At 36.6% G+C, this 104,100-nt stretch overlaps 1 protein-coding gene and 1 pseudogene across 2 annotated transcripts; one reads left to right on the forward strand and one right to left on the reverse strand.

Moving 5' to 3' along the window:
• The first annotated feature begins 13,845 nt into the window (after positions 1-13,845).
• LOC134739426 (transmembrane protease serine 11E) lies at positions 13,846-66,945 on the forward strand. Of its 2 annotated transcripts, XM_063663713.1 has the most exons (10): positions 13,846-13,910; positions 28,206-28,330; positions 33,056-33,177; positions 35,304-35,371; positions 37,899-38,062; positions 41,156-41,194; positions 42,691-42,868; positions 43,801-44,060; positions 45,262-45,404; positions 63,139-66,945. In XM_063663713.1, exons 1-10 carry the CDS (start codon positions 13,900-13,902, stop codon positions 63,298-63,300), a joined length of 1,272 nt encoding a protein of 423 aa, XP_063519783.1. In that variant the 5' UTR covers positions 13,846-13,899; the 3' UTR covers positions 63,301-66,945. The 2 variants fall into 2 exon arrangements, with proteins under 2 accessions (XP_063519783.1, XP_063519784.1); XM_063663714.1 differs by lacking the exon at positions 13,846-13,910 and having other exon boundaries at positions 28,258-28,330; positions 33,034-33,177.
• Positions 66,946-74,728: 7,783 nt separating this feature from the next.
• Positions 74,729-77,481, reverse strand: LOC134739513 (UDP-glucuronosyltransferase 2B15-like; annotated as a pseudogene).
• Between the last annotated feature and the right edge of the window lie 26,619 nt (positions 77,482-104,100).

The raw sequence follows: 104,100 nt of genomic DNA on the forward strand, positions 1-104,100 counted from the left end.
CATATTACGCTTAAAAATCCCTAAATGAGTCGTTTTAAAAACCTATCTTTCCCTCTAATAGCCAGAGTTTCTTTGTGCATCATTACTTTCTGATTCATCCGAGTGATACTTGAGAATGCCAGGAAAACAATAAAAACATTTCTTGCCACTGAGCCCTACCTTTGTCTGGAACTCAGTGAGCATCCTCCATGAGGTGGCAAAATTGTTTTGGTATTAGTTTGTAGTAAACTTTTCCTGAATTAGGAGTGGAAAGGAAGACAATATTATGTAAAACTTTCTGTGGGTTCACAAAAATGAAGTGTTATCTTGTGTTCAGATCCCAGACTTAGATAAAATGACTGTGTTTTCTTTTTCTTTTTCTTTTTTTTTTTGAGACGGAGTTTCGTTCTTGTTGCCCAGGCTGGAGTGCAATGGCGCACTCTCGGCTCACCGCAACTTCCGCCTCCCAGATTTAAGCGATTCTCCTGCCTCAGCCCCCTGAGTAGCTGGGATTACAGGTGTGAGCCACCATGCCCGGTTAATTTTGTATTTTTAGTAGAGACGGGGTTTCTCTATGTTGGTCAGGCTGGTCTCGAACTCCCAACCTCGGGTGATCTGCCCGCCTCGGCCTCCCAAAGTGCTGGGATTACAGGCATGAGCCACCATGCCCTGCCAATAAAATGATTTTGAACATATAGTTCTATATTATTTATAGTGATCATTTAATGGAGGAGAAGTTCTGCCTTCAGGAAGACTATGAATATTGAGACTGTGTCCTTAGTGGACTTGGCACTAAAAAAATTCACTCATTTGACAGCACAAGATTGCACAATAAATGTTGGAGATGTTGGAAAGGTACAGGTACACAATAGAATACTACACATTCAAAATGAAGCTGTAGAATTGAATTTATTGACAAAGAAAGATGTTTATAACATATCATCATTAAGTGCACAAAAAGAGTAAACTATATGCTGAAGGATAGTTTGGGCAGGAAGCAAAAGAACATCTAATTCAAAATGAATTAAATAAATATATTTTTATAATTATCATAATTACATTTATTAATCTAATTGTTCTAGTGCAGAGGTAAAATAGGCTTCAGGGTAGACTGATTCAGTGACCCAACAATATTATTAAAAAACAATGTTCTTTCTGTCTCTCTGCTCTGTAATCCAAAATATCTGCTTTATCTCACAGCTAGTTCCCCAAATAATTGTAAGATAGATTCCAGGTGCAATTGGATATTACTACTTGCTTTCTCATTCATATGCTGAAGAAAGAGAGAATGGCTTGCTATTGCTTTCTGCAAAGACCAAAGAGGAAATTTTTAGAAGTCTGTAGCCACCATCTCTTCATTTATCATTGGCTAGAACTGCTGATTTCTCAACTGATAGCTGGCAGAAAGAATGTGATTATCTTTAGACCAGTCAGGCTCACACACTGAGTTAAAGGCAATTTCTAAAATCAGAGTACTGCCATTTCACGGATAATAGAGCGGAATGCATTTGGGGATTTGGACACAATTAAAAAATCTCTACCTAATCTCTCTCTATAGATATTCCAGAAAATTAATATTGTCATATGATAGTATCTGGACAATGACTTACATTTCTTTTTAATTTTCTTCCTTTCACTCACATGTATATAATATTCTTCTGTAAATAAGCATACATTGTTTTTTGTCTCTTTAACCTTTTAGTATGGAAAATTTCAAATAAATCCAAAAATAAAGATAGTAATAAAATGAAACCTCAAGTATCCATCACCCAGATTCAACAATTATCAACTTCTGGAAAACCTTGTTTTATGCACCGTTTGTAATAAGAAAAAAACAAAAGTTGATTTTAGTTAAAAAAGAAGTTAAGATCTGCTTAACATTTTCTCTTGTCCATAGAATATACCTTAAAGCAAATCAGTAAAGTTTAGCTAAGGATAGCCCAATATTTTTCCTGTCAATTGCCCAAGATCTCTCTTAAATTATACCCCAAGTATTTTTTTGAAAATTTGATTTTTCTCAGTTTCTTATCCTACATATGCATCTCAAAAATTTGGGCCGCAGTACCCCAACATCAGGAGAAAAGCACAAAACTCTAGGAGCTTTTGTGTATGAAACAAAGTGGCTCACTAAAAGCATAGTTATTTTGAAATCTCATTTTTATTTTTAAAGTCTGTATTTTTTTGTTTTACTTTATCTACCAATGTTTAATAGAAATAAAATATTTCAAATTACTCACCATTGAATAAACTTGACACTGTTGGAAGATGGTCCATGTTGGTCTTTTGGCTTCTTGTCCTCTGAGGCACCCTGACAAATACCCCTGTGAACACAAGGTCCCCAATTTAAGAGTCATAGATGATAGTTTTCTTCCCTTTTAAGACTCCCCTTTTGACCTTTGACCATATTTCCTTGACTTTTAAACTTTGTTCTCTTTGAGGACTTTGCTTTGAATTCAGTCCTCTTGTTTTTTCCATTTTAGACCTCCTCAGCCTGTATACCCTATCTTAGGACTAATACTCACTTTCCAGTCCTGTAGACTCATGTCCTGGCTAGGCCTGGCCCAGTACCCTGCAAGAGAATCTTAGATCCATAAGTCACAAATATCAAGGTACTCATTCATTTACTAAATCTTTATTGAGTACCAACCATGTTTCTGGCACTTAGCTAGTCCTTGGGGATACTGTGGTTAAAAAGGATAAAATCTCAGTGTTTAAGAAGAGTAAATACATCAGGAACACAAAAACTATTTAGGCAATTATAAAATGGACAAATAAGTGCTACGTTGGATGAAGTACTGCATCCTATAAAGCACAAAGCAGTCTCCTAAATAGATGAGGGAAGTCTTCCAGGAAAGAGATGTAGTATAACAATAGGAAGGAAAAGTAAATGGTGGTAATTTTCTATATTTGAATGAAAACTTAATCTTGCTCAACAACGAAGGATGTTTTCTTAGAAATAAAGAGATTGTCAAAAACGGCATTCAGTACGGGAGCTTACAGTGATGTGTCTAGAGGGGACAAGCATGAAGAATTTGATTACTCGGGAGTGCAGTTTAGAAAATAACTGTTTCCTTCACAGAAAGGAAGTGTTCTGCCAGGCAGAGTCATTGCTTCCTTTTCTCTCTTCCCTTAGTCCTTTGTTTTCCTTTTTCTTTTGTTTTCTTTTCTATTTTTTTCTTTTTGTTTTTGTTTTTCTTTTTGAGATGGAGTCTCACTCTGTAGCCCAGGCTGGAGTGCAATGGCATGATCTCTGCTCACTGCAACCTCTGCCTCCTAGGCTCAAGCTATTCTCCTGCCTCAGCCTCCTAAGTAGCTGAGATTACAGGCACATGCCACCACACCAAGCTAATTTTTGTGCTATTAATAGAGATGGGGGTTTTACCATGTTGGCCAGGCTGGTCTCGAACGCCTGACCTCAGGTGATTCACCTGCCTGGGCCTCCCAAAGTGCTGGGATTACAGGTGTGAGCCACCACGCCTGGCCCAGCCCTTTGTTTTCATATCACCTGCCTCTCCTATGCCTTCCTACTTGAAGAAATAAATTAATCATTTTCCCTTCTAATCTACGAACTGTGTATTATACTGAAACACAATGATACTTTAAAAAATTTAAGAATTAATTTGATTCAAATTTTATTTTTAGATTCAACTGATTATTTTGATTACTTAATCATTAAAAATGATACTGTTCAGTATTCAGAAAGTTTGGGTTCATTTTTTTCTTTCTTGTTTCTCAATAAAAGAAATGGGTAGTGGTAGTGATGTTGGCATTTGTTCTGAAAGATAAATGTGACATGATACTCATTTCCTGCCTGGAGCGGTGGCTCACACCTGTAATTGTAGCACTTTGGGAGGCTAAGGCAGGTGGGTCGCTTGAACCCAGGAATTCGAGATCAGCCTGGGCAACATAGCAAGACCGCATCTCTAAAAAAAAGTACAAAACAAAATTAGCCAGTCTCATAACCTGGCCTCAAAATAAATAAATAAATACATAAATAAATAAAGAGACTCATTTCCCATTGAGTAATTCAGAAAGAGACACATCCTGAGTGGTATTGCCTAGGTTTTCTTCTAGGATTTTTATGGTTTTAGGTCTAACATTTAAGTCTTTAATCCATCTTGAATTAATTTTTGTATAAGGTGTAAGGAAGGGATCCAGTTTCAGCTTTCTACATATGGCTAGCCAGTTTTCCCAGCACCATTTATTAAATAGGAAATCCTTTCTCCATTTCTTGTTTTCATCAGGTTTGTCAAAGATCAGATGATTGTAGATGTGGTATTATTTCTGAGGGCTCTGTTCTGTTCCATTGGTCATAGGAATGGGCAAGGACTTCATGAATAAAACACCAAAAGCAATGGCAACAAAAGCCAAAATTGACAAATGGGATCTAATTAAACTAAAGGGCTTCTGCACAGCAAAAGAAACTATCATCAGAGTGAACAGGCAACCTACAGAATGGGAGAAAATTTTTGCCATCTACCCATCTGACAAAGGGCTAATATCCAGAATCTACAAAGAACTTAAACAAATTTACAAGACAAAATCAAACAAGCCCATCAAAAAGTGGGCAAAGGACATGAATAGACACTTCTCAAAAGAAGACATTTATGCAGCCAACAGACACATGAAAAAATGCTCATCATCACTGGCCATCAGAGAAATACAAATCAAAACCACAATGAGATACCATCTCACACCAGTTAGAACGGCAATCATTAAAAAGTCAGGAAACAACAGGTGCTGGAGAGGATGTAGAGAAATAGGAACGCTTTTACACTGTTGGTGGGAGTGTAAACTAGTCCAACCATTGTGGGAGACAGTGTGGCTATTCCTCAAGGATCTAGAACCAGAAATACCATTTGACCCAGCGATCCCATTACTGGGTATATACTCAAAGGAGTATAAGTCATGCTGCTATAAAGACACATGCACATGTATGTTTATTGTGGCACTATTCACAATAGCAAAGACTTGGAACCAACCCAAATGTTCATCAATAATAGACTGGATTAAGAAAACGTGGCACATATACATCATGGAATACTATGCAGCCATAAAAGAGGATGAGTTCATGTCCTTTGTAGGGACATGGATGAAGCTGGAAACCATCATTCTGGGCAAACTATCACAAGGACAGAAAACCGAACACCGCATGTTCTCATTCATAGGTGGGAATTGAACAATGAGAACACTTGGACACAGGATGGGGAACATCACACACTGGGGCCTGTCGTGGGGTAGGGGGAGGGAGGAGGGATAGCATTAGGAGATATATCTAATGTAAATGACGAGTTAATGGGTGCAGCACACCAACATGGCACATGTATACATATGTAACAAACCTGCACGTTGTGTGCATGTACTCTAGTACTTAAAGTATAATTAAAAAATTAAGAGAATAAAAAAAAAAGAGACACACCCAACCATTATTGAAGTCCTCTAAGGTGGGGATAGAGGACACACAGTTCATCAGGGTTGAGGAATGGAGAACGGGAAAACAGATGAAGAAAGGCCTGTGGTGACCTTTTCCATGCCCTCCCATGGATGTGTTTTTCCTGCACGTCAAGTTATTTAAGCAAAGGATTGTTTTTGTCTGGATTTTTTTTCTTTTCCAACTTCAGCCATTTCTTTTGTTCTTTTTAGGCATGAAACATTAAATAAAGTGATTCTTAATATGGGATATTCTCCCTTAAGTCTTTTTAGATGATAAGGAAACAGCATGTCCATTCCAACAGCCTGTCCAAGAGTTCTACTTTTAATAATTTGTGTCTCATACTTCCAGATATTCCACACATAGGGCAGGTCTTATTATTTCTTGTGTATTTCATTATAACCTTATTAGGCCCAAACAAAATAAGAGTCACGAATAGGCAGGAAAACATGTGACTGTAGTAAGCTAGGTGTTGAACAGGAAATTGTGGCTTCCAGAGATTAAAATAGTTTTGTTTGTGATCTTAGAGGAAACCCAAAAGGTGTTCATTTAGGTCTGGTTTTAAACAGGCAGAACAACATATTTTAAAGTAATATTTCTGGTAATTCTGCAGCTACTTTGTAGTGCCTCTGCTGTTCTAGGCATTGTGCTAGATGGTATAAAGAATTAAAGATGAATAAGAACAAAGTTTCCTTCTTAGGAGGGAATACAATCTAAGTTAGCTTTTCTCTTTATTTATTTATTTATTTATTTTTTTGAGATGGAGTCTCGCTCTTTCGCCCAGGCCGGACTGCAGTGGCACTATCTGGGCTCACAGCAAGCTCCGCCTCCTGGGTTCATGCCATTCTCCTGCCTCAGCCTCCCGAGTAGCTGGGACTACAGGGGCCTGCCACTGCGCCTGGCTAATTTTTTTTGTGTTGTTAGTAGAGACGGGGTTTCACCGTGTTAGCCAGGATGGTCTCGATCTCCTGACCTCGTGATCAGCCCACCTTGGCCTCCCAAAGTGCTGGGATTACAGGTGTGAGCCACCGCGCCCAGCCTGCTTTTCTCTTTATTGTAACCAAAATCACTTGATGACTTCCAAACAGGGCAACATATGTGTCAAATACGGTCATATTTAAATAACTATGCCAAGGTTCTGCAGTTCAAGTTCAATTAACTTCATTTAATTTGGACACTTCTAGTATTAGAAAAATATCTTTTTTTGCTATCATCCATTAAATCATTAATATTTTTAAAGATTCACTTCCATCTCTCTTTTTAAGAATGAGGTATTACATAAAACTATAGGTAAATAAATTTGAAAAAGAAAGCAAGTAAGGCTGAGTGCAGTGGCTTATGCCTGTAATCTTAGCTCTTTGGGAGGCCGAGGCAGGTGGATCACTTGAGGTCAGGAGTTCGAGACCAGCCTTGCCAACATGGTGAAAATCCAAGTCTACTAAAAATACAAAAAATTGGGTGTGTTGGCATGCACCAATAATCCCAATTACTTGGGAGGCTGAGGCAGGAGAATTGCTTGAACTCAGGAGGTGGAGGTTGCAGGAAGCTGAGATCGTGCCACTGTACTGTGCCACTGCACTCCGGTGTGGGAGACAGAGCAAGACTCTACACCCCCCCCCCCAAAAAAAAAGCAAATAAGCAAGTGCAAGTAAGACTTTGTATCTCTGATTAGATGTTGAACAGTGAATGTCTCTTCCCAGACAATTTAGATCATTTACATACATTCTTTTTCTGGTTAGCCTTACAGATTAAAAAATGGTGGCTTTTTAAGTTTTAAGTTGAGTGACTTATCAAAAATACTTTAAGACTTGAAGACCACCAGTCTAGAAGTTAGAGATGAAATATTAGACTATGGCAGTAAACAGTCCAGCCTATGAACTAGAACTAGATTGACTGGGTTCAAATCTCAGCTTAGCCACCTACTACTATGAGACTTAAGTTAAAGAAGCCCTTGTATCTCAGTTCTCTTATTTTTAAAATGCTGATAACAATAATGTTTGTAAGATGTTGTGGGCATTAAATCAATAAATATATGTGAAGTGCTTGAAAAAAGGTATGGCATACACAAACACTCCATAGAGTGTCACCTATCATCATTTTTATGTGAGTGTGGGACCTGCTATCCAACGACATCAGTAGTCACCCACTGTGACATAAAATGATTGCATACAAAGAAATGGTTAATAAATAATTCATTCGTTCAAACAAGTATTTTTGAGAGCCTAAATTCTAGATTCTGGGGATAGAGCCAAGCAGGACAAGCTGAAGTTCTCAGTTTTAAGGGACTTTCATCTGAATGAAGTAAACTGACAATAAACAAGAGGAACAAACATACATAAACATATTAAGCATTAATACCTACTTTGAAGAAAAAGAAAGCAGGCTAAAGGGTTAGAGACTAATAAGGAATAATAATGGGCAAGCTGTTATAGATGGGGGGATTTACACTCTTTTGAGGAGATGATGTTTGAGCAGAGATATGCATGAAATGAGGGTGAATGCTGGGAAAATCAACAGGAAAAGAATTCTAGAAAGTGGGAACAGCAGAATAAAGGCCAGGAGGCAGAATTGAATTCAGGGGTTCAAGAGTAAACAGAAGGCCCATCGTGGCGTGAAGTAAGATCTAGTATTCGAAGATGAGGTAGAAGTAGTCAAATAATTTTGGATTAATAATAGATACATTTAATGACTCAATCAAAATGATGAGACATCATACTGAAAGGAAGCTTAAGATACATTTGTAAACAAGATTATAAGATGTTGAGTGGGACTTTTTTTGTTGCCCATAATTGAAAATAAGAAGAGCTAAGTAACCCCCTTTCTATGAGAAGCTCCTAACAGATGCCAAATATTGAGGCCAGACACTGTCTCCACCTACTAAAGGGTATGCTACGAGGCGAAAAAAATGCTCTCCTACCAGCAACTAGCACCTAGCTCTGGATACGCATAAAGAGAAAACTAGAGAGAGAATCAGTGCAAGTCAGCAGACAGTGCTCACAGGGAAAGGTTACTCCTCTTCCCAAGGGGAACAGAAGGATTATTATTTTTTTCTTGCTGAAGCCAATTAATGGGAGTCCATCAGAGAATGTTTAGAGATTGTGTGCGAGTTTGTGGGAAGGAAGATTGACAATTCATTTCTCAGCTGGCTGGATGGTAATTTACTAAACACACCTGGCCATCTGGAGCTACTATGGCGGAGCAGGGGCGAATGTCTCCGCGGAGTTGTGTATTTGCTACCTGAAGTTTAGGAATCACCCCTGAATCCAAAACAGCTGCTAGTCTTAACATTTCTGAAGGAGAGGAAATTGCTGGAGTAGCTTATGGTAACAGAGTTAGAAGGAACTGTGGTTTAGAGTTTGTTCTTGAGAGGGGTTAAATTCCCTCCTTTATCCCCATCCGGGTCTTTTGTGCCTCTTGGAGCATTTAGAAGATGGTCTCAGAGGTTATTGTGGCTCAATGCAAAGCAGCCTGGTGGTAAGGAAGGGAGCAGAATAGCTGGTAGTGAGGAGACACTCCAGCTGGGGAAGCAGTTAGGGGCATGGTCTGGTGTCAGGGTCCAGGCTTTTCTCTGAGGGATTCCTCAGTGAGTGCGGGGGCAAAGCAAAGACGAACAGTGTCTATAGAAAACCAAGCACACCATCAGCACAGATTTCTCAACACCACCATCTGTTAGCAATAGACAAAACTGGATTGAACCAGAGAAAAACCTAGGACACTTTCTCACGCAGACATATAACTGATGATGTAAGATCTCTACCACCTTTGTCTTCTCTCTCTGACCCCAAAACTAGAGGAGCTCAGCAGCGGAGAGTGAGGATGGTTGTCTCAGAGTCAGACCTCCTTCCAACTTCTCTACTCCAAGCAGTCAGCCTGACAGTTTGTGTTGAGGGGAAAGAAAGGTAATCATATTAATGTTAGTTTCACAATCCAAGTTTTAAATTGGACAAAAATAAACTTCAAATAACTGAAACTGGTAGAAAGTTAGAAGATTTGCACTTTGGGAGGCCGAGGCGGGCGGATCACGACGTCAGGAGATCGAGACCATACTGGCTAACACGGTGAAACCTCGTCTCTACTAAAAATACAAAAAATTAGCCGGGTGTGGTGGCAGGTGCCTGTAGTTCCAGCTACTCGGGAGGCTGAGGCAGGAGAATGGCGTGAACCCGGGAGGCGGAGCTTGCAGTGAGCAGAGATCAAGCCACTGCACTCCAGCCTGGGGGACAGAGCGAGACTCCATCTCAAAAAAAAAAAAAAAAAAAAAAAAAAAAAGAAAAGATTTGCTAGGATTTCATTAAAGGACACGAGAATAAGATTTGACAATCATGATTGGAAGCTTTGATTAGAATAAAAAATAAAACTGTTTTGTATTTATGCTCTTGTTGAGACACATTGCGTGAGTAACCAAACAATGAAACATAACACTGTAAGCCACAGCACATTTATGGAGAAATCAAAATGCACTAATCGAAAATTATAATTTCATGGGACATTTTATTTAAATGTAAAATTTCATCTGGCTTCTCAGTTTTGATAAAGTAGAGATTCTGTCAATTGCTTCTTTCTTATAATAAAGTGAGTCAATCTTCCTTCCATTAGCAGCATATAAATACAAATTCTTCAGGCCCTTGTCAGGAATATAAACTCATATTTTCTCCTATTCCATTTCTAAAAAGTTCTTCTGAGAGAAATAATATTTAAGAAAGTTCATCTAAGGAACATTGTACGCTTTGTCTAAGCACTTTGAATTCTGCCCTTGAATCAAGCTAGACCACTGGAAGTATATGCACCTGACCACAAAAATATATCTCCTTTAAAAATCTGTCACCAACTTTAACTTCAAAATTTTATTCTCAGGCTTCTTTGAATTATCATAAGAAAGTTTGTAAAATTGTCTTCTATTTGTTGGTAGAAATATTGCTGATATTATTCAACGCGTTGCTCAGTGTCATCTCCATATGAGAAATTTCTCCATCAACTTGGTGGCAGGAAAAATTCTCTCTTGATTTGTTTCTTTCTTTTAAATAATGAGAATTGTGAAACTCCCTAAGTTTCCCTTGTTATTCTTGCTGTCAGCAAGTTCAAAGCCAAATTTGCAGCTCTGTCAGAGCGAGTCTCTTAAACAATATGTACAATGTATTGCATTTCTGTTTTTTCTTGAATTTGATCCTTATTTTATCAGCATATTTTATATTTTAGGGACAGTGTCTATTTGTAAAGAAATGGAGTAAAGGTAAATAAATTTGGTTCGTGTGCTAGGAAAAGTTGGTTCAGATGACTGAAAGTTGATCTCCTAACATGAAATTGATTAATCTTTGAGGTGTTTTTCAAAGACTACTTGCAAAAAAAAAAAAAAAAAAAAGAGAGAGAGAGAGAGAGACTTAAAATGGCTCCCAAAATGTTATCTTCATTCATTAGTTTAATAACATTAACCAGGCTATACTGTACATTCCAATAAATTGAACAATAATAGGATTATTTTAACATTATTACTGTCAATTAATTCTAAAAACCTTATCTCTGGTTTTTGTTATATGTACCATTATGTATTGAAAAGCTTAGCAGATCCTCACATCAATGCCCAGAAAAATTATCTCCAGCATTATGAAGACACTTATATCAGTTGTAGAACATCTTATAGAAGAATAGGGAAGAGAGGTAATATTTTGGGTAAGAATGTAGCACAAGGAAAAGGAGAGTCAGTGACAGAGTAGTGACAGCTTGTCTCTAAATGCTAATTAATTATATTGATCCTCTTTGTTTTCTCAGCTTAAACAAAATAAAGTGCATGGGTACCTTCAAAACAACACATGATAGAAGGGAATGGATTCACAAATGACAATAGCTGTGTTTACCTGGACACCTAGTTAATTCACTAGTTTAACAATATTGGCCAGTCTGTAATGTACATCCCAATAAACTGACCAATAAAAGGATTGCCTTAGCATTATGGAAATATAACTAAAGTATAAGTTTAAGGGCTTCCATGAATTAATCAGATTATTATTATACATAGGCATTTATGTATTATCAGGTATAAAAGAAATTTGTTCAAGCTAGGAGATATTCAAATAATGATAAAAATCATCTATGACTAGCCACCTGGGAACTATACTTTTGTAGTTTAAGGCCATAAGATGCCTCATTGCTTTGACATCGCTAAGTATAAAAAGGACTGTGGAATAATTTGTTGGTGATAAAAATGTCTGTGGTCACATTGCTATTTTACTTATTATGCAATGTAAGATATCTACTGTGGATTTCTAAGAGACTCAAGTCCACAAATATATCTCTCCTGACTGTGCTTGACATTGCACAGAATGGCACAGGGAACACAGACCAACACACAAAAAGAAGAGTAACTCTTTGAAAACATTTTCTTCACACTGTAGTTTAGGAAAAAAGTATTGCAGAATAAAATTTATGGTTTTAGAAAAAACTGCCAACGAAAATTTGAATGAAAGACAAACTTTTGCTTTTTCGAACTTTTGGAAGACAAAATTATGACTCTAATGTTTCATTCCTTCTTCTTTCCTTGCCATTCAAATTTCTACTAAAGTGTAAGATATATCATAAAATTTGATAATATACACTGCAGTGCCCATTGAGCAGACTGAACAAAGGCCATTAATGTAGCAAGGAAGACATATTTTTAATATCTTTAGTCTGACATTCACTTATCCTTTATTTACATATGCTTAATCTCTTAATTTTCTACAAATTGTAGCTTATACTCACAGAGTTTTAAAAAAATTCATGACAGCCCTCTCATTTTCTGCATCTACAATTCTAGGTTATATACTGCCCTAAGTATACAGGTCCATAGGGCTATATAAAGAATTTATTTGAATTTGAAATCTTGATTTTGTGAAAGAAACAAATGTCTTGAGATTTTGTTAAAACAAGTCTGGCAAGTCTTGGCCCAAAGTTACACTGAGAGGGAATCTGTTTTCCTTTGAAAACAAAAGTACTATCAATATTTTCATAAAATGTGAGTATAAAATAGAACATAGTATTATTAAACCATATTAACATTTCATTGGCAGAGATTTCACTTTGTTAAAGGCTGTATAAGAACAGCTTAATCTCATAACCCAGAAGTTTTTACTGTTATTGTTGCTTCTTTATTTTTGGCTAAAGTGTAATTTTTAAATGAGTATACAGAAACCCAATACTATATATTGAATGACTTTAAGTAAATAAATATCCATGCTATTCATCAGGGTAAGTGATCTAGTGACCAGAATAGAAAGGATATATTTTGCTAGCCCCTAGCACAGTATGCCTCAGCACAGAGGTTTCTTGGGTTACTGCTAGTGAGTGATTCCAATTCTTGGCAGTCTGATCCCACACATTATATAAATTCCAACTCCTGCATCTGTTTAGGTGAGTGTTGGCTAAATGCATATGTAATGAAATTAAACAATATTTTTTAAGGTGATTTTTAGGATGGGTTATACCCCCTCTTTTTCTCCTCCTTTCCTTGCAACCCGCCCTCTACTCATTCTTTTTATGCATATTTTTGAGAGCCTGAATATGCTAGGAAGAGGGTTTCAGTCTGTTAAGAATTCATGACCTTGTGGAGTTGAGATACAATTAATAAAATTTCTAGTATAATGAGGTAAGTATTATGATACCATGAAAGCACAGAGGAGAAACACCTACTCTGTTTTGTAAGGATTAGGGAAAGCAATTTAGAGATTATACCTAACACAAACACACAGATGTTTGCATAGTATGTGAGCACACATTTAAAAAAAATGTAATTTACATCCCAGAAATAAGACAGTAGTGACTCAGTGTGAGTTGATATGCCTGTCTCCACTACAATGAAAGAAATATAATGTCTTAAGTATGGGTTGACATTTGCAAACTAATTGATTTTTCTAGAAGAATGATGCCACATAATTTAAAAATATTAATGCTTTTCTAATCTCTAGTGTATTTTCAATGGCTAACATAGTTAAAACCAAAGCGAAACTTTTATTATGTACATAATCGAATGCAAATTGTGTCAGGCTAGTTTAAAAAATATGAATGTCAGTCCTGGCTTGGCAATTTAATAACTGTTTGGTTTTTGACCAAGTCATTTAACTTAATTAAACCTCAGTTTCTTCTCTGGAAACAAGAGAAGGTCAAGCAAGATAGTTTTAAAATTTCTTTCCAAATTTATACATCTGACTTTTCTAAAAAATCTAGTTTACACTAATACTTAAAAGAAATTATCTTAAAACAATAGTTTTTAAGTTCCCACTCCTAGGAAGTGCTTATAAATTATTTTTTGCTCTTGCTCCCTGTAAAATTTGTCCTTGACCTGCTAGTCACATATAGTCCCCACTACACCAGCCAAGACTCGTCAGACTGGTTCTGTTGAGATCATCAGTGACTTATTTCCTCACTTTAATTCAGCCCACAAAGTCATTGATAGAGCTGGTTTCCCACACTTGGATGTAGATCTCAACCTTCACAGGACTCTTCATTGCTGGTTGGCAATGATGTATCGGTGAGTTCCCTTTTTCTTTCTAGAAGTCTTAAGGTAACTTTTAGTTTAAAACAGCATGAGCCACACCAAAGAATGTGTAGATCTACAGTTTATTATTTTTTTAAATATAGAAACATATTTTTGAGATTTTAAGTAAAATTATGTCAAGAAAAAGATTTCTATTCTTTCTGTATTAGTGTTTCCTGTCCTCTTGTGTTGTATCCCCCAGTGTTTTTCTGCTTACTTTTAGAAGATTTCTACACAATGTAAAGGTACATGGTGTTTGACAGCTGTCTTTTAGTTAGTTTGGCCATATGTTTCAAGAAAGATATAACATATTTTTAGCGTGGGCTTTGTCTTATTGAGAAACACTTATTTTAGAAGGTGTACATGAAAAAAAGTCTGAAATAATGCGGAAAAAAACATGTTTATTTCTGTAAGTAGTTAAAAATTTAAAAATTCTAGATGTTTTGAAAGAATCAGAAACAACTGAAGAAAATAATATGACTAAATTATTATAGCCTGATAAAAAATAAATCCACTGATATGCCTGGCCATAGTCAACTTCTCCAAAGATAAGTCATGATCATTTTGAGGTTTTCTTTCAAAGTTAGAAACTAATCAGTAACAAAGTTTTGTGGTACTAGTTTTGTCTTTGAAAATAATTTTATCTTCTGATTAAAATTTATTTTCTCTGATTCTCATATTGGCATATCATTTTTTATTAGTTTTTACTTTGAGACAGTTTGAAAATGTTAAACTTTGAATGAAATCTGTGGTCTTCATTTAACATGGAAAAACAGGTTCTGTCATCAATTGAAAGTTCTACATACTTGTTATTAGAAGTTTAATACTCTTCTGTACATATCCACGAAGCAACTAAAAGCTACGGATACTAAAAATTTTGTCAGGCTTATCAAGGCTCCCTGCCTTTTGCAAGTATTTCTTTACAACCAATGATGGTTTTGTATCCTATTCTCTTTTTCTCATTGACTTTACTATAGAAAACAGTGCTTCAAGAAAGCTTCCAATAAACTTAACATACTAAATAGATTCCAAGCCTTATCTATGGTATATGTCAGAAATTTGGAATTTGGTTATAAATGTGTAGAGGAGGATAATGTGGGAATACTGGAGTGAATTTTTCTGAGCGTGGTCTCTAATTTGAAGCAAAAGATGTGCCTATTTTTAAAAATCCTGCTGCAGAATAGATGCAAGTAATCTCTCAAGGAAAAAACCAAAAACCAAAACCAACCATCCAACAAACAAAAACATCTTTCTGATCTGAAGATTGTATAAAACATGAAGCACATCTATGTTTGAGTGGGTTTAGATGAGATAAAATGTTAAGAGCATGTACTAGAGCAAAAAAGGATTAAGTTTATTATTCACATTTGCTGTCGTAAATGTGCCAACAGGAGTGTTATCGAGGAAGAGGGATAATTGAAATCCTAGGATATAAGTAGACAATTTCTTTTTAAGGTCATTGGTTTTAACTCAGAAAGAATACAAGAAACAGGTGGGGAATTTTATTAAATAGCATGCTCCTTCCTTTTCAGTCAGATTTCGGATAGCCTTCTCCCTGACTCTACCTGAATAAGAATCAGGTTTTTTTTTTTTTTAGAATTTAAGGGTAGGAAAAAATTTAAACTGGGTAAACATTATTCTTCTTGTACTGTCATTTTCTCCAAACTCTTATTTTGGACTATTCTTTGAGCATGAAGAGATCAACACATGAATTTTATAAACACACAACAGAAAGTTAAAGAAAACTTAATCAGGCATAAGTTTATAAAAAACGGATTTGGGAAGAGAAGAATGTATCCATTAAATATACTTATGGGTCATAGGGGTGTATACTAACTATATTTATCAGCAACCACCGAGAAGAAGTAAAAATAAGCAGACTGAATTTATAGGCATCGACATCCACACATATTGAGATGGCTGAAGGTGAAATGAGTAATATTCAAATGAGACAAAATGGACAACTTTAATTTTTACTTAATAAGGTAAGCACTGTCTCTAAAAGTGTAGTCTATAGACCCCTGCATTACAGTGCTTATTAAAAATAGGAAAGTCCAGCTCTCATCCCAGAAATTCTAATGAATCTCTGGTTGAGACATGGAAATCAATTTAAAACATTTACACAATGTAATTCTTATTTACCCTAAATTTTGACAAGCACTAGTAGTGTAAAGACATAGAAAAAGAAAAAGAAACATGTAAGCCTGAAAGAAATTAAACCATAAATGAAATAGACCAGTTGTTAAAAGTAGTTCTTTGTTTTATTTAAATTGATGTAATTACATCTTAATGGGAGGTGCTCTTTCCCAGTCACCTTTCCCTTCAAGGGAGAAGAGTACTCATTTATGCAACATGGTGATGATTAAGAAAGAGAGGATAATTTCAGAAAGGAGGAGAAACTGAGGGGGGAGAACATAGATGTTTTTTGGTTAGTTTGTGTCTGATAAGGAGGATGACTTTATTTGGATCATAAAAATCTGTTTGTTTACAGGAAAAACCTTGGTATAAAATTAATGTAGCAGTGTTACCCTGTGACATTAGTCAGTAGGGATACTGAAGAGACACTCCTTTGAGGCTTAGGCCCAGAGTGGCTATATGGTTGTGTTATAAGTATTTAACATGTGCTCACACTTCTCCTTCAACTAGAATCAGCCCTGATCCATATAACAACTTCTAGTGAGTTCTCATTGCATACTAAGTCCTGTGTGGAAGAAAACTATCTGTTGAGCACCTACTATATATTGTGTATTTTATAAAATGCAATTTCATTAAATTTTGGTAATGTTTTGATAAGTGGTTATTGCTTTCATTCCTTTAAAAGATGAAGTACCTGTGGCTCAGACTGTCTAGGCGGTTAGTAAGTGTTGAATCTAGAATCTAACCCTGATCTTTCTGATTTTAAAATCTATACTTTTTTCCCTATAACATATTGTCTACCATGTGTAGGAAGCTAAAAGTAGCATCTCTGGAAAGTTTACAGAGAAAATAGATGGCAACAGAGAAATAGAAAATAAACCCACACGTAACCACACATGGAGAAAATGTCGGTGCATAGATTTAAAAAACCAGAAGATGTAAAGACTAATATGAAATCATGCACATTTATGCTGAGGAAAGAAGTGTGGAGGTACAATTTTACTTTCATTTATAAGTTTTAAAAACATTTTTAAAAATGCACTGCCTGCCCTTATACAACCGACTTTGTATTTAAACTAAATAAGCAGTGATCTATCTTTTCTGCACTGTTTCAAAGGTGATCAGAGTATAGCACTTTAACTACATCATCTCTGTTTTCTAAAAAGGATTACATTTGCTATATTGTGAAAATCATGTTTATCTTAGAGCAATATTTCATGGAACTAATTCACTGGTCTGCAGTAGCTGTCTGCTAAATGAATCTTTGTTGTTCTGTCATTGTTGTCTGCTTTCCTCCAAAAATATGTCATTGCTTCAACTTAAAGAGAAAATAAATAGAAACAATCCAGAAAAATATGAAAAATAGCAGTATCGTGTGTTTCCATATTAGCACTGAGATTTATAAGCATGCCTGATGGTTTTAGTGCTTGTGAATAAGGTAGATTGAACAGTCGTGAAGCAGGTCTTCTGGAAGGGTAGGAGGTGAAATGGGTTCTCTGGCTTGTTTTGTGGCTCTATCAGGGTTAGAGTTTAGAGAAACTGCACAGAGAAGTTCTTCAAGTGCGCTCCTTTGGATCTGCTCTCATTGAAGATAATAGATAAGAACTGTGAAGAATACTTTCACATTTTCAGGTTTTAATAGGTTTAAAATGACTGCATTAGAGAGAAGGAAGGTTTTAAGAGGTTGAGAAAGAAAAATGGGCTGCAGAAACACTGAGTCATGCCAGAACCTGTAAGCCCAACCTTCTTCTCCCATGTACACACATGGCCTGTGTGGTAGGGCAATTTTTAGAATTGTAATTCTAAAAATTGGTAGAACTAATCTTAGGGGGATAGAACTAATCTTAGGGGGGATCCAAAGTACCATACAGGCATATTTAAATTCTATTTTGCAACCTTTTATCTGAAGATGTCAGATGATATTTCTGTTTTGAAGCTGCAAAAGCAGACACAGAGGGATTTAGCACTTTGTTTAAAGTTGAACTGTGAGTCAGTGCAGGACAAAATAATAATTGCTATCTTTAGTTTCACATGTACTATCTGCCAACTACTGTCTTAAAACATCATATGCATTTAAACTTTATATCAACCTATGGTTATGTTATCACACTCATTTTACAGATGAGAAAAATGAGGCTTAGACAGGTAATTTTTTTTTTGCCCAGGGGTAATAATAAAAGGCAGAACTGATGGTTAACCAGGGTCTATCTGACTTCAAAGCCTATGCTCTTAATCACAATGCTATGTCTCCTTTGTCTGCCTAAGTGGTTCTTTTACTACTTTGATTTAACTGACTTACTGTCTTAAAAGATGAAAAATTTACATTTTCAAGAAACATTGTTATGGATGATCTTTGAAGTAGACCTCTAAGGCCAGTGGATAGGAAGCATTGCTGTATGCATTCTCTAAAGGAAGGGAAGAAAATGCTCAAAGATGAGATAATTTGCATGTGGCCACAGGAATGGGTGAGTCAGTCAAGACAGAGATATAGTCTGTCCTCCCACTTCGCCTGTATACTGATGTCAATACAGTCAAACAGAAGAGTTAAATTAACACCGGTGACTACATGACCCAAGACATATTATTGTTATTTTTATTACTATTACCATTTAAGCTTGTATGAAAATATATGGCCCATTTAAAATTAGTTACTTCACATTAAATTTTGTCAGGTCACAGTTAGTAAAATTTAGGGAGGGTACATATCGTAAAAATAAAAATATTATTTGACGTAAATATGCTACATATGTAATTTCAACATATGTTTTCTCATTTGGTACTTTACAAACCTGAGAATCAGATAATTTTAATCTTACCATGACTTTACAGCTAGGGAAACCAAAAATTAGGAAGACTGACACTTCCAAATCTCTGCTAAGTGACTGGTAGAGCTGGAATCTGAGCACACTTGTTCTCACATCAGCACTGTGCTTTCTAGTCCTGGCTGCTGCCAGGTCATGATTCTGGGATCAGAAGAGCTTCTTTGGTGAAGCACAGATAACTTACCTTGGCTTTCGAAAAATTACTTTATCTTAGTGTTTCAACTTTCCTAATTCAGAAAATACCAAAGATAATAAATGAACACTTTAAAAATATTTCAAACCAATCTTTTAATTATATAGTACATTCAAGTCATTATTAGGTATTTGGGGATACATTATTTGATTCAACAATAAAGCTATATTTGGCCTTTTAAAAACAGGATACTGAATTCTTGTACTAAACTGTAGGACAACTGGCAGCTGCCTGACTCAAATCTCTGAATTGGATGGGTCCGAAGATGAATGCTTTTTAAAGTTTTCTTTACTAGTTGAATCCCTTTTTGCACTGGAAGCTTAATGCAGACCCTTGATGTTTGGAGCAGAATTGCTGTGGGTGGAGTGGGATAGAGGCTAGAAGCTTCCTCTACCTTCCTGTCTTTTATTCCCTTAGGCATATGTGAGGCATCTGAGTGGATTTTTCAACCCACCTTAAAACTAATTTTTCATTATGAAAGAGGAAATAATGACAATGGCCAACTTTTGTGGTGTATTTACTGTGTGCCTGGCATGGTGCCATCTGCCTTGTGTTACTTTATTTAATCTTCAGAAGAATCTTCTGAGTTAGGTCCTATCATTATCTCCATTTGTGAGTGGGGAAATGTAGATTTAGAGAGGGTGAGTAACTTTCCTAGAGGCACCTAACTAGTAACAGGCAGTTAGGACTAATCCCAAGCTGTTTGATGCCTAAGCCCAAGTCTTTATCCACTAAACAAGAAAATGGAAGCCATTTGCTTAAAGTCATAGAGCTTGTTACAAGGAGGCTCTTGACTAGAACCTTGGTCTTCTGATATATTAATATTATAATTATTAATTGTATCTCAAAACTATGCTGCTAGAGAAAATTAAGTTAAAATAGTTTACCATCTTTCACATATACAGAATTTGCAAGAGAATTAGTAAATACGTGTCTTCATGTCCTCTTTTCCCAAAGATCATTATGTGAAACTGTCAATTTCCCTTGATTGCAACAATCTGTTTTGCATATTATAATAGTATCGGATTTAGCTATGAGTGACAGGAAACCCAGTGTAACAGAGGATTACATAAAATGGAATTTTATTCTGTTTAATGTGAAACAATTCTGGAGATAGGCAGGTAAGAACTAATAGGGAGGTTCACAAAATAATTTGGAATCTAGGCTCCTACTATTGTGCTGTCCTACCAGCTTGATTATGTGTCTTCCAAATCCTGGTCTACTGTGGCAATCTGTGCTTCAACTAGCACATATGTATTCTAACTATGAAATGCCCATTAGGATTCCAGCCGACAAAATAGAGACTCCATTGGGAAGAAAGTATTCATATGCTGACTCTTATGGACAAGGGGCACTATTTGATTTTTCTGGTGGCTGTGTGCCTAACCAAAGATCAAGGTTTCTGTTATTAGGAAAAAAAGAATAAATATTTGGGATAGGCGTCTAGGAGATTCTAGTATAGCTGTATTAAGCTTGAATGGTAAGAGGTATAGCCCATTGTGATGAACATAGGCTGGTGGATATATAGTTTTGAAGTGTAGGCAAGTGAGCTGAGCTGCAGTTATAGATTTGGTAGTCATCAGTATATAGATATGAATTAAACGCATGGACATTGGTAACTAAAAGTATTTGTTCTTTTGGGTAAAATAATGCATTTCTTATAATTTTTATGGTATTAATTTGCACAGAAATCCTACTTTATTCTAATATGAACCTGAGCTTATTTCACTATGTTATTATTAAATGCCAATATATTAGAACGTAATTGTCAAGGTGAGTATATAATAAAAAATTTCATAAATTTTGTGTACCATCCAAAAATTAAAACTGAATTCTTACATATATTTCAGGTCAGTAACTGGGGCAGAAAATTCTTTAATCAAGAAAACTCACTTTTCATTTTGGAAGAATTATTTAAACATTGACAGGGTCTATACATTTTTCAATTTCTCTTCATTGCTGAATTAATTCAGATGGAATTTTGTTACATGTAGAAATTTCTAGATTGTCTAAAGAATTCTTGGTGTATGGTTTAGAGTGCTTTCTAAGGAAAGAGCAAGCCAGAGGACGCAGCAGGGTGTCAGCATGTGGCCCAACTGTCACATTCAGGCACATTTTAATCAGGGTCTAGAGATTTTAAAAAATTGGTGTATAGTAGTTATACATATTTTGGGGGTATCTGTGATATTTTGATGCTTGTATGCAATGTGTAATGATCAAATCAAGGTAACTGGGTTGTCTATGACCATCTTGTGTTGGAAATATTACAGTTCTCTTCTAGCTATTTTGAAATGCACAACAAGATATTGCTAACTAAAATTTCCCTACTGTACTGAATAGTAGAACTTATTCCTTCTATCTTTACATTTGTACCCCTTAACCAACTTCTCAATGCAAGTAGTAAAGTATGATTTTCAAAGTCTGGCTTTCTCAGGTATGATACTTAGATCGTTTCAAGTAACTTGTAGTCTCTTAGTTTGACTGCAAATTATTTCAAATTATCTGACATTGTAGTCAGCAGAAAAATGAGGCATTTGAAAAATTACCTGAAGTCTGATTGTTTAATAAATGCTGAATTTTAATTAGGATATTTAACATTTTTGTGTTATGTGAGGCATGGAACATTAGCTTGGATGAAAATTGAAGACCATTTAGATCAATTTAAATTTCCACTGATTTTTTAACATGTGAAGAAAAGGAGAGCTCTCAACATCATACAAGTTGGGGCTCAGGGGATGCTGGAACTCATGTGATGTGGAGTATGCTCTCAGATTTCTCATCTGTTTGAACTAACACTAAGACATAGGTTACTGGTTTTCCAGTTTAGATCTACTTCCATTGTATCATGCAAACTTTCTTGGAGTCATCTAGACAATGTCAAGAGGAAGATTTGGTAGGAAGACAGCTAAAATTTTAAAAAGTTTCTGAAAGTCTCAAGCTATATATTAGCAGCCACAAGCGTGTCTCTAGCTCAGGTTTCTCAATCATTTTTCTTCTGATACACTTGCAGTGATATCAGCACACTGCTTGTTAATTCTTATTTTTCTTTCACACTTTGAAGTGTGTAAAATTCCCTATGATTGGCTGCAGTGGCATCCCTTCTTAACTTTGCTCTGGGATATTGTTGTGTATAAAGTTGCTCAGGTAATGCCAATTTATTATCTTGAACTAAAAAGAGTTTGAGGAAGAGAAAGCAAATATGTTAGTAGGATTCAAACTTCAGTAGCTTAAAGTCTATAAACCCATAACTAATTACTTAATAATATCTTTAATTTTTTTGCAACCCACCTATCTGTATGTAGTTGCAAATTTCTAGAGATCAGGCCAAGTGTCAACTTAAATATCGGTTTGTAGTCACCTGTGCTGTACCATATTTAGTTGGGAACTTAATAAAGACCTTGATGATAATCACAGTGGAGGTCAGAGACATTCCTTACTGTTGAGTTGCCACTAATATTTATGTAGTACACCTATCTAACAAAGTCTGTTGATATCATATGCAATCTTCACAACCTCCTTTTCAAGGTAGAGGAAAGATACTGTCACTTAAGTTTTATGGTTGGTTAAATAGACATAGTTAAACTCTGGGTTTTGTAACTTCTCTATGATAACTAGCCGTAATTATTATGGTAGGGAATGCAAACATTGTAATTCAGCCCAAGGGCCTGGCTGATGCTATTAGATACTTATAGATGTGTTTTATCTTCCAGTGGATAGGACAGAAATATGTTATTTGTAATTTTATATGGAGTAATTTCCTTGTATTTCTTCTTTTTTTTTAAAAAAACTGCAATGAAAATATATAATCCATGCACATATATATAATATTCTGTTTTATTTCTACTGTGGATATTTTTATAGTCTTGCTCTAGAAAGTGTGAGAAGGATTAATGATGTCACCAATGCTTGCTGGTTTGGGCTTTTCACAAAATAAAACACATCTCAAATACTTTTGTTGATAGGATAAGCAGGCACAATCCTATGAGCTAAGCTACTGTCAAATACGTAACATATGCCGAAACAAATATATAGACCAATGGAACAGAACAGAGGCCTCAAAAATAATGCCACACATCTGCAACCATCTGATCTTTGACCAACCTGACAAAAACAAGCAATGAGGAAAGGATTCCCTATTTAATCAACGGTGTTGAGAAAATTGGCTGGTCATATGCAGAAAACTGAAAGTGGACCTCTTCCTTACACCTTAGACAAAAATGAACTCAAGATGGATTAAACTTAAATGTAAGACCTAAAACCATAAAAACTCTAGAAGAAAACCTAGGCAATACCATTCAGGACATAGGCATGGGCAAAGACTTCATGACTAAAACACCAAAAGCAATGGCAACAAAAGCTGAAATTGACAAATGGGATCTAATTAAACTAAAGAGCCTCTGCACAACAAAAGAAACTATCATCAGAGTGAACAGGCAACCTAGAGAATGGGAGAAAATTTTTGCAATCTATTTATCTGACAAAGGGCTGATACTCCGAATCTGCAAAGAACTTAAATTTACAAGAAAAAAGCAACCCCATAAAAAAGTAGGCAAAGGATATGAACAGACACTTCTCAAAAGAAGACATTTATGCAGCCAACAAACACGAAGAAAAGCTCATCATCACTGGTCATCAGAGAAATGCAAATCAAAACCACAATGAGATACCATCTCATGCCAGTTAGAATGGTGATCATTAAAAAGTCAGGAAACAACAGATGCTGGAGAGGATGTGGAGAAATAGGAACGCTTTTACACTGTTGGTGGGAGTGTAAATTAGTTCAACCATTGTGGAAGACAGTGTGGCGATTCCTCAAGGATCTAGAACCAGAAATACTATTTGACCCAGTGATCCCATTGCTGGATATATACTCAAAGGATTATAAATCATGCTACTATAAAGACACATGCACACGTATGTTTATTGTGGCAAAGACTTGGAACCAACCCAAATGCCCATCAATGATGTCTGTTATACGTATCTCATTTCTTCTTAATGATAGACGGGAAAAAGAAAACGTGGCACATATACACCATGGAATACTATGCAGCCATAAAAGAGGATGAGTTCATGTTCTTTGCAGGGACACGGATGAAGCTGGAAACCATCATTCTCAGCAAACTAACACAGGAACAGAAAACCAAATACTGCATGTTTTCGCTCATAAGTGGGAGTTAAACAATGAGAACACATGGACACAGGGAGCAGAACATCATACACTGGGGCCTGTCAGCGGGTGGGGGACTAGGGGAGGGATAGCATTAGGAGAAATACCTAATGTAGATGATGGGTTGATGGGTGCAGCAAACCACCATGGCATGTGTATACCTATGTAACACACCTGCACATTCTGCCCATGTACCCCAGAACTTAAAGTATAATTTTTCTTTTTTTTAAAAGACCAACTATTGATTGGTGGTATTGCTGTGAAGAGGCTTCTTCTGTAAATTTTTCTTTGAAACACTGAGCCTTGACTTGTCATTTTCCAGTGCTTGCCATTAGCTTTATTTGCACTAGTACCTTTTTCCCCTTGTCTTTTTGCTGTTGCTGCTGCTTTTCTTTTTTAGCACTATTCTAAAAATGACACATTAATAAGTGACAATAATAATGCAGCTCTAAACATATTGCTTGTTTTCTGGCAATTTGGGGCTAAAAAAACATAAGCATACTTTAACTGTTACATTCACTTGACTTGCCACTAATTATACGTGTCTCCAGATTGAAAAGAAAATCATATAAAGAAAGCAATTTGATATTACTAAAGATGTTAGAATTCAATCAGTCTATCTGAAGGTGATTTTACATGAATAGGTGCACATAAGTTTTGATAGATGAAAATAATGACTGGACAAGTGTTTATGTATGTTCAGGAGAAGGTTAATTATACAAACGTCTGCTGATATGTAAAATAAATTTATTCCTTCACTTTACTACTTTCTTTGAGCATACTTTTTTCACATCTAATTTGGAGGAATTCAGTATTGAATCACTTACTGAGAAAATAAAAAATAATTAAGAAATAGGGTCAATTATATCTCAAAAAAGCTGAAAAAACAGGGTGAATCAGTTTGAAAAACAATGCTACACAGACTGGGAAAAAAACAAATAATGTTTCAAATGACAAACATCTTAGTAATGTGGTCATTACCACTATTACTAATAATTAAAATAATGATGATGATAATTATCCTTGTTATTTGTACAATGATTTTTCCACTTGGGAGCTCAAAGTACCAAACCACCTTATCATTTTTATCTCTACCTAGCTCATTAGGTTAGGAGGGGTCTGGACTTATTATCCTTGTTTTTCATATGGAGAAATTAACACAGATAATTGAATCTGTGCATACAAGACTATATAATAAATGAGTTGGTGGCAGGGCTCAGAAATATAATCTCTTAATTGTTTATTCAAAGTATTTTTGACTGGATTCTCTCTTTTCTTTGTCCCATGTTATCCCTTTTATCTTCTTCTAGCCACCCAGGAGAGCATGTCACTAAAATAGTTGTGAGTAATGTGGGAAGGTAGGGGTCAGAAGAAGAATCACAGCGGTACCTTGGACACTGCAGTGATGTAAATTCCATGAAAATACATATATAATCTTCCTTAGTTTTTTTTCATATTTTAAGAATGTCCTATGTCTCTCTCTCTCTTTTTTTTAATTCAAAAGCCATAATGTTGTTCTTAAAAAATCCACCATAAAACAAACAAAACCATAAATTAAAATTAAAATTTCTTGCTTATTTGTTATTTGGCTTCTTACTAATAAATGTTTGTTGTGTCTTCTATATATTTTGTTATGCACACACACATATAGTTTTATTATTTATGAAAACCGAAACATGGAATGCATATTATTCTATAACTTTTTAAAATTAAAACTTATCATTAACCTTTTTAATATCAATACATGAAACCTACCTCATCAATAGAATGGCTGCATTGTTTACATTTTTGTCTTGATTAAAACTTACTGTAGAACAAATAGAACGTGTCTAATATTTCACAATTCTATATAACAATCATACACTTTTGATAATTTCATGTTTTCTACAAGCACACATTCATTTTCTTCATCTGACATTTTTGGTATTAGTTGAGAAACCCTTCTCTCCCCATATTCCCCCCAAAGTTTTGCTTACGTCTGTTATACCCATCTCCTTTCTTCTGTAACAGATTAATAGCAAGCATTCAGGGATGAAGGAACAAGAGTCAGTTTTGGGGGTTTCTTAGGCTCAGTTGCACATAAAACATAATCTCATTGTGGAGAAGACTTTTTATATTGCAGTAATTGCCATTCTAGGAACAGGTGTTTGGAATTCTACTCAAGGGAAAACTGGAGATGGGAAAGGTTGGGGAGAGTAAGATAAAAGCTTCCCTGGTTATGGCCCCGTGGAAAAATCACAGGAACAAGGCAGGAGAACAAGCAGAGTCCCTGGAGGCTTCCACTACATCTCAGTGCCTTTCCCAGGGACAGGATTGTATAGAGATGATAACACCATTGACTTCTATGCCAATGCTCTTTATTTTGTGTCCGGCCAGAGCCAGGATGTAATGATGGTGTGACAGGGGCCAACCTGATAATATCATCACTTCCTGATCCTATATCATCAGGAAACAGAGTGTTCTTGATTTCTGTAAACAAAAAGCATTTATTGTGAAATGGTTTGCTGTTTACACATTCATGATCTAATTTTAGGTCCCAAAGTGCTTTAGAAGGAATGGTTATCCCGCCCCTTACTGATATATGGAGAAATTGAGCTCAGAGTTTAAATGATTTGTCCAAGTCACAGATCTGTTAATGAAAGGGCTGCACTTAGAATTCTCCTTATTCTGATTCAACACCCAGTACTCCTCCAGGAGAATACCATGTTTTCCTCAAGTCCTCATGTAGCAGACAGCACTCTAGAAAAAAAAAAAAAAAGCATAGCACACACTGGCATGGTAAATATCTCAAGAAATCTAAAATAAGAGTATCATATTCAAACTCCTTAGTCATCTCTGACTTATTATTTCACATTTCTGGCTTTAGAGTTTGCTTACCAAATATTATAACCCAATGGGACAGCAACTTTACCAATCAAATAAAAATCATGTGGATCAATGTTTTTCAGTAACATGTATTTTTGAAGGCAGAACAAATAGAAGAAGTTGAGGGAATCTCATGCAAAAAGAATTTCCTGTAGCATTTTTTATTTATGTTTTATTTTTTTTTGAGACGGAGTCTCGCTCTGTCGCCCAGGCTGGAGTGCAGTGGCCTGATCTCAGCTCACTGCAAGCTCCGCCTCCCAGGTTCACGCCATTCTCCTGCCTCAGCCTCCCGAGTAGCTGGGAGTACAGGCGCCTGCCACCATGCCCGGCTAATTTTTTTGTGTTTTTAGTAGAGACGGGGTTTCACCATGTTAGCCAGGATGGTCTCGATCTCCTGACCTCGTGATCCGCCCACCTGGGCCTCCCAAAGTGCTGGGATTACAGGCGTGAGCCACCGTGCCTGGCCTCCTGTAGCATCATTAAAGCTTAAAGGTAAATATTAGCTCAAAACCTCAGGTTCTTTAGGAAGGGGCCTCTGGTTGTTTCTTCTATGTATCCTCAAAGTTTGGTGTGGAAATAGATCAGAAAATTAGAAGAACAGAATTAGCAACTCTATCTGAAACCTGGTATGCTTCAAGCTGTAATACATTTCAAAGGCTATTTAAGATTCTACAGTGCTAGAGAAAAGGCTTAAAATATTTTTAAGCTCCTGCAGTGTCTAACTCTATATCAAGTACATGGCTGGCTCTACAAGTGATAGCTAACATTTAATATTGCACTTTCTACATGTCAGGCATTGTTACAGGCACTTTATATGTAGTACTTCATTTAATCCTCACAATAATCATATGAAATAGGTACTATCATTATCATCTTCCTTTTACGGATGAGGAAACCGAAGCACAGAAAAGTCAAACTACTTGCCTAGCAACAGGAGTCAGAGTCAGGATTGGCCTCAGTAGCCTGGAACCAGGGTGTGTTCTAATCCCAGACAGTACATGACCCTTCAACTGAATGTCCTTTATTCCCCCCAAATATCTGTTTTGTCTAATGGGTGGATGTGTTGCATGCTCTGAAATAATCTATCTATTTACTTTCTTCCTTAGGCCAGATGTGGTGAGGGCTAGGAAAAGAGTCTGTTGGGAACCCTGGGTTATCGGCCTCGTCATCTTCATATCCCTGATTGTCCTGGCAGTGTGCATTGGACTCACTGTTCATTATGTGAGATATAGTAAGTATAAGCTGCCTTGGCATCATGTGATTTACCCCAAATATTTCCTCATACCTTGCTGTTTTGATTTGCCTCAGGCTTATTCATTCATTACTACGATTCATTTACATAGCCTGTACAAAGGAATCTTTACCTGCTTTGTCTCTTATTTAGTCCTCATAAGTCAAGGAGGATTCTTTTTTCTATCTTTGATGTAGTGATGCTTTCTGCTGGGAACAGCATGCTTATCTGCATCTTCCTTAATACGCAATAAGTGAATATTAATCAAGGGAAAACTACAGGATAGCTAGAACCAATGTCTTGAGTTGTTTGAGGTCACAGGGCAAGCATCTTGATTTAAAATAATTCTGACCGGGTGCAGTGGCTCACGCCTGTAATCTCAGCACTTTGGGAGGCTGAGGCGGGTGGATCACTTGAGGTCAGGAGTTTGAGACCAGGCTGGCCAACATGGTGAAACCCCGTCTCTACTTTAAAAAAAAAAAAAAAAAAACAAACATAGCCAGGTGTGATGGTGTACACCTGTAGTCTCAGTTCCTGGGGAGGCTGAGGCAGAAGAATCACTTGAACCCAGGAGGTGGAGATTTCAGTGAGCCGAGATCATGCCACTGCAGTCCAGCCTGGGCAAGAGAGAGATACTCGGTCTCAAAAATAATAATAAAAAAAAATCCAACTCGTTGAAATCCTGACATCCCAATAAATCAATGACACAATCTGGAGTCATAAAGAAGTAGGCTCTATTCTGTACCAGTAAGTTACAGAAATAGTCATAATGAGGTATTGTTGAGTAAGTGCCTATTTCTGTTATTGAAATCTCATCTTAGGATATATTGTAGGTGATTAAAGAGGATAGGTATGCCAAGAAAGCTAATTATAAAGACGTTCACCCTGCGGTTATCAGGTACCTCATTGCTAGATGAACTGTTAGTTGCTATGTTATTAGAAAGGTCTCCAGGGTACTTCAGAACTGTTCTTCTGGGATGTAACAACCCTTCTGAAGTTTCCTCCTACTCTGCCTAGGGTTTTAATTACTTGACTCAACCATGACCTGTTAGTTTAATATCTTCCTCTGTTACTAGATTATACTTGGATGTTCAAGGCACCGTAACCATAGAAGCTAATAACTTGACTCTAATTTAATTGGGACCTTGTTGAAATTGCTTTCCAGTAACGAGAAAGAGTACTCTGTAACCTGGTTATCTTCCTCTGCTATCCACGCAAGTGTAATCTCAATTTCCAAAGCAAGGTGGATCATTTCTGGGTAGTTTAAAAAAATATTTAAAACAAAGATTTTTTTTTGGTAGAATTTGCATACAGGCAGGTCTTTTAATTTGGAGTATCTGCATATTAATAACAGATTTTTCTGTAGCATACTTTATTTTTTTTTTTACTTTTTGAGACGGAGTCTTGGTCTGTTCCCAGGCTGGAGTGCAGTGGCTTGATCTCGGCTCACTGCAACCCCTGCCTCCTGGGTTCAAGTGATTTTTGTGCCTCAGCCTCTTGAGTAGCTGAGATTACAGGCGTGTGCCACCACACCTGGCTAATTTTTTCTATTTTTAGCAGAGACAGGGTTTCACCATGTTTGTCAGTCTGGTCTCAAACTTCTGACCTCAAATGATCTGCCTGCCTTGGCCTCCCAAAGTGTTGGGATTACAGGCATAAGCCACTGTGCTGGGACTGGAGCATACTTTAAATAAAAATGAATTGCTGGAATAACTTTATAGTTCTACAGTTCTGCTGAGAATATTGAGTCCTACTTTGTTGTAAGCATCATTATTCGTCCCCATGGATGCGTAGGACTGTTTTACACACTTTTGTGTGTCTAGAATTTATCAGAATCTTGGCACATGTTAGGTGCTTTATAAATATTTATTAAATACTGAATGATAATATCAAATGAATCACACCTACAATATTTTCTTGGGCCATACTTCGGCTTGTCTGACTTCACAAGAAATTCCTAGTAACACTAGGGGCTAATCACCTCAGTGAGAGAAAATGTCCCTTTCTACTTCTCATTTGCCTCTTCCCAAGCCAAGTTTTATAAGATTCATAAATCTTACTCATATGTATACAGTGAAAACTTGGCAAGAATTTTTTCAGTAACCTGTTCCTGAATCCTGTTGTTTGGATGATCAACTGAGTAATACTGAACACACAGCTTCTACTGCCCACACAGTACACCTGAATAAACAGTGATTGTTGTGATGTGTGTTACTGCCTTCTATTTGTGACCTGCTTTCTGTTTTGGGATGTAAACTAACTGAGTGGTTTTGGCAGATGAATATTTAGAAGCTGACATGCCAAAATAACAAAACCAAACCAAACCAAAAAAAAACTGTTACAGAAATAGACAGATACAGATAAAGGAAATCAGATTTGGAAAAACATCATTTTGGTTCTCATTTCATAAAGCCCAGGACAATGTAGAATTCTGTGTACAGTTCGTGTCTGGGGCCTTTGGGGGTGCATTTCTGCCTCTGTGTGATTTGGATGTCAGAAGATGAATCTGTTATAAGCAACATCATTGCAGATTATAGAATCACAAACCTGCTAGAAAATTACCAACAAACTCATGTTTATCCTTATTTTTAACTTATCTGTTAATATTCCCAACATATTTTAGTAACTACTCATATCATATATTTATGGCAGCTGGTAATATGTTTTAACAGTGGCCTGCTTAAGTCTACAGAGTAAAGTAAAATATTGAGCACAGATAATAAATTGTTAAGTTGGTTAAACCATATGAAATTGCCAATATTTGACTATTTTTGACCTGTACTAATGGCAATTTTAAATCATTCAATCTAATAAGTCAAAAAACTAATTTGAGGGTATAGAAGGGTCTGTTACCATTCTGTCTAGAATCTTGCTATTCTGTCTAGAATCTTGCTATTTAACGTATGATTAGCTACCAGAAACATCAACATCACTTGCTAGCTTGTTAGAAATGCAAAATCTTGAGTCTAACTTTAGACCTCATGTACCAGAGTCTGCATTTTAACAGGCTCCCTAGGCAGTTTACTTTTACATTAAAATTTGAAGCAGAATTCTAGAAGAATGGATACAACTCCACAGAGAGTTATAGTTAACCATGAGGCAGATGTTAAAAAATACAAATGTAATAGAATAGTAGTTTACAGAGATAGTTATGAGTTATTTCCCAGTATTTCAATAAATTTAAAATCTTAGTTGAAGTTATGTATATTTCCAGGTACCTGCCTGAATTTCATGTTACCCTGGCCATTCAGAGAAATGGAGGTGAGGAGGGATGGAGGAAGAGTAAAACCTCCCAAGTCCTTCACTTAGGTCTCTTGTACTCTGGCGACCCAACTTTCAGTGTCTCCTGCCTGCGATTCATCTCTTTTATTCATCACCAACCGCACCCCAGCCCTTGTCAGAGTCTGATGGCTGCTTCCCTCTCTGTCCCACCAAATCCTCTGAATGGCCAGGGTGTTTTTTTTTTGAAATATACCAGTAGTTTTTTGCATAACTTTTATACAACAAAAGACTTGTCCTCTAGCTTCAATAAGTGGCTTTTTTTCCTACTCTAAGAAGCAGCATGTGAAATAAGTGGGTACTTTGGAAGTTGGTCTTGGCTATGTCCTGCTGGGCTTGGGCAAGTTATTTACATTTCCAAGACTGTGGTCTATTAAATGTGGATAACATTGCCTTTTCATGGAGTTATTGTAAATTAAATGAGATATGTGAATGTACTGGGGATACTGGTGTTCAGTGTTAGTTTCCTTTTCTTCTGCAGTTTAAGTGAAGAGGGAAAGAATAGGGAGGAAGAGAAAGGAGAAGAGAGACTGTGACTGGATAAGCCACACTCTGCTTTCTTATAGTAACTATATACAACTGTCTTGATCACCAATGTATTTCTAATGCTTGACACAGTGTCTCTTGCTGAAAAGTGGTTGGCACTAATATTTGTTGAATGAATACATTAATTTTCTGAGGGCTGTGTGCTTGCTTTATGCACTGGAGGGTAGAGGAAAAGTTATATGACATTAACTTTTCAGCAGGTTAAAAATGTGGGTTGCTTAAATTGAATGCAGAATGTAGAGACAGTGGCTAAGGAGCAGACAAGCCAACCCCTGTGGTTGGTGGGAAAAACATACATGCAGTGACAAGGGACCCAGGTGAAACTAAATAGTGTCCCCGGAAGGTTATGCCAGGTGGCAACTTTAGCTCCCTAAACTTCTATTTACTGAACCCCTTGCATTTTAATTCCTAACCTCATCTTCCTTTTCAGCCAAAATAAATTTTCTCAAACTAGAGTTCTTGTGGCCAGAATTGATGTATAGTTGATGGAAGGGAAAAGAAAATCTACGTTTGGAATATAAAAATGCAGTGACCCTTGGGAGGCTTCTGAATCCATCCCTGTTTGTATGCTCAGATGGCATGACTTGCTGTCTCTTGTGGCTTACTTAGGAATGAGTAACACATGAATAATCAGCCCACTGTTCCAATGAGCTACTTGTACAGTACTCCAGGAACACCAGGCATTTCTTACAGCTTTTATACTCTATATCACATGATGATAAATGTTGTTGTTTTTTATCCTGAGATAACTATGAGGCCTGGGGCAGGATGATGATGATGACCTGTGCTAAGAGCATTCCTTCCTGTTTTAGTCTTCCAGCAACAACCAAGCAGGGATATAATGATGCTTTATACACATCTGATAAAAATTATGATAGTGTTTTGCTTCTTTCCTTGTAGATCAAAAGAAGACCTACAATTACTATAGCACATTGTCATTTACAACTGACAAGCTATATGCTGAGTTTGGCAGAGAGGCTTCTAACAATTTTACAGAAATGAGCCAGAGACTTGAATCAATGGTAAGCAACTTGTCATCCACTTTTAGTGCATTTGCTGTCACTTTTTACCATATTTTTAGCATCCTAGCTTCTAAAAGATCCATTCAACTAACGGATCCCTGTGTATCTGCAAAATGAAAAGAGGCCCTAACCCAAGGAATATAAAACAAAATGGACAATACATCACTTAGCACAGTATGACTTGCAGGGTTGAACCAAAGAAACTTTAGCCATTCAGTCAGGTCCTTCTTATTCACCTTTCCTTAGCTAGTGCTATACTCTTGATCAGCAGAGTCCAGAGATTCTGGAAATGTGAGTGTGGCTTAAAATATATTTGTTGTATCCTAGACTTCCTAAAAAAGAGACCTGGAGCAGAAGATTGCCAAGATTGAAACTATTTAGGCACATACCTAAATAGTCTGTTAGTTTTTAAAAATATCTAACCTTCAACCAGCTTTTGGTATATAAATCTGTAGTAAATCCACAGATATGCAATTCTACCCAGTTTTAAAAAATATTTAACCTTCAACTAGCTTTTGGTATGTAAATCCTCAGATAAGCAACTCTACCCTTAACACATCAACATTTATCTTGAGGGATCAATTAAATACTTAAGAAACTGGAAAAATTAGCAGCATGGGCCAAAAGAACAAGGGCCTAAGTGGTAACTTCTTATCATTATCAGATTAATTAAAGAATAATTTAACTTTTTCTGGCAACCTGTGAGGTAATTCGTGGTATAATGTGATGGAAAGAAAACTGAGCTAGGAGCTGGGAGGCACATGTAGCTCCAGTGGTATCTACTAGTTAATGATACATCACTTGGAATATTAGTTTATCATTCTGGACAAAGTTCCGTATATGAAAATTAAGGCATTAGATTAGATAATTTCCAAATTGTCTTCCAGTTCCAATAACCTGAATAAGAATGGAAGTGAGACCCTGGAAACCGCCCAGTATACAGAAGCCTGGGGATTTGGCTACCTTGCTGAGACAGTGGTTGAATCCCGGTTACATTTGCACTTGCAAACACCAAATCAGGGAAATATTTGACCAGGCTCTTCTCTAAGGCTAAATACATACGCAAAATGAAGGAAATGAAATTGAATTAAAAAGGTCAAGAAGAGATGCCACTATTTCCCTTGTTCTTTGTGCCATTCATTCAAATAAATTTTATTTAAGTAAATAAAATCCAGACAGATTTAAATCTAAAGGAATATACATAAGGCTCTTTAATGCCTTCAAAATTAATAATAGTTTTGAAGTTACTTGACAAAAATTAACCCTTAAATAAAAATTTTCTTGTGAATACTGCCATCCTATTCAGAGGACTTGTGCTATTCAGCTTTGTCTTATAATTGCAAGAACTGTGCTTAGGTAAAAAAATTCAGAATTAATAAAATGTAAGAAAGAATTAAAAGGCTCATTGCTTCTGTTAATCACCAGCAAGTAGTAAGTGTTTACTAAATATCCACATACTGGAAACAACAAACCTTTGAAGTGTTCCCTTACATAAACTCCTAATTAAAATTTAAGTTGCCTAGAATTCTTATTTAGAATAATAACTAACGTCTCTACAAAAACAGATTCTTTCACTTTAGTAGAGTAAAACTCATAGGTGTGTTAGGCTAAGTATCCCAGTTCACCTGGGCCTTTCTAAGAGCACTTGGAGTGCTGAACTTGGTGTACATTATGCCAGGATACCTGACAACATTGTCACTAGGTTTGGGAAGCATTTGACATGGTCATGCACTCATTTCTATAATCCAAGTATTATGTGGCAGAATTATTTCATTTCCTTTGTCTATGGGCAGTAAAAGTCCTTATTTCAGGGTAAAATTTCTCACTCTTAATTTTCAAGAAACAGCATGTTCATTTTCTTTGGTCTCTTTCTGAGCATTAGTACAGCAGATGTCACTTCTGGCCCCACTGCGGTTCCCTACTCCTATCATTCCTAAGACAGAGTTCAGTTGAAATCACTGAGAAAACCACAATAGATTCCTCAAGCTTCCTCAAGTTCCACTCACTGTGAAATGTCAATGTTTTTTGCTCTGTTTTGTTTTTTAATTTTCTAAAAAGCTTTGAATTAATTTGTGGAATTTCAGAAAGTTGTTCTTGCTGATATGTTTTGAATATTTTTCAAACAGGTGAAAAATGCATTTTATAAATCTCCATTAAGGGAAGAATTTGTTAAGTCTCAGGTTATCAAGTTCAGGTATGTAAATCTGAATTGCTGACTTCTGAATTTAAAGCTGAAACTGTTAATCTGCTCAGTAATAAATATGTTTTGAAGTGTTAAAGATATAATTCAATCCAACAAACATTTGACACTTGTCCTGTGTAAGTCATGGGTTACAAAGTCCCTTATTCATTCCTTAAATCCCAAAGTAAGCATTTGCAAGATGATTGCTGGGGACAGAGGTATAATTGGTGCCTATGTTATAAAACTGTTTTCTGGGAAACTTACCAAGTACAGATAGTACTAAATACAGACAGACCTAACACACATCCTTGGTTTAATGGCAAGTAGTGCACCATGTGAGACAATATAGTAGATCAGGTTTGTCTTTAGCTCTTCTTCCTCCTGTTAATCAATCTTCTTTACCTTCTTCTATTCCGTCCCTCTATTCTCAAAATATGTAGCTGAGAAGATCTCATCTGTCAACTAACCATTGATAAATGGGTTTAGAACATAATGTTAAGGAAAATATTATAAGAATTTTCAATAAGATATTGACATAATACAAATTATTTGTATTAAAAAACAGAATAAGAACTATTTCCAATATTATTCCAATGACAAAACTTTAAAAGTTTCCTGCCATTCTATTATTTAGCTGATATCGCTAAGGCATTACTTTGATCACTGTCTTCTAAAAATTCTTTACTCTCTGGTGTTTGAGATAGTGCCCTTTCTTGGATCTGCAACTACTTCTCTCATCTTTAAGTTTCACTTTCTCAAAGGGACCTCATTCACCCACATGGCCTCATATGCTATTGAAATACAAGTTTCTATCTCCAGTCTAAACTATTTTTCTGATTTCTATAACTATATAGAAATCACACATCCCCATGTGGAAGTTCCACAGAAAATTCCCTAACTCAGGAAGAATCCAATCACATAAATGAGAAACTTGGAAGTCATCAAACACTCCTTCCTTTCCTGGTCCCCTCATATTTTATGAATAACTAAGTTCTACTAATTCTATTTTCCCAATAACTTTCTAATTTGCTCACCTCTTTATTCCAGTAATCTTGCTACTGCTACTCATTATTCTGTCTTCTGTTACTGCAATAGTGAGAACAGCAAGTTTATTGGAAAGATGAGGTCAATTTTGGAGATGTTGAATTTACATACTAAGGGACCATATAAACCTGAAAGATGAGTGTGACTCAGTAGAGGGAAATGGAACTGAGCAGAAGATAGAAATTTGCTCATGATCAACTAAAAAATTTGGAAGCATGGGCGTAAATTTCTCAGAAAAAGAATAATAAAAGGGAATGAAAAGGATGATGAAGAAAGCTTGAAGAACATTATTTAAGGTGATGGAAGGAATATAGGAAACTTAGATATAGGGAAAGAGCAGGAAAATAGAAAAATCATGACAGAAGCACCACTGATGCAAAAGATAAGAAGTTTCAAAGAGAGTGTGGTCGACATTGACAAATATTTCTGACTGAGTAATATAAATACTGAAAAGAATCCACTGGCTTTGTCAGCTAGGGTACTTGGGTTGTTATTTATTTTCCTGTCTTGAAAATAGTGTTACAATTAACATGTTTATAGGTATGTTCTTGCACAAATGTATGAGTGCATTTGAATATTTAATTTCCAGAAGTGGAAATGCTGTTCCAGAGAAGACAGATACTCAAACTTATAATAGATAACACTGCCATCCAAAAATAAGACTCTAATTTGTATTCCCACTTCCAGTTTATGAGAGTAGTGGTTGATGCAATATGTAGTGAAGAGTTAGATTCTTTCAGAAGTGACTATGAAAAGGAGTGGGTAAAGTAGCTGGCAGGATGATTCCAAGGTAGTAATTCATACAAATAGTATTAAGACTAATTAATTCTCTGTGTTGAAAATACAGTCACATGAAGTCAGTACAATTTGGTAAAGCAGTCTTATATCTTTAGGATTAGGAGTTGTTTAGGATAGCCTGAAGATTGTTTAGGGGAGGTAAGTAGACTTGAGCCACAAGAATAAAACCTGAAATTCAAAACCACAGTTGATTTCATATTTAAGACACGTTGTATTTGATAATTTTGAACGGTTTTTGACAAGATGTCTTTTTATATTAATAGCCATATACTTAACTAGACCTTTTGGTGGTAAGGGAGACCGTGAACAGACTAACTCACTATATGAGAGGCTGAATTTGTGGTTCTTCACATAGTAAACAGTAGCAATATAGAAGGAAACATTTACGAATGTATTTTATGCGTGCATTTCATGTAAGTGATAAAGAAAAAAGCAGATTGTGACATTACCCTTCTTTCTTTTCTTTTCTCTTTTCTTTTCTTTCTCTCTCTCTCTCCCTCTCTCTCCTTCCTCCCCTCCATTCCCTTCTCTTCTCTTCCTTTCCCTTCTCCTTCTTCCCTTCCTTCCTTCCTTCCTTTTCTCTTTCTTTCCTCCCTCCCTCCTTTCTTCACTTCCTCCCTCCCTCCCTCCCTTCCTGCCTTTCTTTCTTCTTTTCTTTTCTTTTCTTTCTTTCATTTTCTTCTTTTTTGGCCCACAGTCAACAGAAGCATGGAGTGTTGGCTCATATGCTGTTGATTTGTAGATTTCACTCTACTGAGGATCCTGAAACTGTAAATAAAATTGTTCAACTTGTTTTACATGAAAAGCTGCAAGATGCTGTAGGACCCCCTAAAGTAGATCCTCAGTCAGTTAAAATTAAAAGTAAGTTAATTTCTCTTATTTTTCTTTCATAGAACAGCTTCATGTTAGGTTTGATCTTGGCACCTATTAAAAAAATTTTTTTGATGTCCTTTAATTCTGGGGTCTTGCCACCAACAGTATATTTCTTTGGAAATAAATTGGTCCTAATGAAGTATTTTAATTTTTAAAACTACCCTAAATTTAGGCCTCCCATGAAAGCTTTTTATTAACTCCTTAGCAGTTTTTTTTATATTACACTTTATACTTTGGCTATAGAATCCAATTATAAGTGAAGAAAATGGCTTTGTATTTTCTTCTTTTTCTTGTTGCTTTCATTGTATGTTCTGAGGGTATGGTATATGGAAAGGTTCATGCCATTTACACATTTGTTTTCAAATGTCATTAATATACCTTGCTATACTTTCTTCCCTTAAACTTTTCGCCAGTGAAACATTTATAATAAACTTATTTTTGGTATATTTACAACTATAAATGAAAAATTTGGGTAGATTTTTGTTGTTCTTGTTGTTATTGTTTGTAGGGCCACATGGGACAAAACAAGTGATGATAAGTCCTCACATTTAGAAATTAAGAAATATGAGATCCTCAGTGGAAATTAAGGTCTGGCTAAGGGCTGGGTCATATGTTACAGAACAATGAAGGTCTATAGAAATACTATGTGGGCACAAGTATAATGTTACATTTTCTAGAAGTTACATTAAAAATAAAAATAAACATGTAAAATTAATTTTCAATAATTTGTATATTCAACCCAATATGTTCAAAGTATTATCATTTAAACAAATAGTCAATGTAAAAATTATTCATCAAATATTTCACTTTTTTTTGTAGTAAGGCTCTGGAATCTAGTGTACATTTTATACTGATAGTCCATTTCAATTTAGACTAGCCACACTGCAAGAGCTCATTGGCCACATGTGGCTAGTGGATACAGTAGTGGATATGGCAGCACTGGAAATTACTGAATAGCGGACAAGTAGAGAGAATGAATACAAACTGCTAATATAATATCTGATAGATCTAAGTAGATGCCTAATTTGATGTCCAGCCAACCCACTTGCTTAGGAAGGAGGCTTCAGTAGTCAGGGACAGACACATAATTCATGCACCTTAGCACAAAATGAAAATGCTAGACCTGTTTTCAAAAAGCAAGAAAAAAGTGCTGTTAAAAGTACAAAGATATAAGACTTTTCTTTCTTCCCTGGTCTCGCTCTTGACTTTCCATGGTGTTTTCATTTGCTGATTATTGTCATTCTAAGAGAAAAAAATTAAATTTGTAGATTACTAATATGAGTTTAATTGTTTATATTATGCAATGTCAATATAAATGCATATATAAGTACATTTAACTTGTATTTCAAATCATGGAAATTATGCAACTATATTTCGTAGCTTACACATACATGTTTTTCATTTTTGCCTCAATGGAAATAGTACAAAAGGCTAATGACTCTTTTTATTTTCCTGGTTAATATGAAAAAATTCTACCAACACTCTCTACCTTCAGCTTATTGAGGGGTGAGGAAGGACTAGAAGGAAAAGGAGATCTGGGTTCCCCTATCTTTCCCTTTCTACGTTGTAGTTTTCAGCAAAAGCTGTTGGCTAATACACAGAAGTAACAGAAGCAAGAAAGGATATGACAGGATCCATTGTTCATTTGTGTTTATTAGAATGCTATTGTCTTTTCTATGGGTTCTAAGCAAGTTTTGGTTCAAACAGAAAACATGGCCTCCAAGGCATGTCAGTCCACCTCTGCTTACTTAATGGAAGGGATAGCACACTTACCTTGTACTTGCTTTGAGTCTTGCTGAACCCCTGTGGATTGTGGGTCCACTAGAATTCTGATTTCATAGGGAATTGTGAATGATATATGCAAATGGGGTGGGAAGAAACTATGGACACACTTATTGCACATATCTTGTCTGCCAACACTATGATCTATTATCCTATTGAACTTCATTTTCAAAACACAAGTTACAAGATAAAATTATTAAGAATGTCAAGTGAGCAATAGCAGAGCATTGTACCAAGCACAAGGCCATTGTGAGTGTGAGACCCAGTGCAGATGTATAAGTCACACATGAAGCCAGCCTTGTCAGTGCTATCAATACTCAAAGCTTGACATTTTCCTAGGAAGAGCTTGAGATAGAGAACAGGTTATTTGAAACAAAGAGGTCAGAGGTGGTCCTTTTAATATTAACTGAGACTAAATTGTAAATTCTTCCTTATTTTTGCCATTTTCCCCACAAGTAGCCAGAATAAATAAAGTCAGAAAGAAGGCCTTCTAGAATATAGATTTCCACTTCATTCATACTATTAAATACTAAAGAAAAAAATTAACACTAATATTTTTGCATTTAGAACATCCATCCTTCCATGTACAAAGAATAGTTTTGGTCATTAGAACTCTGCTGAGTCAGGAAGTTTGAGTTTAGACTTTTATGTATCTATTGGCTGGGTTAGTGCTTGCATAGGGTTTGAGACTGACTAGTGAGACGTCAGCAAGCTAAGAAGTCATTGGCTGGAGCTAAATGACACTTTGAGGGCAGACTGTCTTTTCAAATATGACTTCAAAAGGGGTAACATTGTTTTTAACTGTGAGTGAGTACAAATTTATGGAGATGCTACTCAGGTGTGTTATACAGATGGGACTATGCTTATGAGCTCAATGATGCAATCTGAAATAATGGTTAATAAAGGTATTGTTACATTTGGGGAATCAATACTATGGTTTAGAGTAGTATTTCCCATGGACGGGCTGTGGACTCTCTGCATCTTATTTACTGGTATAAAATCCAGATTCTTGGGCATCATTACAAGCTACTGAGTTAGAGTTACTGGGAAGGGGAACAGGAGTTTACATTATAAATATGTTCCCTATGTGACTCTTACCCACATTAAAGTTTAACACACCGTTCACATTCTCTGCAATGTGATGATCATCCTATGTCTATAACAAACTATGTTGCCTCCTTTATAATCTAGAGATACTGTTTTATAATAAAATTAAGTAGCCTTTTAGTATTTGAAATACTCGGAGGCATAGTGTAATTCTGATGTGCTGACCCTATTTGCCATTTCTGTGTGTTTCAGAAATCAACAAGACAGAAACAGACAGCTATCTGAACCACTGTAAGTTTAATATATTTATTAAAATAGCATTACCTGAAGGTAAAAAGCTAACACTATAGGTCATTTAGATTTACTTTGTGTTGATATCATAGGGACAGAACAGATAAAGTTTGATTAATTTGTGTACAGTTCATGGTGCTTTATCATATCTTGGAGACACATTTTATTAGTAAAGGATAGCAAAATTGAGATAACTTTGGAGTGGATGTATGGGTGCCTGTGGCAGATGTGTAGTGGAATTGAGTTGTACAGCTGTTAAAGAAGAGGCAAGAAATGTTTACTTGTCAATGTTTTGTTTGTAGATATCTATAAGATAAAACAAATCTATACATTGTGTTTTTCGGCTACAGGCAGAAACTTATTGTCACTATATCCTAGATAAAATCTTCTTGATGTTATTAATCCTATGGATTAATATGAAAGTGCAGGAAATTATCAGGTCATGGAAAAGTCACAGAAAGTGCAGGAAATTATGGGGTATATTTTAATAAAATTACTGAAGACACATAGATAATATCTTCACCTATATTTTAAAAGTGCTGAGTCTAGGCTAGCACTTTTCTTCTCCTATAACCAAGTATGCCACCATGATTTACAGTATACATTCAATAGTTATGGGGTTGTTGCACATTACATTTCTCTTAAAAGGTGGAAAAATATGTGCTACTCACCAGCTCATATAGCTGGTTAATTTCTAAAATCAACTAAACACAAAACCAAAAGATAATCTCATTACCTAAATAGCATATATTCTCGCCACCAATATTTATAGGGAACCTACCATGTGCTAGCACTGTGTTAGACAACAGGCATTCCAAATGGATAAGATATAATCTCTACCTAAAGCACCTCATACTCTAATGGGACTAGGTGCATGAGACTAATTCATGAACACATCATTCTTAAACAACACTTCTCAACCAAGGGAAATATTGTTGGCCAAGCTATCATGCCCCACTGTGGCATTTTTGTCATGAATATAGGGGGAGGGCTACTGGCATCTATAGTAGATCTACAGTATATAGGCCAAGATCTTATGATGCACAGGGCAGCCCCCTACAACAAAGAATTAAATGGTTCAACATGTTAGTGGTGCCAAGGTTGAGGAACCCTGTCATAAACAATGTCAGTATGTATACATACACATAAGCACACTTACAGACTGTGTTTGTTATACACATAAGCACACACACAGAGTGTATTTGTTACTATTATTATTTTGGAAGCACCAAGAAAGTAATAACTAATCCAGATTGGAGACAGGGGAGTTAGAGAAAGCATCCTAGAGAGGTAACAACTGATTTAAATTTTACAAAATGAACAAGAGTTAGCTAAATAAAACATTACAGTTTACAGAAAGGTAAGAGCATGAGAAAACACTTGATACTTTTGGAGCACAAAGTAGAAGAAATATGGGACATAGTAACACAATTTGATTCTTAAAACAACTGCGAATTAATGCACCCACCAATGCACCCACCCTATCTCCTTTGCAGGCTGCGGAACACGAAGAAGTAAAACTCTAGGTCAGAGTCTCAGGATCGTTGGTGGGACAGAAGTAGAAGAGGGTGAATGGCCCTGGCAGGCTAGCCTGCAGTTGGATGGGAGCCACCGCTGTGGAGCAACCTTAATTAATGCAACATGGCTTGTGAGTGCTGCTCACTGTTTTACAACGTAAGTCTTGAAGCTTGAGAGTGATTGGGAGTGAACAAAGTGCACTGGGTTTTGGCGAGAAAATACCTCATGAATTTTGGGAGATATGAGTTTAGCATACATTAAAAATAATGTGTATATCACAAAAGACTGGAACATTTGTAAACATTAGTAAGAGGTTTTAAAGTCTGGAAATGGAAATGGAGTCGAAGTATATGTAAATAAATAATCTTTTGATAAATACACAATAGTTTCTCAAAGAAAGCAGGAATTTTAAAGTCATTTTTGGATTTGAATTTGCTGTCAAACAGGAGTGCTCTATCTCTCTGCTGAGTATCTTAATCAGAGATGGAGTCTGAATAGGTTGTAGGTTTGATCCTAAGGGGGAAATTTCACATGGTAAGAAAAGGAAATAAATACGAGAATTATATAATGAAGATATGAAGAATTTGGAAGTAGCAAGTTGTACAAATGAATAGATTGACTAATTATATTGCAAGAAATGGAGGACTCTTCAATCTATTGTCAAAATGTCTATAGTATATAAAATAGTAATACTTTGTTAAATTATTGTGTGGACTTTTTGGTTTTCAGAGAAATGTGTATATTTCTGGGTGGGGTACATGAGACACATAGAATATATTAATTTCTCTTATTCTGTACAGGGTACTTTCCATAGGTCCCTTGGAGTCATTAATATAGACAAAAATCAAAAAGCCCTAGCATTTGGAGTGGATGACTTGGCATATGGAGTGGCATGTATATTATAGGAAATGGTGGCGTTTTCCACCTGGTCAGACCCTGAGCCTTATTCTCAAATTGGAAAGAGTTCTATACATCAAAACTATAAAAAGAAAAAAAAAGTCTACACCTGTAGACTAAATTATCTAATATAAATTATTCAACTGGTAGCATGGTAAAAAGAAATTTATTCTTCATTTTTTTCTCCCCAGATATAAGAACCCTGCCAGATGGACTGCTTCCTTCGGAGTAACAATAAAACCTTCGAAAATGAAACGTGGTCTCCGGAGAATAATTGTCCATGAAAAATACAAACACCCATCACATGACTATGATATTTCTCTTGCAGAGCTTTCTAGCCCTGTTCCCTACACAAATGCAGTACATAGAGTTTGTCTCCCTGATGCATCCTATGAGTTTCAACCAAGTGATGTGATGTTTGTGACAGGATTTGGAGCACTGAAAAATGATGGTGAGCATCAGAAGGGAAACTCAAGTAAAAGTTAAATTGGCATTTTATGACATTTAAACAATGAAATGTCATTATGCCAAAATATGTTAGTTGTGTGGTCATATGACCTGGACCAAGTCAGGCCCTAAAAGTGAAGTAAATAACTTGGAAGATACAAAAATTCCTTCCTGCCTAAGTTAATATCAAGTAAATTGCTACTACTATATACTACAGTCATAGTACTGCTAAGATGTCTGAAAAAGCAAATATGTCTCCTAGCCATGAACTTTTCTTTAGAGAATTAACCAGTTTAGAGATTAGCAATCAATAATATACCCAATTCTGAAGACTGGAGAATCATAAAGCCACCATTCTCCCCCACTGAAATTTCCTTCTGTCCCATCTTAACAATGGAGTGGACATTATTTAGATAACTTGTGGTTCTTTCCTAGGCACCCAACTTTTTGCTCAAAGTAGTTAGGAACAAATTATCTTCCCAAATATTATTGTTCTAAACATATGTATTCTAAGATTCTGTATCACTATCTTCTTTTTTTTTTTTTTTGAGGCAGAGTCTCCAGGCTGAAGTGCAATGGTGTGATCTTGGCTCACTGCAACCTCTGCCTCCCAGGTTCAAGCGATTCTCCTGCCTCAGCTGCCCTCAGTGGTTGGGACTACAGGCGCCCGCCTGATTTTTCTATTTTTAGTAGAGACAGGGTTTCACCATGTTGGCCAGGCTGGTCTCAAACTCTTGACCTCAGGTGATCTGCCCTCCTCGGCCTCCGAAACTGCTGGGATTACAGGCGTAAGCTACCGCACCTGGTACTCCCCACTTTTTTTTTTTCTTTAGACGGGGCTTCTTTCTGTCCCCCAGGCTGGAGTTCAGTGGCTCGATCTTGGCTCACTGCAACCTCTGCCTCCCGGGTTCAAGAGATTTACCTGCCTCAGCCTCCTGAGTAGCTGGGATTACAGGTGCATGCCACCACTCCTGGCTAATTTTTGTATTTTTAGTAGAGACAGGATTTCACCATGTTGGCCAAGCTGGTCTTGGACTCCTGGCCTCAAGCGATCCTCCAATCTCAGCCTCTCAAAGTGCTGGGATTACTGGCGTTAGTCACCATGCCCAGCCTGTATCACCATCTTATTCCTAATCATGAAACATTTTCTTCAAGTTTATTAAATATATGTATCTCTACAAATACGAAGACTTTTTTTCTTTTAGGTTACAGTCAAAATCATCTTCGACAAGCACAGGTGACTCTCATAGACACTACAACTTGCAATGAACCTCAAGCTTACAATGACGCCATAACTCCTAGAATGTTATGTGCTGGCTCCTTAAAAGGAAAAACAGATGCATGCCAGGTAAACGGTTTTGCCCATTAGTATGTTGTGTAATTTTTTGTTTACTTTTCTTTGAAATAATTATATATCTACAGGAAGTTGCAAAGATAGTACAGAGGAGTCACAACATCTCACCCAGTTTTCTCCAATGATTACATCTCACATAACTATAGTTCAATATAAGATCTGGGAAATTGATAGTGGTACAAAGTATGTGTCTAATTCTATGGCATTTTATCACACCTGTAGATTTGTGTAACCACCACTGCAGTTAAGATGAAGAACTATTCTATCACCACAAAGATCTACCTCTTTCCCTCCTCCTACTATCCCTAACATCTGGCAATCACTAATTTATTCTCCATCTCTATAATTTTTCAATTTTCAGAATGTTACATAAATAGAGTAACAGTAGCTTTTTAAACAGAATTTAATTTTGGATCATCTATTGGTATTTTTGGCTTCTTTTTGTAGAAAAATTTTAGTGGTTCCTCTAAGTTATATTTATGTATATATAAATATATATTTATTTATATACACATACATAACTTATCACTGTCTACGTGTATTGAAATTTTACTAGTTTTGGTGGAGTATAGAATAAAAAACTTACTTCCCTTTAAATTCCTTTGCTTTTCCCTCTTTAATGTTAAACATTAATAAACATAAACATTAAATATTAATAAATATAAATATTAAATATTTGCTTTATATTTTGAGAACCACAGAAGACAATGTGTTGCTTCAACTGTCAAACGTAATTTAGAAAACATAGGAGGAAAAGGAAAGACTATTTACCTATAGATTTCTTCTTTCCTCTTTCCTGATTCCTTTTTTAAAAACAGTCATTTCTGTTTTAGGAACTTCTTTTAGCCACTCTTTTAGTATAGGTATGCTGGTGAAAAATTCTCTTAGATTTTCTTTGTCTCTAAAAGTCTTTATTTCTTCTTCATTACTGGAGCAGAATTTAGCACTGACAGTTCTTTTCTTTCAGCATTTAAATCATTGCCTCTGTGATTTCTGCAAGGAATTTGCTGCTATTATAATTATTTTTTTCCAATAGATGAGGTGTCATTTCTTGCTGTGTTCAAGAGTTTGTCTTTAGTTTTCAGAAGTTTGATTATGTATTTTGGCATGGATTTCTTTGGGCTTATCCTGTTTGAGGTTTGCTCAGCTTTTTGAATATGTAGATTTATACCCTTTGTCAAGTTTGAGAAATTTTCAGTCATTATTTCTTAAAATACTCTTTCAGTCCCACCTTCTTTCTTCTTTCCTTCTGAAACTCTAACCACAGCAATGTTTACTCTTTTATTATAGTCCCAGAGTTTCCTAAGCTTCCATTTATTTTTTTTCCACCCTAATTTCTCTCTGTTGTTGAGATTGGGTAATTTCAATGTATCTTCAAGTTTACTGATTCTTTTCTCTGTCTTCTCTATTCTTAGGTTAAGCCCATCCAGTGAGTTTTGAATTTTGCTTATCATATTTTTTAGTTCCAGGGTTTTTCTTTGTTTCTTCTTTTTATATTTACTGTTTCTTTGTTGACACTTACTATTTCTTTTCCTTTGTTTTAAACATGATGGTAATTGCTCATTGAGATGTATTTATGATGGCTGCTTTAAAATCTTTGTCAGTGTTTGTATCTGTTGATTGCCTTTTCTCATTCAAGTTAAAAATTTTTATATTTCATTATATGATGACTGATATTCAGATATATCCTGAGCATCTAATTATTATTTATTCTGTTTTGTTATTGTTGTTGTTATATCATGCTTTTAAATTTATATTATTTTATTTAATTAATTACTTTGTTTCTTCCAACTTTTATTTTAGGTTCAGAGGTTACATCTGCAGGATTGTTACATGGGTAAATTGTGTGTTGCTGGGGTTTGGTATACAAATTATTTCATCATGCAGGTAGTAAGCATAATAACCAATAGGTAGTTTTTGGTTCTCATCCTCCTCCCACCCTCAACCCTCAAGTAAGCCCCAGTATGTATTGTTCCTCTCTTTGTGTCCATATGTACTCAGTGTTTCGCTTCCACTTATAAGTGAGAACATGAGGTATTTGGTTTTCTGTTCCTGCATTCATTTGCTTAGTATAATGGCCTGTGGCTGCATCCATATTGCTGCAAAACCATGGTTTCATTTGCTTTCTGGCTCCATAGCATTCCATGGGGTATATTTACCACATTTTCTATATCCATTCCAATGTCGATGGACATCTAGGTTGATTCCATGACTATTGTGAAAATTGCTGCAATGAACATATGCATGCATGTGTCTTTATGGCAGAACGATTTATATTCCTTTGTGTATAATATACCCAGTAATGGGATTGCTGGGTCAAATTGCAGTTCTGTCTTAATTTCTTTGAGAAATCTCCGAACTGCTTCCCACAGTGGCTGACCTAATTTACATTCCCATGAGCAGTGTATAAGCATTCTCTTTTCTCCACAACCTCAACAACATCTGTTGTTTTTTTGACTTTTTAGTAATAGCCATTCTGACTGGTTTGAGATGGTATCTTATTGTGGTTTTTAATTTCCCATTTCCCTGATTAGTGATGTTGAGCATTTGTCCATATGTTTATTGGCTGCTTGTGTGTCTTCTTTTGAGAAGTGTCTGTTCCTGTCTGTATTAGGCTGTTCTTACACTGCTATAAAAAAATACCTGGGTCAGGCAGGGTGGCTCATGCAGGTAATCTCAGCACTTTGGGAGGCCAAGGGAGGTGGATCACTAGAGCTCAGAAGTTCAAGACCAGCTTGGGCAACATGGGGAATTCCTATCTCTGCTAGAAATACAAACATTAGCCAATGTGGTGCTGTGTGCCTGTAGTCCCAGCTACTTGGAAATTATGAGGCAGGAGGATTGCTTGAACCCGGGAGGTCGAGGCTGCAGTGCACCCACTGCACTCCAGCTTGGGTGACAGAGCAAAACCCTGTCTCCAAAAACAAACAAACAAACTAACAAAACCAAGTAAACAAAAAGCCAATATTAGGTAATGTATAAAGAAAAAAGGTTTAATTGGCTCATGATTCTGCAGGCTTTATGGGCAGCATGGTGCTGGCATCTGCTCGGTTTCTAGGGAGGAAGCTTACAATCATGGCAGAAGGTGAAGTGTGAAATGGGAGGGAGCAGGTACATCACATGGTGAAAGCAGGAGCAAGAGGGATAGAGTGGTAGGAGAGGTGCCATACACTTTTAAACAATCAGATCTCACAAGAACTCACTCACTATTGCAAAGATAGCTCCAAGCCATAAGTGATTGGCTCCCATGACCTGAACACCTCCCACCAGGTCCTACCTTCAGCATTGGGGGTGACAAAGCAACATGAGATTTGGGTGGGGATAAATATCCAAATTATATCATTCTGCTCCTGGCCTCTCCCAAATCTCATGTCTTCTCACATTGCAAAATATAATTATGCCTTCCTAACAGTCCCCCAAAGCCTTAACTCATTCCAGCTTTAACTCAAAAGTTCAAAGTTGGCCAGATGCAGTGGCTCACACCTATAATCCCAGCATTTTGGAAGGCCAAGGTGGGTGGATTTCTTGAGCCCAGGAGTTTGAGACCAGCCTGGGTGATGTGGCAAAACTGCATCTCTACCCAAAAAAAAAAAAAAAAAAAAAATTAGCTGGGCTTTGTGCCATATGCCTATAGTTCCAGCTATTTGGGAGGCTGAGGTGGAAGACTGATTGAGCGTGGGAGGTTGAGGCTGCAGTGAGCTGTGATCGCACCACTGCAGTCCAGCTTGGGTGACACAGAAAGACTTCATCTCGGGGAAAAAAAGAAGAGTCTGAAGTCCAAAGTCTCATCTGAGATAAGGCAATTCCCTTCCACCTCATCAACCTGGATTTCACTGTCGATGTAACTATCAGCATTTTGGTCACAACCATTTAACCAGTTTCTAAGAAATTTCAGACTTGATCTTATCTGTCTTCTGAGCCTTCAAAATTCTTCCATCCTTTACCTGTTACCCAGTTGCCAAGTCACTTTCACATTTTCCAATATCTTTATAGCAATGCCACACTCATAGTTACCAATTTTCTGTGTTAGGCTCTTCTTGCATTGCTATTAAGAAATATCTGAGGCTGAGTAATTTATTAGAAAAGATGTTAACTGGCTCATGGCTTTTCAGACTTTATAGTAAGCCTGATACTGGCATTAACTTGGCTCCTAGGGAGGCATCAGGAAGCTTATAATCATGGTGGGAGGTGAAAAGGGAGCAGGAACATCATGTGGTGAAAGCAGGAGCGAGAGAGAGAGAGTGGGAGGAGGTGCCACACACTTTTAAACAACTAGATACTGTGACAGTTCACTCGCTATCGCAAAGACATCACTACGCCATCAGGGATCCGTTACCCAAACAACTCCCACCAGCCTCACCTCCAGCAATGGAGATTAAACTTCAACATGAGATTTGAGAGGGGACAAATATTCAAACTGTATCTATGTTTTTTTTCCCCATTTTTAAATGGAGTTGTTTGTTTTTTGCTTGTTGATTTGTTTAAGATTTCTTATAGATTCTGGATATTAGATCTTTGTCAGATGCATCATTTGCAAATATTTTTTCCTATTCTGTAGGTTGTCTGTTTACTCTGTTAATAGTTTATTTTGCTGTGCAGAAGCTTTTTAGTTTAATTAGGTCCCAGTTGTCAATTTTTGTTTTAGTTGCAATTGCTTTTAGGGTCTTTGTTATAAAAGCTTTGCTAAGGCTGATGTCCAGAATGGTAGTTCCTAGGTTTTCTTCCAGAGGTTTTATAGTTTTAGGTTTTACACTTAAGTATTTCAACCATCTCAAGTTGATTTTTGTATATGGTGAAAGAAAGGGGTTCAGTTTTAATTTTTTGCATATGGCTAGCCAGTTATCCCCAGCACCATTTATTGAGTAGGGAGTCCTTTCCCCATTTCCTGTTATTGTCAGCTTTGTCAAAGATGAGATGGTTGTAGACATGCAGCTTTACTTCTGGCTTCTCTATTTGGTTCCATTGATCTATATGTCTATTTTTTTTGTACTAGCACCACGATCTTTTTGTTACTATAGCTTTGTGGTATAGTTTGAAGTCTGGTAGTGTGATGCCACCAGCTTTGTTTTTTTGTTTAGGATTGCTTTGGCTATTCAGGCTCTTTTTTGGTTCCATATAAATATTACAACAGTTTTTACTAATTCTGTGAAAAATGACATTGGTAGTTTTATAGGAATAACATTTAATCTATAAATTTCTTTGAGCAGTATGGCCATTTTAACAATACTGATTCTTTCTATTCATGAGCACAAACTGTTTTACCATTTGTTTGTGTCAACTATGGTTTCTTTCTTTTTCTTTTCTTGAGACAAGGTCTTACCCTGTTGACCAGGCTGGAGTGCAGTGCCACAACTGTAGTTCACTGAAACCTTGAACTCCTGGGCTCAAGCGATCCTCCCACCTCAGTCTCATGAGTAGCTGGGACTATAGGCGTGCACCACCACACATGGCTAATTTTTTAGATTTTTGGTAGACATGGAGTCTTGCCATGTTGCTCATGCTGGTCTTGAACTCCTGAGCTCAAGCAATCCTCCTGCCTCTGCCTCCTAAAGTGCTGGGATTATGGGCATCAGCCACTTTACCTGGCCTTCAACTATGATTTCTTTCAGCAGTGTTTTTAATTCTCATTGTAGAGGTCCTTCACCTTCCTAGTTAGCCATATGTCTATGTATTTTATTCTTCTTGTGGCAATTGTGAATGGGATTGCACTCTTGATTTGGCTGTCGGCTAAGATGTTATTGTTGTATAGAAGTGCTCCTCATTTTAGTACATTGATTTTGTATTCAGAAACTTTACTGAAGTTGTTTATCAGTTCTAGGAGCCTTTGGGCAGAGACTATGGAGTTTTCTGGGTGTAGAATCATATCATTTGTGAAGAGAGATAGTTTGACTTCCTCTCTTCTATTTGGATGCCTTTTATGTCTTTCTCTTGCCTAATTGCTTTGGTTAAAACTGCCAGTACTATGTTGCATAACAGTGGTGAGAGTGCACATCCTTGTCTTTTCTGGTTCACAGGGGAATGCTTCTAGCTTTTGCCCATTCATTATGATGTTGGTTATGGGGTTGTCATAGAAGGCTTTTATTATTTTGAAGTATGTTCCTTTGATGCCTAGTTAGTTCAAGGTTTTTTTTTTTTTTTCTTTTTGAGACAGAGCCTCGCTTTGTCACCCAGGCTGGAGTAGAGTGGTGCGATCTCAGCTCACTGCAACCTCTGTCCCCCAGGTTCTAGTGATTCTCCTGCCTTAACCTCCTGAGTAGCTGGGATTAAAGGTGCCCACCACCATGCCTGGCTAATTTTTGTATTTTTAGTAGAGATGGGGTTTCGCCATGTTGGTCAGGCTGGTCTTGAACACTTGACCTCAGGTGATCCACACATCTCGGCCTCCCAAAGTGCTGGGATTACAGGCATGAGCCACCGCGCCCAGCCATATTTATTTATTTTCATATGTTGAACCAGCCTTGCATCCTAGAAAATAAGCCTACACTACTGTGGTGGATTAGCTTTTTGATGTGCTGCTGGATTTGGTTTGCAAGTATTTTGTTGAGGATTTTTGCATCAATGTTCATCAAGGATATTGTCCTGAAGTTTTCTCTTTTTGTTGTGTCTCTTCCAGGTTTTGGTATCAGAAAAACACTGCCTTCATAAAATGCGTTAGGGAGGCATCTCTTTTTCTAGAATTTTGGGAGTATTTTCAGTGTAATTTGTACCAGCTCTTCTTTATATATCTGGTAGAATTTGGCTGTGAATCTCTCTGTTCCAGGGCCTTCCTTGTTGGTTGTTTTTTTAAAATTACTGGTTCAGTTTTGGAAGTCATTATTGGTCTTCTCAGGTATTCAATTTCTTCCTGGTTCAATATTGGGAGTTTGTGTTTCCAAGAATTTATCCATTCCTTCTAGATTTTCTAGTTTGTGTGCACAGAGGTGTTTACAATCATCTTTAAAATTTTTTGTAAAAAATATTTCTCTTCCCTTTAGCGTTTCTGATTGTGCTTATTTGAAAGTTCTCTCTTTTTTTCCTTTGTTAGTCTTGCTAGCAGTGTATCAGTCTTATTTATTCTTTCAAAGAACAAGTTGTTTGGTTTCATTGATCATTTATATGGATTTTTGTGTCCCTATTTCATTCAGTTCAGCTCTAATTTTGGTTATTTTTTGTCTTGTGCTAGTTTAGGGGTTCACTTACTCTTGTTTTTCTAGTTCCTCGAGGTGTGATGCTACATTGTTAATTTAAGATATTTATATCTTTTTGATGTTGGCATTTTGCCCCATAAACTTTCCTCTTAATACTGCTTTACCTGTGTCCCAGAAATTCCGGTATGTTGTGTCTTTATTTTCATTAGTTTCAAAGAATTTCTTGCTTTCTGTCTTAATTTCATTCTTTACTCAAAAGTCATTCAGGAGCAGGCAGTTTAATTTCCATGTAATTGTAAATTTTGAGAGATCTTGGTATTGATTTCTATTTTTATTGCATTGTGGTCTGAGAGCATGATTGGTATGATTTTTAAAAATTTGTTTAGAATTGCTTTATGGCCAAGTGCATGGTTGATCTTAGAGTATGTGCCATACATATGCAGATAAAAAGAATGTATGTTTTCTTGTTGTTAGGTGGAGTGTTCTATAGATATCTCTTAGGTTCATTTGGTCAAGTGTTGAGTTTAGGTTCAGAATATCTTTGTTAGTTTTCTGCCTTTATAACACCTTTAGAGGGGTGTTGAAATCTCCACTATAATTTTGCATTTATCTAAGTCTTTTTTGTAGGCTCTAAGAACTTATTTTCTGAGTCTGGATGCTCCAGTGTTGGATGCATATACATTTAGATAGTTAATCTTTTTGTTTAATTGAACACTTTATCACTTTGTTACACCGTTTTTTGTCCTTTTTAATTATTGTTGTTTTAAAGTCTGTTTTGTCTGAAATAAGAGTAGCAACCCCGGTTCTTTTTTGTTTTTCATTTGCTTGGTAGATCTTTCCCTATGCCTTTACTTTGAGACTATGAGTGTCATTGCATTTGAGATGGGTCTCCTGATGATAGCTTACAGTTGGGTCTTGCTTCTTTATCCAATGTGCTACTCTGTCCCTTGTAAGTGGGGCATTAAGCCTGTTTCTATTCAAGTTAAAATATTGATATGTGAAGATTTGATCCTGCCATAATGTTGCTAGCTGGTTATTCCATAGGCTTGATTGTATAGTTGCTTATAGTGTCAGTAGGCTATGTAATTGTCTTTTCTGTGGTGTCAGGTAATGGTTTTTTTTGTTTTTTTTTTTTTTGTTTGTTTTTTGAGACCGCGTTTTGCTCTTGTTGCTCAGGCTGGAGTGCAAAGGTGCAATCTGAGCTCACTACATCCTCTATCTCCTGGGTTCAAGCGATTCTTCTGTCTTAGCCTTCTGAGTACCTGGGATTACAAGTGCATGCCATTACACCTGGCTAATTTTGTATTTTTATTAGAGATAGGATTTCGCTATGTTGGCCAGGCTGGTCTTGAACTCCTGGCCTCAGGTGATCTGCCCACCTCGGCCTTCCAAAGTGCTGGGATTACAGACGTGAGCCACCATGCCTAGCCAGATAATGGTCTTTTGTTGCCATGTTTAGCACTCTCTTAAGGACTTTTTGCAAGGCAAGTCTGGTGGTAATAAATTCCCTTAACATTTGCTTGTCTGAAAAAGATTCTGTTTCTCCTTCCCTTATGAAGCTTAGTTTGGCTGGATATGAAATTCTTGATTGGAATTTTTTTCTTTAAGAATGCCGAATATACCAGCCTGGCCAACATGGTGAAACCCCATCTCTACTAAAAATACAAAAATTAGCCGGGCATGCTAATGGGCGCCTGTAATCCCAGCTATTTGGGAGGCTGAGGCAGGAGAATTGCTTCAACCAGGGAGGCAGAGGTTGCAGTGAACTGAGATCATATCATTGCGCTCCAGCCTGGGTGACAAGGTGAGACTCTGTCTCAAAAAAAAAAGAATGCTGGCTAAGTATAGGTCCCCAATCTCTTTTGGCTTATAAGGTTTCTGCTGAAGGTTCTGCTGTTATCCTGATAGCACCCCCTTTGTATGTGACCTGCGCCTTCTCTCTACTGCTTTTAAGATTTTTTCTTTCATGTTGACCTTGGAGAATCTGATGACAAGGTGTCTGGAGGATGGGTGTCTTGTGTATTATATCTCTGGGGTTCTCTGAATTTCTTGAATTTGTATGTTGACCTCTGCAGCAAGGTTGGGGAAATTTTCATGAACAATATTCATAAATGAGTTTTCCAAGTTGCTTGCTCTCTCTCTTTCCCCTTTTGGGGATGCCAGTGAATTGCAGATTTGGTATATTTACATAATTCCATATTTCTTGGAGATTTTGTTCATTAAAAAAAATCTTTCTTTATCTGACTGAGTTGATTTGAAGAACTGGACTTCAAGTTCTAAAATTGTTTTCCGGTTTGATCTGTTCTGCTGTTAATATTGCCCATTGTATTATGAAATTCTTGTAGTGAGTTTTTCAGCTCTAGAAGATCAGTTTCTCTTCTTTACTTTTCTTTTTTCTTTTCTCTCTCCCCTCCTCTCCTCTCCCCTCCCCTCCCCTCCCCTCTCCTCTCGTCTCCTCTCCTCTCCTCTCCTCTCCTCTCAGACTCTTACTCTCGCCCAGGCTGGAGTGCAGTGGCACGATATCAGCTCACTGCAAGCTCCACCTCCTGGGTTAATGCCATTCTCCTGCCTCAGCCTCCCAAGTAGCTGGGATTACAGGGGCCCGCCACCATGCCTGGCTAATTTTTTTGTATTTTTAGTAGAGACGGGGTTTCACCATGTTAGCCATGATGGTTTCAATCTCCTGACCTCGTGATCCACCCGCCTCGGCCTCCCAAAGTGCTGGGATTACAGGCGAGCCACCGTGCCCGACCCTGATTCTTTCTTAAAATGGCAATTTCATCTTTCAGCTCTTGTATTATTTTATTGATTCCATAAGTTCCTTAGATTGTGTTTCAACTTTCTCCTGAATCTTGATGATCTTCATTGACATCCGTATTCTGAATTCCATGTCTGTCATTTCAGTCTGGTTAAGAACCATTGCTGGGGAGCTAGTTCAGTCATTTGGAGGTAAGAAGACGCTCTTGCTTTTAGAGTTACCAGAGTTCTTGCATTGGTTCCTTCTCATCTGTGTGTGTGAAGTTGTTGTCCTTCGTATGGAGCTTTTTACTTTTATATTCTTTGATGCCTTTTGTGGTTTGATTGTGGTATTAGTTGTGCTTAGTTAATTTCATTCTTTTTTGGATGATTTCAGGGGTCCAAGGGTTAGCTCAGCACTCCTGGGCCGCATGCTGTACCAGGCTGTAACCTTGGGAAATTGGGACCAGGTCTGAGGCTGTTTTCTCTAGCCCCTAGAGGTTAAGTACCTCCTGTGTTGGAAGGAATGAGGTGTAGGTGTTCCTGGTCCACTGGCAACAAAACTGTGCTGGTAAAGGCACTTTGGCAGGGTGGCAGTGGGTCAGTGAGGGTCCTTGTGCTTACATATGTGCTGGTGGTGGGGTAGTGGCAAGTCCTGCACAGGCATGTGTGCTGGTGGTGGGGCAGTGATGGGGTCAGTGTGCATGCATACACCAGTGAGTCAGTGGCTGGAGGCTGCAGGCAAAGGCATGATAGCAAAGCAGCAGGTAGAGGCTGCCAGTGAGTGCATGCTGGTGGGTGCTCACTGACAGGGACCTGCCTTCAGGAGCTCTCCAGCTGTTAGGCAGGGTCTGCCACCAAAATAGCAATGGCTGTGGCTGTCAAAAAATGCCTTGGCTGGGCAGCTGAGGCAGTGCTGCAAGTTTGTGTAGCCAGGCAGGGACTTTGGCATAGGCCAGCAGACAAGCGAGTGCTCGGATCAAACTGTTCCCATCCCACAAGCAAGAGAGCCCTGTGATGTCCAGGTCTGTCTATCAGCAAAGGCTAAAGACACCTAGAGATGTATGATGAGCTTTGGGGGATGGGCACCCATGCCATGCTCTGCTGTAGCCATTCTCATGCCAAAGCCTGTGGACTCTGTGCAGGCTAGAATTCTGTCTCTTTCAACTCTCCAGGCCATTCTCCCTGCCACCTTAACTGTCCATGGGGGATGAGGGGTCTCCTGCAGCTAAGATTCTGGAGGTCTGTGGTGTGAGTTGGCCACTCCATGATCATTTAACTTACCCCTTCCCCAGGAGCCTCTCCAGGCCAGGAACAAGTTCTGGTGCTTGGCAACCCTGTGCAGGGTTACCAGCTTCCTTCCCTTTCAGCCTGGGGTCCGCATTCTCCTTCCATCAACTCTCAATGCCTTCTTTTTGAAAATTTGTTCAGAGTGTGCCAGTCTGCTTGATGGTCTGGTCCCTCACTGGGAGAAGGTCTTCTTGTCTGTGTCTAGTTGGCCATTTTGTTTTAGTATTTATTAAATAATGAAATAATAATAATTTGAAAAAATTAAATTATTATTATTTAAAACTCTAGATCTTATTTAAATTTTCTATTTAACCATGCCTCAGCAGACACTGTGATGCAGAGGGAGGGGGATGTATGAAGGAATTGCCTCATTTCCCACTAGCTTCCTTTGATACTCAGGTGAGGGACTAATGCCTCATTACTACTGCATGGACGTTAGGCCTCCTCTGATAACACTCCGGCTGAAGGTACTTTGTTACTGCTCCCCTTTTGGCCTCCACTGACATCATGGGGTAGTGATTTCATTACTGCTTGGCAGTGGGGAAAGACTTGACTTCCCACTACATCTCCTCAGACATGGTTCTAGTAGATGGGGAGAGTTATTCCTCATTACTGGGTGGTAGTTCATGCTTCCCACTCAGCATATTCTTTTTCTTTTTTTTTTTGAGGTAGAGTCTCGCTCTGTTGCCCAGGCTGGAGTGCGGTGGTGCCATCTCGGCTCACTGCAACCTCTGCCTCCTGGGTTCAAGCGATTCTCCTGCCTCAGCCTCCCGAGTAGTTGAGATTAAAGGCATGTGCCGCGACACCCGACTAATTTTTGTATTTTTAGTAGAGACGGGGTTTTGTCATGTTTGCTAGGCTGGTCTCAAACTCCTGATTTCAGGTCATCCACCTGCTTCAGCCTTCCAGTGTGCTGGGATTACGAGCATGAGCCACTGCACCTGGTGCCTATTCAGCATATTCTGACACCAACCTAGTAGGGAATTGGGCCTTGTTACAGCCTGGTAAGCATGGAAGTCTTTTCAGTTGGGATTTATTGTCTTCCTGGATTTGCTGTTTTCCCAAGTTGTCCTCTTACTGATTATTTTACTAGGGAGAGCAGGTTTTTCTTGGAGCCTTTTAAAAAACTTGCACTCGTTGGCAGGTTGCCAGGTTGCTGGCTTCTTCCAAGTCCATGATATATGAAGCAAAAAAAAAAAAAAAAAAAAAAAAAAAAATTGAGAGAGCTCACTGTTGTATCATTCCTTTTGTCCTGCATTTCTGAGCCCACCTGTCTTCTTCTCTCTAATTTTCAGAGTCTTTTTATGTTTGTTTTATTTGTAATGCCCAGGTATTTTTTTTATTTGTTTTAGCCGTATTTAGCTGGAGAAAAAAGAATAAGTAAGTCTGCTCCATATTGGTCTGGAGCGTTTACATATTTTTGAAGCTGGGTTTTGTTTTCCAGTGTTTGGCTATTGCCACCAATTTTGTGCCTTTGGTGGATACAAAAATTTTGACCTCTATGTCTTCATGTGCATCACTAACAAAATCATGGAGGGGGCCAATAACTGGTTCCTTCTGTGTGTCACTAAATGCTTTTATAATTTTCATTTTGTGATTTGACAGAATTTTTGTTTAATTCGCTTTCTAAGCCCTATAGTTCTCTTCAGAATTCCATGTTACTGTGTGCTTTCTAATCTGTATTCATAAAATGGTACCATTAATTTCTAAGATTTTTTTTTACAATTTTTAATGTTATTCCTTTCATGCTTTCACATGAACACTGTATCTGTATTGCCTTTATTTGCTCCACCTCATTTAATTCACTGTTGGCATCACTATAGTTCTTTCCCAACTTTTACCTTTGGGTTAGTCGTTTTAGCAATGTTCAGTTTGCTACATTAAATTCTTTTATTCAGTTGACCTTTGTTTATACTCTGGCAAATGCCCAAGTTTAGACTCACTTCACTGTGTTTCTTTTTCTGTGTTTCCTAATTGCTCCTGGAGGAACACATGGAACAAAGTAGATTGGTCCCATTACCACACTCTACTAAAAATTCCTTCCTAACAATTGAAATTGATTCTGTAATTCAATCTCCTGAAATGAATTCAACTTAAAAGATGACTTGAAAATATACTTGATCCTTGTTATTTGCAGATTCCATATTTGCAAATTCACCTACTCACTAAAATTTATTTGTAACGCCCAAATCAATACTCAAGGCACTTTTATGATCATTCACAAGCATGCACAGAGTGGCAAAATATCTTATTACTCAATGAGCATATTCTTACCTGAGGTTGAAAAATGTGATACTGTGCCTTTTTGTTTCAGTTCTCGTTCTGTAAACAAGTGTCTTTTACTTGGTCTACATAGTGCTACATTTTTCACATTTTTATTATCTTTGCTGGCGATTTTGCTGTTTAAAACAGTGCCCAAGTGTAGTGCCAAAGTATAGTGCAAGAAGGTTGTGATGTGCCATATGGAGAAAATATGTATATTTGGTAAGCTTTGTTTAGTTATAAGTTTTAGCGGTGTTTACTGTGAGTTTAATGTTAATGAATCAACAATGTGTATTAAATAGAACATCTTTAAACAGAAGCACACATGAAATCTGTTTATGTATTGAGCAGTTGATAAAAATGTGACCAGAGTCTCCTGGAAAACCAACCCTGTATTTCTCCTAAGAACAAGGACTCAGCAGTCATTAATTCAGTGTTTGTGGTGACTTCACAGAACATGACTACCATGAATAATGAGAATAAACTGTATTTTATTTGTCTTCTTGATGGTCATAGAATCATTGATGGTTTAGATATTATGCTAGACCTTCTTTTGTCCTAATCATCATCATCCTACTTGCCTCCAACTTTCCTGAAACTGTTGAAAACATCGTGCACTTTTACATTTATGATCATCCATTATGTTCTTTATTCAACTATCTCGGTTTCTATAGTCTTTACAGTAATGTCCTTCCTAAAAATTTCAGAGAAACAGATGTATGCCCTCTTAATCTTTTATTTTATAATTTTTATTATAAAAATTCCAATGGTATGCAAAAATGGGGAGGATAAAATAATGAACTTTCATGTACTCATCACCTAGTTCAAAAATTTACAACTCATGGCCAACCTTACATTATCTGTACATACCCTGATAAAATCCCCTCATCCCCTTCCCCCACCAAAATATCAAATCTATTTTGAAGTTAATCCCAGATGTTATATACTTTCATCTGAAAATGTCCCCATTCAAAAATACTATTTTGATGGTGATATTAGAGGTATACTCTTTACAAACTTTGTGAGCTACAGAAGAGAAGCCAAATTTGCCCTATGATTACAATATTCTACTTTCTTATCTCTGGGAAGACATGGCACCCATTTTTTTGGGGGGGAGGGATGGAGTTTCATGCTTGTCACCCAGGCTGGAGTGCAGTGGTGCGATCTCGGCTCACTGCAACCTCTACCTTCTGGGTTTAAGCTATTCTCTTGCCTCAGCCTCCTGAGTAGCTGAGATTACAGGCAACTGCCACCACACCAGGCTAATTTTTGTATTTTTAGTAGAGACAAGGTTTCACCATGTTGGTGAAAAATTTCTTCCTAGCTTCCAGGCTGGTCTCAAACTCCTGACCTCAGGAGATCCACCTGCCTCAGCTTCCCAAGGTGCTGGGATTACAGGTATAAGCCATCGTGCCCAGCCTCCATTTTAAAAATGTTCATGTCTAGCATCCACAATTTTTCCCACTTGCCTTGCTCTTTATATTTTGATATCACAAAAACCATTAATAACCTCATATGTAAAAGTTTTTCCTTGAATCTCCTACTGTTTCTCATCTCAGTGGTATTTGGCGACATTGTCTTTCTTAGAACGTGTCCCTTGTTTGAATTTCATAATTCTGAAATTTGCTGATTTCTTTCCTCCTCCTCCATCTACTCATTTCTGGCTCTATCCTTTGATTAATCTTTCCCTCTCTCTCAAGCTGGCTATCCTCAAGATTCAGATCTCAGATAAAATTTTTATCTGCTGTCTATATTCTCACTCAAAGAAGCCATCTTTTCTTTGAACTCAGCTATCACCTTAATGAGTGCCAAACCTGTGTCTCCAGCATTCAACTCTTGCCCATATTTAGTCTTACATTTCTACCTACTTCAAAGTGATTTCTATTTATATATTTTAAGTTCTTAATATGAAATGAAAATTTGTATATGTGCCATTTCAAATTCAACAGGCATCATGAAATGTTGCCTGGGTTTTTAAGTTTCTCGCTCATATTATTAGGGTTTTTTTTTCTTAGAGTTTTTTTACTCTTATGTTTTTTACTCTTATGTTTTCTTAGAGTTTTTTTTACTCTTATGTTTCCTCCGCATGTATTCAGTTAAGTCCTAGACTATTTTCCCACTTTACCGTATCTTTTATGTTTATTTCTTATGCCCCTATTATTTCTGTTAACACCCTAATGTATTCCCTCATTTCTTTGTGTCTTAATACATCCACGGCTTCCTGTTTGGCTTCTTCCAATTTTAGAAGTTTCTGTTGTGATATGCACATTCCTGAATACACTTCCTGTTTTGTTTCTCACTAAACGATTCACTAAAAATAACAGGATTAATGAGACAAATAGGGATAGAGACAGACTGGTCCCTCAAAAGCTATGCAACTTTATAACTGAAGAATTAACAAATATAATAATTGGTACCTTTAAAAATAGCTTGCACAGTGTAGGCAGGCAGAACGCCCAAAGTCTGGTGGCTTACTCAGGGCATGTTAAAAATGCACAGAAAAATAATGTGGAAACACAGGTTTGCTGGTGCTAAGGCAATATACACAGGGAAGTGTAGTCCTGAGCAGAAGAGAAAATGCAACCTAAAACTGATGCAAAGCTGGGATACATCTCTCTGGGGAGGGAGTTTTGGGTACAGGAACGCAGGCATTTTCTTAAAACAGTGCCCCAAATGTGTCTGCCTGTGTAATAGCTGAGTTGAAAGGGTTTTCCTTTTCTTTTGAAGTTTATAATTCTACTCCCATTATTCTGGCTCCCTTGCCTAAAAAAAAGCATATATAAACCATCATCATTTCCATCTTCTACTGACATAACTCTGCCATTCACTAATCAAATGGGAGCTCATTAGTGCTGGTAGAATAGACTCTATATTTTTTTCTGTTTGATACTTGCTGGACATCACCTTACTTTTCAGCTTGTAATGCTATTTACTGCTATTTATATACTATTATTTATATTATTTACCATTTATATACTGCTATCTCTTTAAAATAATTATTTATTCTCAGACTCATTTATTCCTGTCTCTTATGCTGATTAAAGCTTTGTTTTCTCTTGTATCTTCTATTTCTCTGTCCTGATTTTCTCTGCCTGTATATAGACTTGGGATTTTATTATCAAAATTATTTATTTTTGAATAGCTTCATGTGGTATATCTTATTTCTACAAGCAGATTGCGGGTTCCTAGAGGACAAGATCCATGTGTTTACAATACTCTTTTTATATCTCCTCCTACATACGAGGGTATCAGTAAATGCTTATTGGTTAGTTGATTTAAAATCACAAATGTATTATTTCAAATTTACTATTATATTAGTTAATTTTTTAAATGGACAAAAGAAAATTCACAAGGAAGTTAGCATAACGTAGGGAAAAAAGCATGGGCTTCTGAATTAGATCGCTCTGGATTCAAATTCAAGGTCTGCCACTGATTAGCACATGATCTCAGGCAAATTACTTAATGTTTCTGAGTTTCAGTTTTTTTAATAACCCAGAAAAAATTAACCTAGTTCTATGTTTTTTGTAAACAAGAATTATACGAATTAATGAGATAATATTTTAATCAATTAAGAACTTCATAGAGTAAGTATGAATACTTAACGGGTGGTCAATAATTAGAGGCTTCAGGATCTTGAGGAATAATCAGCCAGTACCTCGTTATTACAAGCCATGTAAAGAAGCAAAACTCTGGAGTTTGTAGGATATAAATAATTAGAATTTGTGATTTTATATATGCATTTCCTAAGTTCTGCCTTTTGCTAGACTAAGCACTTTACATTCACTGTCTTACATCATCTTCATAGCACTCATCACAGGTAGGTATTATTAGGAGCATTTACAGATAAATAAATTAAAGGTCTTAGCCAGCATGGAAAGGCCAAACTTGAGATAGAAACCCTGGTGTCTGACTCTAATGTCTGTTTTTTTTGTTTGTTTGTTTATTTTTTTAAATCAGTAATAGACTCTTCTCTCCCTTTTTTGGGGGGTTATGTTACACTAATACAGAGTATAGACAAAATAACTCCCTAGTTATTTTGTCAGATGTATCACATAAGTTAAGAGTACAGTTCTTCAAAGACATGGAGCCTTCAATCTCATTGTTTTGAACCTTGAGGCTACATCAGTTTTCAAGGTATTGGAGGTCCTCTTTTAGGTGGATAACTGACATAGATGGAGAAAATCACTTATGCATGTGAACACCGGAATACTTTTGAAAAGTACCCCTTTCATTACATTCTTAAGTTAGAAAAATAGCCAATTCCTCTGTAATGAACTGAATTATGAATTACTAATTTCTGTCTTCTCCTTTAGGGTGACTCTGGAGGACCACTGGTTAGTTCAGATGCTAGAGATATCTGGTACCTTGCTGGAATAGTGAGCTGGGGAGATGAATGTGCGAAACCCAATAAGCCTGGTGTTTATACCAGAGTTACGGCCTTGCGGGACTGGATTACTTCAAAAACTGGTATCTAAGAGAGAAAAGCCTAATGGAACAGATAACTTTTTTTGTTTTTTGGGTGTGGAGGCCATTTTTAGAGATACAGAATTGGAGAAGAAGACTTGCAAAACAGCTAGATTTGACTGATCTCACTAAACTGTTTGCTTGATGCATATATTTTCTTCCCAGCTCTGTTCCATACATAAGCATCCTGCTTCTGCCAGATCAACTCTGTCATCTGTGAACAATAGTTGAAACTTTATGTACATAGAGAAATAGATAATACAATATTACATTACAGCCTGTATTCATTTGTTCTCTAGAAGTTTTGTCGTCAGAATTTTGACTTGTTGACATAAATTTGTAATGCATATATACAATTTGAAGCACTCCTTTTCTTCAGTTCCTCGGCTCCTCTCATTTCAGCAAATATCTATTTTCAACGTGCAGAACAAGGAGTGAAAGAAAATATAAGAAGCAAAAAATCCCCTACATTTTATTGGCACAGAAAAGTATCAGGTGTTTTTCTTTTTCTTAGTGGAATATTGGAAATGATCATATTCATTATGAAAGGTCAAGCAAAGTCAGCAGAATACCAATCACTTCATCATTTAGGAAGTATGGGAACTAAGTTAAGAAAAGCCAGAAAGAAGCCAAGATATATCTTTATTTCATTTCCAAACAACTACTATGATAAATGTGAAGATTCTGTTTTTTTGTGACCTATAATAATTATACAAACTTCATGCAATGTACTTGTTCTAAGCAAATTAAAGCAAATATTTATTTAACATTGTTACTAAGGATGTCAACATATAACAATAAAATATAAATCACCCATTTGCTTGACATTATGATATGATAATCCACAAAGAAGGGGAAGATGGGAAAAATGTTACTAGTCAATTTATTGTAAATTATTTTAAAATTTGAGGCTAGGATGAAAATTAATTTAATAACAATCAGTATTACTAAAATAATTGTGTTGTGGAATGGGAGGGAACGAAGAGTTCAAACAATTGACTGGAAAGGTTTTATCCATCTAAGACTTTCCCAAACAGCAAATCCTTGAAGGGAATGAGATCCAGGTGTTAGTGTACAGTCTAGTGATGCAACTAAACTGGGGCTCAGACCTCTATTTTGAGATGATTGTAGATATTTTTCTTCCCCTGCTGCTGTGTTTACAGTTCATGCATGGATAATGGTCCTGTTAGACTCCTCTTGGCTGAGATGGAAAGATACCATAGAGAAAATATCCTGGAAGCTGCCTCGCGGCTGCATCTAGTGTGACACTGAATGGCTAACTGCCTGGATAACAAAACTGAAGAGAGTAAAAGCATGATATTGGCCACCTTCATGATTTTAGTTTTGGTAAATTATTACTGAGCTGTTAGAGACACAGCTTTCAAGTAATCGAGACCGTAATGAAGTTAGGACTGGTACCGTGACGTACAGCATGTTAATGGTGAGATTTCTCCAAGTCTGTCCTCATTGCATATAGCTATTCATATAAGTTCTATATTGTACAATAATTACCTTGAAAACCAGTACTGCCAGGAAAAATTTGAGTTTATTGATCTGAATAACATTGGAGTATGAACTGATAACATTTAGGCACTTGGCAAAAATATGAAAACTGACATGAATTGATAGAGTTAAATATTTTGCGTAAGCTATTTTTGTTTCATTTAACAAAGTGCTCTGGGAAAAAACAAAATTGAAGAAAACCTTGAATTTTAAGCAAGGATATAAGTACGTTTAAAACTACTGTCAGTGTTCTGTTAAAAATGGATTCCCCTTGTTTCAGTGTATTCTGTAGTTGGGCCTCTAGGTGGCACCCACAAGCTGCAGGAAGCTATGGGGAAGCCTGACATCAAGAAGGGTGTCTAGATCTGTAAGTAATAATGAGAACTGTACCTGAAATTAGTCTTGCGAAACCAGGAGAATACAATTTATCTTTGCAAATGGCGTTTAAAAATTAATTCGTGTTGATTTACATCACTATTAGTATTTTTCAAATTTCTGGAGATTTGATTCCAAATTAAAATAAAATTTATGATGCATGATTTGAGGAACTCCCTCTGCAAAAGCACCTGGAGCAATTTAAATTAAAAAGAAATTTTAAAAGCTTAATTTTGAAATGACATCTTATTCCTAAAAGAAATACTTTTGATATTCCTTCTACAAAGGATTTGAGAAATAGAAGTTTGGGTCAAAGTGAAAATATGAGCGATAGTTCAAACTTTATGTACATAGAGAAATAGGTAATACATTTCTAAAATGGTAACTTCTTTTGAGAAGTAATTTCCAAAGGGTTTTATCTGCATGTCTGTGTTAACTGTTTCATTGGAGAAAGTTAAGAAGATGTGACTATAATATTTATTACTTTTTTAAAGAGGGCAGGCAGTTCCTCTTCTGTATCTTAGATCTTTCTTCCTACAGCACTAGTAAAGTACTCTGTATATAACAGTCCTTCAATAAATGTTGTTGAATGACTTTTTTATTTTTACCTTATGCAGAAAACATAGCTTTATTATTATCTACACGTTGATTTTTAAAAGTAATCCCAGATTTTGCAGTAACTGAGTGAATTAAGCCGGTTACTATTTATCTAAGCCTATAATCTCACCCATAAGATAGAGATGATATTTGCTCAAATGATTGTTGTAGAAATAAAACTGTGAATGTCACTCTTGTTTTAAAAAATATGGTATTTGATTATAATAGGCTGAATACCTTTTTTTTTTGAAATGACAAGATAATTAGACCAACAAAATGTGCTAGTTAAAAAAATTTCTGATTCTACAAAAAGTTTTACTGGAATAATTCCGAAACATATTTATCAAAGTGGTCTGTCAATGTGAGGGTTCATTCTAACTTTTGACTTCAATTTTAAAAAATGATAAACCTTATTAACCACCAAGTGGCTGGATTATATCAAGATCCATGGTGTAGTTCAAATGTCGCCTCTTCCCTGAAGCCTTTTTTTACTTCCTCAAGTGGATGTACTATATGTTTTTTCTGAACTTCCTTACCATTAATTTTTTTATTTTCAGATAATCATTGATTCAGATATGGTTAAGATATAACTGTAAGATATAATTCACAGAGATTCTGTGTACCCTTTACTCAGTTTACCTCAATAGTAAGATCTTGCTTAGGTGTAGTATAATATTACAATGAAGAAGTTGACATTGAGACAATCCATTAACTTTATTAGGATGCAATCAATTATATATGCATGTGTAGGTGTGTGTGTAATTAGTTCTATGTAATTTAATTACATATGTAGATCCATGTGATTACCAAGATACAGATAGTTTGTTCACAAGGCTACATCACGCTACCGACAGCCATCCAGCTCCCTCCCTAAGCCTGTGTCTCGTCTCTAATCCCTGGCAACCACTAATCTGCTCCCCATCTTTATAAATTTTATTGTTTCAATAATGGTATATAAATATATTATACAATATGTAACTTTTTCAGGTTGGCTTTTTCGCTCAGTATAATTTTCTTGAGATCTGTCCAAGTTGTTGTGTGTGTCAGTAGTTAATTCTTTTTTTATTATTGAGTAGTATTACATGATACGGCTGTACCTCAGTTTGTTAACTGTATACCCATTGAAGGGCATTTGGATTGTTCTCAGGTTTTGGCTATTACAAATAAAACTGCTATGAAGATTTGTGTGTAAGCTTTTTGTGTGGACATAAGTTTTTATTTTTCTGAGATTTATGGCCTAGAGTATGCTGGGTCATACGGTAAGTACATGTTTAGATTTTTAAGAAATGGCCATATTCTTTTCACACGGCTCCTTACTACTTGTAAAACTCCCTGTACTTAGAATATCTACCTGTGTATTTCAGATGTGCAGATAGATGTGATTTTAACAACTAGACTGTAAACTCCATGAGGGTGGGGACAGTAACTGGTTCATTTTTATATCCTTCACCGTTCACAGGAAACTATAATATTGTTTATGGAAGTTGTTCTGTAAAGATTTATTAAATAAAAGTAAAGACAGTAATAAAAGCAAACAAATAAATATACGTGAAATAAAAAAGAAGAAATGGCTTTGGGTAGAAGAGAATGAACAGTATTTCCTTCATGAAGGTATTACTACTCAATTTCTGTAATTCTGCATGGACTTTACCATGGCACCTCCATGTATCTTATGTTGGTTGATATAAAATCTGTTTTTCACTTTTCCACAGGGTACACAATCAAACACAGACTAAAGACATGGTTGATATGGAGAATCTCTCTTTATACCTGAATTTATTTTCTGATACATGTTATATTTAATAGTTTTCTGACACATCTGTATCAGCTTCTACTGTATTTGTGGAATGGATTCCAGTTTAGGAGTACAATCAATAAATATTTGTTGCTCTTACTTTTTATAACTATGATTCTATAATTTGTCCTAATGTAATTTTTATTATATAACTCAAGGTGGAGTGAAAGACAGAGACCTGTGAAATGTAATCAGAAGTTCTCTCTTAATTGTCCCTAACACATTAATCAGTACCTCTTTGGTGTAGACGTAGTCAGCTTAAATTTTACAATCACTGTACCCACTGCCTTGCATATACCCCTCACCTGCTTGTTCTCTTGCTCCACCACTCTGTGACACTTGCTTTTTACTATAATCCTGGTAAAATTTAATTCTCCACTTACTGTTTTTAAAAACTAATTAATTTTCCCCAATTTTATTAAAGTATAATTGGCTAATAAAAATTGTATATAGTTACAGTGTACAATTTGATGTTTTGATATATGTATACATTGTGAAATTATTAAATCAAGCTAATTAATGTATTCATTACCTCAATACTTACTATTTTTTAAAAGAACATTTAATATCTACTCAGCAATATCTACTTTTAATAATTTAAAAATACTCAATACGTTATTATTAACTGTAGTCCCCATGCTGTAAATAGGCCTCCAGAACTTATTTCTTCTATGTAACTGAAACTTTGTACCTTTTAACCAATATCTTCTCATTTCTACCACACTCCAGCCTCTAGCAACCACTATTTTACTCTCTGCTTCCATTAGTTCAGCTTTTTTAGATTCCACATATAAGTGAGATCATGTAGTAATCAGCACTCTGTGTTTGGCTTATTTCACTTAATATCCTCCAGATTCATCTTTGTTGTCACAAATGACACGATTCCCTTCTTTTTTAAAGCTGAATCGTAGTCCAATGTGTGTATTTCTTTATTCTTCCACCAATGGACATGTAGGTTGATTCTATATTTTGGCTATTGTGAATAATGCTACAATAAACATGAGAATGCAAGTATTTCTGTACTGAAAGTGAAAAACAGAATGATTGTATGGTACTTAAAGTATGGTTTCTACTGAATATTTCAATTAATCACTGCTGAGATAACCAAAATAGTGTGTAAAAAACAAGCAAATCAGCAAAACCAAAATTGCACTTTTTCAAAATGTCAGATAAATGACTAATCTTTTAACTAGACTGAACTCCCATATAAGAGATGATTCACATTTTAATAATAAAGTCAGATATAATAGTAAAGACATTATTACCAATCATACAGAAATAAAAGAATTATAATTTTATATTAGGAGCACTTGTATGTCAACAAATTATAATAACTTAGATGAAATGAACAAATCTCTAAAACACACAGTCATACAGACTCAAGAGTTCTAACACAATTCCATTATGTTCAAAGGACACACTTCGTATGATTTTGGTACTTTTATTGAGAGATATGGCCTAGCAATGGCCTATCTTGGAAAATGTTAATGTACTTGAGAATATTATATACAGTCATGCATTGCTTAACAACAGGGGTACATGAACTGCATTGTTACATGATTTTGTTGTGTGAACATCATACAGTGTACTTACATAAATCTACATGGTGTAGCCTACTACACACCTAGGCTGTATGGCATAATCTATTGCTCCTAACTTACAACCTGTACAGCATATTACTTTACTGAATACTACAGGGAATTGTAACACAGTGGGAAGCATTTGTGTATTTAAACGTAACTATACATAGAAAAGTTACTGTACAAATACAATATAAAAAATTAAAAAATGGTATACCTGTATAAAATTCTTATCATGAATGGAGTTTTCAGGGCTAGAAGTTGCTCTGGGTGTGTCAGTGAGTGAGGGGTGAATGAATGTGAAGGCATAGGACATTATTATACACTACTGTAGACTTTATAAACACCATGCACTTAGGCTACACTAAATTTGTAAACAATTTTCCTTCTTCAATGAAAAATTAGCTTACTGTAACCCTTTTAATTTATAAACTTTAAATTTCTTTTACTTTTTGACTCTTTTGTAATAGCACTTAGCTTAAAAACAAACATATTTTTCAGCCATACAGAAATATTTTTTCTTTATACTCTTATTCTATAAGCTTTTAAAAATATTTTAATAATTTATTATTTTTTACCTTTAAACTTTTTGGTTAAAAACTAAGAGCCCACCACAGCTCAGCAAGGCCACTGTGGCCAGACTGACTCTCTAGAGTCCCTCTTCTCTGGGCAGAACATCTCTGAAAAAAAGGCAGCAGCCCCAGTCAGGGACTTATAGATAAAACGGCCACCTCCTGGGACAGAGCAGCTGGGGAAAGGGGTGGTTGAGGGCGCAGCTTCAGCAGACTTAAATGTTCCTGCCTGGCAGCTCTGAAGACAGCAGTGGATCTCCCAGCACAGGGTTCAAGCTCTGATAAGGGACAGCCTGCTTCCTTAAGTGGGTCACTGACCTCCCTATATCCTGACTGGGAGACACCTCCCAGTAGAGGCCGACAGACACCTCATACAGGAGAGCTCTGGCTGGCATCTGGTGGGTGCTCCTCTGGGATGAAGCTTCCAGAGGAAGGAACAGGCAGCAATTTTTGCTGTTCTGTAGCCTCCGCTAATGATAGCCAGGCAAACAGGTTCTGGAGTGGACCTCCAGCAAACTCCAGCAGACCTGGAACAGAGGGGCCTGAATGTTAGAAGGAAAACTAACAGAAAGGAGTAGTATCAACATCAACAAAAAGGATGCCCACTCAGAGACCCCATCTGAAAGTCACTGACTTCAAAGACCAAAGGTAGATAAATCCATGAAGATGGGGAGAAACCAGTGCAAAAAGGCTGAAAATCCAAAAACCAGAATGCCTCTTTTCCTCCAAAGGATCACAACTCCTCACCAGCAAGGGAGCAAAATGGGATGGAGAATGAGTTTGATGAATTGACAGAAGTAGGCTTCAGAAGGTGGGTAATAACAAACTCCTCTGAGCTAAAGGAGCATGTTCTAATCCAATGCAAGGAAGCTAAGAACCTTGAAAAAAGGTTAGACAAATTGCTAACTAGAATAACCAGTTTAGAGAAGAGCATAAATGACCTGACAGAGCTGAAAAACACAGCACGAGAACTTCAGGAAGCATATGCAAGTATCAATAGCTGAACCAATTGAGCAGAAGAAAGGATATCAGAGATTGAAGATCAACTCAATGAAATAAAGTGAGAAGACAAGATTAGGGCAAAAAGAGTGAAAAGAAAAGAACAAAGCATCAAAGAAATATAGGACTATGTGAAAAGACCAAATCTATGTGTAATTGGTGTACCTGAAAGTGATGGAGAGAATGGAACCAAGTTGGAAAACACTCTTCAGGATATTATCCAGGAGAACTTCCCCAACCTAGCAAGGCAGGGCAACATTCAAATTCAGGAAATACAGAGATCACCACAAAGATATTCCTGGAGAAGAGCAACCCCAAGACACATAATTGTCAGATTCACCAACATTGAAGTGAAGGAAAAAAATGTTAAGGGCAGCCAGAGAGAAACGTTGGGTTACCCATAAAGGGAAGCCAATCAGACTAACAGCAGATCTCTCTGCAGAAACCCTACAAGCCAGAAGAGAGTGGGGCCCAATATTCAACATTCTTAAAAAAATTTTCAACCCAGAATTTCATATCCAGACAAACTAAGTTTCCTAAGCAAAAGAGAAATAAAATCCTTTACGGAAAAGGAAATACTGAGAGATTTTTGTCACCACCAGGCCTGCCCTACAAGAGCTCCTGCAGAAGTTTCTGCTGTCTTTTGTTCAGCTATGACCTGCCACCAGAGGTGGAGTCTACAGAGGTAGGCAGGCCTCCTTGAGCTGCAGTGGGCTCCACCCAGTTTGAGTTTCCTGGATGCTTTGTTTACCTACTCAAGCCTCAGCAATGGCGAATGCCCCTCCCCCAGCCAGTCAGCTGCCTTGCAGTTCTATCTCAGACTCCTGTGCTAGCAGTGAGCAAGGCTCTGTGAGCATGGGACCTGCTGAGCCAGGCACGGGATATAATCTCCTGGTGTGCTGTTTGCTGAGACCATTGGAAAAGCACAGTATTAAGGCAGGAGTGTCCCAATTTTCCTGGTAGAGTCTGTCATGGCTTCCCCTGGCTAGGAAAGGGAAATCCCCCAACCCCTTGCACTTCCGGGGTGAGGCAATGCCCTGCCCTGCTTCAGCTTGCCTTCTGTGGGCTGCATCCACCGTCCAACCAGTCCCAGTAGGATGAACCAGGTACCTCAGTTGAAAATGCAGAAATCACCCATCTTCTGCATTGACCATGCTGGGAGCTGCAGACCAGAGCCGTTCCTATTCGGCCATCTTGGTTCATCACTATAGACACGTTTCAAAGGAAGATATACAAGCAGCCAACAAGCATATGAACAAAAATGTCAATATCACTGATCATTAGGGAAATGCAAATTGAAACCACAGTGAGATACCACTGATCATTAGATAAATGCAAATCAAAACCACAGTGAGATACTATTTCACACTAGTTGGAATGGCTATAATTAGTCAAAAAATAGCAGATACTGGTGAGGTTGCAGAGAAAAAGGAACACTTATACACTGTTGGTGGGAGTGTAAATTAGTTCAACCATTGTGGAAAGAGGTGTGGTGATTACTCAAAAAGCTAAAAGCAGAACTACCATTTGACCTAACAATCCTATTACTGGATATATGTCCAAAGGAACATATATCATCCTACCATAAAGACACATGTACATTTATGTTCATTGTAGCACTGTTCACAATAGCAAAGACATGGAATCAACCTAAATGCACATCAATGGTAGACTGGATAAAGAATATGTGGTACATATACACCATGGAATACTATGCAGCCATAAAAAAGAATGAGATCATGTCCTTTGCAGGAACATGGATGGAGCTGGAGACCATCATCCTTGGCAAACTAACACAGGAACAGAAAACCAAATGCTGCATGTACTCACTTATGAGGGGGAGCTAACTGATGGGAACACATGGATGCAAAGAGACAACAGACACTGGGGTCTACTTGAGGGTAGAGGGTTGGGGAGAAGAATAGAATCAGAAAAAATAACTATTGGGTCCTAGGCTTTGTGCCTGGGTGATGAAATAGTCTGCAGAACAAACTCCCATGACAGGAGATCACCTATATTAGAAGCCTGCACTTTTACCCCTGAACCTAAACTATAAGTTTAAAAAAAAAAATTAAGAAAGAAACATAAAGTCAAAAGTTTTGTGAATATTATGTCAAAATTATATGCTCATCTTTTGTTGCTGTTCCTTTTTTAAAAAATGCATTTTTTCTCTCTCTGTAAAATAATGGTGTTTCCTTTCCAATGGAAACATACTTTCAGATCCTAATCATTAGGGTAAACATTCTTTTAAAACTATTGTTTACAAAAATAAAAATCTGACTTTGTCCATGCAGATCATATATTGCCAAGTATTTTTCAAAAACATAATTTTAACCTTATGACATCAGTTTTAATAGCAGTCATTATACTATTATTCCAGGTAATTCATGGGGCACCTGGGTACTCTGTGTAATTGAAGTTATCTGTAGCCACATTTAATATGATGTGTTCAATGTTTTGTCTCACAGGCTCACTGCTTAGAGTCTTCTTCATCCACCCAATATTGAAGTAATGAAATATCTGTTAATAGATTCACCACTGATCTCATTCTGTGACATCTTTATCAGAATAATATAAAATCAGTGTAAGAAATTTTGTGAAATTATGAAAATTTAGAAAAAAATAAATTTCATTTATAAAATCTGTGTGCTTTCATTATGGTTTTATTCTATTTATATAACTCAATGTACATATATTACATGTATATAAAATTTTTTTATCTTGTTGCACATGCCTTTTCTTCTGACACAAAAATTGTGATGTTGTGCTGTTCATCATTTTGTTCCGTAGTATTCAACAATACCTGTACTATGGCTGACAGTGTAATTTAACATTTTTTGATAAAATAATTGTAATGGCATGGTACACACATTGTATACATTTTAAATCATTTCTCAATGTAAGATATTTGAATTATCTCCAGTGTTTATTTTATGAATGTCTGCCACAAATATTGAATCTGACCATCGTGATTTAGTTGTTCTCTGTATAGTTTCATATGAGTATATTATGAAGCCAATGTCTATATGCATTTTTATAATACTTAATACTTTTCCCCAAGTGTCTGATTCTTTTAAAATATGTAAACATTATCTGAGAATCTAATACATAATGGAAAGCAAGCAAATTTGTGGCAACAATTATTTTATGTAAGAAAGAATTAGAGGACAGGCTGCGCAACTATTGACTTGGATTCGAACATACTTTCTGCAAATGAATAACAACAGCTAGTATTAGTATATATCACTATTGTACTAATAGTCATTCTTGCCCTTGTCTTCCTTCTCCACCTACTTTCTTCCCCCTTCTAATGACACCATCACTTTCCTCTAATGTGAATGGGAAAATATTTTGAGAATAAAGTTAGAGCACATAGAATTTTCATTGGTCTTACCTGTGCCTTTGTCCTTTAAGAAATTACCACATAGAACCTATGCAATTTTCATTCAGCATAAACATTGGGATTTAAATCGACTAAGATTTCAGTTTTCTGTTGCTGCTAATAAGAAGGTAGACAAAAAGATCTCTTAAAGATTATATAATAAATTAGTGAGGAATGCTTGCTTTCTACTTATGTCTCAAAAGAATAACATTGAAGTAAAATATATGAGGTTCTTTTGTTTCTTCATAAGGAAGATCATACTATATCCTGACAGAATTCTTTTGTAAATCTCAGTGTAGTTTTCAGATGCAAGTGGTAGACATTATTTAGATCTTATTATACATCCATTGCTCATTTTTTTTTTTTTTTGTGCTTCTCTCTCAGGCAGCTGTGATGATGAGTCCCAGGTTTCCCAGAGATTTTTACCAAGGTGTCCTATAGGCTTGGCATAAGGCAGAAAACATTAAAAGAGTAAGCTGACCCTTTTATGCTCTAAGATATAAACCTCTGGGATCTCACTGACTAATGTTTTAAATGCTAGAGTGAAAGCAAGTAAGCATTGGCTTTGGCTGTGAATATTCCAGTGGCACACATTTATGTGGTTGAGGAATACTGTACCTTGAAAAGCCTTAACCCTTACACCGTTAGCATTTCATCTTGTTCATCTGACTGCCCAAACATCTATATTTAAACAAGTCCACAGGGGATCTGTTCTCTAGGACTTTGCTGGAGAACCTTGATGTGTTGGAAAACCATTCCTATTAATAGAGGAATTATATCTCAAGTGGGTGGCATATGTTAACTAATGGATACTATTAATAGTAATAACAAAAATAAAAATCATAACAATACTACTACTATTTGAATCACTGACTATATACCAGAGACATTTTAAGTGATTTATCTGTATTAAATATATTTTCAACACAACACAATAGGAAGTAATTGCCATTATTATAGAAGTAGGCATAATTATCTCTATCAACATTCTAGTCCACTTTTCCATTATCTGTTGCATAAACTCATGCAAAATCTTCTAAATGATCTCCACTTTTCACAATCTGGCCTGTTTGCAATATAATCCATTGACAACATTGAGAGCTTTTAAAAGAAAGGAAATCTGATTATATCTCTCCATTTCTTAACTCTGTGCAGTAGCTCCCCTTTGCACTTAATAGACACTTTGATCTCCTTATAATTATATTGCTTCAACTTACCTCTCTAGCATCATCTATTACTTTACTCAGCTTTTTCCTGCATACTAATTAGAAATCTTAGGAGCTGCCTTTACTTCACTACCTGCTCTTCTTTTTGTGTTTTCCTCTCCCCCTCATCTTTTCACCTATTCCTGCACATTATTGAGGACTCACTTTATCAATGACTTTGAGATCTCTTCTCGAAGCGACGAGTGCTGGGCGAGGAAATTCAAAGTCCCAGTACATTTGAATGAGCCACATTTCAGCTTTCCCCATTGTCTCAAATAATGTACATTAATAAAATAAATATATACATATCTTTTTATATATAGGCATAGCAATTTTCATATATTGCATGTTACTTATATATAAGGAAAGCAAAGTGTTCAGATAAGAGGAAATTACATAATTAATGTAACATTAGTATATTCACAATCACAAATAGTTATTAAAATAAGCCACTATGGACTTAAATATGCATTTGTTTCCTCTCTAAAGCGGCAGTAGTAACCAATATACATTTAAACAGCTCTTTGAGCTCCAGGATGAATTCATCTCACTATACTCATAGAAACAGCTTTCTACGAAGTGCACAATCTCATTTCCACAATTTATCAAGTCAGTCCCTTGATCCTTGGTTCTCCAAGTGAACTGTGAGTTTTCTGAGAGTATCGCTGAAATCCTTGAACATACTACTGCTTCTAGTTCATGTTAAGAGTTTAACAATATTAGTTGTAAAATACATATATTTAAAAATGATAGCTAGTATATTTTCAGAATTTATTGAAACAGAGATACGTGCTCTCCCTTAACTTGGCCCATATTTTCCCTAATAAAGAGAAGTAGTTTAATAAAATATATATTAAAAACTTGAATGTTCACTTTCAACAAGGTTTTAGTTCACAAAGCAAATAATTTCCAAGTTATTAGTGAAGAATGTATAAACACTAGAAACCTCAAATTTTAGGTTTCTGTTTCTGAAATAGAGCCAGTATACCTCTCAACTGTGAAGAAATCCTTTTGTTTATAGAGAAAAATATTTTAATACTTAAATAAGAAAACTGAGGTACACAAAGAGAAACAACTTTCTCAATGCTGCATTAATAGTTATGCTAGAAATATGTGTAGCTCCTCATCTAAATGTCTGCCTTCATCAAGTTGTTTATTGATATATGTATTGCCTTTTTTAAAGATAAAAAGTATAGTAAAATACATATGTGGTTGCTTAAAGAAATCATAAGTGCTTTACTTTGTAGGTTTTTTTTTTTTAATTCCTGTAGTGTCCTATAGGAGTGATGACCAAAGGGTTCTAACTGAGCCTATAATATCAACATTTCTATAACATTTGTGAGACTGATAGATCGTCTTACATTTGCAATTCATCATTTCATTTAAAAAACACTATCCTCTTACATTATATTTATATACGCTTACCTTCAAAGGCAAAAGGAAAGTTAGGACTTATTAACCATTGATTAGAAAGATGACTTACCTAGAACTTCACTGTAAAACTTCTCCCACTTCTCGTATCAAACATTTGAAACCAAAAGTCAAAATAAAGCACATGTATTAGATTTTTAATCCTCTCCACGAATGTCATTTTATCACTTAATTCTGACAGAACAACAGGTATGTGGGAAGTGGGGAATAGAAGTCCTCCACTATACTTCTCAAGTGTGTAGCCAGGAGACTGTCAACAAAGGACATGCCTTTAACATGCTCAGCTAGCAGTTCACCACAGGGACCAAAGGCATCTGCAAGAACGACATCAAACTTTGACTCTTGTAGTTTTGTCATAGTTTTCTTGTTCAAAACTACATCTTTACAGAGATTATTAACACAGTCTGTAGATTCCCAAAAGAGTTCTTGTGCTTGTGAAAAATATGACCAAAATGCATCTTTTGGAAGATCATATATCCATCTATTGATCAGTTACACAAAAAGACCCTCAAAATTATTTTTAATTAGAGATGTTGGATAAACTTCAAATTTAATAGCAGATGATTTACTAGGGTCAATAATCATGGAAGCCGAAGATGTCAACACAGTCATCTTATGTCCTCTCCAAACAAGTTCATCCAGGATTGTCTTTATATTCATCCAATGGCTGTATTCTGTGGGCCACACCAGCACCTTTCTACAACTCCCAGAGCTAAAGTAACAACTGAGTTGTGTCAGGAGAATATTTGACATCGATTTCATAGTCCTCCTGGTGCAATGCAATGCTTCCTTTCAAATTGCTGTTTCTTTCTGTCTTTCTCATACTTATATCTGAGGATAAATCAATCAAGTGAAAGTATAACTGCTACAATTCAAAGTAGCAGTTACCATATAATTTCTAAATTACCATAGGAATTGTCTGTTACCATATAATTTCTAAATTACCATAGGAATTTCCAGATTGTTTTTCACAGTGGTTGCTTCAGTTTCCATTCTCACCAGCAATGTATAAGAATTTTAATTTCTTCCCAACAATGCCAACACTTGGGATTACATTTCATTTGATTATAGCCAGTGTGAATGAAGTGATATCTCATTATGCTTTACCCTTCCTTGATATGAAATCATGTTGAGCATGTTTTGCCTAATTTTGATTGAATTATTTGTCTTCTTATGGACTTGTGTTTTTAATATATTTTTGATATAAGAACCTTATCACATATATGATTTCCTTGTTTCTTTTATTCTTTGGGCTGTCCTTTTGCTTTCTTAATGGTGTTCATTGAAGCACAAAAGTATTGATTTTGATGAAGTCCAACTAATCAATTTTAATTTGGTTGCTTTTATTTTTGATTTTATATCTCACAAACCATTTCCAAGTTACAAAAATTAGTACCTGTTATTTATTATTAGAGTTTCATAGTTCTAGTGCTTACATTTAAGTTTTTGATCACCTTTGAATTAGCTTTTGTAAGTGATTTGAGGTAGAGAGTCCCAACTTAATTATTTTGTATATGGATAATCATTTTTCCCACTTATATTTGTTGAATAATCTATTCTTTCCCCCATTAAATTGTTTTGAAACTTTTGTCAAAAACTTTAAATGCATGGGTATATTTCTATGTTCTAAAATCATTCCATTGATCTACATGTCTATCTGTAGGCCCGTATCACACTCTCTTGATTATTGTATATTTGTATTTGTCTTTAAAAGCAGGAAATGTAAGTTTTCCAGCTTTTTTAAAATTTTAAATTGTTTCAGTATTTTTTTAAATTTTTTTTTCTTGCTTTTTTTCTTTAAGAGATACATGTCTTACTATATTGCCCAGGCTAGATTCAAATTTCTGGGCTTAAGCAATCCTCCCAACACAGCCTCTTGAGTAGCTGGAATTACAGGTGTGTTTCACTACACCTAGCTTCTTTTGGCTATTAGTATGTCTCTTGAATATGTATATAAATTTCAGAATCAGCTTGTCTGTTTATACAGAGAAGCAATCTGGGATTTTGATAGGGATTGCATTGATTTGGTATATCAGTTTGGGGAGTAGAGTATGGTCATTATCACAATTTTAGGTCTTTCAATAAATGAAAATGAGATGCCTTTCTATTTATTTGGATGTTCTTATTTCCACAGTGTTTTGTAGATTTTGTCAGAGTGGCTAGCTAGTCAGACACAAACAGGGCAGAAGAGGGCTCCCACACCCTACCAGGAAAGTCAGGTGATCATCAGTTAATGGTCAGGCAGTTGTCACACTGTCTAAAACAATAATTGGTTGCAGCCAGCCAGGGAAAGGCAGATTTCTTATAGATAGAAAAAATCAAATCTGGTAATCAGCAGCTTCCTGATAAGATCTCAGGAGTTGGGATAGTGGGTTCACACATGCACATTAAGAGGCCAAATGGTGGAGTACGACATTCCGGGGGCTCCAGAAAAGGGAAGAATGCCTCAGGGGAGCATGCATATGACTCCAGTAAACATACTGTGCATGCTCATCTCCTAAGTGCTAGCAGGCCATCACACATGCCAGCAGGTCACTCTAAGGAAAGAATCAAGGAAAAGGGAAGAAGGACCCGGAAAGTATGCCAACATGTAAAACCCTAAGTCAAAGGTCAAACACCACACTTTACCTTCAAAATGGCTGCTTGGATCTATCCCAAGTGTACTTTCCTTTCTTTCCTGCTATAAACCTTTGTAATAAATTTTCACTTCTGTTCTGAAACTTGTCCTGGTCTCTTTTCTGCCTTATGCCCCTCAGTCAAATTCATTCTTCTGAGGAGGCAAGAATTCAGGTTGCTGCAGAACCATAAATACTTGCTGCAGTAACCACCACTGGTAATAATTTCACAGTGAGAGTTGTACAATTTTTTGTTAAACTTACTGCTAAGAATTATATTTTTTCATGGTATTATAAGGGTGACTTTTTAATATTTATTTTGGTTTAAATTTCCATTGCAATTGTGTAGATTTTTTGTTTATTTACCTTGTATCCCAAAATCTTGTTTTATTGGTTTACTGGAATATTTTTTAGTGGATTTGTGAAAATTTTGTATTATAAGATCATGATATATGCCAATAGAGATAGTTTAACTTCTTTTTTTCTATTGTGGATTCCTTTTATTTCATTTTCATTCTGATTTGTTGGCTGAAAGTTCTGCTGCAATATTGAGTGAAAGTGAGAAGAGTCAATTTAGTGTGATGTTAGCTGTTTTTTTATAGATATTATTGATCAGTTTTAGAATGTTCCCCTTTACTTCTTCTTAAGTGTTCTTACGATGAAGAATATTGAATTTCATTAAGTAAGTTTTTCTGCAGTTATTGAAATGATTATGCAGTTTTTTCCTTTATTCTAATGTTATGATATATTAGTTGGCTTTTTCAGATGTTAGCATAACTTTGCATTCTTGGAATAAAGTTCATTTGTTTATAGCATTTAAGCTTTACATATGTTCCTGAATTTTGTTTGCTAGTGTGAAAAGAAAGTAAAAATCTTGAGACATTAAACTCACTGTATCAAAGAGAAATCTTGGGAAATGAAGCATGTAAAACTGGCTCCCATTTATTCCTAAACAGATAGCTGCAAAGATAGAAGGCCACATACCTCCCCAGATGGCCTCCTTCCCAATTTACTCACGAGGAAATTCACAAGGCCCTAAAACAGAGTTCTCTTGAATTTTACCCTGACAATATAAATTAACATCTTATATTCACAGGTATATAAAAGACAGGACTTGAAGCCATTGTGTGGTTTTTAGCATAAGAGCTTACTGAATGGTGGTTATGTTTTCTCCTCTTTTATTTTTTGGAGAATTAATTATTTTAAATACTTGATAGAAATATAGAGCTTTGATATTTTCTACTCTACCATTTCCAGTTATTACCCAGCTATGTTTTTCTAAATAATATTTCACTGGAAGCCATCAGACACTGGGCTTTTCTTTTATGGGAGACTTTTTCTTACAGCTTCAATCTTGTTACTTGTTATTAGTTTGTTCAGGTTTTTTATTTCTTCATGGGTCTATCTTGGTCGGTTGTATGTGTCCAGGAATTTATTAATATCATCTAGGTTTTCCAATTTGTTGGTATATAGTTGTTCATAATATTCTGTTATAATAATTTGTGTTTCTGTAATTTCAGTTTTTATGTCTCCTCTTTCACTTCTGATTTTATTTAGTGGGTCTGTTCTCACTTTTTCTTACTTAGTCTAGCTAACAGTTTGTTGATTTTGTTTGCTTGTACAGAGTTTACCTTATTGTCTATGGCTCCTTTTGTACTACAATGGAAGAGTTGAGTAGGCACAGGAGTCCAAAGGGTTTGCAAATTCCAAAAATATTTACCATCTGAGGCTTTATAGAACCTATTCTGATCTCTACTCTGCAGTAAGCAGGTTCATTTTTTCCTTTAACCTTTCTATATGTTCAATGAAATTTTACTAAAACAGTATAGATTTTTAGTGAGTGAGCCAGATGGTTTACGTTTAATTATGTTAATAATGAGTTAATAAATTAATCTATTTGTATTTCCATTTTATTTAGAATAGGTGAATTTGTTTATTATGTGGAATGGTGCTTCTGTTTTACCTATTTTTTGAGAAATCTCTAAACTGCTTTCCACAGTAGTTAAACTAATTTGCATTCCACCAACAGTGTATAAGCATTTCATTTTCTCTGGATCCTCACCAGCATATGGTATTTTTTTTTTTTTTTTTTTACTTTAAAATAATAGCCATTATGACTAGTGTGAGACGGTCTCATTGTGATTTTGATTTGCATTTCTATGATGATTAGTGATGTTGAGCATTTTTGTCATATGTTTGTTGGTTCCTTGTATGTCTTCTTTTGAGAAGTACCTTGTATGTCTTCTTTTGAGAACTACCTTGTATGTCTTCTTTTGCCCAGTTTTTCATAGGGTTACTTGATTTTTGCTTGTTGAATTATTCAAGTTTCTTATAGATTCTAGATATTAGACCTTTAACAGATGTGTAGTTTGCTAATATTTTCTTCCACTCAATAGGTTGTTTGTTTATTCTCTTGATAGTCTGCTGTGCAGAAGCTCTTCAGTTTACTTCTCACTTGTGAATTTTGAGTTTTGTTGCAATTGCTATTAAGGACTTAGTTATAAATTCTTTCCCAAGGCTGATGTCTAGAATGGTATTTCCTAGATTTTCTTCAATAATTCTTATAGCTTTAGGTCTTGTATTTAAACATTTAATTCATCTTGGGTTAATTTTTGCATGGTGAAAAGTAGAGGTCCAGTTTCGTTCTTTTTCTTATGGCTAGCAAGCTATCCCACCATCGTTTATTCAATAGGGAGTCCTTTTCTCCTTTGCTTATTTTTGTTGACTTAGTGATGGATGACTATATGTCTGTTACTGTATTTCTGGGTTCTGTATTCAGTTTCATTAATTTATGTGTCTGTTTTTGTAACAGAACCATGCTGTTTTGGTGTCTGCAGCCTTATAACATAGTTTGAAGTTGGGTAATGTGATGCCTCTGGCTTTGTTCTCTTTGCTCAGGAATGCTTCAGCTATTTGGACTAACTTTTGGTTTTATGGAAATTTTTGAATATTTTTTTCTAATTCTGTGAATAATGACATTGGCATTTTAATAGGAATAGCATTTAATGTGTAGATGGCTTTGGTTAGGATGGTTATTTTAATGATACTGATTCTTCCAACCCTGAGTATAAAATGTTCTACAATTTGTTTGAATCATCTATGATTTATTTCAGCAGTGCTTTGTAGTTCTTGTAGAAATCTTTTGTCTCCTTGGTTAGAAGTATTTTTAAGTATATTTTGTTTGTGTGACTGGTGTAAATGTGATTTTGTTCTTGATTTGACTCTTAGCCTGAATTCTTATTGGTGTATAGAAACGGTATTGATTTTTGTACATTGATTTTGCATCTTGAATCCTTAGTGAAGTCATTTTTCAGTTCTAGCAGGCTTTAGGCAGTCTTTAGGATTTTCTGGTATAGAATTGTATCATCAGGAAAGAGAGATACCTTCAATTCTTTTCCTATTTGGATGCCTTTTATAGCTTTCTCTTGCCTAAGTGCTCAATTAGTACATTATTGAAATAGAAAGTGCTGTTATTTTAATCATTTATATTTGAAACATAAAATTTAAAAAATGTATTAGCCTATGTTAAGTCCAAATTCATTGCGGAAATGTACTTATCCACTTAATAATAATAATAGTTGTAGCAAATTGAATATTACTATATACAGCAATTACATACAGCAACTCTTTTAGCTTCAGCAATGCTATTAAGTAGGTAGTGCCATTGCCTCATCTCCATTCCACTGAAGGAGAATGTGAGGCATAGACCTGATAAGTAATTTGCTTAACCATACGTGATTCTGTAATGGTTTTGCAAAGATGATATAGGTTATCTGGATTCAGAGTGCAAGCTCTTACCCACCATCCTATGCTGACTACTCTTTCTGGGTTACAGGTAGTTACAAAATGTAACAGATTCCCATTTTTTTCATAGGTATATATTAATTATAATATTATTACAGGTGTATGATTCAAATATGTAAAAATATTTTTCTGGTTGTCTATCACTGCTTAACCAACTGCTCTCAAATGAAGGTGCTTAGAACAGCAATATTTTATCATCATCTGTTTTAATTGTAGGTTGTTGGCCAGGCTCAATTAGGTGTTTATGGCACAGCATTTCTCAATTGGTTACTGTCCTAAGGTAGCTTGGGCTAATCATCTGAAGGTTAATCACTCACATATCTGGTGATTAGTATTAAAAGTCTCAAGCTACTGCAGTGCTGGACCAATTGTGACTTCTTAGGCATACATATGTATTTCTACAGCAAATGGTATATTTCTCCTGGGGACTGTGGATATGGCACAGGGCTCCAAAGTGAGTGGAGAGACAGAGAGAAAGGAAAAAAGAATGACAGAAACACAGAGAAAAGGACAGAAAGACAGACAGAGAAAAGGTATTCACAATTTTTTTGAGCTTTGGAAGTTAAGCTCCTCACTTTCACTATATTCTCTTTTTTGGGACAGCCACAAAGTTTGCTAAATTTCACAGGAAGGGTATATGACTTGAGGAGAGGATTGCCAATGCATTTGTAATCACATCTCAAAATTACTGCAAATATAACCTTAAAAATTAGAAGAAATCACTAAACTACTGTAGAATTTATAAAATGTTGACATAAGACAGTAAAATTTTAAAAATTTGTGTGTTTAAATTTTAACCATGATTAAAAATTTTAATTAACATTCTAATATATTTATTCATAAATATTTAAAATATCAAGTAGGTGTCCCCAAACAGGCTGTAAATTTATCAGATGGAGAGTACCAGATTCCTGGTCAATTTAAGTTTTCTAAATGGCACTAATAGATTGATATTATATTAAAACCTAAGATTATGGTGTCTCAAATCAATGTTCATTTCACTAATTAATTTTTAAACCTATATAATTAAATATAAAAACAAATTTGTGAGAGGTTAGTGAATGAAGTATGTAGAATCAAAATTAAAAGTAGAATTCTCTATGTTTATACAGATTTACAGATTGTTAATTTTATTTCAAAGAAGAATATTATACTCATTTTTTTTGGAACTTGTTTTTCATTTAGCAATGTGATGTGGAGAGCATTCCCTGATATTGTCTGTAATATGCCTGTTCTCTGTAATTGCTGCATACCTTCTACTTTTTGTGGGAGGTATGTATGTTCATTGACTGATAGTCATGTAAGTGATGGAGGGAACAACCTGTACATACATGCACTCAGGTGCAAGTGTATCTGAATGGCAGATGACTAGATCTAGAATTGCAGAGTCAAACTGTAAGTATAATTTTTTTTGTAAGGGTTATCTCACTTTATACTCTCTCACAAACTCTTTTCTCAGATTCTTATGTTTGATCAATCTTCTGTGGGAAAATAATTCATTGACTTTTTATGGCTACATAGTAATCCATAGTGTATACATACTGCACTTTCCTTATTCAGTCTATCATTGATGGACATTTAGGTTGATTTCATGTCTTTGCTATTGTGAATAGTGTTGCAATCAACATATATGTGCATGTGTCTTTACAATAGAATGATTATATTCCTTTGGGTATATACCCAGTAATGGGATTGCTGGGTCAAATGGTATTTCTGTCATTAGATCTTGGAACAGACAACCAAATGTTGCATGTTCTCACTTACAAGTGGAAGCTAAATGATGAGAACACATGGAACACATGAACAACACATGAACAACACACACTGTGGCCTATTGGAGGGTAGAAGGTGGGAGGGTGGAGAGGATCAGGAAAAATAAATAGTGGGTACTGGGCTTAATACCTGAGTGATGACATATATTTGTCTATGTAACAAACTTGCACATGTACCCCTGAGCTTAAAATAAAAGTTAAAAAAGTTCACTGACTTAACATTATTGACTTAATAATGTCCAATTTTCTAGTACAATTAGCTTTTGTCATCTTTTTTATGTGATTGGCCACTTTTATTTCTGTGAATTGTCAATTCATATCCTTCGTCTATTTTCATATTGGTCTGTTTGTCTTTTTGGTTGGTGATACATAATAGCTGTCACCATACAAGGGATACCAGTCCTTTATCTATGTGTTGCAGGATAGGCTTGATGTAAATTACTTTAGGTTGGTATGCATGATTTAACAATATTATCTGCTATGACACTATATTCATTCAATATTTCTTAAAAATGTTTCATTTATCTGGATACATTTTATAAAAATTCTGCTGCAATCTCTTCCAATAATTCCCTTAGCATCAAAGTTTTACTTTATTTTTAGAAGACATTCATGCCATAGGTCATACAGTGGTTGTTGTGAGACTTGGATGATGGTCTTCTTACCAATAAAGACACATAGGTTTGTGTTAATCCATACTACTTTGATCATAAAAGTGTTTCCTTGATGTGTGGCTTTTAGGAGTGCCTTGAGAATTCCTGAGATTTTCTTATTTGCCATTTTTTTTGGTAATTTTTGTGTTCTTGTTATTATTACTGATTATGATTAGTTGCAATATGCTTACCTTTTAAAAAATGTTTATCTTATTTTTAGTCATGCTAAATGACTTATATTTTCATATTAGTGTTATGGGATGAATAGAGCTACAGGCTTCTGAGGAAAGAGAGAAACATGAGACATCCTTATATAAAATAAGGTTATATAGAATAATGATCATTTTTAACTGTCTTCTACAGACATATTCAGTTTCACAAACATCTGTAAGGTAGCTCAATAATTCTGCACCTTGTTTTGGAAGAAGTGAACACATATATACATGTACATTTGTGATAATCAAAATCGGTAAGTCCCTTTAAAATGCTGGTTCTATATTATCACAACCTACAGTTCACACATTTTATCCAGTATTAAAGTTTAAAAATGACCATGAAAGCAACCAGTACACACTTTAGAAAAGTGCATGGGGAAAAGACAATTAGCTTGTGAACAAAGGTTTTCCCAAATAGTTAAATTTTGTAGTATTTGTCAGGTAGGAGTCATTCTATCTCTAATTTGTCATATATTATGCTTTTGATCCTTGAAAAACACTGAGGTTTGAACTGAACCTCTGATTATATGCAGATTTTCTTTTGCCTCTGCCACCCTGAGATAACAAGGCCAACTTCTTTTTCTCTTCCTTCTTTGCCTACTTAATGTGAATACATGAAGAAGAAAACCTTTATGATGATCCACTTCCACTTAATAAATAGCAAACATATTTAACCTTCCTTGTGATTTTCTTAATAACATTTTCTTTTGTCTACCTTACTTTATTGTAAAACTACAGTATACAATACATATAGCATGCACAATATGTGTTAATTTACTGTTTATGTTATTGGTAAGGATTCTTGTCAACAGTAAACTATCTGTAGTTAAATTTCGTGGAGTCAAAAGTTATGAATGGATTTTTGACGGTGTGATAGGAGAGATTTGCCCCTAGGTCCACTGCTGTTCAAGGGTCAACTTTACTGCAAAAAGATTTAAGTTGGCAGAAGCCAAATGCACTGCCATATTTTTTTTAGATAAGAGGTGATGTCGTAGCCGGATGCACATTAAGGACAAGCAGCATTACTTGTCTCCCAAACCACAAAGGAATATGGTGGTCCCAGATTTTCAGTTTTGTTCCCCAACTCCATGTCTCTGAGTCCCATTATTTTGCTCTTCAGGCCCTAAATTTGGCATAAAGTGTAGTAGAGGTGAAGAGTGTTGTCTCTTGTGCATTACTGTTGTTTTCTGATGAAATTCTCAATGTGGTCAGCTGCTGCTGCTGCAGAAGTTGATTTTCTTCAAACACTGCCAAGAACATCTGATTTACACAGTATATTTTGATTTGATGTTTATTCAAACTGAGCCTGCTTTTTTTCTTTTTACAAGCTCTCTGAAACTGTTAAAAGTCTTCACTTTATAAACTATGTAGTTACCATGATTTTTATACTGTTGGTAAAACAATGGTTGACTTTCCCCATGTCTTTTACCTCAGTTCTTTTCTCCCCTTTGTGAATTGTATCCATTTTGATCAAAGTGATTTTACTGAATACCAGGAGTTATCACCTCTCAAGTGTTGTTGGCAATGAGACTGTTTTTGCCAGTTATCAGTGAGTTATTAAATTCCAAAGTCCCATTTTGAGGGTCTGCATTTTAGTGCCACTTGCCCAAGCTGCCATAGTCTATTTCTCTCAGAAAGCAAAGCCTGAGATAAGAATTAGTGCACAATAACTTAATTTGAGAAATGTTCTTAGGGTACAGGAGTAGGGAACAGGAAAGGGTGAAAAAAGAAGGGAGAAAAGTCAGTACAAGAATGTGTTACCAAGCTAATCATCATCATGACTGTTGGGACTTAAGCTCGTGTGGACTCAGTAGGAAGCTGTGTGGATGTAAAGCATGATCATTAACCATCACTTTCTATCGCTCACACTGTCAGGTTATGCATATGTGAGTGAGGGCTAGCTGAGTTTCTTTGACGGTTCCATGAAGAGATGTTAAAGAAGACTGGTGCCGAAAATGAGAGACCTGTCCTATCAGAAGGTGACTTTACAAAGCTCCTTGACACAGCAAAGGCTAGAGAAAAAAAATAACTGAAAAAATATGAGGTGCAACCTAATTTGATCAAATGTATTAGAGCTTTCTTTTTTTCTTTTGTTTCATTTTCACAGTATATTACTTTTCATATGATTAAATACTGTAAATTTTCTCAGGTTTCTGATAAAGTTATGCCTGTGATACAGGAGCTAGAAAGAAATTATTCAGGCAGATAGTGAGGGTGAGAGTCCTCAGTAAGGTTTCATTTTAATAAAAAGCAGCCCCACAAATCATTTCCTTGCTAACAAAAAGCAGCCTGAAAAATCAAGCTTCAAACATAGACAAACAAGGTAAAAGCTTGCATAGGTAGGGGAAAGAAAGAGAGATCAAACTGTTACTGTGTCTATGTAGAAAGGGAAGACATAAGAGGCTCCATTTTGAAAAAGACCTGTACTTTAAACAATTGCTTTGCTGAGATATTGTTAATTTGTAGCTTTGCCCCAGCCATTTTGCCCCAGCCAATTTGACCCAACCTGGAGTTCACAAAAACATGTGTTCTATGAAATCAAGGTTTAAGGGATCTAGGGCTGTGCAGGACATGCCTTGTTAACAAAATGTTTACAAGCAGTATACTTGGTAAAAGTCATCACCATTCTCTAGTCTCAATAAACCAGGGGCACAATGCACTGCAGAAAGCCACAGGGACCTCTGCCCTTGAAAGCTGGGTATTGTCCAAGGTTTCCCTCCATGTGATAGTCTGAAATATGGCCTCATGGGATGAGAAAGACCTGACTGACCCTAGCCTGACACCTGTAAAGGGTCTGCGCTGAGGTGGAGTAGTAAAAGAGGAAAGCCTCTTGCAGCTGAGATAGAGGAAGGCCACTGTCGCCTGCCTGCTCCTGGAAACTGAATGTCTCAGTATAAAACCCGATTGTACATTTGTTCAATTCTGAGATGAGAGAAAAAACCGCCCTATGGTGGGAGGCGAGACATGTTTGCAGCAATGCTGCCTTGTTATTCTTTACTCCACTGAGATGTTTGGGTGGAGAGAAACATAAATCTGGCTTATGTGCATGTCCAGTCGTAGTACCTTCCCTTGAACTTAATTATGATATAGATTCTATTGCTCACATGTTTGTTGCTGACCTTCTCCTTATTATCACACTGCTCTCCTACTACATTCCTTTCTGCTGAAATAATGAAGATAATAATCAATAAAAACTGAGGGAACTCAGAGACCCGTGCCAGTGCAGCTCCTTGGTATGGTGAGTGCTTGTCCCCTGGGCCCACTGTTGTTTCTCTATATTTTGTCTCTGTGTCTTATTTCTCTTTCTCAGTCTCTCATCCCACCTGCCTAGAAATACCCACAGTTGTGGAGGGCAGGCCACCCCTTCATCTGCCGCACAACGCGGGTGCCTTTCTCTAGGGTGAAGGTATGCTAAGAACGTGAGCATTGAGGACAGCCAATGACAGATTCCTGAGTACATCCATGGTCAGCCTTGCAGTAAGCTTGTGTGCTTGGAGGAATCCAGGGTAACAATGGGGCAAACCAAAAGTAAGTATGCGTCTTATCTCAGTTTCATTAAAATTCTTTTAAGAAGAGGGGGAGTTAAAGCTTCTACAGAAACTCTAATTACACTATTTCAAACAATAGAACAATTCTGCCCATGGTTCCCAGAAAAGGGAACTTTAGATTTAAAAGATTGGGCAAAAATTGACAAAGAATGAAAACAAGCAAGTAGGGAAGGTAAAATCATCCCACTTACAGTATGGAATATTTGGGCCATTATTAAAGCAACTTTAGAACCATTTCAGATAGAAGAAGATAGTGTTTCAGTTTCTGATGCACCTGAAAGCTGTGTAATACATTGTGAAGAAGAGGCAGGAAAAGAGTTCAAGAAAAGAATGGAAAATTCATATTGTAAAAATGTAGTAGGGTCTGTAATGGCTCGGTCAATGCAAAATGTTGACTATAATCAATTACAAGAGGTAATATATCCTGAATCATCAAAATTGGGGGAAGGAGGTCCAGAATAATTTGGGCCATCAGAGTTTAGACCATGATGGCCACCAACTCCTTCTCTCACGGTTCAGATGCCTGTGACATTACAACCTCAAATGCCAATCCAGACACAGTATCCACAATATCAGCCGGTAGAAAATAAAACCCAACCACCGGTAGTTTATCAACACCGGCCGCCAGCCGAATTTCAGTATGGGCCATCTCCAGAGGTTCAGTATAGATCTCAGGCGGTGTGTCCTGTGCCAAATAGCAGGGCACTATACCAACAACCCACGGCAATGGTATTTGATCCTACAGTACCACCTAGTGGACAAGATAGTGCACTGCATGAAATCATTCATAAAGCCAGAAAACAGGGAGATCTTGAGGCATGGCAGTTCCCGGTAATTTTACAACAGACATTGGCTGGGAAAAGGAGTCAAGCAGGACCGTCTGTCTGAACTGAGGCTAGACATGAATCTTTCACCATGAAAATGTTAAAAGATTTGAAGGAAGGAGTTAAACAATATGGACCCAACTCTCCTTATATAAGAACATTATTAGATTCCATTGCTCATGGAAATAGACTTATTCCTTATGATTGGGAAATTTTGGCCAAATCTTCCCTTTCACCCTCAGTTTCTACAGTTTAAAACCTGGTGGATTTATGGAGTACAAGAACAGGTATGGAAAAATCAGGCTACTTATCCTGTTATTAATATAGATGCAGACAAATTGCTAGGAATAAGTCCAAGTTAGAGCACTATTAACCAACAACCAGTAATGCAAAATGAGGCTATTGAACAACTAAGGGCTATTTACCTCAGGGCCTGGGAAAAGATTCAGGACCCAGGAACCTCCTGCCCTTCTTTTAGTTCAATTAGACAAGGCTCTAAAGAGCCATATCCAGACTTTGTGGCAAGGTTGCAAGATGCAGCTCAAAAATCTATTGCAGATGATAATGTCTGAAAAGTTGTTGTAGAAATAATGGCTTACCAAAATGCAAATCCAGGATGTCAATCAGCCATAAAGCCATTAAGAGGAAAGGTTTCAGCAGGAGTTGATGTAGTTACAGAATATGTGAAGGCTTGTGATGGGATTGGAGGAGCTATGCATAAGGCAATGATATTGGCTCAAGCAATTATGGGGGTTTCTTTAGGAGGACAAGTTAAAACATTTTGGGGAAAATATTATAATTGTGGTTAAATCGGTCATCTAAAAAAGAACAGCCAAGGCTTAAATAAACAGAGCAAAAATAAAGAGCCACCTGGCCTGTGTCCAAAATGTGGAAAAGGAAAACATTGGGCTAAGGAATGTCATTCTAAATTTGATAAAAATGGACAACCATTGTTGGGAAATGGGAAGAGGGGCCAGCCTTAGGACCCACAACAAAGTGGGGCATTCCCGATTCAGCCATTTTTTCCTCAGGGTTTTCAGGGACAACAACCCCCACAGTGAATATCACCATTTCAGGAAATCAGCCAATTACAACAATACAACAGTTATCCTCCGCCACAGCAGGCAGTGCAGCAGTAGATTTATGTTCCACTCAAACGGTTTCTTTACTCCCTGGAGAGCCCTTGCAAAAGATTCCTATAGGGGTATATGGCCCGCTGCCAGAAGGGATGGTAGGCCTTATTTTAGGAAGATCAAGTCTAAATTCGAAGGGAGTCCAAATTCATACTGGGGTAATTCGTTCAGATTATAAAGGGGAAATTCAGTTAGTGATCAGCTCTACTGTTCCCTGGAGTGCCAATCCAGGTGATAGAATTGCTCAATTATTGCTTTTGCCTTACATTAAAATTGAGGATAGCAAAACAGAAAGAACAGGAGGGTTTGGAAGAACCAACCCTGCTGAAAAAGCTGTTTATTGGGCTAGTGTGTAGAATCACTATTCAGGGAAAGCAGTTTGAAGGATTAGTGGATACTGGGGCTGATGTTTCTATCATTGCCTTAAATCAATGGCCAAAAAATTGGCCTAAACAAAAGTCTGTTACAGGACTTGTTGGTGTGGGCACCACCTCAGAAGTGTATCAAAGTGCCATGATTTTATGTTGTTTAGGACCTGATAATCAAGAGAGTACAGTTCAGCCTATGATTACTTCTATTCCAATTAATTTGTGGGGCCAAGACTTGTTAGAACAGTGGCATGCAGAGATTACTATTCCAGTCTCCCTATACAGCCCCACACGTCAAAAAATCATGATTAAAATGGGATATCTCCCTGGCAAAGTACTAGGGAACAATGGAGAAGGCATTAAAGTCTCAGTTGAGGCTAAGGGAAATCTAGAAAGAAAAGGAATAGGGTATCCTTTTTAGGAGTGGCCACTGTAGAGCCTCCAAAACCCATTCCATTAAGTTGGAAAACAGAAAAGCCTGTATGAGTAAATCAGTGGCCACTACCAAAACAAAAGCTGGAGGCCTTACACTTATTGGCAAAGGAACAATTAGAAAAGGGACATATTGAGCCTTCATTTTTGCCTTGGAATTCTCCTGAGTTTGTAATTCAGAAAAAATCAGGCTGATGGTGCATGCTAACTGATTTGAGAGCCGTTAACGCAGTAACTCAACCCATGGGGCCTCTCCAACCTGGGCTGCCCTCTCTAGCCATGATCCCCAAAGATTGGCCTTTAATTATAATTGGTCTAAAGGATTGCTTTTTTACCATTCCTCTGGCAAAACAGCATTTTGAAAAATTTGCTTTTTCTATACCAGCCATAAATAATAAAGAACAAAGCCACCAGATTTCAGTGGAAAGTGTTGCCTCAGGGAATGCTTAATAGTCCAACTATTTGTCAGACTTTTGTAGCTCAAGTTCTTCAACCAGTTAGAGACAAGTTTTCTCACTGTTATTCATTATGTTGATGATATTTTGTATGCTACAGAAAAAAGAGACAAATTAATTGACTGTTACACATTTCTACCGACAGAGGTTGCAAACGCAGGCCTAATAATAGCATCTGATAAGACTCAGACCTCCACTCCTTTTCATTATTTGGGAATACAGGTAGAGGAAAGAAAAATTAAACCACAAAAAATAGAAATAAGAAAAGACACCTTAAGAGCATTAAATGACTTTCAAAAATTGCTAGGAGATATTAATTGGATTTGGCCAACTCTAGGCATTCCTACTTATGCCATGTCAAATTTGTTTTCTATCCTGAGAGGGGATCCAGACTTGAGTAGTAAAAGAACATTAATGCCAGAGGCAACTAAAGAAATTGAATTAGTTGAAGAAAAAATTCAGTTAGCACAAGTAAATAGAATAGATCACTTATTCCCATGCCAACTTTTGATTTTTGCTACTGCACACTCTCCAACAGACATTATTGTTCAAAATACACATCTTGTGGAGTGGTCATTCCTTCCTCACAGTACAGTTAAGACTTTTACATTGTACTTAGATCAAATGGCTACATTAATTGGTCAGGCAAGACTACAAATAGTAAAATTGTGTGGAAGTGACCCAGATAAAATCATTGTCCCTTTAAACAAGGAACAGGTTAGACAAGCCTTTATCAATTCTGCTGCATGGCAGATTGGTCTTGCTGATTTTGTGGGAATTATTGACAATCATTACCCCAAAACAAAAATCTTCCAGTTTTTAAAATTGACTACTTGGATTTTACCTAAAATTATCGGACAAAAAACTTTAGAAAATGCTCTGATGGTGTCTATTGATGGTTCCAGCCATGGAAAAGTGGCTTACACTGGCCAAAAGAACGAGTCATTGAAACTCAATATCACTGAGCTCAAAGAGCAGAATTGGTTGCTGTCATTTCAGTGTTACAAGATTTTAATCAGCCTATTAACATTGTTTCAGATTATGCATATGTAGTACAGGCTACAAAGGACGTTGAGGCAGCCCTAATCAAATATAGTATTGATGATCAGTTAAATCAGCTGTTTAAAGTGTTACAACAAACTGTAAGAAAAAGAAATTTCCCATTTTATAATACTCATATTTGAGCACATACTAACTTACTAGGGCCTTTAACTAAGGCAAATGAACAAGCTGACTTGCTAGTATCATCTGCCTTCATGGAAGCACAAGAACTTCATGCCCTGACTCATGTAAATGTAACACAATTAAAAAAGAAATTTGCTATCACATGGAAACAGGCAAAAAATATTGTACAACATTGTGCTCAGTGTCAAGTCTTACACCTGCCCACTCAGGAGGCAGGAGTTAATCCCAGAGGTTTGTGTCCTAATGCATTATGACAAATGGATGTCACACATGTACCTTCATTTGGAAAATTGTCATTTGTCCATGTGACAGTTGATACTTATTCACATTTCATATGGGCAGCCTGCCAGACAGGAGAAAGTACTTCCCATGTTAAAAGACATTTATTATCTTGTTTTGCTGTCATGGGATTTCCAGAAAAAATTAAAACAGATAATGGGGCAGGATACTGTAGTAAAGCATTTCAAAAATTCTTAAATCAGTGGAAAATTACACACACAACAGGAATCCCTTATAATTCCCAAGGACAGGCCATAATTGAAAGAACTAATAGAACACTCAAAGCTCAATGGGTTAAGCAAAAAAGGGAAAAAGACAGTAAGGAGTATAACACTCCCCAGATGCAACTTAGTCTAGCACTCTATACTTTAAATTTTTAAAACATATATAGAAATCAGACCACTACTTCTGCAGAACAACATTTTACTGGTAAAAAGAACAGCCCACATGAGGGAAAACTGATTTGGTGGAAAGACAACAAAAATAAAACATGGGAAATAGGTAAGGTGATAACATGGGGGGAGGTTTTGCTTGTGTTTCACAAGGAGAAAATCAGCTTCCTGTTTGGATACCCACTAGACATTTGAAGTTCTACAATGAACCCACCAGAAATGCAAATGAATGTGCCTCTGTATAGAAAGAAAACCCACAATCGAGCATCAGCTATTCCCCAGGTGAACAAAATGGTGATATCAGAAGAACAGATGAAGTTGCCATCCACCAAGAAAGCAGAGCCACCGACCTGGGCCCAGCTAAAAAGCTGACATAGTTATATGAAAAAATCCTGAAAAACACAAGTGTAACAAAAACTCCAGAGAATATGCTGCTTGCAGCTTTAATGATTGTATCAACGGTGGTAAGTCTCCCTATGTCTGCAGGAGCAGCTGCAGCTCATTATACTTACTGGGCCTATGTGCCTTTCCCACCCTTAATTTGGGTAGTCATTTGGATAGATAATCCTATTGAAGCATATGTTAATAATAGTACATGGGTACCAGGCCCCACAGATGACCATGGCCCTGCCCAACCTGAAGAAGAAGGAATGATGATAAACATTTCCACTGGGTATGATTATCCTATTTGCCTGGGGAAGACACCAGGATGCTTAATGCCTACAACCCAAAATTGATTGGTAGAAGTACCTACTGTCAGTGCCACCAGTAAATTTACTTATCACATGGTAAGTGGAATGTCACTTGGGTCACAAATAAATAATTTATAGCACTCTTCTTATTAAAGATCATTAAAATTTAGGACTAAGGGAAAACTTTGCCCCGAGGAAATTCCCAAAGAATCAAAAGACCCAGAAGTCTTAGTTTGGGAAGGATGTGTGGCTGACACTGCAGTGGTATTACAAAACAATAAATTTGGAACTATTATAGACTGGGGCCCTCAAGGCCAATTACATTATGATTGTATGGGCCAGACTCACTCATGTTCACAGGCTCCATCTGTCTGGCCCACTAACCTGGCCTATGATAGTGATTTAACTAAAAGGCTAGACCAGGTTTATAGAAGGCTAGAATCATGCTATACATGGAAATGGGGTGAAAAGGGAACTTCATCACCCCAACCAAAGTTAGTTAGTCCTGTTGTTGGTCCTGAACACCCAAAATTATGGAAGCCCACTGTGGCCTCCTACCACATTAGAATTTGGTCTGGAAATCAAGTTATGGGAACAAGAAATCATAAGCCATATTATACTATTAACCTAAATTCCAATCTGACAATTTCTTTGCAAAGTTGTGTAAAAACCCCTTATATGCTAGTTGTAGGAAACATAGTTATTAAACCAGATTCCCAAACTATAAACTGTGAAAATTGTAGATCGTTTACTTGCATTGATTCAACTTTTGATTGGCAGCACCGTATTCTGCTAGTGAGGGCAAGAGAGGGCATGTGGATCCCTGTGTCCATGGACCGACCGTGGGAGGCTTCTCCATCCATACATATCTTAACAGAAGTATTAAAAGGAGTTCTAACTAGATCTAAAAGATTCATTTTTACTTTGATTGCAGTGATTATGGGTCTTATTGCAGTCACAGCTACTGCTGCGACTGCTGGAATTGCTTTACACTCCTCTGTTCAAACTGCAGAATATGTGAATAATTGGCAAAAGAATTCCTCAAAATTGTGGAATTCTCAGACTCAAATGGGTCAAAAATTGGCAAATCAAATTAATGATCTTAGATGAACTGTCATTTGGATGGGAGATAGGCTTATAAGTTTGGAATATCTTTTTCAGTTACAGTGTGACTGGAATACATCAGATTTTTCTACTACATCTTGAACCTATAGTAAATCTGAACATCACTGGGACATGGTTAGATGCCATCTACAAGGAAGAGAAGATAATCTTACTTTAGATATTTCAAAATTGAAGGAACAAATTTTTGAAACATCAAAAGCCCAGTTAAATCTGGTGCCAGAAACTGAGACAATGGTAAAAGCTGTTGATATCCTCACAAATCTTAACCCTGTCACTTGGGTTAAAACCATTGGAAATTCCACTATTGCAAATTTTATATTAATCCTTGTATGTCTGTCCTCTCTATTGTTAGTCTACAGGTGTATCCAGCAGCTCTGGAGAGACAGCGACCATCGAGAATGGGCCATGATGATGATGGTGGTTTTGTCAAAAAGAAATGGGGGATATGTAGGGAAAAGAAAGAGAGATCAGACTGTTACTGTGTCTATGTAGAAAGGGAAGACATAAGAGACTCCATTTTGAAAAAGACCTGTACTTTAAACAAATGCTTTGCTGAGATGTTGTTAATTTGTAGCCTTGCCCCAGCCACTTTGCCCCAGCCACTTTGACCCAACCTGGAGCTCACAAAAACATGTGTTCTATGAAATCAAGGTTTAAGGGATCTACGGCTGTGCAGGATGTGCCTTGTTAACAAAATATTTACAAGCAGTATACTTGGTAAAAGTCATCACCATTCTCTAGTCTCAATAAACCAGGGGCACAATGCACTGCGGAAAGCCACAGGGACCTCTGCCCTTGAAAGCTGGGTATTGTCCAAGAATTCTCCCCATGTGATACTCTGAAATATGGCCTCATGGGAAGAGAAAGATCTGACCATCCCCCAGCCCAACACCCATAAAGGGTCTGTACTAAGGTTGAGTAGTAAAAGAGGAAAGCCTCTTGCAGTTGAGATAGAGGAAGGCCACTGTCTCCTGCCTGCCCCTGGGAACTGAATGTCTCAGTATAAAACCTGATTGTACATTTGTTCAATTCTGAGATGAGAGAAAAAAACCACCCTATGGTGGGAGGTGAGACATGTTTGCAGCAATGCTGCCTTGTTATTCTTTACTCCACTAAGATGTTTGGGTGGAGAGACACATAAATCTGGCTTATGTGCACGTCCAGTCATCGTACCTTCCCTTGAACTTAATTATGACATAGATTCTATTGCTACATGTTTCTTGCTGAACTTCTCCTTATTATCACCCTGCTCTCCTACTACATTCCTTTCTGCTGAAATAATGAAGATAATAATCAATCAAAACTGAGGGAACTCAGAGACTGGTGCCGGTGCAGGTCCTTGGTATGCTGAGCGCTGGTCTCCTGGGCCCACTGTTGTTTCTCTATATTTTGTCTCTGTGTCTCATTTCTCTTTCTCAGTCTCTCATCCCACATGACTAGAAATACCCACAGGTGTGGAGGGGCAGGCCACCCCTTCACTTGCTAACAAAAAGCAGCCTGAAAAATCAAGCTTCAAACATAGATAAACAAGCTAAAACTTGCATAGGTAAATGCTGGCAACTGTGCCAATAATTCCTCAAGGATCTAGAACTAGAAATACCATTTGACCCAGCAATCCCATTACTGGGTATATACCCAAAGGATTCTAAATCATTCTACTATAAAGACACATGCACACGTATGTTTATTGCAGCACTATTCACAATAGCAAAGACTTGGAGCCAATCCAAATGTCAATCAATGATAGACTGGATAAAGAAAATGTGGCATATATACACCATGGAATACTATGCAGCCATAAAAAAGATGAGTTCATGTCCTTTGCAGGGACATGGATGAAGCTGGAAACCATCATTTTCAGCAAACTAACACAAGAACAGAAAACCAAACACCAATTGTTCTCACTCATAAGTGGGAGTTGAACAATGAGATCACATAGACACAGGGAGGGGAATATCACACATTGAGGCCTGTTGGGGTGTGGGGGACTAGGGAAGGGGTAGCATTAGGAGAAATATCTAATGGAGGTGGTGGATTGATGGTTGCAGCAAACCACTGTGGCACATGTATGCCTATGTAACAAAACTGCATATTCTGCACATGTACCTCAGAACTTAAAGTATAATTTAAAAAAAAAAAAAAAAAAGAAAGAAAAGGGATGGGATACCTAGAAGCCAGATATATTCAACACGGAGGTCCCCTCTTTCCTTTCCTTTGTCAACCACATGTGAAGTGAAGAAGCAGGTAACATGGGACTGGCCAGGTAGAGAAACCATAAGTGTAATAGAAGATTAGGGTGGGGCAGCCAGCTTCTTCTTACACTATGTAAATGGCACACCTGGTTCCACCAATCCTTTGGGCCCTATATAAATCAGACACTGATTCCTCAAGCTTGTCTACAAAACTCTGCATTTCACCATGGAACTAGAAGATCTATTTGGGATCACCTTTCTGCAGGAAAGAGAGCTATTCTCTTTTCTCTTTCTTTCCCCTATTAAACCTCCATTCTTAAACTCACTTCTTGTGTGTCCGTGTTTTCCATTTCCCTGGAGTGAGATGATGAGTCATGGGTGTTTACCCCAGAAAATGATGCTGCTTAACCTGTTACTTTTATTTATTCTTACTTTTAAAATTTTTATTTATTTTTTATTTATTTTACTTTAAGTTCTGTGATACATGTACAGAACGTGCAGGTTTGTTGCATAGGTATACATGTGCCATTGTGGTTTGCTGCACCCATCGACCCATCTTCTAGGTTTTAAGCCCTGCATGCATTAGGTATTTGTCCTAATGCTCTCTATCCCCTTGTCCCAGACCCCCTGACAAGCCCCAGTGTGTGATGTTCCCCTCTGTGTCTATTTGTCCTCATTGTTCAACTCCCATTTATAAGTGAGAACATGCAGCATTTGATTTTCTGTTCATTTGTTAGTTAGCGGAGAATGATGGTTTCTAACCACATCCCTGCAAAGGACATGAACTCATGCTTTTTTATGGCTGCATAGTATTCCATGGTGTATATGTACACATTTTCTTTATTTGGCCTATCATTGATAGGCATTTGGGTTGTTTCCAAGTCTTTGCTATTGTAAATAGTGCTGCAATAAACATACGTGTGCATGTGTCTTTATAGTACAATGATTTGTAATCGTTTGGGTATATACCCAGTAATGGGATTGCTGGGTTAAATGGTATTTCTAGTTCTAGATCCTTGAGCAATTGCCACAATGTCTTCCACAATGGTTGAACTAATTTGTACTGCCATCAACAGTGTAAAAGTGTTCTTGTTTCTCCAAATCCTCTCCAGCATCTGTTTTTCCTTGACTTTTTAATGATTGTCATTCTAATTGGCGTGAGAAGATATCTCATTGTGGTTTTAATTTGTATTTCTCTAATGATCAGTGATGATGAGCTTTTTTTCATATGTTTGTTGGCCACATAAATGTCTTCTTTTGAGAAGTGTCTGTTTATAGCCTTTGTGATGGTGTTGTTTGTTTTTGTCTTGTAAATTTGTTTAAGTTCCTTGTAGATTCTAGATATTAGACCTTTGTCAGAGGGATAGATTGCAAAAATGTTCCCCCATTCTGTAGGTTGCCTGTTCCCTCTGATGATAGTTTATTTTGCTGTGCAGAAGCTCTTTAGTTTAATTAGATCAAATTTGTCAATTTTGGCTTTTGCTGCAATTGCTTTTGGTGTTTTAGTCATGAAGTCTTTGCCCATGCCTATGTCTTGAATGGTATTGCCTAGGTTTTCTTCTAGGGTTCTTATGATTTTGGGTTTTACATTTAAGCCTTTAATCCATCTTGAGTTAATTTTTGTATAAGGTGTAAGAAAGGGGACCAGTTTCTGTTTTCTGCATATGGCTAGCAAGTTTTCCCAGTACCATTTATTTAATGGGGAATCCTTTTCCCATTGCTTGTTTTTGTCAGGTTTGTCAGAGATCAGATGGTTGTAGACGTGTGGTGTTATTCCTGAAGCCTCTTCTGTTCCATTGGTCTATATATCTGTCTTGGTACCAGTACCATGCTGTTTTGGTTACTGTAGCTTTGTAGTATAGTTTGAAGTGAGGTAGAGTGTTGCCTCCAGCTTTTTTTTTTTTTTTTTTTTTTTTTTTTTGCTTAGGGTTGTCTTGGCTATACAAGCTCTTTGTTGTTCCATATAAAATGCACAGTAGTTTTTTCTAGTTCTGAGAAGAAAGTCAATGGTAGCTTGATTTGAATAGCATTGAATCTATAAATTTCTTTAAGCACTGTGGCCATTTTCATGATATTGGTTCTTCCTAGCCATGAGTATGGAATCCTTTTTCATTTGTTTGTGTCCTCTCTTGTTTTCTTGAGCAGTGGTTTGTAGTTCTCCTTGAAGAAATCCTTCATGTCTCTTTTTAGGAGTATTCCTAGGTATTTTATTCTCTTTGTAGTGCTTGTGAATGGGAGTTCACTCATGATTTGGCTCTCAGTTTGTCTATTATCAGTGTACAGGAATGCTTGTGATTTTTGCCCACTGATTTTGTATTCGGAGACTTTGCTGAAGTTGCTTATCAGCTTAAGGAGTTTTTGGGCTGAGATGGTGGGGTTTTCCAAACATAGAATCATGTCATCTGCAAACAGAGATGGACATTGCTCTTATTATTTTGAGATATGTTCCATCAATACCTAGTGAATTGAGAGTTTTTAGCATGAAGCCATATTGAATTTTATCGAAGGCCTTTTCTGCATCTATTGAGATAATCACGTGGTATTTGTGATTAGTTCTGTTTATGCAATGGATTATGTTCATTGAGTTCTGTATGTTGAACCAGCCTTGCATCCTGGGGACGAAGCTGACTTGATTGTGGTGGATAAGCTTTTTGATGTGTTGTTAGATTCGGTTTGACAGTATTTTATTGAAGATTTTCGCATCGATGTTCATCAGGGATATTGGCCTGAAATTTTCTTTTTTGTTGTGTTTCTGCCAGGCTTTGGTATCAGCATGATGCTGGCCTCATAAAACGAGTTAGGGAGAATTCCCTCTTTTTCTGTTCCTTGGAATAGTTTCACAAGGAATGGTACTAGTTCCTCTTTGTACCTCTGGTAGAATTTGGCTGCAAATCTGTCTGGTCCTGGGCTTGTTTTGGTTGGTAGGCTATTAATTACTGCCTCAATTTCAGAACTTGTCATTTTTCTATTCACGGATTTGACTTCTTCCTGGTTTAGACTTGTGAGGTTGTATGTATCCAGGAATTTATCCACTTCTAGATTTTCTAGTTTTTTTGTGTTGAGATGTTTTTATAGTATTTTCTGATGGCAGTTTGTATTTCTGTGTGATCAGTGGTGATATCCTATTTATCTTTTTTTATTGAGTCTATTTGATTATTCTCTCTTTTCCTTTTTATTAGCTGGGCTAGTAGTCTATTTTCTTAATCTTTTCAAAAAACCAGCTCCTGCATTCATTGACTTTTTTTGAAGGGTGTTTTATTTCTCCGTCTCTTGCAGTTCAGCTCTGATCTTAGTTATTTCTTGTCTTCTGCTAGCTTTTGAATTTGTTTGCTCTTGCTTCTCCAGTTCTTTTAATTGGGATGTTAGGGTGTAAATTTTAGATCTTTGCTTCTTTCTCTTGTGGGCATTTAGTGCTATAAATTTCCCTCTAAACACTGCTTTAGTTGTGTCCCAGAGATTCTAGTATGTTGTCTCTTTGTTCTCATTGGTTTCAACAGATTTTGCTATTTCTGCCTTAATTTTGTTATTTAACCCAGTAGTCATTCATGAGCAGGTTATTCAGTTTCCATGTAGTTGAATGGTTTTGAGTGAATTTCTTAATCCTGAGTTCTAATTTGATTGCACTGTGGTCTGAGAGACTGTTTGTTATGATTTCCATTCTTTTGCATTTGCTGAGGAGTGTTTTACTTCCAATTATGTGGTTGATTTTAGAGTAAGTGCTATGTGCTGCAAGTAGAATGTATATTCTGTTGATTTGGGTTGGAGAGTTCTGCAGATGTCTATTAGGTCTGCTTGGTCTAGAGATGGGTTCAAGTCCTGAATAGGCTTATTAAATTTCTGTCTCATTGATCTGTCTAATATTGATAGTGGAAAGTTAAAGTCTCCCATTATTATTGTGTAGGATCTAAGTCTCTTTGTAGGTCTCTAAGAACTTCTTTTATGAATCTGGGTGCTCCTGTATTGGGTGCATATATATTAGCTCTTCTTGTTGCATTGGTCTGTTTACCATTATGTAGTGGCCTTCTTTGTCTCTTTTGATCTTTGTTGGTTTAAAGTCTGTTTTATTGGAGACTAGGATTGCAACCCCTGTTGCTTTTTGCTTTCCATTTGCTTGGTAAATATTCCTCCCCCCCTTTATTTATTTTGAGCCTATGTGTGTCTTTGCATGTGACACGGGTCTCCTTAATACAGCACACTGATGGATGCTGACTCTTTATCCAATTTGCCAGTCTGTGTCTTTTGATTGGGGCTTTTAGCCCATTTACATTTAAGGTTAATATTGTTATGTGTGAATTTGATCCTGTCATCATGAGGCTAGCTGTTTATTTTTCACATTAGTTTATGCAGTTTCTTCATAGTGTCATTAGTCTTTATATTTTGGTGTGTTTTTGCAGTGGATGGTACTGGTTTTTCCTTTCCATATTTAAGTCTTCCTTCAGGAGCTCTTGTAACGCAGGCCTGGTGGTGACAAAATCATCAGCATTTGCTTGTCTATAAAGATTTTATTTCTCCTTCACTTATGAAGCCTAGTTTGGCTGGATATGAAATTCCAGGTTAAAAATTCTTTTCTTTAAGAATGTTGAATATTGACCCCCACTCTCTTCTGGTTTGTAGGGTTTCTGCAGAGAGATCCACTGTTAGTCTGATGGCCTTCCCTTTGTAGATAACCTGACCATTCTCTCTGGCTGCCTTACACATTTTTTCCTTCGTTTCAACCTTGGAGAGTTGGATGATTATGTGTCTTGGGGTTCCTCTTCTTGAGGAGTATGTTAGTGTTGTTTTCGTTATTTCCTGGATTTGAATGTTGGCCTGTCTTGTGAGGTTGGGGAAGTTCTCCTGGATAATAACCCGAAGAGTGATTTCCAACTTGGTTCTATTTTCCCCATCACTAATGAAATAACCAATCACTGCTTATTTCATTAAGTTAACCTTCAGTCTCTGATATCCCTTCTTCTGTTCCATCGATTCAGCTATCAATACCTCTGTATGCTTCACAAAGTTCTTGTGCTGTGTTTTTTTAATCTCCATCAGGTCATTAATGTTCTTCTCTAAACTGGTTATTCTAGTTAGCAGTTCCTGTAACCTTTTATCAAGGTTCTTTGCTTCTGTGCATTGGGTTAGAACATGAGTTCCCCTCTAGCTCAGAGGAGTTTGTTATTATCCACCTTCTGAAGTCCACTTCTGTTAACTCAGCAAACTCCTTCTCCATGCAGTTTTGTGCCCTTGCTGGAGAGGAGTTGCAATCATTTGCAGGAGAAGAGGCATTCTGGGTTTTGGAATTTTTTGCATTTTTACGCTAGTTTTTCCTCATCTTCCTAGATTTATCTACTTTTGATCTTTGAGGCTGATGACCATTGGGTGGGGTTTTAGTGTGGGGGTCTTTTATGTTGATGTTGATGTTATTACTTTCTGTTTGTTTGTTTTTCTTGTAACAGTCAGGTCCCTCTTTGCAGATCTCCTGCAGTTTGGTGGAGGTCCACTCCAGACCCTGTTTTCCTGGGTATCACCAGCAGAGGCTGAAGAACAACAAAGATTGCTGCCTACTCCTTCCTATGGAAGCCTTGTCCCAGAGGGGCACTGGCCTGATGCCAGCTGGAGCTCTCCTGTATGAAGTGTCTGTTAACCCTTGCTGGGAGTTCTCTCCCAGTCAAGAGGCATGGGGTTCAGGGACCCACATGAGGAGGCAGT

Source organism: Pongo pygmaeus, chromosome 3, assembly GCF_028885625.2.
Source record: "Pongo pygmaeus isolate AG05252 chromosome 3, NHGRI_mPonPyg2-v2.0_pri, whole genome shotgun sequence".
In the NCBI taxonomy this organism is placed as follows: domain Eukaryota; kingdom Metazoa; phylum Chordata; class Mammalia; order Primates; family Hominidae; genus Pongo; species Pongo pygmaeus.

Coding starts and splice junctions, on each gene's coding strand:
- LOC134739426 (XM_063663713.1), top strand. Junction 28,331..33,055: donor TGTTCATTATGTGAGATATA/GTAAGTATAAGC, acceptor CTTTCCTTGTAG/ATCAAAAGAAGACCTACAAT. Junction 38,063..41,155: donor TCAGTCAGTTAAAATTAAAA/GTAAGTTAATTT, acceptor TGTGTGTTTCAG/AAATCAACAAGACAGAAACA.